At 36.5% G+C, this 140736-nt stretch overlaps 14 protein-coding genes, 1 non-coding gene and 1 pseudogene across 19 annotated transcripts; 10 read left to right on the top strand and 6 right to left on the bottom strand.

Annotated features, from left to right (window-relative positions):
- Window positions 1-7905: 7905 nt before the first annotated feature.
- LOC133857216 (TOM1-like protein 2) lies at window positions 7906-13063 on the top strand. Of its 2 annotated transcripts, none has more exons than XM_062292397.1 (4): window positions 7906-8015; window positions 8215-8749; window positions 10631-10912; window positions 12403-13063. In XM_062292397.1, the coding sequence occupies exons 2-4, from the start codon at window positions 8255-8257 to the stop codon at window positions 12835-12837; spliced, it is 1212 nt and encodes a 403-aa protein (XP_062148381.1). In that variant the 5' UTR covers window positions 7906-8015; window positions 8215-8254; the 3' UTR covers window positions 12838-13063. The 2 variants fall into 2 exon arrangements, with proteins under 2 accessions (XP_062148381.1, XP_062148382.1); XM_062292398.1 differs by having other exon boundaries at window positions 8239-8749.
- Window positions 13064-13921: 858 nt separating this feature from the next.
- LOC133856877 (structural maintenance of chromosomes protein 1) lies at window positions 13922-40903 on the top strand. 3 transcript variants are annotated; one of them, XM_062291919.1, is made up of 19 exons: window positions 13922-14616; window positions 19224-19460; window positions 20790-21023; window positions 22103-22344; window positions 24421-24687; window positions 24880-25150; window positions 25853-25977; window positions 26292-26401; window positions 26493-26600; window positions 26706-26845; window positions 27518-27607; window positions 27701-27909; window positions 32118-32287; window positions 36021-36130; window positions 36205-36569; window positions 38956-39207; window positions 39769-39996; window positions 40111-40207; window positions 40414-40903. In XM_062291919.1, exons 1-18 carry the CDS (start codon window positions 14179-14181, stop codon window positions 40157-40159), a joined length of 3645 nt encoding a protein of 1214 aa, XP_062147903.1. In that variant the 5' UTR covers window positions 13922-14178; the 3' UTR covers window positions 40160-40207; window positions 40414-40903. The 3 variants fall into 3 exon arrangements, with proteins under 3 accessions (XP_062147903.1, XP_062147902.1, XP_062147901.1); XM_062291918.1 differs by having other exon boundaries at window positions 40446-40903; XM_062291917.1 differs by lacking the exon at window positions 40414-40903 and having other exon boundaries at window positions 40111-40412.
- A 1767-nt stretch (window positions 40904-42670) lies between these two features.
- Window positions 42671-46294, top strand: LOC133856851 (patellin-6-like). Its single transcript, XM_062291890.1, has 4 exons — window positions 42671-43495; window positions 44830-44954; window positions 45046-45187; window positions 46019-46294. The coding sequence occupies exons 1-4, from the start codon at window positions 42671-42673 to the stop codon at window positions 46292-46294; spliced, it is 1368 nt and encodes a 455-aa protein (XP_062147874.1).
- A 971-nt stretch (window positions 46295-47265) lies between these two features.
- On the top strand, window positions 47266-47338 carry TRNAR-CCG (transfer RNA arginine (anticodon CCG)). The gene has a single exon. It is a non-coding gene; the product is annotated as a tRNA-Arg (tRNA).
- Window positions 47339-49873: 2535 nt separating this feature from the next.
- LOC133856852 (11S globulin seed storage protein Jug r 4-like) lies at window positions 49874-52360 on the top strand. The gene is made up of 4 exons (XM_062291892.1): window positions 49874-50168; window positions 50275-50537; window positions 51251-51820; window positions 51923-52360. The coding sequence occupies exons 1-4, from the start codon at window positions 49874-49876 to the stop codon at window positions 52358-52360; spliced, it is 1566 nt and encodes a 521-aa protein (XP_062147876.1).
- Window positions 52361-55280: 2920 nt separating this feature from the next.
- On the top strand, window positions 55281-57102 carry LOC133856972 (11S globulin seed storage protein 2-like; annotated as a pseudogene).
- A 3222-nt stretch (window positions 57103-60324) lies between these two features.
- Window positions 60325-62354, top strand: LOC133856853 (11S globulin seed storage protein Jug r 4-like). Its single transcript, XM_062291893.1, has 4 exons — window positions 60325-60619; window positions 60707-60969; window positions 61076-61636; window positions 61917-62354. The coding sequence occupies exons 1-4, from the start codon at window positions 60325-60327 to the stop codon at window positions 62352-62354; spliced, it is 1557 nt and encodes a 518-aa protein (XP_062147877.1).
- Window positions 62355-71142: 8788 nt separating this feature from the next.
- On the bottom strand, window positions 71143-73154 carry LOC133856854 (11S globulin seed storage protein Jug r 4-like). Its single transcript, XM_062291894.1, has 4 exons — window positions 72860-73154; window positions 72506-72768; window positions 71829-72395; window positions 71143-71580 (listed from the first exon to the last, which is right to left on the bottom strand). The coding sequence occupies exons 1-4, from the start codon at window positions 73152-73154 to the stop codon at window positions 71143-71145; spliced, it is 1563 nt and encodes a 520-aa protein (XP_062147878.1).
- Window positions 73155-75764: 2610 nt separating this feature from the next.
- LOC133858114 (uncharacterized) lies at window positions 75765-77835 on the top strand. The gene is made up of 2 exons (XM_062293561.1): window positions 75765-76071; window positions 77345-77835. Exons 1-2 carry the CDS (start codon window positions 75875-75877, stop codon window positions 77664-77666), a joined length of 519 nt encoding a protein of 172 aa, XP_062149545.1. The 5' UTR covers window positions 75765-75874; the 3' UTR covers window positions 77667-77835.
- A 445-nt stretch (window positions 77836-78280) lies between these two features.
- LOC133858115 (11S globulin seed storage protein 2-like) lies at window positions 78281-80149 on the bottom strand. Its single transcript, XM_062293562.1, has 4 exons — window positions 79855-80149; window positions 79286-79584; window positions 78744-79166; window positions 78281-78661 (listed from the first exon to the last, which is right to left on the bottom strand). The coding sequence occupies exons 1-4, from the start codon at window positions 80147-80149 to the stop codon at window positions 78281-78283; spliced, it is 1398 nt and encodes a 465-aa protein (XP_062149546.1).
- Window positions 80150-82287: 2138 nt separating this feature from the next.
- LOC133856855 (uncharacterized) lies at window positions 82288-82791 on the top strand. The gene has a single exon (XM_062291895.1). The coding sequence runs from the start codon at window positions 82288-82290 to the stop codon at window positions 82789-82791; it is 504 nt and encodes a 167-aa protein (XP_062147879.1).
- Window positions 82792-88310: 5519 nt separating this feature from the next.
- Window positions 88311-89917, bottom strand: LOC133857613 (transcription factor MYB30-like). The gene is made up of 3 exons (XM_062292882.1): window positions 89684-89917; window positions 89420-89549; window positions 88311-88952 (listed from the first exon to the last, which is right to left on the bottom strand). Exons 1-3 carry the CDS (start codon window positions 89913-89915, stop codon window positions 88403-88405), a joined length of 912 nt encoding a protein of 303 aa, XP_062148866.1. The 5' UTR covers window positions 89916-89917; the 3' UTR covers window positions 88311-88402.
- Window positions 89918-113819: 23902 nt separating this feature from the next.
- On the bottom strand, window positions 113820-118512 carry LOC133857331 (protein root UVB sensitive 2, chloroplastic). The gene is made up of 10 exons (XM_062292553.1): window positions 118402-118512; window positions 118191-118313; window positions 117997-118085; window positions 117830-117914; window positions 117431-117490; window positions 116320-116413; window positions 116056-116153; window positions 115588-115767; window positions 114595-114717; window positions 113820-114473 (listed from the first exon to the last, which is right to left on the bottom strand). Exons 1-10 carry the CDS (start codon window positions 118411-118413, stop codon window positions 114048-114050), a joined length of 1290 nt encoding a protein of 429 aa, XP_062148537.1. The 5' UTR covers window positions 118414-118512; the 3' UTR covers window positions 113820-114047.
- A 4114-nt stretch (window positions 118513-122626) lies between these two features.
- Window positions 122627-128164, bottom strand: LOC133856622 (uncharacterized). 2 transcript variants are annotated; one of them, XM_062291680.1, is made up of 7 exons: window positions 128015-128164; window positions 127836-127930; window positions 125562-125662; window positions 124965-125034; window positions 123841-123868; window positions 123700-123760; window positions 122627-122966 (listed from the first exon to the last, which is right to left on the bottom strand). In XM_062291680.1, the coding sequence occupies exons 1-7, from the start codon at window positions 128025-128027 to the stop codon at window positions 122861-122863; spliced, it is 474 nt and encodes a 157-aa protein (XP_062147664.1). In that variant the 5' UTR covers window positions 128028-128164; the 3' UTR covers window positions 122627-122860. The 2 variants fall into 2 exon arrangements, with proteins under 2 accessions (XP_062147664.1, XP_062147663.1); XM_062291679.1 differs by having other exon boundaries at window positions 128012-128140.
- A 1933-nt stretch (window positions 128165-130097) lies between these two features.
- Window positions 130098-133509, top strand: LOC133856623 (actin-depolymerizing factor-like). The gene is made up of 3 exons (XM_062291681.1): window positions 130098-130342; window positions 131349-131614; window positions 132980-133509. Exons 1-3 carry the CDS (start codon window positions 130319-130321, stop codon window positions 133128-133130), a joined length of 441 nt encoding a protein of 146 aa, XP_062147665.1. The 5' UTR covers window positions 130098-130318; the 3' UTR covers window positions 133131-133509.
- A 990-nt stretch (window positions 133510-134499) lies between these two features.
- On the bottom strand, window positions 134500-136209 carry LOC133856621 (probable inorganic phosphate transporter 1-7). Its single transcript, XM_062291677.1, has one exon. It carries the CDS (start codon window positions 136174-136176, stop codon window positions 134623-134625), a length of 1554 nt encoding a protein of 517 aa, XP_062147661.1. The 5' UTR covers window positions 136177-136209; the 3' UTR covers window positions 134500-134622.
- Window positions 136210-140736: the final 4527 nt, after the last annotated feature.

A 140736-nucleotide genomic window follows, 5' to 3' on the forward strand; every position in this document is an offset into this window, starting at 1 on the left:
GTGTGGACTCAAACTCCACATCAGTAAAAACACTTATAATATTTTATTAAAATAATAATTAAATTTAATCATTTAACATAATATCAAAGTAAATATACTGAGTTTGAATTTCGTCTTTGTAATTTATATCTTAAATCAGTTAGAAACTGAACGTTTAAGGCTAATTTTAATTGAATATTTTATATATTGAGTTTTATTTATTAAGAAAGAGATTGAGCTCATACGTTAAGATAGGTTTTAAAATATTATTAAATTATTACTTTTTTATTAACTTGATTTGTTGGCACAATTAATAATTTAACAATTTAGCTGAAGGATTGTTTATCACATGGAGGCATAGGATAGACGTGGGACACGTCGCCTACTTTAAAACCACTCTCAGTAAGCCAACATTTATTGAAACTGTTAAGTGCAGTTGGTAGGCTCCATTGTTAATGTTTTTCCTAAATGATATTTTTTATTACTTTTTGTTTGAAAAAGGTTTTTTAATGTAATATAAACATAAAAGTCGTTTGAAATGTTTTATTTTTTTAAAAAAAAAAATACAATATTCCTTCAACAAAAGTAAGGTTACAAAGATAATTTAGAGGAGTAGATACCCCAACAATAAGCCCAAAACTGACAAAAAAACAGCACCAATACTGATAACAGCAATCAAGAAATTAGTGTGTTTTTAACTCCAAATTAATCAAAAAAAATTCGGTCTTCTTTACCTTGGACAAAGCCAATGATTAGTCCTGCATAAAGCAAATAAAGCACTAAAACAGTGGAGAGTAGGAGCATGACTCTTGAAAGAGCATTCCACCATGTTCAAAACAACAACCCTTTTGCGGAGGTTGAGAGGCGTGCACTGATTTGGTAATGGAAACAATAGCCCTTTGCAGGGGTTGAAGGGGGGTGAGTACTGCTAAAGTCATAACAAAAACTATAGAAAAATGGCCTCCCACAGAGACCAAAACCCAAAAACAAAAAAGCAAAAACTCGTAACAAATAATTGGCGGCAGGCAGGGCAGAAGAAGGCAGAGTGTGCCGACAAAAGAGATCCACTCGCCAACGCGTGAAGACCACATGACGGCAATGGATGTCGGAGGGATACGGACCACCGCGGGAGACTGGCAAAAGTAGAGGAAGGTTGTGGAGAGCAGCACGCACGACGTAGGGCTGACCACGCGTCGGCGCGTATGGGACACACTTTGGCGCGTAATGGCTGAACGGAGAAACGGCTGACGGCAAAGCGAAGCAGAGAGAGCCTGGATCACGGTGGACTGGCACGTGTGACGAAAAGGCTTCTTGAAGTGAACAAATTTGATTTGTAAAAAATCAAGTCCAAGAATTTCAAGAAATCGGTAGATTCACAGCTAAGAATGGTATGAAGTGCTTGAAACCGGTCCATTTGTGGTGGAGGAAGAGCCGACAACGATGTTGAAACGAAAGGGTATGACTTCCAAATATGCAGTTAAAGCCTCAAGAGAAGCAAAAAAAAAATGAGTGAGGATGGGAAGAGAAGAAAAGGGAGAGGATGAGGGTTCACTCCCTCCTCAACAACAAAAGGAGTTTGAGAAGCTTTCAGGAGAGATAAGAGATAAAGAGAGCTTCAGGCTCTCGGATGATTTGTCTTTCTTTATATTTTAAATGTTTTATGTTTTAAGTTGCTGGTTAATTTTTTGTTTTATTATTTTTTATTTTTTATTTTTTAAAAAAATAGTGTTATCAAAAAAAGCTATTATTTCCAATATAATATTAGCACCACTAGTGACACATGAATCTTCCAATATGGCCGCCACAAGATCTCTTTTGTGATTGTGAACAAATTCTAATCCATGGTTTGATTTCAATATTGGGAATAATGTCATAAAAATTGATTTTATAAATTTATGCCAATTAGAAGTTTGACAAAGTTTTCAACCAAAATGAATTTGAGTAAATTCCGCAAATTGAGTACATTAAACTGATATGTGTTTTTAGATAATGTAATTCTCACAGCATTTAAAAAAATACAGATGAAAATCATGTGCTTTAACGATTGATGAGCTTTTAATGGAGTTGTTTGGTGGATTGTGAATTGGAATATTTATTTGAATAGTAGTAAAAAGTGATTGATGTGATATAAAATTTGAAAATGTTTTATAGAAAAGTGAAAAAGTTTTGTTTTGTAGTGGATTTTTTTATTTGAATATAATTACATTTTTACCCCATGAACTACCAAAAAATGCGCGATGTCCCAATGAACTACCAACTAGACCAAAATAGGGAATTCAACTACCAAAGACAACCATTTTCCCCCCTTCCGACAGTTAGAGGGGTTAAAAGAAACAGTCAACGGGTCATGTGCCGTTTTACATGGGGGCATGTTGGAAGATGGTGGTAGTTTATGGGGGGAAAAGAGGAAGATGGTGGTAGTTCATGGGGAGAAAAGAGGAAGAAAATGAGGGTAAAACGGCGTGTGACGGTCACGTGACCCGTTGACCGTTTGTTTTAACCCCTTTGACTGACGGAAGGGGGGAAAATGGTTATCTTTGGTAGTTGAATGCTCTATTTTGGTCGAGTTGGTAGTTCATGGGGGCATCGTGCATTTTTTGGTAGTTCATGGGGGGAAAAGGTAATTACCCCAAATTATTGATATGATGTAAAAAGTGTAAAAAAGTTATAATGTTTTTAATTTGATGTTTTTGGGAGAAGTGAAATGGGAATTGGAAATTTTCCAATTGGTTACCAAACAGGCTCAATAAAATTGTTTTTCTTAACTTATTATCCTATTGATACGCAAACTCAACTCTGAAATCTCAAAATCCCATCATCTTAAAGTTGTTCCTCCTTTAATTCAGAGCTTTTATTTAATTGTATATAATTCCTCATCTCTTAATTGAACTTCCTTGATATGTTCCAACAACGTTGATTTCCAAGTACACTATTGAGATAGCTAGGCTTGCACTTTCTTTATCGCTACTTCCAAATAATCTAAGTCGGTCCATAACTAGCCAATAGAACTTCTTTTTTAGCCATAAAGAACTCCGCCATTGAACCTACGGCCGACTTCTTGCTAAGAGCGCGCGTCGTGCGCCACCACATTAGCCGTCCTTGAGTGATAGCTAATCACACACTCGTAACTCTTCAAAAGATCAAACCATCTCCTCTATCTCATGTTCAGCGCCTTATACATAACGTTCTCCATAAATACAATGTCGCCAGATTTTTAACGCGAACCTACTGTTGCCTCCAAGGCTCCAAGTCATAAATGCATTGGCCAATGGCCGCCTTTCAGTGACGTGTTTTTGTAGATCACAAGCCTGCCCATTCCTGTCGAAAAGGCGAGAGAACATGTGCCAAAACCAAACAACTCTTCAACTTTTGGAAACTCTCATTCTTTTTGATCAGCCTTGTCAAGGGCACTACTATAATGGAAAATCCTTCAACAAATATTCGATAGTATCTGACGAGACCTAAGAAACTTCGAACTTAAAATTGCATGTGGACATCTCATTATAAAATTCATAATATTCTTTGACATCAAAATATCCAATAAAGTAATAATTAACGATTTCATCGTAGTTGCTTATAAAACTATAGTAGGGATGTTCTGTTTAATTTTTATTTTTTTTTGCACGTAAGTAAATAATATGGATTTTGTTTGTGTTCATGGTACTTGTAATTTTAGGTATTTTTGTAAATGGATTTAGATTATGAATCTCAATTTATTGGATTTTTGTTAAAGTTTTGTGGGTCTGATGTTGGTTTTGCCAAGGGGATTCTAAGGTTTGCTTTGCTTATACTAAAAGGAAGTCATCTCCACGATGACTTCATTTCAGTATATGCTCCCAACTCTTTAATTCGTGTATAGATTTATGTTTGATTTATCTATTTGACAAATAAAGGCTCCATTAGATGCTTTAAATATATGTGATGGTTCAATACTGGACGTACAATCAGATTGTGATTGACAAGGAAGGCCGAATTAAGTGAGTTGCGGTTATTTAAAAGCAATAATATTAAAAAATATTGTATGTTGAAACAAATGGAGCGTTAGATCAAGTAGTAGGTTGGCCATTTACATCATCGAAGTGTTGATTGCTTACCACTACACACATGATCATACAATTGATTATTCAATATTTTAAAAGAGTAATGTTATTCTCCACATTAATTTCATATCGGTTGACACGTATTTTAAGTATTATTTTATATCAATTGCTTTTTTTAAAAAAAATAAAAAATAAAGAAAATAAACTATAACACGCAATGTTAATTAGTATGAAATATACCTAAAGAGTAAAATTACTCCAAAATGTTGAAAATTTAACATCGGATGGTTGGTCCTTTCATCCTTTGCATACAAACCATATCATTAACCGTCGATCATCAGTAGCAAGCCGTTGATCCCTCGGGAATATCACCATAAAACTTACAAAATGGCAAGTCGCAGACGTGACCCTCTCCGTGTGGGGACGCTATCACCAATCAATCTTAGACTGGGCCGTTGCAGGAGATGTGGGCTTATTCTCTTCAGCCCATACTAGCATCCAAGTTCTTTCGAGTCAGTCCAGAGTTGCAGTTGGATCATCCACTAGTGCAACCAGGCACACTCAGCTTGAACCTTTCTCATGAAGTTGAAGCCCAGCATACAACACAACCTCCTGCTAAGCGCAAGTGGAAACGACAAGCACGAGGCAACACTGAGGGGAATTCTAACACCCTTATTATAGCTAGGAAACAGAAAATGGAGGAAGGGATATCTTTGGCATCTCAAGGGGCTACTCCCAAGAAAAATAAGACAATGACGGAGGTTGGTTCACAGCCTCGGTTGCCGCAATGAATCTTCTCAGTTTAAATTGCCGAGGGCTTGAGAACCCTTGGACAGTTCGTGACCTTTGCCAAATGGTAAAGGAGAAGCAGCCAAATTTTGTGTTTTTGATCGAAACTTTGTGCCCTAAGCAACATATGGAATGGATTCGCATTAAGTTGGGTCTTGCAAGTTGTTTCGTTGTGGAACCTATTGGTAGAAGTGGTGGACTTGCTTTGCTATGGAAGGAAGAAGGGGCTCTTGAAATCTATAATTTTTCATGCCCGCATATCAATGCTATTGTCAAGGACGAATTGGAGCACCTAAGTTGAAAGTTAACTTGTTTTTATGGCCATCCAGCAAGTGCTCGTCACGCTGAATCTTGGCTCAAACACCTGAAATCCCTTCACCCCATTCCATGGATGTGTGTTGGGGATTTCAATGAGATATTTGAACAACCAGAGAAGGAGAGGGCAGCCCTAAGGGGGGAATCTCAAATGGATGGCTTCCGCAATGCTTTAGATGAGTGCCAACCGGGTGATCTCGGATATAACGAGCCAAGATTCATGTGGAGCAACCGGAGAAACGATGCTATGTTCACTAAAGAAAGGTTGGATCGGGCTTGGGGAACCAAGAATTGTGTGCTCATTTCCATGAAGTCTCGGTCCACATTTTAGCTGCTAGAACTTATGACCATAAGCTTGTCCAGGTCTGCTATGCTACTACCCAAACCGAAAAGCATTCCTATAGGAGAGGTTTTAAGTTTGAAGATAGTTGGACAACAAACATTGAGTAGTTGGACGTGCTCTAATCCTCTTGGGCGGACGAGGACCTAGGTGGTGAGCCTATGTTGACAATCCAAAGGAGACTCTCTTCTTGTCAATAAGCTCTATCTCGGTGGAGTTGGCAGAAGTTTGGTAACTCAACCGAGAGGCTTAAGAAGAAAACAAAGCAGCTGCAGCTGCTACAGTGTCGGAAAGAATCTCAGTAATGCAGGAACTATCAAACAACTCCAAGGAGAAATTGATGAAATATTGGAAAGAGAATATATTAAGTGGAAATGATAGGCCAAGCAAAACTAGTATAGGGGGAGACCGCAATACTCAGTACTTTCATTCGTGGGCAAACCATAGAAGGAAGCTTAATGGTATTAGACAAATTTCTGATGAGGATATGCGTATTTTGAGGAAGAATCATGATATCAGTAGGGCGTTCACCACCTACTACGAGAAATAATTTGCTTCTCAAGGCCCGACTAGAGTACAAAAATGTCTGCCGAATATGGATCCCAGAGTTACTGTCGACATGAATTCAAAATTGCTGCAGCCTGTCGTGGAAGAAGAGGTCCGAATAGCTCTATCCCAAATGCATCATTTCAAATCCCAGGGATCGAATGGTTACACTGCAGGGTTTTATCAAAAATCTTGGTCTACAACGGGCTCCAAGGTTAGTAAGGCTGTTTTGCATTTCTTAAATGGGGGCCCTTTTGATAAGGCCTTAAATTCCACAAACATTGTTTTCATTCCAAAAGTTAATTCACCCACTAAAGTAACAGATGATAGGCCTATAAGCTTGTACAATGTCTTTTACAAACTCATTGCAAAGGTCTTTGCAAATCGGTTTAAAAAGGTCTTACCCCTTGTCATTTTTTCGGAGCAAAGCACATTCATTCTTGAAAGGCTTATTATTGACAACATCCTTGTATCTTTCGAAACATTGATACGAGTAAAGCGTACGATCGGTTGGAGTGAAATTTTTTTGAAGAGGTATTGAAGAAAATGGGGTTCGCAACTCATGCTCCGTTTGTTTCGGCGTAAAATAATTTCCGGAAAATGATTTCGGTATTTTACGGTGTTTGGTAGGGGCGAAAATAACGGTCAACGAAAATCATTTTCGGTTTGACCGTAAAACATTCTTTAATTTTTGGAAAACGATTTACGGTTTTAAAAACCGTAAATCGTTTTCCAAAATTATATTCTTCTTATTTACACGCACGTTTGATATCTGACTGGTCGAATCCGGCAATAGTCGGTCGTTTGAAAATAGGCAGCACCGGAATCCGGCATCATCAAGTCACTGGAATAATACTGGAGTCGGAATCCGACCACCGGAATTCTGCCGACTGCCGGAATCCGGTCGCCGGAAAACAGTCGGCCGCCGGAATCCGGCAACTGCGCCGAATGCCGGCGGAATCTGGCCGGAATCCGGTCTTGGACAGAATCCGGCCGGAATCCGGCCTGATTTGACCGGATCCGGACACTTATCCGGCCGGATCAGGCCAAAATGGCCGGAATCCGGCCTGATCTGACCGGATCCGGACACTGATCCGGCCGGATCTGGCCAAAATGGCCGGGATCCGGCCGGATATGACCGGATCCGGACACTGATCCGGTCGGATCTGACCGGATCCAGCTATTGATCCGGCCGGATCTGGCCAAAGTGGCCGGAATCCGGCCGGATCTGACCGGATCCGGCCACTGATCCTGCCGAGATCCGGCCAAAATGGCAGGATCCGGCCGAATCCGACCGGGCCCGGAGGTGTCCTGCCGGAATCCGGCAATTTTGGCCGGATCCGGCCAAACATGCTTGCCGGATTCCGGCGACGGCGACATTTGCATTTTCACTTTTCGTAATTTTTTCGTGCGAACCAAACGCCGAAAAATATTTTCGAGAAAATAATTTCTTTTGAAATTGATTTCGTCGAAAATATTTTACGACGGAAAACATTTTACGTCGAAACAAACGGAGCATTCGTCGAAAATATTTTACGACGGAAAACATTTTACGTCGAAACAAACGGAGCATCAGTGGATTCGCCTATTAATGTCATGTGTACGGTCGATATCTTATTCCATTATAATCAATGAATAACCGCATGGTCATATTGTACCTATACGCGGGGTTCGGCAAAGAGATCCCCTTTCCCCATATTTCTTCATCTTTTGTGGGAAGGCCATGAGTTATTTATTACACCAAACCATATAATTAACCGTCGATGCCTAGCGGCGAGCCGTTGATCCCTCAAGAACATTACCATAAAACTTACAAAACGGCAGGTCGCGGACGTGACGGCCCTCTCCGTGTGCTGGATAAAGGTCAAGTGGACCCACCACAATCCACGAGGCGGCATTCCAAGCCACGGGTATCTCAGTTTTGAGTCTTTGACTATTCTATATCTATCTCTCTCTCTCTCAAAAACCCAATGAAAAACAAAAATAAAAGAACAATCTGAGCCAAGGTTTTTCGAATTCTTGATCGTATTGTTGAATTTTTCTCGTTGCTTTGAATTTTCGGATTTGTTTTTTATACTTTGTAGTTTGACTTTTCTCGGTAGCCAATCAGTGAAAAACCGTTATGGATTAGAGAATGAAAACTAATTCGCTAGCTTAGGCTCAGCTCTCATTTACAAAAGAAATTTACGTTTCTTTCCGTTTCAGGTTCATTTGCTTTGATTTTCTCAGCAGCCAAACAGGGACAATGGACAAGTTGAAGCTAGCTCAATTGGGCGAGCGTTTGAAGACGGGAGGAGCTCAAATGGGCAGAATGGTGACCGGCAAAGTGAAGGAGATCCTCCAGACCCCAACGCCGGAGTCGAGGATGGTGGACGAGGCCACGTTGGAGACGATGGAGGAGCCCAACTGGGGGACGAACCTGCGGATATGCAAGATGATCAACGGCGAGGAGCTGAGCGGGACGGAGATCGTGAGGGCGATCAAGAAGAAGATCGCCGGCGGGGGGAAGAGTGCGGAGAGGAGCCAGAAGCTGAGCCTGGACTTGCTGGAGGCTTGCGCCATGAACTGCGAAAAGGTGTTCTCGGAGGTGGCGTCGGAGAAGGTGTTGGATGAGATGATGAAGATGATCGATAATCCGCTGACGGTTACGGGGAACAGGAAGAGAGCAATGGATTTGATTAGGGCTTGGGGAGAGTCCGAGGACCTCGCTTATCTGCCCGTGTTTCGCCAGACTTACATGGTGAGCACCTCGATATCTCTGTGTGTTTGAGATTGTCATTAGTTTTGTAGATTAATATTCGCTTGGAGTTCTTGAAATATAAATTTTGCTTAAATGGTTCAGATTTTCTCATCTCATCATTTACTACCTCTAAAAGATGCTTAACTTTTACGCTGAGAAGGTAACCTAGAAAGTCTGAAGGATCCTAATCTTATTTTGTTGTATTATTTTCCATTCTGTTTACGTTTTAGGGTTTGATTATCTTGTATGTTTCTTGTTGTTAATCTATAATTTGTTTGAAATATTATAACGTGACCCGTGCGAGTGAAGTTATCAATTAAAAAGTGAGTGTCTGATGGACCTTTGTTAACAACGAATTCCAGCAAAAGAACAAGATATCTAAGTACTGTGCAATGAGACACGAGTTGGAATTATTGAAGATTTTCTTTTGTAAGTAATTAAGATATCACTAAGATCGTAAGGCGGCCTCAAGGACACAAGAAGTATACAAGAGAAAACATTTGGCTAGAAGGAAAAAGAAAAAAGAACAAGAAAATTATGAAAACTTAGAACCAACGGAGAAATATAAGCAATTGTCCATAGATAAAGAGTATTGAAGAAAAAAGACTTAAGTTCCTCCATCGTCCTCTTGAAGAAATATTGAGGAATTTAAAAGTTAAGTCAAGGGCACTACTGCAATCATAGTGAACAGAAGATGTTTCGAGCAGTAATAAATAAAATTACTCATCTTCGAGGTTGGTGTTGTGTTTGAGTGGGACAAAATCTTGCCCTTTCTTATTTATCCCATGTCTCTGAGTTCTTTTAATATAAACTTCTTTTTAGTCCATTCTTTATGGATTGTTTGTGCATGCTGTACTTAACAATGGTAGGTGACTCCTAGGTATAAGTGTAGGTAGAGATGCGCTCGAAGTACTGAGTGTCTATCCTAGTACTGCCATGCGGGAACCTAGACAGGAAATGCACAATATTGTTGGAATGTTTGGTATTTATATACTAAACATATGGAAAATTTTCGACTTTCAAACTAATCTCAAATTTGAACTGGTAATATTTCAATGAGTACAGAAATTATGATTTTGATGTGTTAGTTTGTGATAGCAACGATAGATCAGTGAGATTAAAGGCACCTCTGAAATAGTTTGAGCCTTGGGTGCTATCTTTTAGCAAAGAGGAATTGCCTGATTGCATTCATAGGGTATGATTAGATGATGACTGTTAATTTATGCACTCAGCCATAGTTTCAAGTATATCTTGACGTGAAACGTTATTTGAGAAGCAAATGTGACTTCATTGAGTTTTTCCTGGTGATTCTATGACCTTTTAACTGGAAAGCCATGTTCCATCCATCAGATGCTTCCAGTGGCCTGCATCTTTTCCACCAAAATCTCTTCAGGGAAGTTTCTGAAGTGGGCCAACCTGATCTATCTGGCTAAGTATTCAGTTAAAAACCAAGGCAAAAGTGCTCTGAAATTGGGTACATTTAGTGCTTTTTTAGATCACAGCTGGACTGCTGGACAGGTCCCACATTCTTAACGGAGACAATTGAAGTATGTGGTTTAGCTTATTTTCAGTTGACTGGGATTTTAAAACTATTGAACTCTTTTATTTTCTTCTTTCCCCCCTTTTCGTAAGAAAAGGAATTTGAAGTTCAAAATAAACATGGTAAACAGGACCCAAAATGTGTTGGTCTCAGCTTGTTGAGAGTATAAAGTTAAGTTCAACTTGGTTTTACTCATTAATAATAGTGCCTTTTGGTTTATTGTGTTTAGTGCTGTCTGAATGTAATGAATCTTGGCACTTTGTTTTATAGCATGCCCAGTCTCATGTATCTGAAGGAACTGATGTCCTGTTATAATGTTATTGTTCTGGATGTTATGACAGAGCTTGAAAGGAAGAGGCATACCACCTCCACTAGTACAAGAAGGGAATTCGCCCCCAATGGAGTATTCCTTGGAGTCATATGTTCATCAACAGCCTTTGTCTCCACCTGGAACATACCCTATTCCTGACACAGGAATGCATGATACAGATGGTACTGCATTCCCCTTGAATTATAGAAACCTATCGGTTGAAGAAAAGAAAGAATATCTTGTTATAACTCGAAACAGTCTTGAACTACTCTCCAGCATATTGGATGCTGAAACGGAGCCAAAACCTTTGAAGGTACTTCTATGACTTATAACAACAAAGCAGTACTTATCAAAAAAAAAAAAAAAAAAAAACAACAAAGCAGTACTCATTGATAAGTAGATTTCCCATTTTATTCAAAATTTCTGTAGTTTTTGCATGTTGACATGTTCCTCCTATCTAGCATCAAATTGTATAACTTCATATAAATGCATAATTCTATGTTACCACACTCCGGGGAGATCCTGTTCCACTGTATATCTAAATATAACCATGTTAATACAGATTGCAGTCTTTTTAGTAGTTGGTTATAACCAAACAGATTATTATGATATGTTTTGACAACCGGACTAGGGAACTTGCTGATTATTGTGATTGGGATTTGACTTGGGTGCTCCAGGAAAAACTATAGGAGATCTCCTGTAAAAAGACCAACGGTCCAGATTTAATCCCTATCTCTTTTTCATGGAAAACCGATTCAAACAAAACACTGTATATCTCTTTACCTTAAAAGGGAAAGCACAAAGATCACTAGCTTCTTCAAAGAATTGATCAAGATCAAATAATAGCAGATGGGTAAGGGAGCAAATACTAAAAAGGGTGATGATGAATAGTATATACTTGTATTATAGAGCCACAAACACAGTGAAAAGAGCTGGTTCTAGATTTTGTAAGGAATATAATATAGGGGTATTCTAGGAAGATATAATATAGGGGTAAATAGGTAAATTAGTTAGAGAGAATTAGTTAGAATATGGTTCTAGAAGATGCTTTGGTTAGTTATTTAGAGTCTATAAAAGGGAACCAAATATGTAATGAAAGGATATGAAAATGAATATTGATGAGAATCATTTTTTGGAGAGCTTAAGCCTCTTGAAGTGCCTTGGAGAGATTGGGCCTCTCTAAGTGCCCGTAGTTACTGTTACTATCCATTTCAATCTTCATCTTCTTCCCTAAGTCCTCTTGCTTTGCTACAATTTCCATGCCATACAAGAAAAGCACATAACAGATTTTCTGTCTTTAAAGAAATAAAAATCTAATTGGTGCAGGATCAATGTCCTTATTTCTGATTTTTTTTTTTTTGCAAATTCCCAGGTGGAAAACAATTTTACCCTAATCCAATATTATCCATTCCTTTTATTTTTCGCAATCTCATCCTCATCATTTTAAGCTTTTTTCTGTGTCCGCCCCCCTTATACATTGAAGGTAAAGAGATATACGTTAAAGAAGAAAGATTCGTACCTTGAATCGGTTTTCCGAAGGAGAGAAGTATTGAATCTGGACCATTAATTTTTTTTTAACAGGAAATCTCGTGTAGTTTTTTTCACAGCAATGAAGCCGAATCCAATGTGATAGTGCATGTTTATACGTTTTCATTAGTTGGATGCATGGTGATAAACATGCTGTGTAGTTTTTGACTTTCCCCTGTAATCTAGTTGCTGTGTAATTTCTTACCTTATTCCCCAGATATGTGTATAGACAGAAGATAAAAATGAGTACTGATAGAAGTTCTTGTGCTATTGCAGGAAGATCTTACAATGAACATGTTGGAGAGGTGCAAGCAGTCACAGCCTGCCGTTAAGGGGATCATAGAAAGCACTACTGATGATGAAGGGATGCTCTTTGAGGCCTTATATCTTCACGATGAGCTTCAACAAGTAATCTCCAAGTATGAGCAGTTGGAAGTTACTCAAAAGTCCGGTGGACAACAGCCTGAAAACTCTGACCCTATCAAGTATGAGCAGCTGGAAGCTACTCAAAAGTCTGGAGGAGAACTGCCTGAGACCTCTGATGCCTCTAAGTGTGAGGAACTAGAAGCTGCTAAAAAGCTTGGAGAAAACCTGCCACTGCCAGAAAATGCGCCTGAGGCCAAATCACCTACTCTGAGTGAAAACAACTTGGTGGATTCCCCAAAAGGAGACGATGCTGAATCCAGCCACGAGAAGAAAAAAGGTGATTAAGGAAGGTGGTTAGCTCCTTTTTTGTGCCAATGACTCGAGCATCCGAGTATTGTACTTTGATTAGGAGTAGTAAAATCTAATTTAGGTTATTGTATTTAATGTTTCCCTGAACATAGAAGTGTCCGCGGAACGGTTTGTCTTTGGCCTTTTTGACTGTATATCTTGTTTGGGATCTTTCTAGTTTCTTCTCCGTAATGCTAAATAACAGTCAATTATCTTGGCCGGCGATTTCGCATATCAAAAATTTATTTTTAAAAACCTTAATCTCATAAGGTGTCTTATTTAGAAGTGCGTTTTTCAAATTACACGTTATTTTTTTAGTCAAAACGTAAACCTAAACAAACTCTTAATCAATCAGGGCTTTTTCGTGGTCACTAGCATCTCGTTTTCTGTCGCCTTTTTGTTCTATTGCAATACTTCATCATCTTTCAGTCCACACCCAATCTATAATCTATATGATGGATTGATGCTTACCCCGTAATTTTGTTGGCCCACGCTCAACATCAAATATTTTGTAGTCTTACATCAACCTTGTAATGATTAAAAAAACTAGATGAGGATCTTTAGAGCTCTTAAGATTTTTAATCATGTAAATCTTTTTAAATTTCAGCTAGGGTTACGTGGTTTTAGCAATGATCACTTTTTTCTAGTATTTGTTTAGTTTAGTGGTTTTAAAATGTGTGATTTAAAACAAAGTAATGATATATATACCTCATTTTCATCGTACAATGCTAACATGCAATCTTATCGATGCTGACGTCAGTATAGTGAGATAAGATTATGCTATTTAGACTTCTTTTTTTTTTTTTATTTTTTAATAAGTTTAAATTTAAAAGTTAATTTTTACTGTCACATTATCAAATTATATGACAGTCTATTAAATAACATTATTAATTTCTTATTTATAAGGAGACTTAGTTGAGATTTGGGAGTGTCATGATAGTATTGTCTGTTGAATGTTGAATAAAATTACTTACAGAATTTTTTAATAAAGGATAATTCATTGCACCATATGATGAGTGTCAAATGAAAGTTTATTTAACATTATTTATAGCATATAGTATTTTATTTTTGGTTTAACGGCCGACATTAAATCCCCACGAGTTTCACCATTCCTCGCCCGTCGAAAATGGAAACTCGCCGTCCCTAAACATCCCACACTTCCTCCCGCCAATTCCCTCCACTGTACCAAATCTCTCTGTCTCTGTCTCTGTCTCTCTCTCTCTCTCTCTCTCTCTCTCTCTAACCACACACACATTTCAAAAGTCCACTCTCTCTCTGTAATCTCCAATTCCACAGAAACCCTAAGTCCCCTAAACCCTAGAGTGCTCCAACAGAACGATGCCGTCCCTAGCCTCCCCGGGCAAAATCCTCCGCTTGGAGCTCGAGAACTTTAAGTCGTACAAGGGCCTCCAGAGCATCGGGCCCTTCTACGACTTCACGGCGATAATCGGCCCCAATGGAGCCGGCAAGTCCAACCTCATGGACGCCATCAGCTTCGTTCTCGGAGTCCGCTCCGGCCAGCTCCGCGGGGCCCAGCTCAAGGACCTTATCTACGCCTACGACGACCGGGAGAAGGAGCAGAGGGGCCGCCGGGCCTTTGTCCGCCTTGTCTACCTCCTCGCCAACGGCTCCGAGCTCCACTTCACCCGCACCATCACCAGCTCCGGAGGAAGCGAGTACCGCGTCGACGGGGCCACCGTGTCGTGGGACGTCTACAACGCCAGGCTCAGGGAGCTCGGGATTCTCGTCAAGGCCCGGAATTTTCTGGTCTTTCAGGTTTTGTTCTCGAAGCTCTGCTATCTCAACCTAGCGTTCTCAATTTTATGTGTTCTTGTTGTTTTTAAGTGTTTTTTTTAGGGTTGGTAATGATAATAGTATCTTGCTTGCATTTAGTTGATTGAATTTTCCAAATTTGCTCAAAATTGTACCATGAATTTATAGTGTTCTAGGTGTTTTTTTTTTTAGGGGGGGGGGGGGGGGGTGTTATGTTAACATGTGGCATACTTCTTTCATTCTACTTTTTTTGTATTGTTTATTTTGTGGGGTGTGTGATTGTGGTATTAATTATGACTTCTTATTTCAGTTTTGTGCGATCTTTTCTTTGTTAGGTGCTTTTAGGAACTACATTCTTTTGGGTGGTGAAATTTTATCACTTTTGTGTATTAGTCTAGTGATGATGAATTGGGGGAAAATAGAACACAAGAGGATGATGTTTTTGATCCTTAGGAAATTAAAAAAGTGTAGACTATGTTTTGGAATTGGAGTTGGTTAATTATTTATTTTATGTGTTATGTCCTCGATAATATAATTTCTTTTGATGGAAAGAAATAATTGAAAAATGAAAATTGACTTCTAATATAAAGCAAGTGTGTGTGTGCACAATGTGTTAACAAAATAATGTGGAAATAAATAACACAAGATTTTTGTTAACGAAGTGGAAACTCAAGATGAGAAAAACCACTCCAGAGCAGCCAAACCCAGGATATCCACTATTCAGAAGACAAGACTAGATACAAAGTAGTAACACTCACATACCCCTGATGCAGTGGTCGTACTTTGCTCTCTAACGTGTAACCCAACACGAACGCCTCCCAACCAGGTCTCCTACCTGAAGGGGTTTTCAATGGAATCCTTTACCTTAGGGCCAATCCCTAAGATAGACTTCAGATTAAGCGCAGCAATACCACACACAACAACGGCTTCAGAGAGATCAACTCAGCTCAATAAACTCACAATATAGCTCTCTAAGCACTAATAGAATTCAATACCGAATTCTTGCAGTTCTCAAGCTTAGGGGCATCTATTTATAGGCTGACAGTTCAAATGAGCGTCTGGCTTGATAAAATTGGGCGCCGTCCTGACGGTGGTCATAGGTTGTCCGGACGGACAACTGTGCGACCGAAATTCTCGCTGAAAATCTTTCTTGTTTGAGAGCCGCGTCCGGACGGTCGTACGTTCGCTGCAAGTAATTTCCATATAGAGGCTTCGTGCGTTCGGACCGGGAGGATGGTCGTCCGGACGGCTGATCTGATGCACGCAATTTTCATATCTGATGCTCGCGCGTCCGGACCTCTGGATTTGAATTGCGATACTTGCCTTATGGATGAGTGCGTCCGGACGGGAGTCCACGTCGTCCGGACGGTTGCAACGATTTTCCCATATCCGTGTTTTGGAAAGAAATCTTAAAGCTTGATCGAACACTGAGAGTCGTCTGGACGGGCTGCTGAATTGTCCGGACGGATGCAAGCTGGAGCAGTTCGAATCTTCTCGACATAGAGGAAGGTTTGGACGGGAATCCACGTCGCCCGGACGGATGATGCTTTAGTCTGATGTGCGTCCAGACAGTATGACACGTTGTCTGGACGGTTGATGTTTTGGATAGCTTAGCGTCTGGACGGTATGAGACGTCGTCCAAACGGATGGCAGGGAATCGAATTTTCTAACTTGCAAACTGTGCAGAATTTTCTGGAAACACTTTTGAATAGCGGAATCCCTGTTAAAGAGCATCATTATAATGAAATGATTTTGTCCAACAGAATGCTGCCAATTACAAACTAACAATAATAATAATAAAAAAAATGCTTTTGTTTAACCGAACTCTCATGAGAAAATGGTTATGGTGTTATGCCACAAAGAGGGAAGCTTTGTAGAGATTGGCTGTGGAGGTTAAATATGATAGCATGGGGGGAGGGTGGGGTTCCAATGCAATTTTTTGGTCCTACTGGGTTGGGGTGTGGAAAAACATTATGAGAGCGATCCTTACCATGGACAACCTCATAAAGATGCGTGTTATTGTGATTGATAGATATTGTATGTGCAAAACGAATGGGGAGTCTGTGGATCACCTTCTTCTCCATTGTGAGGTTGCATGCGCTCTATAGGATGCTATCTTTAGTCGCTTTAGTTTGTCTTGGGTTATGCCTCTTCAGATGGTAGATTTATTCGCTTGCTGGTGGACGGTGGTCGCTCTCGGAGTGCTATTGTCTGAAAGATGGTTCATTCTTGTCTTTTATGGTGCTTGTGGAGGGAACGTAATGATAGACAGTTCGAGGACAAATAAAGGACGACTGCGGAGTTTAGTACTTTTTTTCTTCTTTTCTTTGTACTCTTGGACTGCGGCATTCCTAGCTCCTTTAGTGATTAGCTTTAGTGATTTTCTTGTTCTTTTTTCTTCTCATTCTTAGCCGCTTTTCTTGTATACTTCCTGTGTACTTGACCGCGCTTTGCGTTTTTTAATGATATCTTACTTATAAAAAAAACATTATGAGGGAGTGGGGGATTTCTCTAGATTAGTGAGATTTGAGGTAGGAAATGGGGCTAAGGTTTGCAAGCTGGATATTCAGAAGGCTTTTGATCACATCAATTGGAAGTTCTTATTGTACATGTTGAGAAGATGTGGTTTTGGGTAGAAATGGGTCTCATGGATAGCACATTACATTTCCTCGGTGCGCTTCTTTGTTTTGGTCAATGGTTTGCTGTCTGGTTTCTTCAATAGTTCCCTTGGGCTGAGACAGGGCGATACTTTATCTCCCCTTCTGTTTGTAGTAGTTATGGAAGCTTTGAGCAAAATGTTCACTGCTACTATTGACAGGGGTCTTCTCTCAGGCCTCTCGGTGGGTTCCAGGCTTCTCAGTGGTTAATATCTTACTGTTGTTATTCGCGGATGACACTTTTGGTTTTTTGTGGGGCCAACCCTGATCATATTCGCTATCTGTGTGTCCTCTTACTTTGTTTTGAAGCAGTTTCTGGTTTAAAGGTGAACTTGGCCAAATCTGTATTGGTTCATGTGGGTAATGTGGATAATGTGGTTGAGTTGGCTGGCATCTTTGGTTGCGGGACTTCCTCTCTGCCCCTGAAGTATCTTGGTATGCTCCTAGGGGCTTCTTACAAGGCTAAGTCTATTTGGGATGGCATTGTGGAAAAGATGGAGCGCTGGTTGTCCAGTTGGTAAAGGATGTGTTTGTCTAAAGGCGGCATGGTCACCCTTATAAAAAGCACTCTTTCCAATCTACCTACGTATTACTTGTCTCTTTTCCCCATTCCTGCTTGTGTGGCCAATCGTATTGAGAAGCTCAAACGAGACTTTATGGGGAGGGATAGGAGAAGAATTTAAATATCACTTGGTAAGTCGGGCTAAGGTTTGTTCTCCGATTTCTGAGGCAGGGTTGGGGATTAGAAATTTGAGGATGTTTAATCACGCTCTCCTAGGTAAATGGTTGTGGCGCTATGGGTTTGAGAGAGATGCGTGGTGGACTCCAAATACGACATTTCGTGGGGCGGGTGGTGTTCTTTTGAGCTGGCAGGAGCCTTCGGGGGTGGGGATGTGGAAGAACATCAGAAAAGGTTGGGATTCTTTCTCAAGCTATACTAGATTTGTTGTGGGGGACGAAACCAGGATCAGCTTTTGGCATGATTTGTGGTGCGGGGACATGGCTCTTATGGTAGCTTTTCCAGTCTTATTTGGTATTGCTTGAGTGTAGCATGCCTCTGTTGCGGACAATTTGGAGTTTTTGAGCGGTGCCAACCAGTGGAACATGAGCTTTACTAGAGAGACACACGATCGGGAGGTGAATTTTTTGCTTCTTTTCTCTAGGCGCCGCATTCAGTTAGAGTGCGAAGAGACAGAGAAGACGAGTTGTGGTGGGTCTCCTCCAAAAAAGGTTTGTTCAAGGTCAAGTCATTCTTTTGCTCCTTGGCCTGATCCGGAGGCAGTCGCTTCCCTTAGAAAAGTGTGTGGTGCACTTTGGCTCCTTCAAGGGCGGCTTGTCTTTCTTTGCAAGATTCTTACCCTGGATGCCTGAGAGGTGGTTGATGTGTATTTTTGCTGGCGAGGACTGTTTGGATTGCATAGAAGCAGTTTTATTTGGAAAGCAGCCCCTCTGTGCCTCGTGTGAATGTCGGCGAGAGAAAAATGATCGCATTTTTAATGGCATTGAGTTGCCTACCATTATGCTGAAATCCTTATTTTTATGATCTCTATAAAAGTAGTCAACTGCATTCGGCAGTGTTTCTTTTCCTTACTATGTAGACTTCATTGTTCGATTGCTATTTGTTGGTGGATTCTTTTGTATACTTACTCGTACCCTTCTCATACCCTTCCTACCAACACATGTTGAATAAAGCAAATCGAAGGTTTCACTTGAACTAAGCCCCAAACCACTCAACCACACACACACGTACAGAATCAAACAATACTCACACCAGCCTTAGGACATGGGTTCTTTGTTATACAGATTTGTAAGAGCACTATATTACACAGTGTTTGCTTGATGGCATGAATTTCTAAATACTCTTGTCTTACTGCAGCGTGTATATGGGCTGCATATTTGATTCTCTTGGAAGTTGGAGCTTACTCCTAATGACCAATTGACTTTGTTGTGTAGGGTGATGTGGAGTCCATTGCGTCTAAAAATCCCAAAGAACTTACTGCACTTCTTGAGCAGATATCTGGGTCTGATGAACTCAAGAGAGAGTATGAGAAATGTGAAGAAGATAAAGCCAGAGCTGAAGAACAATCAGCACTTGCTTATCAGAAGAAAAGAACAATAGTGATGGAGAGAAAGCAAAAGAAAGAACAAAAAGAAGAAGCTGAGAAACATCTACGTTTGCAAAGTCAATTGGTAAGCATCACAAGGTTTCTTTGACGGTTTCTACTTTGAAATGTGTGCATGTCCATGTGTGTATTTTTCATTAATTGTAGAATAGCTTATTAGTCATAGTTGCAGTAGTTCTGCTTTAGCAAATGTAGGTCTCTATATTTCTTAGGCTCCCATAATTCAAATCCTGATTCTTCAAAGCTCCATTTTTCCTCAACTTATATTATTATGTAATGTTCAGTTGTTTCTTCCCCCCTATACTCTCCATGTGCCAAGGTAGGTATTGATAATTATGTATTTTTGGGGTTTGATTGAATGGGGACTGGCATTACCCCCATGAATGAGAGGGATGGTGATGCGGAGCACCAAATATGAGCCACATATCACATGAGCTGGATCAATATTGGGTTTTTTTTTTTTTATTTAGTTGCATTTTTGTTTTAGTATTTATTTTCAGACGGGTTGTATTTTTTCCATTTGGAATTTATGTTATTTTAGCTGGCCGTTAGCCCAAGTATCACTAGGGTTAGGGTTAGGGTTAGGGTTAGGGTTTAGCTCTTGGTCTATTTAAACATATTTTTCTAATGTATTTGACAGCTTATGATGAATTGAAAATTTGGATTGACTGTTGTCATCTATCTCCTCCCTCTTGTCTTCTTTCTCCCCTTGTTCTTCTTTTGGCTTTGTTTCTCTCCTTTTCTTATCTCTCTTTTCATTATCTTTCAATATCATGTTTGTCCTGCATCAGATGGCCTTTTCCCTTTCACCTGTCTAGACTCTTCTCTCATTTATGTACCTTGTTGAAATAAAGTTTCATTGCGTTGCTTTTGGAAACCAACTAAATTGTGCCAGTTTCTCATATTTGAAATAGGCTGACGTAATGTCTTATTTTGATAGTTAAGTGTTTTAGGGTGCAGATGTGAAAGCTACTTGGGTGCAAATTATAGAATTCTTTACAGAAGCTTACTTATGCCTTGAATGTATTATTTACTTGTGGAAAGAGCATATTTGGAAAGGATTTGAAAGAATTCATCCTTTTCATTTACTTATCAAAAAACAATTTCATCCTTTTCCTTTATTAATAAAATTGAAATAATTTCATACTCTTTGTTTAGAAGGTTTTTGAATGCATGATGGCATCTGATAGTTTATCTTTTCCAAGAGTATTTGGGAATAAATCTTGACTTTTGTTGTCAGTCGTTGCTGTTGGTGACTTCAGCCTCAAAACTTGTGGCTCAAAAATTGTGTTTTAGATATTTTCTCAATCTCCTGTTAATCTTCTAACTCTAGAAACTGTCGTAGACTTTCAATATGGTGGTTTGGTTCATTATCCTTTTTTTGTCGCTCATTCAGAAATCTTTGAAGAAAGAACACTTCTTATGGCAATTGTCCAACATAGAGAAAGACATTGAAAAGACAACTGAGGAACTTGAAGACGAAATGAAAGGCCGCGAAGATGTTATAAAAGATCTAGAAAAGTATGAACGTGAAGCAGGTAGGAAGAAGAAAGAACAATCCAAATATTCCAAAGAGATTATGCAGCTGGAAAAGAAGATTGCTGAGAGAAATAGCAAACTTGACAAGAATGTGAGTCTCTCAATGTCCTGGCATTTTATTTTTTGTTTTATTGTGTTTTTTTTTTGGGGGAGAAGGGTGCAGGTTATTAAGAATGTTTTCTCACAATAGCTAGCTGTTCAGTTGATGTACTGTATATGATTCGATTCTATGCTTTAGGTGAATTTTGGCTCTCACCATGCTGGTGTTGCCTAGTATGAAGTCAGGAAGTAGAAATAAAAATTGATGGTTGAACTTTGTGGTGAACGTCGTGGCTTTTGTTTGTATAATATGATAAAAGTTGGAATTTGTGAAATGAAAGATTACTTTGTAACAGCACTGTCCATGGGTTTTTCTCCTTTATTTATTTTTAATTTTTTTGAGTGTGGGGCGGGGGCGGGGGGTGGGGGGGTTGTGACTGAATTTTTTTTTTTTTTTTTAATTCCTAGGCCAAATTTGTGGAGGTAGAACTTTGAAATATGTGTTTGTTGGAATGAGTTTGGCATTTGGAGCTAAATGTTTACCTTTTACCATCAATCAAATTAATCAATTAATGGTTGAGATTTGATGGATGACGACAAAGGTCAAAGTAGTTGTGTTGGATACCTTCTATTTAATATTTTTATTGATCATAATGAAGCATAACTTGGTTAATATGGCCTATGTGTTATGTACTTTTCTTTTTTCAGTTGTAGTGGCATATGTTTGTGATGTCTTTATAGATGTCACATGAACATGTAGTGCCATCTATGATATAGGGCCTGATTATAACTGATGTGTTATGTTTGGGAGTGCGTGGAGTTCTTGAATTTTCAATATTTATGATTCTTGAAGTATTAATTAAATCGTTAAATTCACTATTTCCTATCATATTAAGCTTTTGGGATAACTGATGATTTAACATTATATCAGAGCAGAGGTTCTGAGTTTAAACCCTGACTTAATAGCTTACCCCAATTTCAGTTAAATGTTCCACATGTTGGGCCTCAGAGTGTTAAAGTATATTAAATGATTAAATTCACCATTTTCTATCATCTTAAGCCTTTGAAATAACGGGTGATTTAACAATAATCATTTATGGATCCCTTGTTCTGATATTTCTCTGCTTGCAGCAACCTGAGCTACTAAAAGTGAAAGAGGAAATGTCCCGCATAACTTCAAAAATCAGGAAAATACAGAAGGAACTTGACAAAAAAAGTGAAGAAAAGAGGAAGCATGATCGGGATATAGGAGTGCTAAAGAACGGCATATTGGATCTTACTGCAAAACTAGAAGATATACAAGCGAAAAAAGCTTCTGATGGTGGTGAAAAACTTGACTTAGATGAAAATGAATTAAGGGAATATTTTCGAATGTGAGTATTCTTTGCTTCCCTTTTTTTTTTTCTCTCTTGTTATGAGTAATATATCATTGATACGATAGATATGCCTGGTTTTTACTTGCATGGTGGGATGATAATTTATGGGAGAAACTCAAAGACGTTTTTTCTAATTTTTGATGTGTAATAGAGTCAATTGTTAGCTTGAATAATTATGCCATTGAATTTGAAAGTTCATTTTCTTTAATGAATGAGCTTTTTATGCATAAATTTCTCAGAAGAGTTATGCGATGTATCCTGTTTCTGAAATAAACTCAAATAGTATCTGTTTTCCAGGTAGTGAAAACATTTCTGGCCTTCACAAGGAAGGTGCTTTACATGCATGCTTAAATGTTCGTATTGAAATAAAAATTATGGTATAAACAAAAGGGAGAAAAGCATAAGGATGAGTGCATAAGATCAACTTTCTATCTGTTACTTGAAGCTGTCCAATTGCTTATTAATTGAGAGCATATGTTGGAAGCTTAAAACTCTTACACTGTTACGATTACTTTTTGGTTTCTAGTGATCTGTTATTCAATTTGTGCCTTCTGAAAGGTTGGAATTTTTTTTTACAGCACTAGTTTTTTTTGGTTATCCGATTTTGTGGGGCATATCGTAAAGATAACAAGTGGACCAGTATAGTTTTGAAGTTATGAATCTGAAACTGTGTAGGATATGGTATTTTTAAGAGGAAAGGGGAAAAAACAGTGTGATACTATCAATGCAGTTAGCACAAGTACTGATGTTTCATCACATGGTTGTCATATGAGAGTGCCTTCAGAAGTGAACAGAAATCTTTGAGCATATTGAAGATAATGGTCATGGTCATAGTTTGTTGAATGAAGTGAGAACTGGTGTTGCATTGAATTAAAATTACTTTGTCAAAACTATTGAAGTTGTTTATGTAAATCTAAGGCAAATGACATACCTCATACCTGTTCCTCTCTTTTGTATCATGGTGATTGGTAATCCAAATTATTGTATACAGTTAAGCATAAATGTCAATTTTCTGACTAACTCGGTTCCAGTTTGCCAGTAGGTTTAATGTTGACATTGATTGCATGGGACTAGTCTCAACTTGAATATAGGTTGAGAATGCATAGTGTGGTGGCAAAAGGCAGATGTTTGCCAATTTATTTATTTATTTTTATCTCCTGTGGCTTAATATGAGCTCAAAGTGATTTTGTTGTGTCCTCTCCTGTCTGTTTTTTGAAATATTTCTGCTTCTCTCTCTCTCTCTCACACACACACACACACACACACAAAGAAAAGCGGTGAAAGTGCTTTTTGGATGGAATGCTTTCTGGAATTGTGTGTGTGTGTATTTGTTTTGTTTTTAATGGCTGGTTTAGATGGATCATGGGTATCTTGGATGATCTCATATTAATGTTTTCGTATTTGGGGAATCCTCACTTCCTTTTTGAAGGAGATGAATCCTTTGATGTCTCTTTTACTCTAGAGGCGCACATATGAAACTTAGAAAAGTGTTTGCATGTTAAGGGTTTTGGGACATATTATTTGGTTTGAAGAACTGTTTTGGGTCATATAGTGTGGATATTCATTGTCCACTAGTATCCTAAAGCAAATTAAGGGGCTATGCAAAGCAACGTTTCTTATTATCTGGAATTAGTTCTGTGATGGCATTTTCTAGCTTTGTGCATACTTTTGATTAGTGAGGCTTAGTGTACTCGGATGGGTTTATATATATTTAATGTGTTTTATGTGGGCTTTTCACTTGTTTTGCTTGTTGATGGCAATTATACCTGGGGTGTGCATGTGCTCGCATGTGTTTGTAAAATTCAAACATACTTGCCACTATTATGAATATCATTAGTTGGTACTCGGTGGATAAATTGGTCTGTTGGTAGTTGTAAATTTTTTCTTCTATTGGGGTTTTTTTCCGTGGCAGCTGCTGTCTGCATATTCAGTCCCTTATTCCCCACCTCCCCAAGAAAAATCAGAGTAGCAAATATCTTTTTACTACATTCCTCTACGTTAGAAGATAGCTTAGGTCTGAAGTTTTTGTTTTTTAAAGGCTTTATGATTTGGATTGGGATGCTGATGTTGCAGTAAGGAGGATGCTGGGATGAGAACTGCCAAGCTTAGAGATGAGAAAGAAGTTCTGGATAGACAGCAGCATGCTGATATTGAAGCTCAAAAGAATCTTGAAGAAAATCTTCAACAGCTGAAAAATCGAGAGCGTGAGCTGGATTTACAGCATGAACAGATGCGAACAAGATTGAAAAAAATTTCTGATACATCTGCAAAACATAAGGCCAACCTTGAAGAACTGAAGAATCAACTGCGTGCAATGCAAGAGAAACATCGAAGTGACAGGTAGGTAGCTTCTTGGTATGCTTGTTTGATTGATGCTCTTGTTAATGTCAGAGCCTCTCCCTACTTATTATATTCCTTATAGGCTCAGGTGTATCTTTTTTTCGTCCTGTGTTAACCCTAGTTGGATGTTTTCTGTTGGCATTTTTATGTGTTGAAAAATATGCAACTATACACTTTTTTTTAATCTTACAGATCTAAATATGAAAACTTGAAGAAAAGGCTGACTGAAACAGAAGACCAACTACGTGAATTGAAGGCAGATAGATATGAAAATGAGAGGGATGCCAGGTTGTCTCAAGCGGTTGAGACTCTCAAACGCCTGTTTCAAGGAGTTCATGGTCGCATGACAGATCTTTGTAGGCCAACACAGAAAAAGTATAATCTTGCTGTTACTGTTGCTATGGGTAAATTTATGGATGCAGTAGTAGTCGAGGATGAAAATACGGGAAAGGAATGCATCAAGGTAGCAAAATAATTTTCTAATTTGCAGTTTTGTCCTGGTGCAGTTGTCTTTGTTGAATTATTGATATGAAAACATCGCATAATCTTTCTTCCATTGGCGGATTTATGTATTTGTTTGAAAATCCGCTAAGATAGTCAAGAAATAATAGTTATTTAGCCACTTGGGTGTACTGAACCAATACCTGTTGAACAACACCCCCCCATCTTAATATGATGATGCCAAATTCTATTTAACCTTCTTTTGAAGATAAGGTGCAAATATGATTAGGTGAAGAGCATGATTTTCCCTAACAACTTAGTGTACTCAGCTTTAGTCCTTTATTTTATATGGTTGTATTTACATCAAACTTTAGCCTGCTATTATGTTCTGTTGCTTGTAATGCTTCGTACTTTGGACGTCGTCTTCTTGACTTGAATACAGCCTTCACCCTTTTTGCCCCCTCCCTACCCTTAAAATACCATAGATTTTTTTCTGTACACCCTGTGTTTATAAGGCTTCTCTAATAAAATTTCTTCATCATTATTTTAAAATGATTAAGTGGCTATACAATATTTTACGTACTGGTTCCGTCATTGATTTCTGGATTTGCCATTTTAAGCTTCATTGTGATGGTTGAGTTTTATTATGTGAATAACAATTTACTTATCCAAAAAAAATTATGTGAATAACAATTTAACTATCAATTCTCTTGCTTCTCTACAGTATTTGAAAGAGCAAAGGCTACCTCCTCAGACATTTATACCTCTTCAGTCAATTCGTGTAAAGCCAATTACTGAGAGATTGCGTAACTTAGGTGGTACCGCAAAGCTGGTCTTTGATGTAATCCAATATCCTTTGCTAAAGCGTGTCTACTTTATGTATACATTCTGCTAGTGAAACTTCCATGCGTGTTGCTATGTTTATTGACATAAATCTTTCCAGAGATTTATGTACGCTAGGCTCTGATCTCATTTGGTGGTTAGGGAAACTCTTATTGTAGCTTGTCTAATGATTCTGTGATTCAGTAACTCGTGATAGTCATGCCAGCTTCTTTTCATTTATGTATGATGCCTCTATCTTCTCCATTTATTACATCCAAAAATACTATATGCTAGTAAATTAATATAAAAAATTCCTTGAGCTTTTAACTTAACAGCTATACGTTTGATCCTGCCTTGGAGAAGGCAATTCTTTTTGCTGTTGGGAATATTCTTGTTTGTGATGACCTTGCTGAGGCTAAGGTTCTAAGCTGGAGTGGTGAGAGGTTTAAAGGTAATTACCACTTATCTTTTCCATTCTTTACCTGTTCCATATAATCAAATTGATTCTGTCCTACAACTTATGTTATTTATGCTTGAACCAGTTGTAACTGTTGATGGAATTCTGCTCACAAAATCTGGCACAATGACTGGGGGTACAAGTGGTGGAATGGAAGCAAGGTCAAACAAGTGGGATGATAAAAAGATTGAAGGTTGGTTCATTTGTATTGGTTTCATGTGAAACAATGGGGATGATAAAAAGATTGCAAGTTGGTTTTAAGTCGTTTGGCTGTATCATTGCTGTTGCTGTTCTGTAGGATTTCAGAAATTTAAGGATAATCTTGAGTTGGAATTAGAGGAGCTTGGGTCAATTAGAGAGATGCAGGTAAAAGAGTCTGAAGCATCTGGAAAAATTAGTGGACTCGAAAAGAAGATTCAGTATGCAGATATTGAGAAGGTGACTTCAATGATTAATTTATGCATTATATTCTCTTTTCTCTTTTACATGGACTTGGCACATTACTTTCTAGTACCTTTGTTGGCACAACATTACATGGGTATTGTTAAAAAAAATTTAGTGTATTTTATTTTATTTTATTTATTATTATTTTTTTAACTTTATTAATGATGGCTCCCTAAAAAGATTTTCAATGAAGTGGGGCCCCTCAAAATTAAATTCCTAGTTCCATCCTTGTATACAAAATTTGAGTCCAACACACTGTTGGAGTCTTGGACATGACTGCTACAACCCAAAGAGCTAGAGAAGATTATTATATATATATATATATATATATATTTTTTTTTTGGCACAAGAAGCTCAGTTTTGTTTTGTTTTGTCTTCTGCTTGGAGCTCTCTCATGCCCACTCTAATCTTGTCCATGCCTTTGAAGCTCTCTCTCTCTCTCTCTCTCTCCAACCAAAACTGTGCTTTAGTTTTACAAATACCATGGTTGGAAAAACATTTTATATGTCTCATCTCAATGAGTAGCATAAGCGGATAAGGTTTTGTTGGTTTTGGCTATGCAGATATTATTATTCTACACAGTTTACTTTGGTAACTCTTTGTTTTGTTCCGGCAAATAAAGCACCTTGTGGTAGAATTGATTATCTAGAAATTTTTTTCCTGCAGCGAAGCATTGAGGACAAACTTGCAAATTTGAGGCAGGAGAAGCAGAATATCGAAGAAGAGATCAATCGTATAAATCCTGAATTGCAGAAAGTAATATTATGGCAATGATCACTCTTCATCTAGTTTAATGTTGTATATCTCTTTGCCCGACTGATTCCAATGTTTTTTATTTTTTGCATGCAGTTAAAAAGTGCTGTTGATAGAAAGAGTGTTCAAATTAATAAGCTGGAAAAGCGGATCAATGAGATTGTTGACCACATCTACAGAAACTTTAGTGACTCTGTTGGGGTGGCAAACATCCGTGAGTATGAAGAAAACCAACTAAAGGCTGCACAGAATATCGCCGAAGAAAGTCTTAGTGTGAGTAGCCAGCTGGCAAAGTTGAAATACCAGTGAGTTCCTTTTTGTCCTCAGTCAACTCTTCTTTATTAATTGGTAATGCCGTTTTAATTGTGTTGTACGTAAGATTGGTATACATTATGCATGTACATATTCATGCAGACGTGTTTGTATCAATATATATGAATACATCTTTTTTTTTTTTTTTTGATAAGTAATAAACTGGTCTTATTAAAAGCATAAGGCTCCTAAGTACACCGAAAGTATACAAGAGAGAGTACCTAACTAGAAAGTGAAAAACAAAGTAGCCCACAAAAAGAAAGAAACCCAACAAACGCTCAAAAACCCAAAACCCTCATATGTGTGCTCATATGCTTAAATGTATGCTTTTTGTGTGTTCTTGTATGTTTGTACATCTCCATTAATGCGTGAATGCTTGCATGTGTGTTGTGTGAATGCTTTGCTGATTGTGTTGAACTTTAAAGTCTGTCGGCATGAAACTTGTTAACATTCATTTTGCTTCTTATCGTCTCCACTGCAAAAGCTTCTAAAAGTGGTTTGATTCATTATCATTGTTAATCCTCTTGTTGCTACCATGAATATTCTTTGTGGAGATTATTCTTCAACCTGTTACAAGTTACCATATAATTTAAGTTGATGTGCGATGATCTGACCAAAAGGAATTTCTAATATTCTTCGCTTGGTTTGTTATTTGATAAGTAATCGAAAATATCATTAAAAGCACAAAGCGCAACCTAGGTACACATGAAGTATACAAGAGAAATGCCTAACTAGACGGAGAAAAAAGAAGAAGAAAATGATTAAACCTAATTGCCAGGGGAGCTAAAAACGTAGTTGTCCAAGTGTAAAGATAATCAGGATGGAGATAACAAGGGCTTATGGACAGATTTCATTTTTGAACAAGGGCTTATGGATAGTCCTTTGGTGGGTGGTAAGTTCACTTGGTCTAATAATAAGGATGTGCAATGTTGGTCAAGAATTGATAGATTCTTGTTTTCTCCTGCGTGGGAAGAACAATTTCCTAATTTAGTTTAGAGGAGACTTCCTAGACTTTTGTCAGACTCTTTCCCTCTATTGCTTGATTGTGGGGTGACGAATAGAAGTGGTGGTTATTTCAAGTTTGAAAATATGTGGTTGAAATCTGAGGGATTTGTGGATCAGGTGAAATTATGGTGGCAGTCTTATCACTTTCATGGCTGTCCTAGTTTTGTGTTGGCGTGCAAATTGAAGGCTTTGAAAGTTGACTTGCGAAAATGGAATGAAGAAGTGTTTGGGTATGTGGGGCTGCAGAAAAAGGCTTTGTTAGATGGTATTTGAGAGTTTGATGTCATTGGGGAAGGACGAGCGTTGACTGATGAGGAAAGGGTGAGAAAGGATGATTTTTCTAGGGAATCGGAGAGGTTGCTGCTATGTGAAGAGGTGAGTTGGAGACCGAGGTTTAGCGTTCTTTCGTTGAGAGAGGGGGATAAGAACACCAGGTTCTTTCACAGGGTGGCGAATTCAAATAGAAGAAATAATACTGTAGAATATTTAACTGTCAATGGATCGTTGTCGTCATATGCTGAAACTATCAAGGCACATATAGTACTATTTTATACACAATTGTACTCGGAGCAGAGTAGCTGGAGGCGTAAGCCAGATGGACTCTCTTTTCATTCCATTGGTGTTGAGGAGGGTCCATGGTTGGAAAGAGTTTTTGAAGAAAGAGAGGTGTTTGAGGTGGTTCAAGCAATGAATGAAGACATGGCCCCGGGACCCGATGGCTTTTCTTTGGGTTTTGTTAAATCATGTTGGGAAGTTCTTAAAAGAAGATATTATGACCGTTTTCAGATAATTTCACAGCAAAGGGAGTTTTGAGAAAAGTCTTAATGCAACATTCATAGTGCTCATCCTCGAGAAAGCCGGGGTGGTGGATCTTAAGGATTTTTGTCCTATCAATTTCGAGGGCATTGTGTACAAAATGATTTCAAAGTGCTAGCGAACAGATTGAAACATGTGTTGGAAAAGATCATTTGCAAGTCACAAAATGTGTTTATTTAGGGGAGGCAGATTTTGGATTCGATTTTGATTGCTAACGAGTGCATAGATAGTTGCTTCAGATCTGGGGTACTAGGCTTATTATGTAAATTGGATCTAGAAAAGGCTTATGATAATGTGAATTGGGAGTTTTTATTATGTGTTGCAAAGAAGTGGTTTTGGGGGGGGGGGGGGAATGGAAAGCTTGGATAGCGTTTTCTATTTCTACAGTTCAATATTTTGTTTTGATTAATGGAGCCCCTTCTGGATTCTTTAGTAGCAATAGGGGTTTACGACAAGGGGATCTGTTATCTCCTTTGCTTTTTGTGATTTTTATGGTGGATCTAAGTAGGATGATGGCGGCCACAGTAGATAGGGGTCTTGTAGATGGTTTTTCAGTGGGATCGAGAAATAATGCAGGTATGGTTGTGTCGCATTTGTTGTTTGCAGATGATACGTTGATCTTTTGTGGTGCAAATGGTGAACATATTTGTAATCTGCGATGTCTTTTTTTGTGTGGTTTGAAGCGGTATCGGAGTTAAAGATCAACTTGTCGTAGTCAGAGATTATTCCAATTGGTGAGGTGGATGATATAGATAGTTTGTCTAGTCTTTTTGAGTGTAGAGTGGCACGGTTACCAATGAAGTATTTGGGTCTTCTGTTGGGGTCGCCTTATAAGTCAACTACTATATGGAATGGTATTGTCTAGAATATGGAAAGGAGGTTGGCGGGTTGGAAGAGGCTTTATTTGTTGAAGGGAGGGAGGTTGACGTTGAGTTGATTAAAAGTACAATGTCTAATTTACCTCCCCCCCCCCCCCCCCCCCCCCCCCCACACACACACACACACACACATACACTTCGAAATTTGTGCAAGTTTAATTAGGTATTCAAAATTTGTGTAAGTTTAATCATGCACTGTTGGGTAAATGGTTATGGCGATTTGCTAAAGAAAGTGAAGCGTTTTGGCGTTTGGTTGTGGAAGCAAAATATGGTTGTTTGAATGGAGGTTGATGTTATGCATTGGAATGTTCCTTTTTTACGAGTTGTACAAGATTGGGAGGTAGAGTTGGTGCTTGCCTTTTTTGGGATGTTGTATTCTCTCAAATGGAGACAAGGTGGGGAGGATTGTATTCGGTGGACTCCTTCAAAGAGGAAGAAGTTTGAGGTGCGGTCGTTTTTTTCATGAGTTATATATTTCGGGGGTTTTTTCTTTTCCTTGGAGGAGTATCTGGAAAGTTAAAGTATCTCTACGTGTGAGTTTTTTTGTGTGTACGTCAGCTCTTGAGAAGATTATGACCTTGGATAATCAGCGAAAGAGAGTAATAGTGGTGGGATGATGTTGCATGTGAGAGGAGCGAAGAATCGGCACATAACTTATGGAGTGCGCCTTTTTACTCTTTTTGATGTTACACGAGTAATGCCTGAAAGGGTGATCAATCTGTTAGCATGTTGGAGAGGTTAGATGGGTACTCGTTAAGTTCTAGCTGTGTGGAGAATAGCCCCATTGTGCTTAATGTGGACCATATGGAGAGAGCGGAATGCCAGATGTTTTGAAGATTGTGAAAAGTCGAAGGACGAGATCAAGAACTGTTTGGTCAAATCCCTTTTTAATTGGAAATGGGCTTTTAATATTTCTTCGATTTCTAACTTCTCTCTTTTTGTGGAGTTTTGTTCTTCTTTTCGCCTTTAGTGGGACCTTATCTTTGAATACATCTTGTGTACTAGAGTTGCGCTCCTCTGCGCTTTTTAATAAAATTAATTACTTATTAAAAAAAAAAAAACTTTATTCTTTGGACAACTGCTTTTGTTTCTCTTTTGGTGATTAGTTATCATAATTTTCTCGTTATTTTTGCCCCTTCTAACTAGGTGGCTTATCTTTTATACTTCATGTGTACCCGGGGGCGCCTTATTCTTTTAATGATATCTCGATTACTTGATAAAAAAATGTTCACAGCCTGGCAAAGCTTTTGCATTGGTTATACATATGCTTATTTTGAGAACATATTTATAATTCAGAACTGAAAAGCATATATTTATAAAAAAAAAACAAACATATTTATAATTTAGAAGTTCCATAGAGTAACTTTAACCGAATAATGACATTACATGTGGAAGTTTCAGTTTTTCATCCATTACATGAGTTGAATGTAATGTGCTATTTGTTTAGCTGCTCGGGCACTTGTCCAGAATTTTATATGCCTGTACCTTTTCTTTTTGGGCAGGTTGGAGTATGAGCAAAACCGGGACATGGAATCGCGAATTAAAGAGCTGGAATCTTCTATTAGTGCTTTGAGAAATGATTTAGAGCAGGTTAAGGATAAAGAAGATAAAGCCAAGTCATCAGCAGAGGAAGCTACTGATCTGATCAATCGATATGAGAAAGAAGTACAGGGTAAGGTTTGGTTCCACATGCTACCATTTAGATATTTGTTGAGAAAATACATCTTGAGGTTCCCATGCCTTGAAGTAGGGTTAATTTTACTATTGGTAAACTACAGATGTCTTGGTTTCACTCCTATCATCATTCATCCATATGATTTATTTTTTATTGGTAAACTATACATTTCTATTGGTCTTTATTTTTTTTTTTATAAGTAAATTTAGTATTATTGAAAGCGTAAGGCGCTCGTAGGTTTACCGGAAGTATACAAAAGAAAACACCTAATTAAGAAAAGAAAGGCGAACAAGGAAATCAGCAAAGCTAATCGACAGTGGGGACAAAAAAGTCACCGTCCAAAGATATAGCGTATGAAAAAATGAAGCTAAAATATCCTCCATGGAATTCTCCAAATCCTCAAATCACTAAGGTTTCTTTCCTTCCAAACACACTAAAAAATGCAGATTGGCATTATCTTCCAAATTGCAGCTCTCCTCGGCCTTCCAGACTTCCACCAATATGTAAACAAGTCGATAAATCTTCTAGGCATAACCCAAGGCATACCAAAATGAGTAAAAGTATTATTCCACATAGCGGAGGCCACATCACAATGAAGAAGAAGGTGGTCCACAGATTCCTCATCTCTTTTGCACAAGCAACATGTGTCCACAATGATGATATGCCTCTTCCTGAGATTGTTCACAATATGGATCTTGCCTAGGGCTGCCGATCACACAAAAAAAGCCGCCCTCGAAGGAGCCTGAGTCTGCCACACACTCTTCCAATGGAAGAGTCTACCTTCAGAGCAAGCCAAGGAGCTGAAGAAGGACTTGACCTTAAACAAATCTCTCTTGGAAGAGACCCACCAGAGCCTTTCTGCACGATCTCTACTCACCATGGCTGAGTGCAACACTTGAAAGAAGGAAGTAAAGACACCCGCTTCTCAATCATGTGCCTCTCCAACAAAGCTCACGTTTCACTGAGTAGAACCACCCAAAACCTTCATATTATCTGCAACTTAGGCATCCTTCACCTGAGCAATACCAAAGAGATCGGGAAAAACTTCCTTCAGAACCATATCCCCGCACCACAGATCGTGCCAAAATTTTGTCCTAACCCCATCCCTCACCTCAAATCTAGCAAAACTATAGAAAGTCTCCCACCCTCTCCTTATGTTCTTCCACAACCCCACTCCAAAGGCACCTACATGCCTTTGAGGTCTTTAAATCAGGACAACATCTTTCACCTCATTTTTATGAGGGGAGAAGGTGCCATTTGAGCTAGAGCTCACTGGCAATACTCATCCACCTGATTTTCTTAAGCTAGTTGAATTTCAGTTTTGTATGTCATGGTATGATGTCTGGCTTTGAAATATATAATGTTGGTTTCCTATCCTCTTTCTCACAAGTAATTCAATCAATGCTATAACATCATGGAAGCACATATTTGTTTTTTAATTTTTGTTGTTTTTTTTAGCTTTTCTGTTTTTGTGAGTTGATTAGCTAGGCTTTCATTTATAGTGAGTGCTTTGTTGTAAGTTTTAGTTGACAAAAGTTGTTCGGCTAATATAGTAATTGATCAAGGGACTGTCTAGGATGACGCGAAGGATAAATTGAAAATTATTCTGCTTGGTATATAAACTGGGAACTATAGTTTCATTTGGTTTAAGGACTGCCTTGGATGAAGTCATAAAGCACTGAAGATTGTTTTGCATGGATTATGAAGTGGGAAACTAAAATTACAGGTTAGGGCCACCAGTTCTCTGCAGCATTGGGAAAGGTGCTTGGACGCAGCTGGGCACTGTTGTGTGAGCAGTATCGAGGACCATTTGACTAGGCCTTCTAGTTGCATGCATTTCCTCAGTTTTTATTGGGATGAACCTCCTTCAATAGGACATTGATAATTTGATGGTTTACTTTGACTTCGATTGGATAAGAAAGGAAAAAACATGAGAGAAGTTACCCAATGAATTGATCCAGGCTCTTGTGCATGTTAAGTCACATGCATGAGATGAGGAGCATATTCGGGAGGATAAGCTTGTGGGTTGAGAGCCTTAGGGGTTTGGTTTGTTTTGTGGGATGTTGTTTGGGGTGGGTCAGTGTTGAGATGTTTGTTTCTTGTATACTTTGTGTGTACTAGGGGGGCCTTACGCTGCTATTTATAAAATTTGCATTTACTTATAAAAAAAAAAGTCACATTGTCGCCGTCTCTACAGCATTGGGAGGGAAAGGTGCTTGGACGCAGCTGGGCACCATTGCGTGAGAAACCATTTGTTTGCGAACCTTTGAACTGTTGCTCCCCTATCTTGTTTACCCAACCTAAGTGTTCAGAGCCTATGGCTTCTAGTTGGGTCTTGCAGAAGTTGAAGGACATACGCCATTTTATTGGTCTATCTTGTGATGGGTTTGAAGGGCAATTTATGGCGCTGTTTACTGCTATCAAAGCGAGTCATGATCAGGAGGTATGGGTTTCTAATTCCAAAGTAGCCTTTCAAAGTAACTTTTTTGATAAGTAATCAAGATATCATTAATAAAAGCATAAAGCATCCCTAAGTATACATGAAAAAACACCTAGTTAGAAGGAGAAAAGAACAAGGAAATCATGATAACTAATCACCAAATGAGAAACAAAATCAGTTGTTGAAAGATATAGATTATTAAAAAATAAAGACAATCTTCTCTAGTTTCCTCTCACGGTCCTCAAAACTTCTATCTTTTTTTCCCTCCATAGACACCACAAAAGACACGAAGGCATCATCTTCTACATAACAGCACTCCAAGCGCTGCCGACAGTCTCCCAACACGCATACAAGTCGACTACTCGTCTAAGCATAACCCAAAACAGCCCAAATCGAGTGAAGAAAACATGCCATGGCACATGCAACCTTGATTTAAGATCCTCTAACCTTTCCACTCTAAGAGAGAGCCTCATGAACCCTGGGTGTTTCTGTAACACCAGACTGTACCTAAGCTCTGGCTGGAACTCAAGCCTGAGGTTGTCTTCCTTTGCCCTTTGCACACTCTCCCCACTGCCAATAGCCTATCTAGTGGCAACCTCCTAATTATTTCTCACAAACATCTCATTGGCAGCCTGCCCAATCCTGGATCCTAGTCCTACTCTGGATTTTCCAACTAATGTTGACATCCCTGGCCTCCACCTCGGTCTTAGGAAGCAACCGTGGACGTTGAAGTCATCGAAGGATAGCACAGAGCAGAGTTAGGAGTAAGCTATGGTGATGGTGTGGTGGTGAAGGAATACGATGGCAGAGGTGAAGGGTTTAGCCTCATTTTGGTGGCTGTGCTCTGTAGTGCCAACTTCCTTCTTTTTCTGACTAGCAAAAGGTACTATTTTTTCTTGTATTTCATGCAAACAATCTTCCAACCCGCACTGTACCGGTGAGAATTGGCTTGGTAAGGATATAACTGGTGCGGTTTGCTGGATGATTTCCCTTGACTGACAATGATGGTTCAGTAGTCGGAACATCCCCAAAGCTGACTGCACCAAACCGTGAAATGCTCCTAGATGAGAGGATGGGGTTAGGGGTTTGAGGAGGGTGTTTGTTATTGCGGTGACACTACATTGTGTAGCATGTAGACACTGTCGCTGTTTGACTAAAAGTTTGAGACATAATTTAGTTTCAATACCTTGGGTGTGAATCTGCTTCTATTTCTTTACATTAATTTTTGTTCTTGATGTCATTAGTTTGTTCCAGCTTACAAAATATTTTCTTCTCTTCCTACTTTTGTAGAGTGGAAAGTTAAGTTGGAAGAGTGTGAGAAGGAGATGCAGGAATGGAAGAACAAGACTTCTAGATCTACAACAAACATATCGAAAATTAATCGTCAGATATCTTCTAAAGTAAGACATGATGATTTTGTTCTCACCACCTGCATTTATGAATTCAAATTCCAACAAATGTTTTCTTGTTACAGGAGACACAGATTGAGCAGCTGAAGTCGCGGAGGCAGGAAATAGTAGAAAAGTGTGAATTAGAGCATATAAGCCTTCCGATGGAGACAGAATCCTCAACATCAGGACCAGTTTTTGATTTTAGTCAGCTTAATAGATCTCTTCTGCAGGATAGGAGACCTGCTGATCGAGAGAAGCTTGAGGTAGAATTTAAGCAAAAAATGGATTCTTTAATATCAGAAATGGAAAGAACAGCTCCAAATTTGAAGGCTCTAGATCAATATGAGGCTCTGCAAGAAAAGGAAAGAGCTGTAACTGAAGAGTTCGAAGCAGCCAGAAAAGAAGAGAAGGATAAAGCTGATAAGTTTAACTCGGTTAAGGAGGAGAGGTACTAGTTTTCGCTATACTGCTATGGTGACCTCAAAATTATGGCAAAGGTTTTTGTTATACAATATAGGTCAAGAATTAATTTACTGTTTTGGTAAGAGTCACTAACTCTAACATAGAACATGGAATGCTGGATATGAAACTTAATTTTCCCTAGGAAAATTGGTAAAATAGTTGGTTGCTCAAACATCATTGTAGATTCAAAGGATCCCTCAGCCTTGTACGCCTTGTACAGTGGACAGATGGTTCTCCAAGTTGATTTTGCCAAATAAAGTATTTAAGTGGTGAGGGAAAGCAGTGGAAAGGAAAAAAATAAGAAGGGAATTATGTTATGTTTGTTTTAGGAGTATTTTGGGTTAACCATGGGGCATAAAAGTGCTTCATCACTATCAAAATTGAAACCTCAAAAATGGGCACCATATCAAAATTATCTGTAAGTAACCATCTATGTATTACTTTTGACATCTGAACAAAGTAGCAAATCTTGTCTCTGGTAAAAGAGAAATGTTCAAATTCTTTCCCTGCTCTAACAGCCATGTTAACTAAATACATTACTAGTATATCAGATCTTGCTAAAGTAGCTTTTCTCCAATGCAGTCTTGCTCTAGTCTTTCTTTTTTTGGTGCTCGCTTATAATGCTTATGGCAGTTGATGCTAATGAAACATTACTCAATTAGGATGGAGATTGTGTAACTAACCTTAGCTTCTATTTGTTCAGTGAATAAGGTGGAAGTGAAAAATAGATTTAGTACATGATAAAGATACGTTAAATGGATGAGCAATGCCTGCGGTTAGTCAAATCAATTAATCATAGAAGTTGAGGACAAAGGATTGGAAATTCTTTCTGGGCAATGGGTAGTGAGGAGAAATTAGAATGGGCGGAGTGAAAGAAATTCCTTGTCCTGGCCTAGATTTGAACAGAATGGAAAAGGATTATTTTTAAGAGAGATGTTAACAGAAGTGGTCTTTTGTCTTTTTAATAAGTGAGCTTATATGGGAAATTCCTTATTGTTTAGCCATTGGGCCTTTTCAAGTCAAAAGGGGAATTAAAAGTTTCTTTATTTTATTGGATGAGCAAAAGAATTATTTGCAGAAAAAGAGGCAGACTTAAAGTACACGGGAAGTATTCAAAGACCTCACCCTAGTAAAACAAAGTGACACCTGAGACAGAGAGAATCTAAAATATCTCAGAAGGTTCCGGTGGAAACAGATGTCTGATGAACTGATTACCAAGAAAATGAAGTTTCTAAGAGTACCATCTGAAGTCTATTCAACAGGATTGTGATAGTCTTGTAGGCTCTGATATCCTGCTCATTTTGAGCAGATCGCATCAAGTACAACAAGATTGCCATCCAAGCTTTGCTTCCTTTTCCTTTACCAGTCACCCATCTCCAACTTCCCTGCAAGTCAAACACAGACCCAAGCTACACTGAACAGAGAGAAACATCTAGGAATCTTGCCCAACAAGCAGTCAAATGATTACGCAAACTGTTAACTGGTTCACCATCTATTATACACAGCAATAATTTGGAATTAGTTGCTTTAGTTTTCTTTTTATCAAGTCATCCGTAGTTAATATCCATCCCAAAGCTGCTGTATTAACAAAATGAAATTTCTAATTGCTCATTACTAGTTTTGTTTCCAAACCGGTTGAATTTACTTAATTTCAGATATTTATTATGCATTTTTGGTGCAGGCCATGCAATGTTTTTGTGTTTATGCATTATGTTGTCAATAATTTATATATATTAGTCTTGTATATCAGTGATCGAGTCAGTTCTTTGATTGTCGAATTATTATTATTTTTTAAGTGAATAGATCCTATTTAAAGAAGTGATTCATTGATAAGCATCATTTGTTTGTGAAAAATGATGATGGCACGCAATACTCTTCTTGTTGCCCAATTTGGTTTTCTTTGAGATGCTTCACCTGCTTGTTCCTTTTTTCACCACCTCTATTTTAAAGGGCATATTAATTTTCTTGTCTTAATACCTGCATCTAACTTTATTTGAACTTATTATTAATCATCTAGAATTTTAATTTTTGAAGCCTACTTGAACCTGAGAGCATTTCAAATGTTACCATTACTGCACTCTTAGGTGAAGGCATGTAGCGCACACTATTGTCTTGGTTTATGAAGTGTATTTTCAGCCTATATATCATAGTTGATACTGTTGTCGAAAATGTGATTCTTCTTATTTATTGTCCTTGCTACCATCTTTACATGTGGTTAAACATACTTTGGCCAATCATCTTTGGACCAAATGGCATCTCCTTCCACCTCTAGTAAGGGGCAGGGGATGTGGTCAGAGGTTCTATCTCGTATGGGTGCGTGAGTTGCAGTTACTATCAAAGAAACGTACCTGAATTTGTTTTTGTGGATACAGGTATAGGTTGTTTATGGATGCTTTCAACCACATTTCTAGCAACATTGATAAGATTTACAAACAATTGACGAAGAGCAACACACACCCATTGGGTGGGACAGCGTATTTAAACTTGGAAAATGAAGATGATCCGTTTTTACATGGCATCAAGTACACTGCTATGCCCCCAACAAAGCGCTTTCGTGATATGGAACAGCTATCGGGTGGGGAGAAGACAGTCGCAGCACTTGCATTACTTTTTTCCATCCACAGGTATGCCTTAGAAGAACATAGCAGTTTTTATTTATGTCGCAGATGCACAATATACCCGGGTAGGCAGACATGCATGCGCATGCACATGCACACATTGAATATTTCGAACTTTCCAAGATGAGGAGATAGCCTGCTCTCAATAGTTTTGTATATCCTTAATTTGGGTTGTGGAATTGGGGATTTCTGACCCATTTTGCAAATGCCTTTAATCAAAAGATTACAGTTCGAATTGGGATTTTAAGATAGTGTTTAGTTAATACACGCAGTTATGGCTGGGGGTATGGCATCATCCTCATCTAATTTCACTCAACTCTTGCTTCATCGGTCTCTGACTTGCTTTTTTATGTTCTCGACCTTTTCATCCCCATTTTTTTTTTCCCTCTCTGTAGTCTCTATTTGCTTTGCTTTCTAGCTGCTCTTAGCTATGTTATGTTGCTTAAATACATACCTGACAAAAATTGATCTTGTTATTTTAAACACTAGGAAGTTTACTCTTTCCTATGCATAAAATTAGTTACACGAATTAATGGGTTTTCACTTTCCTTGTATGGATGGTTTCAGTTATAGGCCTTCACCATTTTTCATATTGGATGAAGTTGATGCCGCATTGGATAACTTAAACGTGGCCAAGGTTGCCGGATTCATTCGTTCAAAGTCATGCGAGGGAGCCAGGGGTAATCAGGACGCTGAGGGAGGCAATGGATTTCAAAGTATTGTGATATCACTGAAAGATAGCTTTTATGATAAGGCTGAAGCTTTGGTTGGGGTTTACAGGGACTGTGAGAGGGGGTGAGCTTTTTAACAGTTTAATAAAGATATTTCTTTTTCCCTTCATTTTTGGTTTTGATCCAGAATGTCAACCAAATTATCCTGCCATATAATAATTATGCTTACTTTTTCCAGTTGCTCAAGAACCTTGACATTTGACCTGACCAAGTACCGGGAGTCATGAAGGCACAACTAAAACCAGCAGCTAGTCACCTTCTTGTTATGTAAAGAAGTTAGTTACTCTTACTCTAAAATTACTGTAAATATGGCTAATTGCATGGTAGATGGTAGTCTTATTAGATTTAAGAATCATTGATGTTGGATGTATTCTGTCCAAGGATGTGCAAGACAATGTCACCCACCAACCAATCTGATAGTTTCTATTCTGAAAAATATATTGGATAATCTCAAGCTTACAAGCATGTTTTCTGGACCCAGTTCATGGCTTAATTCGTTCCATCTTGATTTAGAGACTCTTGAAGAGAGGGAGGGAAGAGCAGGACCCGAAAATTGATGTGCATTCAAATTACAATTGACCATATGTTCTTTGGTAATGTTAATGTTGCTTCGTTAAAGTGCCAATGTGGTTGCACTCGTCCAGAAGTGGCTCAAATACTAATATTAGAAGGCACTGCTCATGAACCCTTCAGCAACATGCAAGCTTAAGCTCAAGGAAGGAAAGGTGGGAAATCTTGCTATGTTCTTGGGGTTCTTGCAGGGCTTCTCTTGTTCTCTGAGCCTGTGTGTGTGTGCAGCTCAGGTCAGTGTTCTTCTTGCTGGATTTGCTGAGATGGTCCGATATTGGTGAAAAGTAAGGAGAAAAGGGAGGAAAACAATACTCATAATTTTCATGGTTATGTAATGTGATTATGTTCACAGGAGCGAGCTGCTATATTTTCTATGTTAATAAAAAATTAGGGTTACAATATATATAGAGTCGGTATTTGAACTCTCCAATACATCCTTTTCGAACAGCGGTAGGCTTTGTTCCTCGTTTCCCCCAACCTATTATTTGACTCGGCGTACCAAACTTAAAATATGCTGCAATGGGCCTTCAGGTTCCGCTTTGCCCCCACTCATGAGGCCTAATAAGGCTATAAACTATTTTTTACCCTGAATATGAGCCGCCATCTTTCTCAGTACTTCTCGTACCTGGTACCCTCGGGATAGAGCTTATGTTGCTATAAAACTGAGTTCTCAAGTACTGCTTCTCCAATTTGGGAAAAGTCGAATACATTGTAACAATGAGGCTGGTGGAGTTCATTGGTTTATAGAAACACCTTTTGGACGCCAACTTGTAGAAAAATTCCAGAAAATTACTATTGTCGCTTCTCAACATGGTTAAAAGTCTATTTCAATGTTATTCAAAGTGTAGACATGAGACTTACAAAAAAAGAAAAAGAAAAAGTGTAGACATGAGAATTTCAATATGGTCGTTTACTTCATCAAAAGAGTTTTGTCTTAAAAGTAAGTTTCTTTTAAGGCATACGGCTTTCTAGAGGGGAAAAATACTTTATAAAGATTTTTAACAATTTTATTGTTTGGGTTGCTAGTCATTTGGGTAGCAAATATGAATGAGCCTCTACGGGGACTACTTGCCCGATTAGGTATTTGGCAGCCAGCCTTCTTGTTTGGACAAGTGGGCTCATGAGTCATGATAGGAATTCTTGCACATTTACTATTCGAATTGTTAGCAATCTAGGTAGGAAATTGCTAGGGATTCAGATCCAAAATACTTTGGGTACTATAACTTTTATTACAATCTTCTTATAAACTCATATGACAATATCTTAATAGCGAAAAAACTAGAACAATGTTACTTTTTATACCCATTTATCACCCATGTCACACCGTACCTACTGGTATGACGTGTTTTAAGCAGCTGACAATGTTAACTACTTAAAAAAAAAAAAAAAAAAAATCTTATTTTTCAATTGATAAGTTAGTAGTTGACCATGCACTCTTAATCATTTCATTAACTATGGATTGTCACGTCGGTTTGTAAAGAGATTGTAATAAAAACTGTAAGATCCCAATTAAACATTTTCTAAAATTTAAACAAAATTTGATTCATAAATTTAATTATTTAGTGATCGACGTGATAAGTGTCATCAAAACTGCTGAGTCACTTTGTGAAAAACTTGGAATAAAATGTTCTAGTACTTCTAGCAATATCTATACAGTTGGATATATAGGATATTCTCCCACCGGATATATATATATATATCTTATCGTCAATTAGTGTATAATTAAATTAAGGGGAAGCAAATTAAGAGTCAAATGGAAATATCATTAATAGTATCTACGCGCATTTCTCTTAATAGTATTCCCTAACTGTCACCCATTTTCCATCCATTGCAGCCAGTAATTTCACATCTGCCAGATCATTAAGGGGTTAAAACACAACTAACCGTTAGTTACGTACGTACTGTCATAACACACTATTCCTAAGTTTGGCACTGACAGCCAACGTACGGTTCTTATTTGGAAATCAATTTTTCTTGGTGGAATCATTTTCTTGTTCCATAGAAATAGCTAGGCAAGGGAATCTCATGTACTTAATCTCTCTGGCTCTCTCTCTCCCTCGGACCATTGAATCTGGGCACCTCAGGACTCCAGTTTCTGGCGAGTCCCCTACTCAGGTAGCTGGGATTTTGACCAGGCTAGGGAGGAGGGAGCTTCAGATCAAGCAAAAATGGCGGAGAAAAATGAGACAACCCACGATGATCAGAATGAAAATGAGAAGACCCAAAATTGCAATGGGGATGATGGTCATGACAGTGAGAGTGAGAGTGAGAGTGAGAATCAGAGCGAGAACACCCACATAGACCAAGAAACCGATGACGAAGATGAAAGCACTTCTTCTGTTGAAATGAAGCGCAAAAAGAAGGAGGCTTTGTTGGGACTCCGGTGCAAGGTGGAAGACGCGATTCGTGGGAATTATCTTATGGGGGGGAGAGCAGGGAAAAACCAGCTTTTAGCGAAAGAAAGAGAACAACTTGAAGATATCACCCTTTGGGGCGTGCCTTTATTGCCGACCAAAGGCCACGCAGGGACAGACGACGTGCTTTTAAAATTCTTAAGAGCCAAAGACTTGAAGGTTTCCGAGGCTTTCGAGATGCTCCAGAAGACGCTGAGATGGCGGAGGGAATACCAGACGGACATGATTCTTGAAGAGAAGTTGGGGTCTCATCATCTTGAAAATGTTGTGTGCATGAAAAGCAGAGACAGGGTGGGTCGCCCTGTTTGTTACGTTAAGTATGGGGCTTTCAAGGACAGGGAATTTTACAGGAAAATATATGGGACGGAAGAGAAATGCAACAAGTTTGTAAGGTGGAGAATACAGTGCATGGAGAAGTGTATCGAGGAGATGAGCTTCGAGAGTGGAGGTGTCAACTCAATTGTGCAGATTTCAGATTTAAATAACTCCCCACGCCAAAAAGTGAAAGAGCTTCGTTACGTTAGGAAAAAAACTATGATGCTGCTTCATGACAATTATCCTGAGCTCATTCACAAATTTGTAAGTGCGTCGATCTATTTATATAAACAGATAACCAACTTATATACGTACGTACAGTTGCATTCATGCATGAATAATTAGGTTGTTTTTGGTTTTATTCATCATTTTTGCCCAAACTCAATTAGGGTAAGGGTTAGGGTTTAATAAAATTAGGTTATTAGTTTTAGTCTATTTAAATTTGAGAAAACCTTCAATCCAGAGCATATGTACGTAAAACACCAATTTTACAACATTCAATAAGAATTTGGCACATCATTTAAAAGGCACTAAATACACTAGAGCCTAAAACACTGGATTATCACTTTTTTTATTTCCTTCTAACCCTAGTGAACCAACTCTCAAACCATCCCACCTCTCCCAGTCGAACGCCACCGCCAGAATCCATAGAGTCACTGTCGGAATACACCAAAGTCCACAGTTGGAATCTATCCAATTTCAGGTAGATGAGAACATAGAGAGATAGAGAAAGAGAGAGAGAGAGAGAGAGAGAGCTCGGATCCGTGATGGTTGATGGCTCCCACTGTGGATAGACATGCCAATCCCACAATGAAGAAACTCCAGGCCACTGGCTCTTGGCGGGAATACTGAGCAACTTGAAAATATGAAGCAACTTGTGGAACTCGGAGTCTTCGAGAAAGAGGGCTTGGCGTTTGACCATCTCGGCGAAGATGCATCCGATGGACCAGATGTTGACCTCGGTGGAGTAATGCGCAGATCTGAGAAGAACCTCGGGAGCCCTATACTAGCTAGAGAGTGACAATCTTGTGGGTGTAGCTCTCGAGAGGAACGGTGAAGGCGCGACCGAGGCCTAGATCGGTGATCTTGAGGATCTCCCTGTCCTTGTCGACCAGCAGATTCTAGGGCTTGAGATCGAGGTAGTGGCCCTTGCCCAGATCTGGCCAAATCAATGGTGGGTCGGGGGTTAAGGAAAAGAAGAAAGAGTCGACCGTGGCGAGGGTGGAGCTGGCCGCTACAGTCGTCGGTGGTTGAGAACGGCTGTGAGTGTTCATATCTGGCTAGACCATGAAGGGAAAAAGACGAAATTAAAATGTCCCAATTCGTTGATGGATTGGCTGCTTTCATCCTTATTCTATCTGGTGTTTTTAGCTGATGTGACAAAGTTTAATTGGAGGCTATAAAATGGAGTTTTACTGATGGTCCGATAGAAGGGGCTCTTTTTAAATTTCCTTTTGTACTCCAATAGAGATTGGAGTACTTAATGAATGATATGATTGACCATATTCTTCATCTTCTCGATCTGTTCTTTCTCGATGGTGAGAAAAGTCTCTTCCTCTTTGGACTGTATAATGAGGAGTTATTAATTCGCTGTGCAGATTATTATAAATGTGCCATTCTGGTACCGAGCATCCCATTTGCTGCTCTCCCGGTTCTTCAGTCCGAGAATGAAGAAAAAATTCGTCTTTGCCAAACCATCAGAAGTTACAAAGACCCTAATCAAGTGAGCATACTAATTACAACTTCTATAATAAGATGTTATTTTCTGTGACGTTGCAAATGTTTGATCCAAGTTTGCTTTAAAACCCAATAAGGTTTATTGCCCCAGAAAATCTTCCAGTCCAATATGGTGGTCTCATGAGAGAGAACGATGCTGACTTCACTCCCGCAGAGAAGGCTTCAGAGCTTATCATCAAAGGAAAGTCAACTGGGTTTATCGAGTTTCCAGTCACTGAGGTAATTACTCCTTTCAGATTCTAATTACTTACCACAGAAAATATCTGCCAAATAAGCCCCAATGGTGGACTCGTTTGGTTAATACCATGATCGAGATTGGTTGTTCGAGTCTTTACTCAACTGATCGATACACAGTTCTTGCGGTTGGGAATGTGTATTTGGAGCTTACTCGACAAAGATGGGTCGGGAATTGGCCCTAGCTACTTGAAGGGGTTCCAAGTCACTAAAAAAAAAGAAGGAAAAACTTCATTTATCACCCTTGATCTTTTATCACTTTTGTAATTATATTCTTAAAAATTTAAAATGTGTCAATTTAGTGTATCCATCTTTCAAATTTTTTTTTTCAATTTCACCCATATGTTAGAATTTTCCGTTAAATTCTAATAGAAGTATGCCAAAATTCATAAAATACCCATAATTTTTTTAGGAAAAAAAAATTGCAAAAATTTAGGCGTTGGTCAGGGTTTAACAGAATTTTCAAAAATACCCTTGTTTATAGCTTTGTATATTTTTTTTAAAAATAAACTGGAATATTTTGAAAATTTTGACAGGATTTAACGGAAAATTTTAACGAATGGGTGAAAGTGAAAAAAAAATTGAAAAATGGATATACAAAATTGATACTTTTTAAAGTTTTAGAGTATGCATATATGATTGTAAAAACAATGAAAAATGAGAGGTAGTAAGTGAAGTTTTCTTTAAAAAAAAAAAAAAAAAAAATCGGGGCAAATTAATTAAAGGTAAGCTTCAAATTGCTTCGTTCTTGAACCCCTTTTGATAGTACGTTTTATTTATTTATTTTATTGTTGGTTTTGGGTTGTGTTTAATTAGGCCGGGGTGACAATGGTGTGGGACATAACAGTGGTCGGATGGGATGTGTCGTTGAAGGAGCAGTTCATTCCAAACGATGAAGGGTCGTACAAGATCTTGATCAGAAACCAGAAGAAAATGGGAGAGAGTGTTAGAAATTCCTTCTACATTTGTGAAACTGGGAGAGTTGTAATAACCATTCACAACGACACCTTCAAGAAGAGGAGGGTTCTGTATAGATCTAAAGCCAAACCCACACTCCCCATTTACCACTCCTCCCCATGTCTCTCTTCTTAATTAATTGACTCTCTCTCTCTCTCTCTCTCTCTCTCTCTCTATCCGATCAAATTTAATACTAAAAGTAATAATTTAACATGTTATCTATTGCAAATGCATATAATTCATGTCTCGTTTGTTTCAAGTAGTTTCTATTAATGGAAAATGACCTCAATTGATCAAACACTCTTGAGTGTTTAGCCTGTGAGAAAAATCGCCAAATAGTTCTTGTATTTCATTCAATCATATATATTGACCTATAAATATAAATTTTTATTCACCACATAATGAGAATAGTATAAAACAACTACAAAAATCAATCTAAAAATTATGTTTAATTGAAAATATATACAAATCGACCGACAATGATTATGTATTTTCATATAATTTGGCGAGTTATGAGGAAGAGAGAGAGAGATGATAAAGATGAGATGTGGATGGAAAGAGTGTGAGAATAGAAAGCCTTCATGGGTGTGATTGAGATCTAGTAGAATTGCTTGCCCATATTGTTTGTAATTTGGGCTGCTAATTGTGAGAAGGCTCTTGTGGAGGCGTTAATTTACTTCATTTCATTAAATGATTATAATTTGATAAATACCTTCCTATATATTTTTTTGTTTTCTAGAAATTGGTTTTTCAAGTAATGTGTCACCATTCAATGAGATGATGATACATGTTCCTAAATGGTAGATCACATCTATGATTAACACATTATTTAAGAATTAATCTTTTTAAAAATTAATAAATGCAATACTTCTGTTATAATTTATCGATTTCCTTATCTTAGAAATGCCTATATATATATATATAATGAGAAATTATCTTTCTAGTAGTCTATACCGAAGAAAATGAAGAACAACCAACCCTGGCCTGTTGTTCAATCATGATGCTCTTGTAGCTTTGGCCAAGTTGATAATGACTTCAAGTGATATATAGACTAGACTAGATCCAACTTTGTCTTGAATAATTTGTTTAGACGTAACCAATGTATAGTTCGCGTGGCCTAATGGATAAGGCGCTCGCCTCCGGAGCGGGAGATTATGGGTTCGAGTCCCATCGTGAACGTACGCGATTTTAGTGGACCTTTTGTACGAAACACTTTTCGCCTAAAACAGACCAAAATTCTAAGGGTCGTTTTTTTTTTTGGTCTATTAAATGCTAAAAGAATGAACACTTATTTCTTGTCCTACTTCAGTAATCTGCAATGACTTCACCAATAAGGCCGGCTGTACGTGGGTCTTGTTAGGGTGGTGACGTCAACTATCTCTCTTTGTTAGAAAAATAGACGAGATGGTTGACGTCATTGGTGCAAATGCAAAGGCCATGGTAAAGGAGGCGGGATAGATAAGCTGCTGACGTGGAAGAGAGGGTTAATTAGAACTGTGTAGTTGACATAGTACTGTTACGTCAATTTATAAAGAGATACAGTAAAATGTATTACTCCTAAGAGATTCGGTTACAAGGAATTGATGTATTTTTATACCAAATTTGGACTCGAATATTTTAAAGAATTATATATTAACTTCATGGTAAATCGAGATATATATATATATAAGAGTTAAAAGGTATGGTTTCACTCAAGGAAAAATGTGACATATATTTCGATGTTGAAAATAGTTGAAATTTTCTCTTTCTTTCTAATTTCTAATGGTACGGTGCACGAAATATATATAGTAGATAAAATTTACTTTCTTTTTCACGATATAATTAAGTAAAAGAAAAAAAGGATTTTAGAATTGCAAGAGTACTGCTTAAAATGAACTTTTATATTAAACAGAAACAGACATTATTTTTAGGATAAGTAAATATTAAGAGAAACCAAATATTAATACAAAACCCCTACAACCCCTCAACAGGAGGAATCAGAAACAATTCACTCATGCATGCAAGGCCAAGAATTAACAAAGAGAAAATAGGCCAATCGATCATGACAAGATCAAAGTCACCCAAATGCAATATATATTAGATAAACCTCAAGACCTAATTAATTAATCCCAAGAGGAGGATATCGATCGATGAGAACATGCAGCAGGTGATCCCAACATCAACTTGACAACAAGGAAATTAAAGGAGAGAGTTACGTATAGTACCTTTAAAACTTCTGATCATCCAAAGCAAGGTATCCTCTCGATCAACATCTATCAGTTCAAGAGAAATTGCATTTGTTACAAAGTAACCAATCCTAGAAGAGAAGGAATAAGGGAAGAAAAAAAAAGAAAAGAATAGAAGAGTAATCTTCTATTAATGCTATTAAAAAGTAAGTGTTTCTCACATGCTTAATTAAGAGAATCATGGTAATTTTATATATAGACTAGGTTGGAAGAACTTCGTCTAACCCAATTTAGAGGAAATTAAACTTTCAAAAAGAAAAAGAAAAAGTGATTAAGGTTTCTTAATTCTCATATGATCATAAAAGAACATATATACATGGTGGAATGGAATGGGAGAAGCCAAGTGCGCGCAGCTAGCTATCCAGTTTGTTCCTGATAATTTATTTTAGGCAATTTGTTCCTGATACTTAGCCCTCTAACAAATGATCACCAGTAGAAAAATTAAAACTTGTCTAGGAATCATGGGATGAAGCAAACATCGTTCCGGTTGTTAACGCTTTTTAAACGGTGTATATAATTATGACGTGATATAAATATAAAAATAGTTGTAAGTATTTTGTGTTTTTGGTTGTTTGTTAATATTTTTATTTTAAAAACAAAAAAAATATAAATAATGTTATATCATTTAAAATTTTAAAATAACACGCCACGTCACATTATCTATATATTAAATATAATAATATTAAAATCCTAACAATAAAATAACTCATCTCAAAGATTCCATTCCACCAAACACGGTGAGAAGTGAGTTACGACATATTGTACGTGTGGCCACTCAATCAATGAGACTCGATAAATTTCCAAATGTGAGTGATACAGTAAGAGCATCTCCAGCAATATATGACTTTTAGTTTAATTAGCTACTCAAAATATAATTTTTTATTTTATTTTAGCTACTAATTTTTCTCTACAAACTTCAATATGACTATTTATTTCACTCTCTACTTTATTTAAATATTCCTTGTTTTTTTGTTTTTTTTTTCCTGCATTTTTTCTTGTTTTCTACCAAATTAAAAATTGTTATCATATTGCTAGAAGATGCTACAGTTCACTGTAACAAATTTGATGGAAAGCCTTTATTTTAAAAGCTCTACAAAATATCTCATAAAAGCTGAAGGTAACTATTAATTATTGCTAGTTTAAAAGCCCTGTTGGAGATGCTCTAACGACATCTTCTTCAAGCCAGCTCACATTTATTGTTTTGAAGATTTTAGGCACCAGCCAGATGTAGAAGACAATCCGACCAGTCTAATTTGTTTCTTTCTCTGAAGCCTAGAGGCTAGAGCCACCTGCCCTAACATGCAAACCAAACGAGGTGTAAGAAGCTAGGGTTTGATAGCCATGCAAAGCGAAGAATGTAAAAAGATTCCTTACCCACCATCTCCTACGTGTCCCTCACTCACCCCCCTCCGGCCCTCTCCCCCCCTATAAATACCAACGTCTCCGAGTCGCCACTTCATCTCAAACCCGGCCATCATCAGGTATCTCCATGGCCAATCCTATCTTGCTCTCTCTATCTCTGTGCCTTCTTGTACTCTTCAATGGCTGCCTAGCTCAAACAAGGCAGCAACGGCGACAGTTTGGCGACTGCCAACTCGACAGGCTCAATGCCCTTGAACCCACAAACCGCATTGAGGCTGAAGCCGGTTCGATCGAGTCCTGGGACCCCAATGACCAACAATTCCGGTGCGCCGGGGTTGCCGTCGTTCGGCGTACCATTGAGCCCAATGGCCTTCTCTTGCCTCATTACCACAATGCTCCTCAACTCATTTACATTGTCAGAGGTAATTAAATTCAATATCAATTAATTAAATTGAAATGATTGTTAATTACTAGGATTATCGATCATTTGAGAGCGAGATGTTAACTTCTTAATTGATGCGCATGCAGGTAGGGGTATCCAAGGGACTGCACTTCCTGGTTGCCCGGAGACATTCCAAGAATCCCAACAACAATCTCAACAACAACAAGGACAGAGCCGCAGGTTCCAACAAGACCGGCACCAGAAGATCCGACACTTCCGAGAGGGTGACATCATTGCATTGCCGGCCGGAGTAGCGCATTGGGCCTACAACGACGGCGATTCCCCAGTAGTTGCAGTCGCTCTCCTTGACACCAGCAACAATGACAACCAGCTTGATGAGCAGCCTAGAGTAAGAATTTCACACTCATGCACAAAAACATATATACACACTCACGCCCAGCTCTTTCCCATGCGCCAGCCAAGAGGAGCTAATTATATATTAAAGACTCACATATATAGATATATTACTCTTCGTGTAAGTATATATATGGTTTATTTGGATTTGTGATTTCAAATAAGTGCGATTTTAAAATATGTAATTTAAAAATTTGATTTTTAAAAAACGCAATTAAGCGTTCTATAAAATCACATGTCGGCATTTAAAATCAGAGTTTAGGTTTTAAAATGCTTGTTTTTTCTAAAAAAAAAAAAATCAGTTTTCTGCGATTTGAAATTGTAAATTTTTTGCTTTTTAAAATTGTAATTTTAAACAATTTATTTTTTGTAATTTGATTTAAAATTGTATTTTTTTGTCTACAAAATCGCAATGCTAAACCTACTCTCAGTACGTAGAGTCCTCTACACCTGTCACTGCCGTATAACTGAATGGTAAAAAATAGTCTTCAAATCAATATTTATAAATTTTCTTATTTGTAAAAATAAAAAATAAAAAAATAAAAAGCTAATGACTGAATTTTAGAGTTGTTACTAAATAGATCGAGTAAAGAATTACTCTATAACTCTCATCATGAAGAAGCGCGTGGGAATTTGGATGCATCTGATGTTTGTATCTGTATATATAATATACTGATGGTAGGCTTGATTTCTACGTGGGTTGTATAGAGCTTCTTCCTTGCTGGGAATCCGGAGGACGAATTTCGGCGACAAGGGCACCAGCAATACGAGCAGCGTCGCGGCCAACAACAACAACGTCAACAACAACGCCGTGGCGAGCGTGGTGAGCGTGGCAAGCAACAGAAGGGCTCTAGCAACAATGTATTCAGTGGCTTCGATGCTGAGTTTTTGGCGGACGCTTTCAACGTGGATTTCGACATGGGCAGAAGGCTTCAGAGCAACGATGACAACAGAAGGCACATAGTGAGAGTGGAAGGCGAGCTTCAAGTGCTCAGGCCACCAAGGTCACGTGAGCAATGGGAGAGAGAGGAGAGACAAGAGAGGGAACATGAGCGAGAGTCGGAACGCCAGCGTCGCCAGGGAGGACGTGGACGTGGACGTGATGAGAATGGCCTTGAGGAGACAATATGCTCTTTGAGGCTAAGGGAGAACATTGGTGACCGTTCACGCGCCGACATTTACACTGAACAAGCCGGTCGCATCAACACCCTCAACAGCAACAACCTCCCAGTCCTCCGCTGGCTCCAGCTTAGCGCCGAGAGAGGAGATTTGTACAGGGTAAGAATTATATATGCTATACTTTTGTTACGCAAAATCAATGCTTGAAGATGATATTGGTGCAATTTCAAACTTAACCTTGAAGTACATATATATATGCAGGATGCTATTTATGTTCCACACTGGAACGTGAATGCCCACAGTGTGGTCTATGCCATAAGGGGTCGAGCCCAAGTTCAGGTGGTCGACGATAATGGTCAGACCGTGTTCGACGACGAAATTAGACAGGGTCAGCTCTTGACCATCCCACAGAACTTCGCGGTTGCAAAGCGGGCGAGCAGTGAGGGTTTCGAGTGGGTGGCCTTCAAGACCAATGACAACGCCATAATCAGTCCTCTTGCAGGACGAACCTCGGCCATCCGGGCCTTGCCGGACGAAGTCCTTGCCAATGCGTTCCAGATTTCTCGAGAGGAAGCGAGGAGGCTGAAATATAACAGGCAGGAGACCACTTTGGCTCGTCCAAGCAGGTCTTCCTCTGAGAGGAGGAGGGCAGAATCTGAGAGGAGGGGGTCTTCCTCTGAGAGGAGGGCTGAAGCTTAATTGAAAATGCCATGTAATAATAGTAATATCATGCGTCAGCGGCGCGTAGTTTTGGTTTTTGGTTGCTAGCTAGCTAGGCTCTTTAGATAGGCTAGACAATAAAAGGTCTCATCCATGGCGGCCGTGCTAGCTATTAATAATCTATGTTATGATAGGAGGAGTTTCTAATTAACCAACTAAATAAGTACGACTACGTGTACGTACCTTTGTGATCATGAGCTTTAATTTGCTAGTAAATTAATAAAACTCTGCGGTTTTTGTTCTCAACTTCTCATAAATTGCTTGGGATATCACTTTTACTACGATTGGATGCAATCTCCTTGTAAATTATAGACAAATTAGTTTACTAATTAGCCACCTTTCTATTTCTCTTTTATTCTTTCTTTCTTTTATTACTAGAAGATAAAATAAGACTTAGAGAATGGTAAAGAAAATAGAGAAGAGTTGAGGAAATATTTTTTACTTTTTCTTATTTCAAAACACCTTACAAAAACCATATATATAGGCATACAACCGTCTAGCCTTTTTTTCTCCCTCTTTAATAAACACCAATAACGCCACTAAATTCATACTTTAGGTTAAGAAACCAAAAAACATGAGTTTAATAAATCAAAGGTTATTATTTATTAAAAAAACTTTATGACCTTTAAAATTTTCTTACGTTTTGATTTGTTTAGTTTCCAACAGTAAACTCGATCGTATCTTATTAATGGTAAAAAAAATTGGTGAAGCTTCGTTTACCTCTAAACTATCATAGCTTTTGTAATATCACTTTCAAATTTAAAAATTTCAATATAGGTGTTTGATATATCGTTCTTGGTTAACTAAAACGGCTAATAAGTGAAATGTTTCTTATTTTTATTCAAAATTTATAAAAATTTAAATATACCCTGAATTGAAATAGAAAAAAAAATCTTAAAAAAGAAAAAAAGATGGGCCGCAAGTCTTTGTTTTTTTTTTCACTTTTTTCGTATTCTTTTCTCCTGTTTTTTTTTTATATATAAAAATAAATAAATTAATAAACAGCTTATTTTGTCCATTTTTACTTATTTAGTTAAGATTTAACAGAAAATCTTAACGTAATGGATGATTAAAAGGGGTTGATACATTGAACACTCACATTGCATATTTTTGAAGAAATTTGGTGGTGATCGACAATGAAAAAGCCATGATAGTTAAGGGGATAAATAAAGTTTCTCCTAATATATTAAGCAATAAAATTTGATAAGCAAATTTAATAAGTTAATAGTTAATCTGTGAGGAACTTGCTGCAGTAACAGAAGTTATTAGTTTCTTGTTTAATTCCTTTTTATTTATTTAATCAAGAGGAAAGAATGCAGTAACAGAAGTTATTAGTTTCTTGTTTAATTATTTTTTATTTATTCAATCAAGAGGAAAGAATTGTTGTGTTACTGCTGTTCTGTCAGTGAAAAACCAAATGCATTAAAGTGGTCGAGTCATTGATCAAAATATGCAAGAAGAATTCGTTCAAATGAAAGTGATGTTATAAATTTTCATTTTATTTTTAATTTTAGTAATCAGGTTTAAGTTGCATATAAACTTGTTAATTAAATAGGTAATTTGACCATGTGAAAAAAGAAGAAGTTAATTTGATCGACTACACTTTTAATATTCTACAAGTATTCCACTTTACTAATGTAAGTGACCGTGTCAATCAATTTTTGTTACAATAAAATAAAAAATACAAGACTAATTGATATTACAACGTAAACAAAATAAAATATTTATGAAATATATATTAAAAGTGTTACTCTATTTTTTTTTTCTTTCCCAAAGGCCATCCCTTAAAATTTTGATCACAATCGTTGATATATCATGACTCTTACCACACATGTACACATGTACCAAAAAGATATAAAATAAATTAAAAAAACTCAGTTTTTAATTAATTTGCAAAATTGAGTCACAAATTTTTTTCAAACGGGTCAAAGCTATATATTGCTATGAGAAACTTTAGCATTAATATATAGACTGTTTTGACGATTTACAATCAATAGATAAAAGGCAATAAATATATGTCACGCAAATATGAAAGTAATTAACTAATGAACTCAAGCTATATATATATATATAAGCTCAAAAAGGAACAAATATTATATTTACTCATTGCCTCACATAGTCACATGAATATAAAATTAATTAATCTCTAGTGGTTTTATTCACAAAACTTTAGTAAACCTAGCTTAGGAGTGCTATATGTCCTCATCTTGACATTTAATTTTATTAAAACATTAATTAAATGATTAAATTTATTATTTTTTACTTTAGCAAACTTCGGGAGTGATATATATATAAATATATATATATTTTTGTTAAAGTATATATTAATTAAATGATTAAATTCATTATTATTTTTATTTAACTTAAACTTTTGAGATAAGTAGTAATTTAACAAATTCTTTAAAATTAATAGTAAAAATAAGTTTGTAATAGGTTTGTGACCACAAATTAACTTTCTAAAAGTAAAATTATTGTTAAGTGGTTCTTATATATTAATATGAACTACGTATGATAGATTTCATACGTACGTACGTACTAATTCTGGAACCTGAGAAATGAAAAGACAACCAAAAACGTTAATTTAAAATAGAAATTTAATATGAAAATTAGGAATAGAAATTTTTGTATTTACCAATCTCGACATAATATAATTAGGAAGGTTTTTCAAATGCCTGAGATTATGAGAAGGCCATTTTTGCACAAATAGTAGATTACTTCTGCCTTAGACTTGGTTGAAAAAATTACCCCTCGCTCCCCAACAAACAGACCTTAATTGCCACCCGGCTCGCTACCTTTTCACTACCATCCAAGTCCTCCACGCTATAAAATGTGCTCCAAGGCCCGACCATTTCACCATCCCTACTCCCTAGCTTTGCTTGTTTTGTGTGCTAGCTTATCCATGGCTTCCAAGATTATACTAGGACTAGTGTTCGCTTCACTAGTTTATGCCGCTGCCGGAGAAGAACCCCGGTACCTGCAGTAGTTCGGCTCAGCAATGCTGGCTCTGGAGACTAAGGACTATGGAGCCGTCCCGGCGGCTGGTGTGACTGAGGTGTGACCGTGTGGGATACAAATGAGGACGAGTTCCAATGTGCTGGAGTTGCCGCGATAAGGAACACTTCGCAACCTAATTCACTGTCTCAGCCTAACTACCAGCCAGCCCCTCTGCTGGTTTACATTGAGCAAGGTACGTTTGAGACACCGGTCTTTTCTTTCTTTCTAAAAAATGCCTGTTAAAATATATCAAGATATTTGATTTCAAAGATTTGTGGCCTTTTGGACTTTATCTTGTCTACATAAGTTTATAGAATGTAATTCTTTGTGTCTATTTATTCTGCTTTATATATATTTATCAATTGCATTATATTATCTTTCAGTAGTCGTTGCATTCACCACAAATCAAACTTTCTAACACTACGTTAAATCAACGTTGTAAAAGGCGAAGGGTTGATGGGCATAACCTAACCAGGATGTGCAAAGACTTATGAGTCGCAAAAATCTGAGGATTTAAGAAGCCGACGGGGAAGTCAAGGAAGGCTAGGAGGTCAAGGAGAGCAGCAAGGAGAGAGCAGGAGAACAGACCAACATCAGAGGGTTCATAGGATTCGTCGGGGTGACATCCTCGCCATTCCAGCTGGTGCGGCCCATTATATTGGTGCTACAATGATGGCAATCAAGAGCTTGTTGCCTTCACTGTCATGGACCTCAACAACCATGCCAACCAGCTTGACCAGCAATTTAGGGTAACCATTACACCTCATCACTATCACATACATAATAAATATCTTCATGTCCTTTTGCTTATTTTGTATAGCTAACTAGGTTTTGGTCTAACAGTCATTTTTTCTCGCCGGTGGGGAGCCAAGGCAAGGGCACTGCAGACAACAAAGAAATAGCCAGAGCTTCCAGAACATATTTAGTGGCCGGATTCAGTGCTGAACTGCTGGCTGAGGCCTACAACATTCCGGTAGAAATCGTGAGGAGAATGCAGGAGAATGATGAGCGCGGACTCCTGGTCAAGTGCCAGGAAGAAATGCGCCACATTATTAGAGCTGACGAAGAAGAAGAAGAAGAATGGCAAAAACGGGTAAATGGGTTGGAAGAAACTATTTGCACTACAAGAATTAGACACAATACGGACACCCGCAATGAGTCTGATATTGTCTCCTGGCAAGCCGGAAGAGTAAATATTGTAAACCAACACAAGCTTCCAATCCTTCGATACCTGGACATGAGCGCAGAGAAAGGCCATCTTTTCCCGGTAATTCAATCACTTCTGATTACTTCATTTCCAATTGCTGATAACCAGAGTATTTTTTACACTGCCTATTTTGCAGAACGCATTGTACACGCCAAACTGGGCCATGAACAACCATAGAGTTGTTTATGTGACGAGAGGTGAGGCCCATGTATAGATTGTAGACGACAACGGGAACAACGTGTTTGACGAGAGGGTTAGCCGTGGAGATGTTTTTGTGATCCCTCAATTCTATGCGGCGGTGAGTAGGGCCGGAAGCAATGGCTTCGAGTATGTGTCGATCAAGACGCGCGTCTAGCCAACCAATGAAGAGCCCCTTGGCCGGCTACACGTCGGTTATCCAAGCCATGCCCTAGAAGTCATCACGAACTCATTCCGAATGTCCCCTGAAGAAGCTCAACAGTTGAAGTACAACAGAGGCCGACAGAGTCTGGTTCTATCCTCTAGCCGGACCTCCTCGTAAGGAGGTTTTTGTAACTTTCGTGTGTATTACTACTAGCACTATTACTACGACTTAGGCCACCACTATGCAGTAGTCTTTCTTGTAGAATTAATGGAGAAGGATTTGAACATGTTCAGGAAACCTAATTAGTATAATCTGAGTGTAAAAATATGCACAAGGGCAGGCTTTAATGTAACAAATAAAAGTGGCCGTTTTTTCTCCTTTAAACTTGTGTTGGGGTTTTAATGCTTTTCACCAAGCTACAATTTTTATCCTCTTGCTTCCTCTATGCCATGCCCATAAAACATGGGAAATGTTAGAGCTTCTTTTAGCGTATTTTTGGGGTCCTTCTATATTAACATAAAACTCTGTTTTAATAAAGAAAAACTACAGCTTGATTTCTCTCTTATGTTTTTATTAAAAAAATATAGAGTATCATGTCAGCATAAAAGGACTTCAGAAAGACACTAGAAGGAGTTCTAACATTCCTCATAAAACATACCTATGGTATAGGACTAAAGGTTTGTCCCACTATATTCGGATTTTCAGCAAAATTACTAAAAGTATCTATCATGCCCCTTTAGCTGAGTAAGGAAATCCCTTTGTAGCATACTAATTGAGTAGGGTCGCACTTGCCTGCCTCAGCAGCATAAGTATCACCAGTGATACGTGGCCACGTGAGAGCAATAACTAGAGTTGGACGAAATGTATCAGATGGATAATTGTTAGCATTTTAAGGTGGGTGACGTGGAGGGCCGTTAAAAAAAAGAGAAATGTTAGAAATACAAAATCTTTTACCAAAAGATGGTTGCGAAGATGATGTGGAGTTTATTCATTAGTACCCATATCATTTCTTTTTATTAATTATTTTGATAATCTCCAATGAATAAACTCCATATCATCTTCTTACCTATCTCTTGTTAAAAAAATTGGTACTCTTAGCATTTTTCTAAAAAAATAGATGAAAGACTGACAGAAATACCAACTGAATTTTTTCATTAACAATAGGTACTACCTGTGATACTTTTTGAAACCGAGGCAGAAATTTGATTTCTGGCCTAACCACGTGTACCTGTAAAATATTTAACGCTTTAATCTAATTGGAAAACCCAATCCCTCCCTACCTTTTAACAATGACTTGTACCCCACTTTTTCAATAGGGTCTGTGGTCCTCCAGCAATAAAATGGATGTATTTTTGTTTTTCTTTTATTTTTTATGGTTGAGATTAAATTTTATATTTAATAGTGTATATGCTATTATATCATTTAGTAAATAGTATAGACAGTTTATATATTGGGAAATAACGTTTATTTATTTTTTCTTTATTGTCATTTTTGTTTAATTTCTATTATAATCCCTTTGTTCCATATATGCGGCGGTGACAGAGAGCTCTTGGACTCGTTTGGTAATGTTCTTAGATGATGATTTTTGCTTTTTGTTTGTTACGTGACGTAAAGATAAAAGTTGTTTTCAGTTTTTGTATGTTTAGTTGTTTGGTATTTTTTATTTATTATTTTTGCTAAAAAGCAAAAAATTGTTCTAAAAAGTTGTTAAACAGTATTTTTGGATTTCTAATCATTCCCAAACGAGGTTTAATCACATTCTTAATTCCATGTACCATAATCCTAAAAATGTGGATACTGAGGGAATTGAAATGTCTGATTCGCGAACCAATTGCCACATAAAGGAAAATGTTATAGATACTTCCATTTTACTCTCACATCCTATATATACTTCCCAGCGTGACAGTAATTAGTTTGACTTTGAGCTGGGTATGTGCCATTCAAAGTTTTTAGGCCACATCTTGAGTTGGGTCTACAGTACTAAACTAAAATCAGCCCTTTCATGGAGCTTCAAGAATCTTGTTAACATGCAAAGAATTTCTGCTTGGATACTTCATGAAATGCAAAGATTTATTTGTTAGGGAAAATGAACTTGTGTTAATTTGCTTCGGGCTTCCTTGAACTCCACCCAAGAGCCATCTAATTGAATAATGGGCTAATATAGTACTCCTAAACTGGGCAGAGCGAGTGCAACTTTTCTATCAGTAGAGTGTTGTTAGGGTATTGCAAGTTTTATAAATTAATGTGACAGTCTCTAATTAATAAAATGATTAAGTAAAATAAAAAATGCTTAAGATTAGTTGGGGTATTACAGCTTTTAGTACAATTTTTTTACAAACCGGTATGACAATCAATAATTGCTAAAAGAGAAATGCTATTTGGCATTCTCCCAGCATATTTAATTGACGTGGCATATATGTTTAATCCACACTTGAATTTTTTGTTTTTCCTTTTTAATTAAGATTGATTTAAGGGTAAATTGAACATGAAACGTCAGCTAAGTATGCAGGGAGAATACAAAATAGCATTTTTTTTTTTATGAAATAATTAAGAATATATGATTGACAACTCAACCGCTAATTAATTAAATTGAGAGTATATATAATTTTTTTACCAATTATGGACTATTATGTCAATTTGTAAATAAATTTGTAGTGGATCCCTTAATAAGCTTTTACTACAACCGAAACTTAGCTTTTACTATATAAGCAAATTGTCATGCACGTCAATTAATTTCTAATAAAATTGTTGTAAAAGATAAGTACCCATTTGATCATGTGACTATGCAATTAGCACTCCTATCTTTATAATAAGCCTCTTTAATATTAACGTAGCAACTAATTGCTTACCACCAACAAGCTTTATCAGTAAAATGAGACAACGATCTTCTCAATTTCAATTGAAATTGATAGTATAAATTTTATAATAAAAACATTGTGAGTTGCACAAATTTTAAATTGTCACAGTAAAATTCAAATTATTCATATTGCTAGGTCACTTATAACGTAATATCATATACACAGTTGAATATTGCTAAAAATCTAATGAGAAATGTTAATTAATAGTTCTTCTCTATTAATTGATGATGATATATAGACCTGAAAAATCACGGAAACGAATCAAATTTATAAAAGCTCTGTTCGTGATGAAGACATGCAGTTCATGGGTGTTTGTTTCTTTCTCTGAAGATTCATGAAGCAGAGAGCCACCTGCGCGCCCTAACAAACATCACGAGGTACGTGTAAGAAATTAGGGTTGGGAAGCCATGCAAAGTGAAGAATGGCAAAAGATTCCCGACGCACTATCTCATACGTGTCCCTCACCCACACCAACATATTCCTATAAATTCTGGCATCCCCCAGTCGCCACTTCACATCAGAACCAAATTAAACAACAGCCATGGCCAAGCTTACCTTGGTCTCTTTTTCTCTGTGCCTTCTTGTGCTCTTCAATGGCTGCCTAGCTCAAAGGCGGCAGCAACAACGACAGTTTGGCGAGTGCCGGCTCGACAGGCTAGATGCCCTTGAACCCACTAACCGCGTTGAGGCTGAAGCCGGCGTGATCGAGTCTTGGGACCACAACGACCAGCAATTCCAGTGCGCTGGGGTGGCCGTCATCCGGCGTACCATTGAGCCCAACGGCCTTCTCTTGCCTCAATACAGCAATGCTCCAGAACTCGTATACATTGAAAGAGGTGAAAATTAAGAACTAGCTAGCTGGCTCGATCTTGTTGCAAATTCATTCTATTACACGTACAACTACTAACTTTTTTTGAGTACAGGTAGGGGAATCAGCGGCATCCTGTTTCCTGGCTGTCCTGAAACATTTGAAGAACCTCAACAACAATCTCAACAGGGACAGGGACAGAGCCGCAGGTCTCAACAAGACCGGCATCAGAAGATTCGACACTTCCAAGAGGGGGACATCATCGCATTGCCGGCTGGAGTAGCCCATTGGTGCTACAACGACGGGGATTCCCCAGTTGTCGCAGTCTCTCTCCTTCACACCAACAACAATGACAACCAGCTTGACGAGAACCCTAGAGTAAGAAACTCACGCTCCCTAGCTCGCGCGCGAAATTACTATATATATACATGCATGTATACAATATATTGTATGTATTAATTGTATTCTTTGTATGTGGGTTTAGCACTTCTACCTCGCTGGTAACCCAGAGGACGAGCATCAGCGACAGGGTCACCAGCAATACGAGCAGCACCGCCGCCAACAACAACGTCGCCGACAGCACCGTGGCGAGCGTGGTGGGGAAGACGAACGACAGAGGGGCCAAGGAAACAACGTATTCAGTGGCTTCGATGCCGAGTTTTTGGCGGACGCCTTCAACGTGGATGTTGAGACGGCCAGAAAGCTTCAGAGCAATCAGGACAACAGGAGGAACATAGTGAGAGTGGAAGGCAAGCTTCAGATGGTCAGGCCACATGGTTCACGTGAGGAATGGCAGCGAGAGGAGAGGCAAGAGAGGCAAAGAGAGCAAGAGCGGGAACGCCAGCGTCGCCAGGGAGGACGTGGACGTGATGAGAATGGCCTTGAGGAGACAATTTGCTCTTTGAGGCTCACCGAGAACATCGGTGACCGTTCACGAGCCGACATTTACACTGAACAAGCCGGTCGCATCAACACCGCGAACAGCCTTACCTTCCCAGTCCTTCGCTGGCTCCAACTCAGTGCTGAGAGAGGCGATCTAGAAAGGGTACGTTCGTAAGAGGGAAAAATGCTGCACAAAATATACTTTTTCTTCTTCTTCTTTTTTTTTTTTTTTTCTTTTTTTTTTTTTATAAATATTTTTATAACTAATACACAGCCTAATGGATCGTGGTAGGATGTGCAAGAGAAATGTTGCACAAACTTCATCAATTACTATTTATGTCCCATCTGTTTTATTTTAAACAAACAAAATAAATAAAAATAAAAAATCAAATTTTAATCAGATGATATGCATATATAAAGCACTATACATCTTGTGCATGCAGGATGGTCTTTATGTACCGCACTGGAACCTGAATGCCCACAGTTTGGTGTACGCCCTAAGGGGTCGTGCCCAGGTTCAGGTGGTCGACGACAACGGTCAGACCGTTTTCGACGATGAGCTTAGACAGGGTCAGCTCTTGACCATCCCACAGAACTTCGCTGTTGCGAAACGGGCGAGCAATGAGGGTTTCGAGTGGGTGGCCTTCAAGACCAATGACAACGCCATGGTTAGCCCTCTTGCGGGACGAACCTCGGCCATTCGGGCCTTGCCGGACGAAGTCGTTGCCAATGCTTTCCAGATTTCTCGAGAGGAAGCCAGAAGGCTGAAATATAACAGGCAGGAGACAACTCTAGCTCGCTCAAGCAGATCTTCCTCTGAGAGGAGGAGGAGGTCAGAATCTGAGAGGGGATCTTCCTCTGAGAGGAGGGCTGAAGCATAATTGAAAAAGATCGAATGCGATGTAATGTCATGCATGCGGCACGTAGCTTTGTTTTCTGGCTGCTAGGCTCTTAAGCTAGATAATAAAAGGTCTTTTCCATGGCCCTTTCTGTATTAATAATCTATGTTTTGAAGAGTTTCCACCCAAGTAAATTACTACTACGTGTACCTATGTGAGCTAGTAAATTAATAAAAGTACTGTATGGTTTCTCATCTATGTATGTTGCTTTATTTATATAAACGTTTTGTAAATGCGATTTGAATTTAATTACTCATTCACTATTCACTTTTTAATTTTGAAAATTTTAATTTTAAAATTTAGATATCTTGAGTTTTCATTATTTGTAATAAACCATTGGATTTGTTTTTTTTTTACATGTGAGTCATAAATATTTAATAGTTAATTTTTTAAAAAAATTGTTAGAGTTATATATATATATATATATATATATATATATATATATATGAAAGTAAGTAACTAATGACACTCTTTCTCTCTCTCTCAAAAAAGAGAAAAAAAAAAAAAAAAAAAAAACTCAATCATATATTATTCATTACCTCGCATGAAAATAAGATTAAGTTTCAATGAATTCCAAAATCAAAATGAGAAACTGTGCATAAAACCTTTCTCATTTGAACTGGTAAAACACACGTACACTTTAACTAAGACAAACGTACCTTGAAACGAACTCTAAAATTCAAGCTTCAGGCTTTAATTGGCTGGAGATTACGACTCATGAAGTAGAGGTCTCAAATTCAAGCTCCAGGCCTCAATTGGCTGGAGATTACGACTCATGAAGTAGAGGTCATTAGTTCGAAACCCCCCTCTCCCTCCCCCTCTTGTGTGAACATGTCAAAAAAAATAAATAAAATAAATAAATAAATAAAAAAAGAAGAAGAAGAGGAAAGAAAGAAAGAAAGAAACTCAAACATCACACTCCATGAGTTTTCTACATCCATATTTGTGTGAGTGTGAAACACTAAATATTCAAAAATCAGCTCTTATTACACAAAATATTCAAACGCCCACAATCTGAGCAAAAATGGCAGTAACTAACACATAAATCCCAGTTTCAATTACAGAGAGTATTCAAACACCCACAATCTGAACAAAAATAACAGTAACTAACACATAATCCTAGTTGTTAACGAACAGTACGTAATAGTATTCGATTTTGTAGTAGGTTAAGTATGAAATTCAAGCACTTACACTTGGTGGGATTTTCAGGCTCTCCCGAATACTTCACCTACAATACATACAACATTTGAAACTATATCAAATCAAATAAACAAAATACAATTCATATGCAGCACATAAGCTTGTACACGAATAATGAATATGATATTGATGGTCCACTGTACCAGACCCTCCATTCAGGATCCATGGGTGCCCTGCATTTTACAAACAAGAAGGCAGAGTTCAGCACTTAAGTAATGAAAAACTAAAAGAAGTCCATAAATTACAAACAAGGAATCAAAGTAAAACCATGCACTCCTAGAAATATAATTTTTTTCAAGTTATCAGGCCACTACAGCATTTGAATTTCACAAGTGCAGCGCCAATAAAGCCATGAGAGATTATTTGTAAAATGGCCCCATTGAGGCCCATTAGTTTTCGGAACAGAACAAAAATATCAAAAGCAAACCTTAAATTTCTGCTTGGCTCCTTCAAAAATACTGAAAAGGAGAATATATATATATATATATATATATATATATATATATATATATTCTTCAATACCTTTGACAAACTATTCTGTCAAATTTGGCCCTCATCACAAAATTGGGTTGGAAACTTCACAATAACTCCGATAATCTTTGGGTTCAGCAACTCCAAAAAAATTATATCAGCTATGACAATTTATTATCAGCTCCAGATCCCCCTTCATCATCTTGGCTATGAAAAGGTATTCAGAAATGCAAACATTTTCTTATTTCTGGAGCTTGCTTAAGAGTCTCAACATCTTCGCATGTTCCTATTTGGACTACAGCCTGTATTCCAACAATTCCTTCTTTTCGACCTTCTCCGAAGTTTCCGAATAATAGGAATCTCTCATCTCTTTTTGTCTCAGATTTGATTTTGCAGAGGACTACACGATGGGATATGCACATTATTTCACAATCAATTTTTTGATCCTATCTCTATTAGAGCAATATCACAAATTTGTATCTCTACTGTTCTAAGCCAAGCTTCTTATGGACTCATTCTTGCTTAGGTTGTTTTACAACAAATTAAGCATATCTTGCCATCTTGGGTACTAATTTATCTCCTCCAACTCTTCCCTTGTGAAAAGCTATTTGGAAGCTGAATTTAAATGATCGCTTGAGGCTATTCTTATGAAAAATTGCATGGAACATTCTACCTACTAAAGCTCGACTACAGTCTATCATTCCATCAATGGCATCCGATCTCTCTTGTCCTCTTTGTAAGACAGATGTAGATTCATTGGAACATTTATTCTTCAACTATGTTTTTGCAAGAGTAGTTTGGCGCAATTCCTCCTGGCCAATTGATTCCACATCTCTGCCTTTTTCTAATATGATAGATTGGATAAAAGTTTTAATATCACCTGGCACTTCCCTTTCTATTCCAAAACAGGATCATCATCGCTTCCAAATCTTTGCAGCGGTCTCTTGTGATTTCCTTTGGTTCTATCGTAATAAGGCTTTTCATGATGGTGTTTCTTTTGATGCTCTCCAGATTTTCAGAAATGTTAACAAGATCTATCAACATTATTCCATGGCCTGGACTCGGTTATCGACTCCTTTGATAGAAAAATTGATTCATCCACCTGATGACTGGTTCAAGGTCAACTTTGATACAGCTATTCGTGAAGACTTCTCAATCCAAGCTGCTGTTTGTCGGAATCATAAAGGCCAAATTCTTGACATGGTTTCTCAGATTAATTTTCCCTGCTCTCCGAATCTGGGTGAAGCATTAGCTGCCCATTTGGCTATCTTGTTAGCGTCCTCCTTACGTCTCAAGAAATTTATCCTTGAGGGTGACTCCCAAACTGTTATTTTAGCTCTACAACAACCAACTCTTTTATAGGATTGGCGTATCTCAAATACTATATATGAATCTATTGATTCTATCCCTGCTGATTCTTCATGGTCAACCCGGAAGGCTAACAGAAGTATAAACTTCTGTGCTCATTATGCAGCACATTGGGCCGCAGCCAAGTTTATTCCTGGCAGCATTCCCACCTATCTGTCTCCTATTTCCTCCATTCCAATTTTTAGTGGGAATGATCCACCTTAGGCTTGTTACTCTTCTCATAAGTCATAGCTTTAGCTTTAGTTTTACTTATGTTTAAACTCTAGCTAGCTATGTTTCTTTAAGGTTTCTGTGTGTATTTGTTTTGGCTCTAGCTTTTGCTACAGCTTTGTTTGTTTTCAACTTATCTATAAAAATAAAAAAAAATAAAAAATAAAAAAACTATTATGTAGCCTATTGTTGCGGTCTTGCCTGCCATAACATAATTTATTTGTTTCCCACAGCCAACAAATTAAACTCAACAATCAATTTTTTTGGATCAAGATTCCTTCAAATTTCCTTTGACATTTGAGATTTCAAATTGTTAAATCCCAACCCTCCTTTACATCTAAAGCTTAATGTGATAGGTATCCAGATGAAATAAATGCTAAAATAAGCCAAAATAAACACACAAAAATAGAGACAAAAATGCCCTTCACCATCTCCGGTTGAACACCAACCGGAGGCAACCGAACCCGGCGCAACCCAGGTGGAAGCCTCACCACCACGTGGCCGATCCGGCCCCCGACCCGACCCAGACCTTCGCAATCATTGTGGACATTGCAACAGGGGTCCCGGGAGCTTCAGAATGTGATAGGTATCCAGATGAAATAAATGCTAAAATAATCCAAAATAAACACACAAAAAAAGAGACAAAAATGCCCTTCACCATCTCTGGTTGAACACCAACCGGAGACAACCGAACCCAGCACAACCCAGGTGGAAGCCGCTCCACCACGTGGCTGATCCGGCCCCCGACCCGACCCAGACCTTAGCAATCATTGTGGACCTTGGTGCAGGGGTCCCAGGAGAGGACGATGCTCGGGGCTCGCGATCCATTGCCGTTGGCTGAGTCCTGTCGGCTGAAGTCTCAGTCAGCAAGATTAGGATCTCACCGACTGGGACTTCAGCTGGCAGATCCAACCGGGATGGATTAGGATCACGTCGATCAGGACTTGGGGGCGTACAGCGCTTGTCGGAGGCCCAAGGTCGAGGTCAGGGTCGGCGATGTGGTGGTCTGCGACGACAACATGGTGGTATGCGCCGGGCGTGCGTGGGTTTTCCAGCGTCTTGTATTGGATTTTGTTCTACATTTAAGAGGGAAGGGCCTCTGAAGGGCATTTTCGTCTCTATGTTTGTGAGTATGTTTTGGATTATTTTAGAATTTATTTCATGTGGACAGCTGGTACGTTATAAATTGTTAGATGTAAAGGATGATTAGGATTTAAGAATTTGAGAATCTTAAATGTCAACAGAAATTTAAGGGGATCCTAATCCCAATTTTTTTTATTGTGTTCCACACTCAAATCCACGTCATCGATCCTAGTATCATGGCCACCCACTCCAGTTCTTCTTCTTCCTCTGTCACTAGACTCGACAGTCGCTACCAACAACACCATTACCTCTGTCGTGAACATATTATGCTGCCTTTGTTATTTGGTGTTTATAAGATCATATTATTCTCAGTGCTCTTCTCTCCACTCTTTCTGATAACATGTTGGCCCATGTAGCTAGTTTGTGTTGCATCATACATCGCCTTGCAGGGCCGGCTCGATAAATTTTGAGGCCTAAGGCGACAAGTTTAAGTGAGGTCATTTTTTTATATTTAAATATTAGTTAAATTAAATTTATTTTAATATTTATATTATATATATATATTTTTAATATGTCAATTAGAGCACTTTCTTCTATTTGTAAAATGTATTTTAAAACTTTTTTTAATAACTTATTAGATATAGAATAACTTATCACTTGATTCAAAGACATAAAATAATAAGATTTAAATAAAAATAAAGAGAAAAATGAAAATAAGTTATATAAAGATTGGTGTGTATTCTAGAACATAATGCGAAAAAAATTGTTGGACATTGAAGACTCACCGTTGGTGTAGTTCTATCTATTATACATAACTCAAACAATCAGACTTTATGCACTTTGAAATTTTTTTATATTTTTCTAAATATTCAATTCAAATAAAAAATGTTGGAAAAAAATTTATGCACATTGGACTAATTTCATGAATGTAAAAATTGAGCTTTTAAAAAAAGTAAATAAGTTAAACTTTTCAAGAATTTATGGATTTTTTTTTTTTCCTGAATGTGAATAATGAGATTCTCAATTTGTAATTACTTTTTCCATGATTGAGAGCATTAGTTAAAAACTATTTATTAATTTTTTCCTTCATTAGAGTCTAAAATTTGTTTTGAAAATAATTTTATTGTACAATTATTAAGTGCAGGACTTAATTAAAGAGTATTTTATTAACTTTTTTTTTTTTTGATAAGAGTATTTTATTAACTTTTTACCATATTAGATTCTTAAAATGCTTTTTTAAACTTTAATTCTTTTAAAAAATAATATAAATTTATTGTATAATTATTAGTTTAGGGCTTAATTAGGTGACTGCCTAAGTCGCCAACGGCTTGAGCCACCCATGCTGTCATGTTCCCCCAATCAAATAGTCGATTACAATTTACCTGGAACATCTTCATTCCCAAATCAAAGAAAACCTAATCCAAATCCTAACAAACCTTGATGCCCAATTCGACACAGAAAGTAAATATCAATCGTTCAACTTCACCTGTCCTATCAATTCCAAATCCTTAAATTGAAAGCCAAACAATTAAAGAAAAGAGAAATCAGAAATGAAACGTACCGTCCTCAGCATCCTCCTCTTCCTCATCACGTACTGTACGTCCACCTGCGACTCGATATCCAAGAACTAGGACCCGAGCCACCTCTTAGCCCAGTGCTTCTGCCCCCCCGGCTCCACCACCGTAATCATCGTCGTCGTCATCCCCCTCCACCAAGTGTCAATGAAGTCCGATCGCCACTTCCGGCTTGTCATTCCTCTCTCTTTCTCTTCCTCCTCCTCCTCCTTTCCTTCATTGAAGAGCGGAACGCAAATCTAACCAGAATATATAATAAAACCTGATCTTTCTCTTACCTTTGGAGAGAGATTTCAACTCAGACAGAAAAAAGTTAGGGCGAAAATGTAAAGGAGTATAGACGGAGGTTGGAGCCTTGGTATATTGGTGGGAAATTTTCGTCAGAGTGCCAAAGACTCCGCGTAGAAATTTTTGTTAAGTATTTATACTTCGAGGAATGCTAGAGTATTTTCTAGCGTTCTCCTGAAATAACATAGATATAATTTTTTTGATTAAAAAATTGCATCTATGCCTTCTAAAAAGACAGATGTAATTTTTTAATTACATATATGCCATTCCAGGAGAATATCAAGAGATGCTCTAGCATTTCTCTTATACTTTTAGCGAGAACGCTAAGATATTTTATACTTTTACTAACGATATTAACGGTCTTCACTAATAGTCTTATTAATGTCCATTGAAACTACCAATTACGTTAACGCTCTTCTCAAACTATTAAAACATCTCAATGTCCTCTCTAAGACCAATAAAAATACAAAAATAAACATAAAATATTTTCAATAAGATAAAAATGTCTTTATAAATTCGAAAAAAAAATTAAAAATTAAAAAAAATTAAAAATTTAATTTATTATATTTTTTTTAAAAAAAAAAGGAAAAGGACCCGTTTTTATTTTTTTTTGTATAACTTTTTGTTATATTAGATTTTTTTTAATTTTTTTTTAAAAGTTAATTATTTTATGAATGGTATTTTGGTCATTAGGAGGGACATTGACATTTTTTGATAGTTTAGGGAGCCGGGGGTGATTGACACAATAAATAGTTGAGGGGAGGAGAAAATTGACAATATAATGGTAGTTTGAGGAGGTTATGTATACTTTTCTCAAAATTTTAATAATTTTATGAATGATGTTTTTGTCATTAGGGAGATATTGACTTGTTTTGGTAGTTTAGGGAGGGATATTGACACAATTGATAGTTTGGAGTGGAAACATTGGCAATGAGGCGGTAATTTGAGGGGGTTATGTGTATTTTTTTTTTAATTGTATTTGTTCTCGTGGTATTACATTGAGCGTTGACATGGATGCTGATATATTAAATGAGATATGCCCCCAAATCGTTAACTTTAATATGACAGTAAATTAAGGGAATTACCTATTTGAAACATAAGTAAGACCTAAATAACTTATTCTTGAAATTAGAAATCGAAGGATTAAATTCAAAACCGATTAAAGGTCCGTTTGGGTTTGCGATTTCAAAAAGTTCGATTTTAAAATGTACGATTTAAAAAAGTAATTTTTAAAAACTCAGTTAAGGGTTTGACAAAATCGTAGTTTGACCTTTAAAATCGCAAATTAGCCTTTTAAAATACTGCGTTTTCAAAAAAGCATCACATTACCTGCGATTTGAATAAACACTTTTCTGCATTTTCAAATCGCAATTTTTTAAAAACGCAGTTTTCAAACGGTTCATTTTCTGCGATTTGGTTTAAAATCACATTTTTTCTCTACGAAATCGCAATCCAAACGCACCCTAAAACTTAGAAGTTAAATATGATTTTTTTTTTTCCAAAATCTTTCTTATAGGATCCGGTAGGGGTAGTCATCATTTTCATATTCTATTTCTATTTTAAATTAACGTTTTTAGTTGTATTCTCATTTCTCAGGTTCTCTTCAGAATTAGTACGTACAGATCGACTAGTTTGTCATTTAAGATGATCGATTTCATATCTACGCAGTTCATATTAATTTATAAGAAACCACTTTACAATAATTTTACTTTTAGAATCGTGTTCACAAACCTAGCTCTTACAAACTTATTTTTACTACTAATTTTGAAAAATTTGTTAAATAACTACTTATCTTAAACTTTTAAGTTAATTACTTACCAAAAAAAAAAAAAGCTTAGGTTAATAAAATATAATAAATTTATTTATAACCTTAAACCTTATAATTTTGTAAATGGAACTGCTGGAGATTATTGAATTTTATTTTCATGTGAGGTAATGAGTAATATTTGTTCCTTTCTGGGCTCCTTTTTTTTTTTTTTTTTTTTTTTTCCTGAGTGTCATTAGTTATTTACTTTCATATTTGCGTGACATATATATATATATATGTGGTTAGATCAGCTTGTGATATATTTATTGCCTTTATCTATAGATTGGAAATCGTCAAAACAGGCTATTAATGCTGAAGTTTCTCATATCAATTATCAATATAAGAAGTAATGTTAGGTCTCTCTCAACTACTTTTGAAATGATCATTGGTTTGAGATTAAAATGACAATTTAAAATGATGATTAATTGGTTTTGAGATGATACATTAATAAATTGTCTTCAAGAAATTTATTGCGAATAATAAAAAACTTAAGACATCTAAATTCTAAAATTAAAAATTAAAAAGTGAATGAGTGAATCCTTTAAAAAAAAAAAAAAAAAAAAAAGGGTAGAAGAGAAAACATATAAATAAAGCAACATATATAAATGAGAAACCATACAGTACTTTTATTAATATACTAGCTCACAAAGGTACACGTAGTAGTTATTTACTTGGGTAGAAACTCTTCAAAACATAGATTATTAATACGTACAGAAAACAAAACTACGTGCCGCATGCATGACATTACATCGCATTCGATCTTTTTCAATTATGCTTCAGCCCTCCTCTCAGAGGAAGATCCCCTCTCAGATTCTGACCTCCTCCTCCTCTCAGAGGAAGACCTACTTGAGCGAGCCAGAGTTGTCTCCTGCCTGTTATATTTCAGCCTTCTGGCTTCCTCTCGAGAAATCTGGAAAGCATTGGCGACGACTTCGTCCGGCAAGGCCCGGATGGCCGAGGTTCGTCCCGCAAGAGGACTAACCATAGCGTTGTCGTTGGTCTTGAAGGCCACCCACTCGAAACCCTCATTGCTCGCCCGTTTCGCAACCGCGAAGTTCTGTGGGATGGTCAAGAGCTGACCCTGTCTAAGCTCATCGTCGAACACGGTCTGACCGTTGTCGTCGACCACCTGAACCTGGGCACGACCCCTTAGGGCGTACACCAAACTGTGGGCATTCAGGTTCCAGTGCGGTACATAAAGACCATCCTGCATGCACAAGATATATAGTGCTTTATATATACATATATATCATCTGATTAAAAATTGATTTTTTGTTTTTATTTTTTATTTTTTTTTGTTTAAAATAAAACAGATAGGACATGAATAGTAATTGATGAAGTTTGTGCAACATTTTTCTCGCACATCCTGCCACGATCCATTAGGCTGTGCATCAGTTGTAAAAATATTTATAAAAAAAGTAGTTTGTCCATGCAACATTTTTCCCTCTTGCGTACCCTTTCTAGATCTCCTCTCTCAGCACTGAGTTGGAGCCAGCGGAGAACTGGGAAGGTAAGGCCGTTCGCGGTGTTGATGCGACCGGCTTGTTCAGTGTAAATGTCGGCGCGTGAACGGTCACCGATGTTCTCGGTGAGCCTCAAAGAGCAAATTGTCTCCTCAAGGCCATTCTCATCACGTCCACGTCCACGTCCTCCCTGGCGACGCTGGCGTTCCCGCTCTTGCTCTCTTTGCCTCTCTTGCCTCTCCTCTCGCTGCCATTCCTCACGTGACCTTTGTGGCCTGACCACCTGAAGCTCGCCTTCCACTCTCACTATGTTCCTCCTGTTGTCCTGATTGCTCTGAAGCCTTCTGGCCGTCTCAACATCCACGTTGAAGGCGTCAGCCAAAAACTCGGCATCGAAGCCACTGAATACGTTGTTTCCTTCGCCCCTCTGTCGTTCGCCTTCCTCACCACGCTCGCCATGGCGCTGTTGGCGACGTTGTTGTTGGCGGCGGTGCTGCTCGTATTGCTGGTGACCCTGTCGCTGATGCTCGTCCTCTGGGTTACCAGCGAGGTAGAAGTGCTAAACCCACATACAAAGAATACAATAATTAAATACATACAATATATTATATACATGCAAGTATATATATTGTAATTTCACGAGCGAGCTAGGGAGCGTGAGTTTCTTACTCTAGGGTTCTCGTCAAGCTGGTTGTCATTGTTGTTGGTGTGAAGGAGAGAGACTGCGACAACTGGGGAATCCCCGTCGTTGTAGCACCAATGGGCTACTCCAGCCGGCAATGCGATGATGTCTCCCTCTCGGAAGTGTCGAATCTTCTGATGCCGGTCTTGTTGAGACCTGCGGCTCTTTCCCTGCCCCTGTTGAGATTGTTGTTGAGGTTCTTCAAATGTTTCAGGACAGCCAGGAAACAGGATCCCGCTGATTCCCCTACCTGTACTCAAAAAAAGTTAGTAGTTGTACGTGTAATAGAATGAATTTGCAACAAGATCGAGCTAGCTAGCTAGCTAGTTCGTAATTTTCACCTCTTTCAATGTATACGAGTTCTGGAGCATTGCTGTATTGAGGCAAGAGAAGGCCGTTGGGCTCAATGGTACGCCGGATGACGGCCACCCCAGCGCACTGGAATTGCTGGTCGTTGTGGTCCCAAGACTCGATCACGCCGGCTTCAGCCTCAACGCGGTTAGTGGGTTCAAGGGCATCGAGCCTGTCGAGCCGGCACTCGCCAAACTGTCGTTGTTGCTGCCGCCTTTGAGCTAGGCAGCCATTGAAGAGCACAAGAAGGCACAGAGAAAAAGAGACCAAGGTAAGCTTGGCCATGGCTGTTGTTTAATTTGGTTCTGACGTGAAGTGGCGACTGGGGGATGCCGGAATTTATAGGAGAGTGAGGGAGTGGGTGAGGGCCGACACGTATGAGATAGTGCGTCGGGAATCTTTTGCCATTCTTCACTTTGTATGGCTTCCCAACTCTAATATCTTACACGTACCTCATGAACGTTTGTTTGGGCGCGCAGGTGGCACTCTGCTTCATGAATCTTCAGAGAAACAATCGAACACCCATGAACTGCATGTCTTCATCACGAACAGAGCTTTTATAAATTTGATTCTTTTCCGTGATTTTCAGGTCTATCATCATCAATTAATGACCCCGCACTCGGACAGGAATATATTTGTGTATATCATGATCATCATGAAGGTCTATCATCATCAATTAATAGAGAAGAACTATTTAACAATTCTCATTAGATTTTATAGCAATATTCAACTGTGTATATGATATCACGTTTTAAGTACTGACCTAGCTAGCAATATGAATGATATAAATTTTATTGTCACATATGCATGAAATGGGTACTATATCTTTTACAACAATTTTATTAGAAATTGAAGTGACAATTTGCTTACATACTGTATAGTAAAAGTTGCAGTTGTAGTAAAAGATGATTAAGGGATATTATAGCTTCCACCACAATTTTATTTACAAGTTGACCTGGTAGTTCATAATTAGTGAAATATTTATATATATATGACTTCCAACTTAATTAATTGGGGGTTGAGTTGTACATCAATTACCATATACTCTTAATCATTTTACCAGATAAATGCTATTTTGCATCTCCCAACCTAGTTAGTTGACGAATCAAGTTCAATCTATCCTTCAATCAATCTTAATTAAAAATGAAAAACAAAATTTAAGTGTGGATTGAGTATGCCATGTCAACTAAGTATGTTTGGAGAATACAAAATATCATTTATCTTTCAACAATTGTTCCATCAATTTATATATATATAAAAGAAAATTATCTAATATTTTATTAATTATAATCTAGCTGTCACGTTAATTTATATATATAGGAAAATGTTATTTACACATCATGGGTACAACAGGAGTACAACAGCCCCTCACATGAGAGTGAGCCCCACACACTGGGACCCACCCTATGTGAGGGGCTGTCATGATCTTGATGTGTAAAGAACAAGCCCCATGTGTATATATATATATATATATAATATCCTAACGACACTCTACTAAGAGAAAAGTTATACTCGCTTTGCCCACTAGGACTCATATGAGCCCATTTTTCAAGGAGATGGGTTCTTGGGTGGAGTCCAACGAAGCCGGAATCAAATTAACACGTTCATTTTTTGACAAGATGCTTGAAGCTGGCTGAACCATGGGCTGATTTTGGTGAAGTGTAGACCCAAATGAAGATGCGGCCTAAACTTTGAATGAGATATACGTACCCAGTGGCCCAAAGTCAAACTAATTAATCAATGGGAAACTAGTGGCCGGCCTCGCTACATTAACGATTTTGCGCCTTTAAGTTATTAAATAGAAGATATTTTTTCATATAGTCTTCTTATTATTATTTTGGGGTTATGATGGCACAAGCCGCACAAAATTCTAGCATGGTATCTATAGGCATGCTTGCTTACGCTTACGGATCATAATTATTTATAATTATTTGTTTGAATTTAAAAGAATTTAAGCAGTTGATTGTTATAGACTATTTATGAGATCAACTTGACCGGATAAGTAGTTGGATAACCCAATTTTTATTTGGTCAGGTGAATTCTATAAGTAATCTCTAACAATCACCTATCCGAATTCTATCAAATTTGAACAAAAATAATTGTAAAAAATCTTAATCCTTTGCTTACCGAAGGGCTCTTGGAATGGTGTTCCACCCAAAGTCATGGGGTGGTTGCTGCCACCTTCGTTCTTATCGCATTATTCTCAATAGTTTGGCCCTTCATTAAAAAAAAAATAATAAAAAAAAAAGTTTTGGTGTAAAAAAAAAAAAGAACGGGTTTTTCTAAAGATAAATGAGGGAATAGTTATTTCTTATTTATTTTAAATGAATAGTAATTTTCATAAAAATATTTATTAAAAAAAAAAAAAAAACCCAACCAATTAACATATAGCTATTCCATTTTTAAGTCTATTCCTTATTCGTACCAAACAGGCAAACATGCCCCAAGGCCACCCCTCTTCTTTTTTCTTTTTTTAATTTTCTTTTTTAAAATTTTATTATTTTTAATCATTTTTTAAAGATTTCAATTTTTAACTTTTAATTTTTTTTATGTAGTGCCACGTGTCAACTTCAGCGGTTGACACGTGGCGAGACGTTAAAATTCAGACGAAAAATCTAATAGAGGTACCAAATGAGTTTTTACCCTTAATTCAAGTACCACTTATGATACAAAACAAAACTGAAGTACTAAATTTAATATCACGTAAAATTCAAGTAATAATAAGATATTTAACCCTAAAATTTAATCTCATCCATTTAAAAAAAAAGAAAAGAAGAAGGAATCCATTTTATTGCTGGAGGGCTACAGCCTACAGACCCGTTTGAAAAAGGATTGAAAAAGTGGGGTACAGGTCAGTGTTAAAAGGTGTGGAGGGATTTGGTTGTCGAATTAAATTAAAAAACAGAAATAGGACAGCTTCAGTTACCGAGGTACACTGACTGGTCTGACTATCAAGCATTTTGAAACTGAAGATAGCAAAAATCTCAAAACCCCAGTTCTAGAAAATGAAAGCTCAAGCGCAGTTAGTTCAACAGGGAAGGTTGAGAAAGATGGGGAGGCTTAATTATCTGCCCACTCGACTCCTCCTTCTTCTCCTTCTTTCTAGCTTTGCAACTTCAGAAGCGGCAACAACAATAAGAGCAGCTCATAATGGAAGGCCTGGCTTTCTCTTCACAAGAACCAGAGGAAGATGCACTCCACAGTAAGATCTCTCTCTCTCTCTCTCTCTCTCTCTCTCTCTCTCTCTCTCTCTGTGTACACCTTTATATGTACGCATCTGTATACGCAGGTAAATACATATATATGATATACTTGAGCATCTGTATATGGAGGTCACCAATTTGAAATTTTCAGCAAATTTTAGAGAAAAAGCAGAATTTGCTCCATCGAGCTCTCCAAAATTTCCTCAAAATGGGTTATGTCAGAAACCCTCAACAATTTTGACCCCCAAAATCCTTGAGCCATTTATTTTTTTTATCATTTTCTTTCATTCTCCCGCTTCTTCCATCTCTTCCGGCGCCCCTTTTCCTTTCCTTTTCGTTTTCCTTTTCCTGTGACCCACCGGTGATGACGGTGCCTTGGAGAGGGGTCCTTCACTTTCGGCGACGACGAGGGCTTGTTCGTTGGTGCTGCGGGGCTGTTGGGACTTGGCTGGGAGAGGTTGTCGTTCCCCTCGCAGACCAGTTGCTATAAGCCCGAGATTGCAGACAAGAAACCAGGAAGAAAGGGCTTCGGACAACCTTATCTTGCAAGCATCATCCATTGGGCAACACGTGTCTTAGTTCTTATTGGGAAATGCTAGGAATACAACTAGTGCACAAGTTGTGCACTACCCCAAGACACATTGGAGTAGTGCATAAGTTGTGGACCAATGTGTCTGGGACCTGGGGGCAGTGCACTGGTCGTGCATCAATCATTGCCCGTTCTTATTTCAGTATTCCCAAAAACAGTATCTCTATGATATCTGCAATCTTCCAGATTATTCTGAGGAGATTAGGGGCGTGGATTGAGGCTGAGTATTGTAGTGGGTCAGTTAGGGTGTTGATTCATGTTTTCCTGTTTGGATTCTGAGAAAGATGGGTTTGTTCGTGATGAAGTGGATTGGGAATGAGATTAAGAGGGAGACGCAGTTAAAGTGGTTGGTCTCAAAATCAATAAAAAATAATATTTAGTTAAAATAGAGAAAATTTAGATAAAATCAAAAGTGATAGATAAAATCATAGAAGTGGATTTTTGAACTAAAATTTAGAGAAAATTTGGAAAGCTTGATAGAGATGCTCTTAGAAGACAAGAAGAAAAAGAACATATTTAGAAGACATTTTTCCAGATACCCAGAAAGGGGTTTCTTGAAATAAATAGTAAAAAAAGAAAAGAAATAGATAGAACTCTGAAACTTGGACCAAAACGAGTCAATGGCGCCGAGTGGGCTCAGATCTGACTCGGTTTGGTTATGGTGGTGTGGATGACCATTGCAGATTCTGGAGCGTGGGGAGCGAGGCGTGGCCGAGGATGGTCCCACAGACATCAACGGTGTCAAAGGTGTTTGGATCGAGGGCGAGTGAACGGTACAGATCTGATCTGACTTTGTTGGAAGCAACGGCGAGGAATGACGAGGACAACGTTTTCCGTAGGCTACTAAAGCAGGCAAGTGCGGCCCTGCTCAACTCATATGCTAGAAAGGGGTTTCCTTACTCAGCTTGGGAGGTTAAGACTTTGGTAATACAAGCTTTGGTCTCTCAGGAAGCTGCAGCTCTTCAAGCCAAAGGGTTCTCTGTTGCTAATGAGGCTTGTAACTAGCGGGACATGATTCCGTAATTTTGCTGTGCAATACAAACCTTTACTTTTATGTATGTTTATGGCCTAGCTAGTGGAAGCAACTGAACATTTTTGCTACTAGTTGTTCTCAGCACACATAGGCTTCAAGCTTCATTATCGGTAATGTTATGAAAAGCCTCTTGCTTTCTTACTTTCTCCCTTACCTGATGGTGCAAGTGATTGAAGGTCCTGTTAAATTTGGGTGCTCATTTTTTCAATGAAATTTGAATGTGTGTTGGAATGTTTATCCAGTCGCAACAGATAAGAAAGCCAATTAAGTAATCTCTGCAGTTGCATGAGCTTGAACAAGAGACATTGCCCTGTTTTTTTTGGCACACCGGCCACGAAAGCTCTGGATTTTGGACAAATTTCCCAACACAAGTTTAAAGGAGAAAAAACGGCCACTTTTATTCATTATACTAAAGGATGCACTCGTGCATATTTTTACACTCAGACTATACTAATTAGGTTTCCTGAACATGTTCAAAATCCTTCTCCATTCTACAAGAAGGACTACTGCATAGTGGTGGCCTAAGTAGTAGTAGTAGTAGTAGTTGTGCTAGTAGTAATACACACGAAAGTTACAAAAACCTCCTTTACGAGGAGGTCCGGCTAGAGGATAGAACTAGACTTTGTCGGCCTCTGTTGTACTTCAATTGTTGAGCTTCTTCAGGGGACATCCGGAATGAGTTCGTGATGACTTCTATGGGCATGGCTCGGATAACCGAGGTGTAGCCGGCCAGGGGGCTCTTCATTGGCTGGCCGGACGTCTTGATCGCCACGTACTCGAAGCCATTGCTTCCGGCCCTTTTCATGGCCACATAAAATTGAGGGATCACAAAAACGTCTCCGCGGCTAACCCTCTCATCAAACACGTTGTTCCCGTTGTCGTCTGAAATCTGAACATGGGCCTCACCCCTTGTTACATAGACAACTCTATGGTTGTTCATGGCCCAGTTTGGCGTGAACAATGCGTTCTACAAAATAGGCAATGTATAACAGTATAAGTACTCTTGTTTTCAGAATCGGAAAAGAAGTAGTCAGAAGAGATTGAATTACCGGAAAAAGATGGCCTTTCTCTGCGCTCATGTCCAGGTGTCGAAGGATTGGAAGTTTGTGTTGGTTCACAATATTTACTCTTCCGGCTTGCCTAGAGACAATATCGGACTCGCTGCGGGTGTCCATGTTGTGTCTAATTCTTGTAGTGCAAACAGTTTCTTCCAACCCATTTACCCGTCTTTGCCCTTCTTCTTCTTCTTCGTCTTCGTCAGCTCTAACAATGTGGCGCATTTCATCTTGGCACTTGACCAGGAGTCCGCGCTCATCATTCTCCTGCATTCTCCTCACGATTTCGACCGGAATGTTATAGGCCTCAGCCAGCAGTTCGGCACTGAATCCGCTAAATATGTTCTGGAAGTTATGGCTATCTCTTTGTTGTCCGCGGTGCCCTTGCCTGGGCTCCCCACCGGCAAGCAAAAATGACTGTTGGACAAAAAACTAGTTAGCTATACAAAAAAAAAAAAGAAAAAAAAAAAGCAAAAGGACATGCAGGAAGATATTTATTATGTATGTGATAGCTAGTGGTGAGGTGTAATGGCTACCCTAAATTGCTGGTCAAGCTGGTTGGCATGGTTGTTGAGGTCCATGACAGCAAAGGCAACAAGCTCTTGATTGCCATCATTGTAGCACCAATGGGCCGCACCAGCTGGAATGGCAAGGATGTCACCCCGACGAATCCTGTGAACCCTCTGATGTTGGTCTGTTCTCCTGCTCTCTCTTTGTTGCTCTCCTTGGCCTCCCAGCCTTCCTTGACTTCCCCGTCGGCTTCTTAAATCCTCAGATGTCTGGGACTCATAAGTCTCTGCGCATCCTGGGTAGGTTAGGCCCATTAACCCTTCGCCTGTTACAACATTGATTTAACACGTTAGAAGGTTTGATTTGTGGTGCATGCAACAGCTACTGAAAAATAATATTATGGAATTCATAAATAAATATAAAGCGAAATAAATAAAGACAAAAACTTACTAGATTCAGTCTTGAATAAAACCCAAAAGACCACAAATCTCTAAAATCAAATCTTCTAATATATTTTTAGAGCTACATCAAATGCAGTGCATTTTTTTCTAAAAAAGAAAAAGAAAAAGAAAAGGAAAACACTGGTGTCTCAAACCTCGTTCAATGTAAACCAGCATAGGGGCTGGCTGGTAGTTAGGCTGAGACTGTGAATTAGGTTGCAGAGTGTGTCTTATCGCGGCGACTCCAGCGCATTGGAACTCGTCCTCATTTGTGTCCCACACCTCAGTCACACCCCCCTCCGACACCAGCCGCCGGGATGGCTCCACAGTCCTTAGTCTCCGTATCCGGCATTGCTGAGCCGACCTACTGCAGGTACTGGGGTTCTTTTCCCCGGCAGCCCCATAAACTAGCAGAGCGAGCACTAGTCCTAGTATAATCTTGGAAGCCATGGATAAGCTAGCACACAAAAGAAGCAGAGCTAGGGATGGTGAAAATGGTCGGGCCTTGGAGCACATTTTATAGCGTGGATCGGAGGATTTGAAAGGTAGTGAAAAGGTAGCAAGCTGGGTGGCAGTTAATTAAGGTCTGTTTGTTGGTTTTGCATGAAGATCGATCGTGTCCTTTTTCTAGACTAACTCGCGCCACTTTGCACTAGGTACACAACTGGGTTGTTGAGAGAATCCTAGACGTGGTCGTGCAAGAGGTGTTGGGCTAGAGGCTTTGCATGATACCGACCATTTGTCATGGTTTTTCTTCAGAGTGTCAGCTAGCAGAACTTCAAAAGAAATTAATAGATATAATAAAAGAAGAAGGAAAAGAAAAAGAAAAAAAGAAAAGAAAAGAGTAATAGCAAAAGGCCGGACAAATTCGTGTAGGTAAAGAGTCTGTTAAAGGGTGGATGGAAGTTATAGGTCACGTTTAATTTGATTTATTTAATTATACGGATCATATTCTTCAATCCTAACGGTTAATTTTGTGTTGAATTTACAAATTGTGTAAAAAATTACTAATCTTTATGTTATTTGTGAGGTTTGAGTTGTGTCAAGGCATGAATGTAACACTATATAGATTAATCATAATCCGATCTATTTAATTAAATAGGTCAAAACTCTCAATCTTAATTCTTTAATTTTTTGTTGAGTCAGTATGAGATTTATATAAAAAATTGACAGCCTTAATATAACTATTATCACCTAAGCAGTGGTGCCTAAGAAATGGTGGTGGCCTCGTGGGTGAATAGTTTGGACACACTGGGCTATGAGCCCAATATCGAAGGTGAAAATTATGACCCTTGATGCCCCAAAATCAAAATAATGGGCTTTCGATACAATATATAAGCAGCCTTCTATTGTGCAATGGGTGTGAATGGTCATGGACATATTCATTCAAATGGTTAGCTTATAAGGGATTTATGGTAAAAATAATAGTACGTTTAGCAACAGATTTTTATTATTATTAAATATTTCTGGTACTGTAATTTTTATTATAATCTTCTTATCAATTTGTGTGGCAGTCCACATTTAATGAAAATGAGTACTACATGGACTACTACGCGACAGTTCACATTTTAATAATTGACATGGCAAGTGTCCCGCGTACTGTCACGACAATTTGTAAATATGATAGATGTTATGAGGACTACCATGTGACATTCCACATGTTAGTGGTCGGCTTGGTTGATATGTTAAGGGTCATGCATACGAGCTATTACGTCAGTTACTAAGGAAATTACAATAAAGAGTTTGGCTTTTCACCAATGCAAAAAACATTGGAGATTCTCATGTGCAAGAATAAATGGTGGAGACTCTGGAGATTACCTTAAAAAAAAAAAAACATAGCTAGATTTTTTCCACAATCTTGCAATCTCCATCGTTTTATTTTTGCATAAGAGTGCTCTAATGATTTTTTCACTGAAAGGAAGCCAAACTCAATAGGAAAAGGTATAATATCACTAACATCACACTTTTTGCTTTGCCATTTTATATATCTTGAGGCTACTAGATTTTTTTTTTTTGTCCAAAAGGGAATTCTTGATTGGACAGTCACTTGACCATTAATACCGTAGAATTCATATCCAAAGGGTTTCGTTTTTGAGGCAGAAAACAGATCGGATGATTCTAAGATAGAAAAGGATCTCTTGCTTTATGCATATGATTTTTATGATACTTTGATAAGGAATAGTCACCATTTGTTGCTTCCTACTTTAACTAGCTCGAACGCAACCGCGTAGAATCTTTGAGACAGTGCCATTGCACTCACTTATATGCCGCCACGCACTACTAGTTGGTAGGGCAAACATCAAAATCAGAACAAAAGGCATCTCAAGTTCAGAACAAAGCCAATCCATAAAACAAGTTGAGAGTCTTGTTGCTTGTCACCCACTACTTTATTTATTAGTTTTTCTTTACATCAAGACTTTCAGCGTAAGAACTAAGCGAGTCTTTACAATTGCACCAAGCGAATACGAATCAAGTAATATGGAAAAATAATACACACCCAACGTTATAAAAGCGTCATTTTAAACACAACCTTCAACCCCTGCGCACCTCTCTTTTCTCTCTTTGATCACAAGCACTTCGTTCGTGGCATGTCTTGCCTACCTCTGAAGCTTCCGCCAGCTAGAACGGTGTGGAAGAGCCTCACCTCCAAATTACAGAGCAAGCTACACAAGCTCCAGAGGTCTAAAGCCATCAAGAAACCTCGAAATCGGCTCAAGAAAACCATCGGCGGCAGTGTTTGGCCCTCCCTCTTTGCCGGGCAACGTTTCAAACGTAAGAAACGGCTTGCGATCCATTCATACCGCCAACAGTACCTTTTTGAGAAAAAAACTGCATCTGTGTACGTAGATAAGCTCTTCAAAGAGCCTGCGCCGGTGGAACAATGTCCACCAAGAACGAAGAGTAGTATCAAGCTCCTCGATCAGCAGGCAGGCGGCAGCTTAGCTGAAAAGCCTTTATCAGCGGATGATATGTGGGAGTCACTGGCGTTGGCCTCACCTCTAATGCGTGGAGTAGACGAAAGAGCAGATGAGTTCATTGCCAGATTCAGGGCTGAAATGGAGGTTCAGGAGACATTGGCATGTAACTTGTAGTGAATGTGTGCCTAATAATATTGTTTATCTTTGTTTTCTTTTTGGTCGTGTATATATACAGTTCATGGAGAACCCATTATTCGTCACAGCATCACAAGTCTTGCGACGAGTGTATGAATAAATTAACTCCAAGGGGCTCCCCTTGTGGTTTAAGCTTACGCTTTTTAGGGATATTACTTCTCTTTTGAGGTTAACTATTCGGGCGAAGTTCACATTTTAAAGGCTCAATATCTCTAGTGGCGTGAGATATAGGATTGCAGATTAGTTTGGTGAATTCAAACTGGACCTCTGCGCTTGGTAACTACCACTTTATGTGGAATAGTCCAATGTACTGCCTACTATATAGATAAAACTGGAAAATCATGATTTTAATATATTTTGGGGAGTAATCAAATAAAAATTAGATATAGTAATCTATAACAATTCCTAAGCCTATTGGGCTACCCAAATTCCGCTGGAAGTCCAAGACACGTCACAAGTCTTCCAATATCTGACCTAACCGGATACATGCAATACTTATACAACTGAAAAACTTGGCCCAACGGCCCATTAATCATAACACACGCTGACATCGCTATGTAGCACGTGTCTTTTATTTTATGAAGTTCTTGTTGTTTGTTTGTTTGTTTGTGTTTCAGTGTCGTATTAGGGAGTCCAAGTCCTGCTTTGATTAGGTTTTGTTTTGTAACAATTAAGTTGGTAGATCGAGCATTATATAAAGGTTTGATGTATATATACCGGGTGAAAATGCGGTTTTCACTTTTAGATATTTGCATCTGTAATATAATTATTTGTTACATAATTTGTGATTATCAGTCATAGATGATCATTATCTCATAGAGTAATTAAGATTTAGATTACCAAAGAAAAAAAAAATGTAATAAGGTATGACTTTGAGATGATAGTGAAAAAAACCTAACATAACTTAAAGATCCTAAACTTACCAAATTTAAAATAACGTCGTTTTAATTAATTTAATTATGAGAAATGATTCTTTACCACCTAAATATACAACTTTTTACCACTTTGTCTATGTGGCAAGGTGGTCCCCCACTTTATTTTATTTTTTAAAAATAAAAAAACTCTAAAGTTAGTAGGGGACCACCTTGCCACATAGACAAGGTGGTGAAAAGTTGTATATTTAGGTGGTAGTGAATCATTACTCTTTAATTATATATATATATATATATATATATATATATAAAGAGAACGCAAATATGGCTATTAACTGCATCCGCATTCTTTAAAATCGCTATCCACACCTACATATGCAAATATTGGTTTTTGCTAATCGCATCCGCATATATTGATAGCGGATAGCGGTTAGATGTGAATAGCAGATGTAGACAATTATTATCTGCCTACATTTTCACCTATAGATGTATAGATGGCTTTTAGTCATGATAAATAATGTTGTTGGTTGTAATACTAGTTTGTCAAATTCCTAGTACTTGGTCCAATTTGCGGTTTTGGGAAGTGCTGCATGTCTTGCATCATCTTGACGTAAACATTTTAAATCATCCAATATTTATTTTGTGATGCAGGAGGAAATCGGACACAACTATAGAATTAATTAGTCTATAATGTGGCGATGTGATTGGTTTAATTAAAGCAAGAAATGGAAGGGTCAACTACTCAAGAAGGAAAGAAGAAACCTTTGACAATTGTAATTTAAAAGATATTCTCTACCGAGTTGTCAACATCCATCAAGAGAAAGACCAAGAAGGAAAGAAGAGACTATCGACAAATCTCTTGATTCATCTTTTAAAGAATTCTCATATTTATATTTACATTGTCGTCAAGTAATATTATAGTTATTATTTTTTTTCCCTAAATATGGTCATTCTTTGGCACCAAGTATTTTCCATTAATTTGGAGATATTCTTTGGTACCAAGTATTTCCATAATATGCTTATTTGTATTTATTCAAGTCTTAGGAGATTTTTTTAGGGTTTTGCTATTTTTGGTAAAATCCTAGAGGTCGAATTTTCAGCTATATTAGTCCGGCTTGTGGGCGTTTTTCTGACAGATTATTGTTATTGATTAATTATCAAAATTCAGAGTTTTCTCTCTGTTTTTGGGTGATTTTATTGTTTCTTCCTTGCAAATTACTTGTTGATTAGCCTACAGAATAATCGCTATTCTGTTCCGGCGTCATTTTGCTTATACGGTGGCACTTGTAGTTGCATTTAAGTTTAGGGAGAATTATCGGAAGTGTTAAAATATTGATTAGGTGATTAAATTTTTCTTTTTTTATCATATTAAGCTTTTGGGATAAGTAATCATTTAAGATGGTATCAAAATCAAAGGTCTTGAGTTTAAATCTTGACTCTGTTATTTATCTCCATTTCAATTAAATATTCCACGTGTGTTAAAAAGGTAGTTTGAGCCCACACGTAAGGGGGAGTGTTAAAATATTTGATTAAATGATTAAATTTACCTATTTTTATCATCTTAAACTTTTGGAGATAAGTTGTGATTTAACATGGCATCAAAGTCAAAGGTTTTGAATTCGAATTTAAGGAAGAAAAAGAGATCAACCTTGTATTCCCTTAATTGGTACTCGACCCTGAAAAATTTAAATGCTCTTTATTATTTGCATCATCTTTCAGATCGAGTTTAAAACACCAAAGGAAGTGGAAATCAGATCGATCCGAATTACACAAAATCGTGGTATGACAGAGGTGCAAACGGGAAAGTGGGAGAAAAACAGACGAACAAACACATTGCACCTGATGAAAAAAATAGAGACATTTGAGCTTGAATATGATGGTAAACGGGACCGGTGGAATGGTTTTATGATGCATCCACCTATGCATATGTCATTGAGAGATATGAGTCAAGAGCTAGATGAAGCTCGAAGGAAATACCTGAAAGATCAACGTACAGCTTAAGAAACTTGAGGAGATGAACAATAACCAAAATGATGAGGCTGGGGTACGTAAGCGATGAAAATGAAGAAGAAAGATGGTCTAAAGGTAGATGAGACTTGAGAGCAAACAAATGGACTTTGCAAAGGTTGAAAAGCGTGTACGTACAACAGGTGGTGGAAGCACTGGAACTGTTAGGTGAGAGTTCCTCTCCTCTACTGCCATATGTTTAATAATATCATATCACTCCAAATTCTCCAATTAAAGAACAGTGAATGTTTTCCTTTTGGAATATGGAAAGTCTTAGCTTCCATGGTTGTGTTTGCTGGTCTCGTATACAACTATGTGGAAATATATTCCCACTTGTGTGTTGGATATATGTTATATATACCATATTACATAGTCATTACTTAAAAATACAAGCTAGCTTCTGGCAAAACATTCACATGCAAGCAACTTAACATCCATGCTTGGGAAGCATTTGACAAGGGACAAGACATGCATTCACATGCAAGCAGCTCCATCCCAAGCGGATCGAGTTGCTTTATAAGAATTATGAGGTCATCAAGCTGGAGGAATTGAAATTCCAAACGAAGGACACCATCTTGGAAAAGTACGGCAAAAAAAAAAAAAAAAGAGTTGAAGATGTACGCTGTTATGGTTTTTCAGTGAGATGAACTATATATATATATATATATAACAGATGTTGTATCTCGATCTTACTGCATGAATAATTTTCTTTATCATCGTCAGTCTTGTAATTCTGATTTTGTGCATAAGACGGTAAATGCTCAATTACAATATTTGCTGTCCGGATACTAAAATATGCCAATCGAATTATTTGCTTAATATATATGCAATAAAACTTTGCTATGAAACCTTTTTTAGTAACGTACAGTTTTGAAACACTTTTCTGTTTTAAAATTAAAAACATATTTCTTTTCAAAATTATTAATAAATAACTCAAAAAAAAAAAAACATTTTAAAACACTTTTCAAATGTGAAACTCGGCCAAAAACACTTGTCATTTTTATATCACATCAAAACATTTTTTTAATTAAAAAAAAAGTATTAAAATCATTCATAAAAAAATTTTATTTCTTGGTAGATGAAATCAAGTTGCCTGAACTTTATAAGAATATTGTCAGAATCTTGGAACACACGTATTGAAAGTTGATAACTCCAAATCTAAACATGGGCCTCTATGTTGTTGATGCAGGAGGAAATCAGACGTAACTATAGAATTAATTGATCTATGATGTGGCGATGTGATTGGCTTGATTTAAGCAAGAAAGGAAAGGGTCAACTACTCAAGAAGGAAAGAAGAGACCTTTAGCAAGTTGTGATTTAGAAGATATTCTCTACCAATTGTCAACATCCATCAAGGGAAAGACCAAGAAAGAAAGAAGAGACTATCACAAATCTCTTGATTCATCTTTTAAAGAATTCCCATAATTATATTTACGTAGTCGTTAAGTAATATTATAGTTATTATATTTTCCCTAATATGGTAATTCTTTGGCACCAAATATTTTCATAATATGCTTATTTGTATTTATTTCAAGTCTTAGGAGATTTTATTAGGGTTTTGCTATTTTTGGTAAAATCCTAAAGGTCGAATTTTCAGCTATATTAGCCCGGCTTGTGGGCGTTTTTCCGACAGCTTATTGTTATTAATTGATAATTTATCAAAATTCAGAGTTTCTCTCTGTTTTTGGGTGATTTTCTTGTTTCTTCCTTGCAAATTACTTGTTGATTAGCCTACAGAATAATCGCTATTCTGTTCCGGCGTCAGTTGTGCGGAAAAAGGTCTAGAGAGAAAAGGAAATGTAGGAGGTGTTGGCAGGTAAGAAAGTGTAAATTTATAACATGTGTATTATTTTAAGAGAAGTGTTACGGTTACTAATATATATTTTTTTTTATTCAAAAGTTAATTCTCAAATGATGAGAAGTTATGGATGAGATCTGCAACTTTGAAAAATATGTCTCACATTATTTGAGAATTATTTTTAGAAAAAAAAAATGAAAAGTTGAGCATTTTTCCTATTTTAATTAAAATTAGAGATAAATGACAAAAATAATGTTTGAATTCACGATCTTTATAATAAATTTAATCATTTAATTAATACTTTAACAACTTCTTGTAGAGTGTTTAATATGACTCGTCCGAATGAAATTTATTTCGGCTCACTCTGTTAAGCTGAAATGCGTTTAAAATGCACGTTCAACACATACATGTCAGTTTAATTTTTTTTTTTTTTTTTTTTTTATAAGTTCATGTCAGTTTAATTAAGTCAAAAGAAATCCCGCCTTAATCTTGCCGGGTTACCGATCGAAGTGGAATTTTTTTAGGACTGTAGCGTCCAAAGATTAATGCTTGCTGTTGCATTTCTTAGTGCTTTAATTCATAATGCAAGCAAAGGACAAAATATTAATGTTTCATTGAACATTTTAGATTATTTGTTAATGTTTTGGTTGACCAGCTGCTCTTTGAATTGACAACCAAGTTTTTGTTTATAATTAATATATAATTACAAGAATGCCATTTTGCTTCACCCAAGCATTACCCATAATTTTGAGTGGTCTCCCAGTGGACCCGTACGTACTATAAATTATTCCGACAATTTGGACGATATTTGCACCTACGGGTCAACAAATTGGACCGCCATATAGTTTATAACAATTTCCCACGAGGAAATTAAAACAAATAGGAAAAAAAAAATTACAACCAAAAGCTCAAGTCAAAAATCTGGTAATTCTGGTATTTCTCCGGCTCTTGTGAAAACGTTGAACCAGAAGTCCATGTTATCATGCATATTTGAACCGTAGCCATGGACAGGCTCCATAGTCATTAGTGGAGAAAATGGAGCTTGAAGTTGCGGATGATCACCACCAAGTACTGCTGAAAAGTCGTCACTGATCACCACATCTGAACTTTCCGTGGACAACACTTCTGACCAAAAATCCTCATCCACTTCCGGGAAATTTCCAGGCGATTCGGCTTTCGGGCACGTGTCGTTGTCGTTGTTGTCGTCACCGACAGTGACCGTGGACGACATGTCGCTGGAATACTCTTGTGGGGAAACTGGTATGTGTTCCAGGCTGTCGGAGTTTGGAAAATCCACGGGTTCTTGTTCGCTTTTAGCCTCCTGATAATGTTTTGATCTTCTTTTGGTTGCTGCCGGGGTGGCTAATTCGTGTTGTTTTAGCCTCTTTTTTAGGTGGGTATGCCATACATTTTTTATCTCATTGTCTGTACGACCCGGTAATTTTGCTGCAATTGCCGACCATCTGAAAAAGTAAGATCAAAATTAGGATTCGGTTTGAGTTAACAATGTGATATAATATTAATTTTGCCTTGAAGTGCTACATCTATTTGGCAGTATATTTCACATGAATGCCATAAAAAATTAAAAAAAGGCATCTTTTTTGTTAGGACATGCAAGTGTTGCAGCAAGGAATCTTTTCAGTACCAAGAAAATTAATGGAAAAAAGAGAAACCCCCACTAAACAAGAAAAAGAGGTCAAAGAAAGGCTATTTTGAATCAATAGATAGATACTAAACAGTGCCTCAATGCTTGAAACTATTGCATAAACTCAAGCTTAAATCCTACAATTTTGAGGTCACAAACTTTCCTTTCAGCATATTCAACCAGGTATATTCTGAACAAACTTTCATATATATAACAAGACACGATCCTATCCCAGAAAAAGAAAAAGGCAAAAATAATCAGGAGATCGAGTCTATCTCTACCAACCTGTTTCCTAACATTTCGTGCAAGTTTATGATGGTATCCTCTTCTTCTCGGCTAAAATTTCCTCTTTTGATGTCCGGCCTCAGGTAATTTATCCACCGGAGCCTGCAGCTCTTTCCACACCTTAGTAGACCTGAAAAAGGAAAGGCGAAAGACTTATGTAAGTTTAATTACTTGGTATAACTTGGCTTCCAGAACAAGTACTTGAGCATCATATATCTTGATCATATGATCAATTGAGAGAAGCCCATGAACTAATATAATTACCGGCTTGTTTGGGGAGTGCTCGCCAGTTGCCGTGGCCATATTGTTGAATGTAATTGATCAGTATCTGATCTTCCTCAGAGGTCCAAGGACCTTTCTTCAACCCCATCTTCTCGCAGCATGGAGCTCTCACCATCTTGCTCTGTTTCTGAAAAGTTGGGCAATATTCTTTTTTTTCTTTTCTTTTGTGATTTCTGGGTATTGCTCTGTTTGTTGTTATCTCAAAGCTGAACATAATACCGAGGCCATTGAGGGCTATATATAATGACAGAAGTTGCTCATTGTGCTGGCACAAACAGTCAAAGAACACAGTCCATGTTGATTGTCAAAAAGCATACCCCGCCCACAATTGCTAGGAAATCTCTTCTCTCTCTCTCTCTCTCTGTCCTTTGTGGAGTAAGGGCTGTACTGATGTGATTGGTTGGGTGGTCAAATGAAACGTGGGGATATATGCCAAAGAGGAGCATGTAAAAAAAACAAACAAGTTCATGAACTTCTCATGCAAGTTGAGTTCAACAGTTAATTATTAAATGTCGATTATAATAAAGTCAAGGATTCTTCCCCCTTATCTCCTAAACTACTTAGAATAAAAATGGAGATGGCGCCTAGGTACAAAGTTATAAAAGTACTATCAATATTGGACAAAACTATAGATTACCATATCATATTGTTTTATGTATTTTGCTTTTTTTTGTCGGTAACCTCTTATTATCTATAGCCTCCCCATGCTCCAATTGTTATTTTTTTATTATTGAATATACACAAGTTAGTATATACAATTGTGAAGTCCTATACAAGGGTAATAATTTGTATTCGTGTGTTAGGTTCAAGTCGTGTCGAAAAAAAAAGTTAGGTCAACTATAATCAGGGGCGGAGCCACCTTGGGGCTTGGGGGGCCTGGCCCCCCCAAGCCCCAAGGTTCTCCCCAAAAAAAATTAAAATTTTGCTCTAAATTTTATTATTTTTTATAATTTTGGCCCCCACAATTTTTTTTTTTCAATTTGGCCCTCCCAACTTGAGGGAGCTGGCTCCGCCCCTGACTCTAATCCAACTTATTTAATTAAATGGATCAAATTTCTCAATCATAACCCGTTAATTTAGTGTTAGATTCGTGTCGGGTTTTGCGGGTCATATAAAAAAAAATTCATCCCTAGTCCTAGATAGATTTTATAAGTATAGGTGATCAAATTAGCTTAACGTCTTTCATAATATAACATATTAGAACAGTACTCAACTCAAAAGCTGAAACCTATATATTTGGATTCAACTATATATATATATATATATATATACAATATTAATCACCTACCCTTAATCTAGCGCTCAATCTTTTGATATACACAAGTGTATATATACTCAACTAAGGCATGCACAATAGTCTTCGCATTGTTTGATGTAATAGTAAAGAGATCTGCTGAGAAAAAAATTAAAAATTAAAAGAAAAAAGTAAATAGATAATTTGGAAGTGCTTTTATATATATGATACTTAATTAGAAAAACTCTTGTTTAAAGTAGAATGGAAAGCTGTCAATAAATAATAATAGTAAAAAAAATTAATTAATTAAAATGATGTCCATGCGCGTGAAAATCATATCGTGATTACTGATAAGACATTCAATTCGTAGATGATATATTTTTCTGTTTCTCAAAATTTATATTCTTATATTATTATTCATGCATGCATACGTATGCACGTACGTATATACGCTAACACACATTCATAGATATACATGCATATGCAATTATCATTAATTTACGTATAGTACGCATATTTATATATACAAAAATACTACGTATACATTTCTTGCATTCGTAAGATGGATGGGCCGGCGTTGCTTGTGGAGTCGGCGTTCTTTGATGTATTTGGCCGGTAATACTTGGAATTAATTAGCATAAGCTAATTAAGTGAAATTATGGGGCCGGGGTCAAAGAAAGAGGCTAGTGCCCTGGGTAGGCCAAGATATATAAAATAAAAAAATAAAAAATAAAAAAAGTCTTGCTGTATTTGGTAGGTAAAAATATCTAATGCTAATTTGCAATTAATTCAAAGATTTCGCTAACTGAAGTCCGGAGAAATCATATATAGGCCGAACGCGCGTAAGTGCAAGTCAAACATAAGTGACTAATTTGGTCGTCGATCGATCTTTTTGTAATTTTAATTCCTTAAGGATTTTCTCATTCTCCATATTTTTCATATTATATATAGTTATAATTTAACATTATTACATACGATTAGATACAATAACATTAAATCATGACTATAAAATAATTGCTCTCCAATATTTTACTTGAAATTATGAGCTAGGATCTTATATATTCCTAATTAACTGGTCTTTGCATCATTGCATGCATGTAATTGTAATAATATATTACGTGTAATTTTTGCATTTGCTTATGATCGTGATTTGCCATTTTATGATTAGATATTTTTGAAAAATGTTTAGGATATTATAAACAAATTTTTACTATAATTTATTTACAAATTTAAGTACAATATTTTTAGTATCACCTAAACTGTTACCTCAGTTTATAAAAATTTTTAATAGAAATTATAGTACGTATTCTTGACATCACTAGCTCGTATTCTGTGCTTCGTTAAGTTCAATGATGAACTTGGAAATCGATCCCTTTCTAGCTAGCTGGTGTTATGATATTTTTAAGGGTTTTTCAGCGTGGACTATATATATTTATATATGATATCCTTTTTTTCTTTTTTTTCTTTTAATATAATTTCAAAACATGACATCAACTTTAGGACTCAGAAGTCACCGATCCAATATTACAACAATCTACCGGTGACGGGAGAAAGCCATTACAGGCTAAGCAGTGGCATCAGCACCACATAATTGATTCTACCAACATTTGTCATCTTGCAAGATTTCAAATATGGTAGGAGGAAGAATCTTGGTTTAGTTTGATTTTGAAATGGGTCCATGCCTTAGGCCATATCTTTGATAATTACCTAATTAAGATTCCACTTCTCTGATCTCACCATGAACAGAAAGTGTAGGCTAAAAAGAAGTCATATTCCGCTTAACAATTTTAATTTTTTTTTTTAACTAAAATATATTATTTTAGTTATCTACTTTTTCAAAGTGTATATATCTTACTCTCTATTTTATAGATATTCACTTTCACTATTTTATTTAAATATTTTTTCTTTTTTAAAGCAACTGCATTTCAAAGTCATGGACGTATCGAACATAAATTTCCTACAAATTGAGTTGTAGGAAACTCCTACAAATCAACCTCTAAAAGCAATAAATGTTCTCTTTTTTCTTTCTTTTTTTATTATTTGAACAAAAGATCTGAGTATTTCATTGATCAAAGATAACGAGCATAGAGCTCTTACATCACAAGCACAAAACTCTACAAAATCATAGCCACATGCTATGAGGTTACAAAATCATAGATACAAATAAAATTCTTACAATAAAGTGTTATCTATGACTTTCATCTTCCACTAACCGATATACAATAATAGTTAAAGAGCATATCTGATTAACCTAGAAAAATTTATTTAAACTGGCCATGAGAGATAACCCATCATATCGAACTATACAGGCTGTGAGAGATAACCCGTTACACCTAACTAACCTTCATCTTATTGATCGTCCATGAGGGTAGATCTATGGAGAATAAAACTCTTATTTAAAATAAAAACACAACCAGCAAATTAATAGCAGCAGCGGCCATGGATGATATGAACAGCATAACACGGAGGTAGATGGACGAATGCACATCGAAGAAGCCAAAATTGCTGATCTAGTCAGAGAACACCTACAAATAAAAGAAAAAACCAAAATGAAAGGGGAATGGTAGGAGCAGAGAGTAAAAAGGAAAATGGAGAGGATGAGGGAGCAGATCTGCTCACTCTTCTTCTCGATCATATCTGTTTTCAAGTAATAAGTGTTCTTTAAGTGTGTGAGAAGTATATGCATTTTTATTAATGCTATTAAAAAAAATGTTAATTTTTACCTGCTTAAAATATACTTATCACTTTTGAAGACTTAAAAGACTGATTTGTAAAAGTTTCGTACAATTCAATTTGTAAGAAATTTTTCTCGTGCCGAAGTCTATGTATATATAGTTTACCTAATTAAGATTCCACTTCTGATCTCACCATGCACAGAAAGTGATGGCTAAGTAGTGTACTCAAAATACAAGTAAAAAGAATAATAAGAGTCTTTTCAATTAAAAAAAGAAAATAGAGGCATATATGGCCGGGGTGATCGATATGATTCTTGATTGAGCTGCTGGAATTTCGCACCAATGATATCACTAATTAATTAGGAGAAAACTTGTACAAGTGTTTTTTTGTCGTATAAAATGGCTGCTTAATTAAGGCATAAGGAAGTTGGTACATTTCCGAATGCTATACGTAAGCATAATTGACATATATATATATATATATAGAATAAGAAGCCCCCGGAGAATATGGACAAATTCCAAGGGAAAAACGTTCGCACCAATCCCGTTCAAAAAAGAAAAAGAAAAATAATAATGCTTGAAATTACATTTTTATCCCATAATTTTGATTTGGTATTAGATCATTCATTGGTTAAAAAATAAAAATAAAATTTAAGAGTTAGTTAAAACTGCCACGTCAGCATTGTGTAATAATTATAAGATAAAAATGAAGTTTTTAACATTAATAGAAAAAAAAGAAAAAAAAAAAAGAAAAAAAGAAAGGGGGATTTCTTTACAAATTTTACTCAATTTAGGATAGAACCCTTTAGGGCTTAATTTTATACTTGTAGCTCATAATAGATATATATGATATATATCAACTTGTTTTGATCATGCTTAATCAATAAAATTCCAATGTTCTTTAGAAATTTTTTTTTCCTAATCAAATAAGGAAGAGTTACACGGGATCTAAAATCGAAAGGGATGAATTTCCCAACAAAAGATCCAAGACGGATGGATGATACTATAAACACTTTAAAATAGAACACAAAGTTATATCTCACACACACACACACATTAACTTTTTTTTTTCTAAATATATTTTCAAATCTCTCACCAAAATCCTCTAGCCTCTAGGTAGTATTTTTCTTCAATGTAGTCTCTCACCAAAATCCTCTAGGTAGTATTTTTCTTCAATGTAGAGTGATTAAATCTTTCAATTTCAAACCATTTGCTTGGTGAAACTTTATGATGTAAAAATAGACACATACCAAATCCTCGAATTATTTTCAAACCTCAAAATGTAAATTTCAAATTACTATGTATATTTTATCAATGGATAGAGTTTTATTCCTCTAAATTGGGTTGGAAATTTTTTTTTTCAATCCAGTCTCTAAAATTGTCATGTATTTCTCACCTACTAAATAATACGTTTTCATCTTATAAACTGAGTTGACAGAAATTCCACCAACCCAATATGAAAAATAAAAAATAAAAAATAAAAAAAACTGTCACACGTACGTCCTTCAATTCATCAATAATTAACACGCACATGCTTTTACAAATTAATATAATTGAAACCCCAAAAGGTCTAGCTCCATGGGTCTATTCTTGCTTCAAGTCTTGAATATACAAGAAAATTATGAGCATGACATTCACGTACATTAATTCCCTTTTCCTTTTTAATGGAATTGAATTGCAGATCGAACACCTTTATAGCTTTGATTGGTCAGCAAGACAAAGTTTTACTTGGCTTCTAAGATACAGCTGCCATCTTTTATCTACTTTTTTTACGACCATGCGTAGTCGTAGACATGATCGGATCCCAATTTCTTAGTTAAATGAATTTAGACATGATATATAATTAAGTAAAATCTTGAATGCTTGAAAAAAAATAAAATAAAATAAAATAAAAAATAAAATAAAAAAAAAAAAAAGGAGCAAAATGTTGACTCTCTCTCTCTCTCTCTCCGTGCTAAAGGTGTATGTGTGCTTCATTTTTCTATATAAAGGACTTTTAGTACCCTTCCGATCGAGTTCCGACACTGAATAGGGCCCCTTCAAGAAATTAATAGAATGGCAGCTATTTTTGGTAGGAGAAACAAGTTGAAGAGTCTTTTTTTCTTTCTTTCTTTTTGATGAGTTTGATAGCTAAAAGTCTGCAGCTTAATGAGCAAAAGTCTCTCTTTTCATCGATCAAACTTGACCGTACGTGCTTGCCCTCCATTTGCTACGTGCACTCGAACTACTTTATGTCACTACTTGCACTAATTAAGTACATTTTTATATTTGTGAAAAATCTTTAGGGCTACAAAACACTTTATGCGCATGGTACCTTAAGATTACATGGAGATCCCCCAAAATAAAGTGACATTTTCTGTCTCAAAGAACCTACTCTATGCTATAATTAAGCTAGTTATGAATAACGCTACTTTTAACGTTCATTTATTATGTCTCTATCATATTGGATGATATAACATGTTTTAAGTGATTTTTCATGTCTATAAAAGTAGGTTTGACAAATGGGTGTGAAGAGAACATGTTTGAAATGACTTCTCATATCATCAACTTCAAAAAAATCAAAAGAAACGTAACTTAAAACACATCATATTAACTGATGTAATCAACACAATAGCTGACGTGAAGTTTTGTATTCGGTGATCAACAGCGTGTACCCTCATACACCATACACCATATTAATCTTTCATTGATGAGATATTTTCATATATAGAAAGTGTATGTTCATAATATTGGATAGCCAAGACACAACGTTTCCAAGGGTACGTACGTTGCATTCCTTTGCATCCGTTGAAAAATGGCGCCATTAATTGGAACTATAAAAAAATGATGCAGCAGTACGTCAATCGAGAGTTTTACCATCATTTTGCTGTCAACAGAATTCTCCCCTATGACAAACACCCTAACGAAAAATTGTCACCATTTTCGATGAAAATTCTTTTGGATGAACCTAAAACCCGTAAAATGAATGTGAATAATAACATTACTTTTCAAAATATTGACATAAACGATTACCATATTATTGGGGAGGACCTACGATTGATGGGATCATAGAGGCCAGGATTCTTAGATTCAATTCTCATTAGAGTAATACTAACCGTCATGAATTATGATTCTCTTAAATTATCTGTCTGAATTTGAGAAAATTCGAACAGATGATTGTGAAAAATCACTTATGGGATTTATCTGACCAAATAAAGATTGGACTACTCAAACCATTTATTTGATCATGTGAGTCCTATAAGTAATCTCTCATAATTACCTGTCCGAATTTTTTCAAATTCGAACAAATAATTTGAGAGGATTCTACTCCGTGTAAGGTTTTAGTTTAAATTTCATAAATGAAAAAAAAGAATTCTAATTTAATTTAGTTTAATCAATACCTTCAAAAGTCTTAGAAATATATATTAATTGCATTGATTTGCAGCCCTATTTCACGGTCTTTATTAGTGACGTGAAGGTTGCCGATTGATCATGTCTTTTGAATGGGAATTAATATCGTCAAGCTTTGAGATATATATAGTCAATATTATTAGGTTTTTTTGTTGTCAATGTATAATACCAGGTAGAGTTAGTGGTGAGGTGAGAACGCACGTTGGCCGGCTGTACGTTGCTCTCGATTTTTACATAGAAATTAAGGTTTGACAACTACGTTTGGGACTCGCAGCAAGCAGCCCAGACTTGACCGCTGTTATATATCCCGATCACAATATTACGTACGCATGCAACTTTCTATCGACATCAATTTCTTCATTTCATTAAATGAAATTGTCTCTATGTACGTACGTACGTAAAAAATACATGTTTTTTTTTTAATACTTTTATTAAAAAATTATGTATTTTTTACGTATTATTAAAAAAATCATATGTCATGTTAAGGTATATATATACATGAGAGTTTTATACATACATAAACACAAACATTCTTTTCGTTTAATAGCATTCTTGTTTATAAATTTGAATTGAAGGAAATTGTTTTAACTCAGTTTAAGGAAATTTATATGCTTATGTTGTCGTATTAGGAATTTCTTAGGTTGTTTCGAACTTTATTTTTGAGATCGAGAGAGAACAAAGTAGTGATCAAAGATAAATAAGACATTCCACCTTCCCATACCTACTTCATGGATTGACAACGACGTGCATGTAGATGAAAGGATTTATTTATTTGTCTGTTTTTGCATTTTTCTATTCTTTAGCAACATATTAAAATATCTCCGGTTCAACGTCACTTAATCTTTTGAACTTTCAACACAATTATAATTATCTTTCTAAATTCAAAAACTCTCATTTTTTTTCAATTTTACCTATCTAGTAGGATTTTTCATTAAATCCTAATAGAAAGATGTCAAAATTCTCAAAATATTTCTATTTTTTTAAAATAAATAAATAAAAATTACAAGGGTTTAAGCATTGGTCTTGATTTAATGAAATTTACAAAAATATTCACGCAACTATTTGAAATATATATACACTAAATTAAGAGTTTTTTAAATTTAAGGGAGCAATTACAAAAACAGCGACATGCAATTAAAAAGAATTAAGTGAAATTTTCATCATTTTTCATTTTATTTTATTTTATTTTAAAGTATCTATTTCGTGGTTTTGATCAGCTTTCACGTGGTCTACATTGAGTTCTCTTCAGTACTACCTGAAAACTTTAAAAGATTATAACATTTGGATAGACTGATCGTTGTACTTTTAAAATATTAATTAATAATTAAATCAATATTTTTCTATCAATTTTAAGATTTTGAAATAAGTAGTAATTTTATATGATATCAAAACCAATATCTTAAGTTTGAATTTTGACTCTACAATTTATCGATCCTTTATTTGCAATATATTCAAATAGTTTGCGTCATGTTATTTCTGGTCTGACACGTGAGGAAAATTGTTAAAATTTTAGTTAATGGTATCAAAGTAAAGAACTTGAATTTAAATATTATTTTATTTATCTCTCATTTCAATTAAATATTCTACGTGTTAATTATTTAATAAATAGAAATTTGAGTCAAAACATAAGAATTAATGACCAAATCAAACCATTTTTTTTAGCTTAGAATTTTCAAATAAGCTGCGCTTACTTACTAATATAGAATAATAATTATATATGTCAAGCATGTAAGAGCAGCCACAAAGTTAGGTAGTGAATGACGACATGTCCTCAAAATTCTTTATTACTTCCCTTTTGTTTTTCTTGGCAACTCTCCACTACTTCTGTTTCTTTTGGATATGGAGATCATGGGTCGAATCTTTCATTTATAGGCTACGAGATGTGTTAGACCTAGAACTGATCTTTTTCAATTTGTTAATGAGCGTTAGCAGCAACAGCATATGGTTGGAAAGGGTTAAATATTTTCGGTGGTTAACGTGACTTTAATTATTTTTTAACACGTGTCAGCAAGTTGTAAAAGAATTACAAGTTTGGCATTATCTTAGCCACCACCTCTCCCGGCCAGCTAGCAACAAAGAAGAGACAATATATTCTTAGGGGTGGGTATCGGTTCGATCGGTTCGGTTACCAACAAAGTCGGTTAATTCACCGACTTTATTTTGACAACCTTTAATTTCGATATTTTCAATTAAAACTGCTTAAATCAGTAAAATCGGTTAAAAACCTGTGAGCATGAATATTTGTGTAAAGTTTCATCTGCCTCTTCTTTAGAATCGGTTAAAAGTCAGTTATTCCTTATTTTATAGTGTCAGTCCGGTTTGATTCGGTCAGATATAAGTCGGTTCGGTTAACTGAAGAAAAAAAAAATCACCTATACCAACTACCGAACTGAAAGCTGAAATAAAAATTTATATCAACTAACCAACTAAAATAAGTTGGTAGAGGTGGTAGGAGGCCGATGGCAGTTGGCAGGCGATTTTGCCAGCTCCTATATATTCTACATGAATTCATAAGTGTCAGTCCGGTTTGATTCAGTCAGATATAAGCCTCTATATAAAAATGAAATTATCGTAATAACAATATAATTATAAAATTTTGGTATGAAAGAGATAGCTAGACAGCTTCTTGTAGAGTTATTAATATGTACGTTGGTGATGGAATATGCTGGTTAGATTGAAGACAAATGTATGCAATACATGTGAAAATTATAGTTTTCAACAAAAGTGAGCTGTGAAAAGAATAATGTTGAGAGAGTCAAGACCTAAAGCAATTAATCAATTATATATAATATATGTCACTCTCTAATTAACCAGATTAATTTGGTAGTAAATTGGGGCCTTAGGGAAAATAAAATATAAAAATGGAGCGTACGTGTATATATAAAATATTGAGAGTACTCAAGACAATGAAATCGATTAAATAATGCCACATTTCTAACGATATTATTTTAAATTAAAATACATTATCCCCTTAAAAAAAGAATTTGGAACGACATATATAAAATATAGGAGATGTTCAGTCGAAATATTTATATATTAATTATAAAGGGGAAAATATTCCGAAACCCGATGTTCTGCAGAATAGTTTTTGATATTCTGAAAAATTTAAAGGTGAAAAAAATATTTGACTGGATTGTGTTTTGAAACCCGGTGGTACGTACAGGTCGAATCCGATAGACCGAGTCGTTGAATGGGTTGCTTGGCTGGCTGTTGATAGGCGGCGCGTGTGACGATTGTTGGTGATTTATCCTTCACATATAGACAAATATGTACCTTACAAGCTAGATGTTGAGATTATTTTTTTCAGAATGAGTTGCAGTGAAGGCAGAGAATGCACTATTAGCGCGGTGGCCGGTGGCGGTGCATGAGCCACGTGGGCAATTGGCATAATGATCAGTGCGGAGTAGGGTTAGGCTACAGAAAAGTTGTTCTCATACCATGTATAAATAAATTATGGGAGAAAAAAGAAGAGAGAGCGGAAGCAAGGAGATAATGATGGCTACATCTTTACTGTATTAAAATATAAGAAATAGTATTACATATATCTTTATTTATAGAAAAATTAGGAGTGGTGAACAAGCCTAAACTAAATAAGAAAGAGGATAAATTAACCCTGAAAAAAAAAATTAATAATATTAGAGAATATATATAATATTCTAACAATTATATTTTAATTTATTGATCTTTGAAATTATAAGTCTGCTCTACATGTGAAAGAGCCAAATTAATTTCAAAACTTGGAATAAAGAAAAAGATAGATAGGATGATAGTGAAAGAAACTTAAGAAAGTATTCAATTGGGGAATTAATTAAGTTCGTACGAAATAACATGCAAGATTTTTAAATTTTAGTGGTTGACATAGTGAATCAGTGATTAGAACTAGCTAGTCATTAGTCTATATTTTTTTACATTTAATTTAACACATGATAAACTAACTTATTATCAATTTGTATAAATGTATTTGTTTTTTTATAATAATAAATAGGGGACAAATTATCTTCACCTACCCCATGGCTTGTCAGTTGTCACTCCTTTTGTCGTAGTGTATCGGACTTTTAATCTTTTGCAATGTTCCCTTTTCGTTAGATTTTGAAGTTAAATCAGACAGTAAAATGAATAAAATAATCTTTATATCTCTGAAAATTTATAAAATTTCAAATTTACATTTACTTACAAATAAAAAAATTACTTTTTTTTTAAAAAAAAAAAAAGTGACCCAACGGCGTATCACCGTTGGGTCACTTACGACCCATCATGGGTCACACTTATACCATTTTTTTTTTCAAATAATAAATCAAGGCATTTTGATAATTCTACATCCCTTCTTTAAGATTTAACAAAAAATTTTAATGGATGGGGGACATTGAAAAAATTAAAAGTTCGATATACGAAATTGAGATATTTTGAACTTTAGAAAAACATTGCAAAAGTGATGACAATTCAAGGAGCTAGAGTAAATGAAGTTTATCCTGATAAATATTCAAGTATTATTTTTATACATTATCTTAACATGTGAAGATGCTGCATATTCTTTTAATCAATGTACGTACTTTGCATCAATAATGTTAACAAAGAGAGCAAAACTATTTTAAAAGGTTTTGGATATATATATCCAAAGTAACATGAAATAAAAGAAAAGCCCCAAATGGATAAGCCGTGCACAAAACTACAAACTTCTATAGCTATGGGATTTATGAAATTAACTTTTAGTAATTTCAAGACACAATATTACCTTTAGAATCAAAAGGCCATAAACAGTACATTTTGTCGATTGGGATCTCTTGGTAATTAGTTGTTTGAATTGCACGCAGTTCGTGTAACCTTATAAAAAGGGACAAAACCTACCTGCTTCAGGCAGCCCAAAGTAACCCATCTAGGTTGCTTGGGGCAGGTAGATCATTTCCTTGTTCTTCTTGTAAGGACTGTCTAAATTGCATATAATTTGGACAACTAATTGCAAGATTCTACTTCACGTTTTGTAATGGATTTGAGGATGGTGTTTCTAAATGTCTTTGCCACCTTTTGTTATCTATTATTAAAGCAACATGAATTTGTAGACACTCTGGAAAAAAGATTATAATGACGACAATTTTATTTATTTTTTTTTTTTTTTAAGGGAAAGTTTGTCTTTCCATTAAGATTGATCCGTACAAACAAAATATCCAAAATAGTTGAGGGACAAACATCAACCCACACATGTTGACCGTACTGGGAAATAGCTAACTTAACCAAGCAGTGAGCAGCCTTATTCCCATCGCGCCCCACATGAGCAATCTTCCAGCAAGGAAAAGAACCAAGCAACAACCGAGTCTTCGTAACTATATTCCCGTATGAAACACAGCATTCCCCTGAGTTTCCCAACGCCAGAACCACTTCACGAGAATCCCCTTCAATCTCAATTGAGGAGAAGCCCATTTCTCTAGCAAATTCCACAGCCCTCCTAGATAGCCCCAATGGCTTCAGCCACGGTAGGGTTCTGAATGTAGGGTAACACTGTACACATTGCCGCCTTCACTAAACCCATAGCATTCCTGGCAATGATACCCACACCCATGAGTTTCTTCCGGACGTCCAGCGCTGCGTCCCAATTAATCTTAATGGAACCGGCAGCTGGTTTACTCCACCGAGAAGGAACACATGAGCTCTTGTTCACCCGATTCGCAACATCCACAAAAGATTTCCGATAATCTCCCAACAAATCTCTGGCACCTTTCAACAAACAGGTGGAGGATGGAACTGGACCCCCAAACACCACCAAATTCCTCCTCAGCCATATCTTGTTGGCTATAATCGCAAATAGCTCCTGCTCCCCCATGTCCAATCTATCACAAAGATAACAGAAAATACTGAAAAAAATCGTCCTTCACAACCACACTTTTGTTGATTGATCCCCCCACAAATACCCCAAACGGCTTGAGCAGCAACACACCACCACAGCGCATGACCAGTCGTCTCAGCTTCAATCCCACACATAGGGAAATCAGGTACTGAAATTACCTTTCTTTCGGTCAGTCATGCTATTCCTATGGCGAGCTTGTAATGAAGTACAACCAACTAAGAGCAATTTATATAATGACGACAATTGCTCCTTAATAATGCTAAAGGGCGCCACAATAACTATTTTTATAAATTTCAGATTTTTATAAAGCCTTATGAGAAGCGAGGGTCTGTTATTGATTAAATCGACAATTGCGTCCTAAACATTTTTATAAAGCCTTATAAATATCTTTTCGAAACTTAATAAACTTTTTGGTCAAACGAAAAATATTTTTGATTCAACTATTACTTTTACTTGCACAAAATACTAAAAAATATGAAGAATATTTTTCATAAAATGTTTTAAAGCCGAAACAATCGGAGCCTTAACAACATTGTCATAGAACTTCTTAAAATTCAAAATCCCCTGCTGACAAAAATATATTAGTTAAAATAATTAAATTTACAATTCCCTATTTGTTCAAACTTTTGAGGTAAATAATAATTTAAGATAGTATCAAAATGTTTAAATTAAAATAAAATGTGTTGTTTGGTTACACATGTTAGGAGAATGCTGAAATATTAATTTAAATAATTAAATTTATCTATTACATATACTCTCAAACTTTCTAATTTTTTATTCTAAATAAATAAATAATTTATTAAACGATGGTGATTTTTCTCAAACAGTATTTTCCATTGAATGAATATGTTAAAAGGGCAACATTTTCAAAAAACGAGTATAATCGCCAAGATATGGGAAGAGGGAAAGGGAGCTAGAGATATATATAAGCAACGAGGAAAATATAGTGATATTTTATGATTGCAAGGTATTAAGAAAAGAGTAATGTTACACATTATACTCACATCCCACTGTAACGCCCATAATAAAATAATTGCGAATTTAAATAATTAATGAAAACGTAATAATTAAATTTAAGTAGTATTTATCATGGTAATATTTGGATTAATTATTTTAATCAAGGAAAGTGTTAGTTAATTAGTTTAAGGTTAGTGGCTAGTAGTTAGAGCTAGTAATAGATAATATTTTGAAGTGATTTAGAAAATAATACTAAAAGTTTTTTTTAAAAAAAATAAACATTTGATTTTGTTAACTAAAGTGTCTATGAGTAATAAATAAAACGGTGTAGGAAACATATAGGAAACAAGGCTAAAGCCTAGCCTTATAGATATGAAAGTTTAAAGAAAAATAAGAAGAAGAGATATTCACGTGTGTTCTTCTTAGAAAAGCAAGTCTTAAACTTTGTAGCTCTTTCTATTGAAGAGAAATGACGTGAATAAAAATAAAACTCAAATAAGTCAACAAAGCATGAAGATGTAATTAATGTTGGTTATCTACGACATTTACATCCAAGATGTAAATGTTGTAGAAATAAGGCCAGCTTTTACAGTAGGAAAGCTGGTGAATAAAAAAAAAATGATAGCAAGAAAGCTTTAACAAGGAAGAGAGTGTGTCTTGCATTTATTATAGAGAAACTTTATGTCACTAGAAAAATGAGAGATAAAGCATGCGTCTCTCTTCATTTAATTCATCTCCACTTTTTGTCTGTAAAAATACACATTATTTGTCATTGTTTTGATAAGTTCAAAATACGCATGCCACATTCAGACAAGTTACGTAATAAAAGATAGGCTACATTAATGCTTGGCAACCAAATGAACCAAAGAAGATCAATCGTGAGAGAAACAAATCACAACCAAAAGCCTTTAGACAATGTGAGAAATAAAAGGTAGGCTACATTAATGCTTGGTAAGCAAATGAATTAAAGAAGACCAATCGTAAGACAAACAAATCCCAACAAAATTATTCAATAGTTTCTAAGCCTTTGGCTATAAGAATACACCAATGCATCTTTTTGTATTGGCTACCAGTTGTTTGCTTTCTGAGTGTTCTTTTTTCAAGCCACAAAACAAAAGTATTTATTTTATTTTCTTTCATCCATTGTACACACAAATAAAAGAAAGTAAGAGAAAGGAACGGGAAGGTGTAGTAATTCTTTCAACAAGAGAGAGTACGTAATAAAAATACAAGGGATAATTTCAAGAGATTAAGCTAAAGTGGTAAGTATAAAACTTACTGACCCTACACTTGATGTTTTATTGCATAAATTCTACAATATTTTTAGTGTGATTATGAGCATGTATATTTTGGAATATCATTATGATAAATTATGTTTATATGATATATTTCATGTGTTTAAAGAAAACGAATTTTTAAAGGAAAATGAGTTTCAAAAGAAAATGAGATATGATTATATGTGATATGTGAAAAGTTTGTAAAAGATGGGAATCTAGCGGTTAAGTGGGGTTATACACTTAGCACCTCGAAGCTATAAGAGAATAAATTGGTAGCAACCTAGCGGTTAAGTGGGGGTATACACTTAGCAAACTCCAGCGGTTAAGTGAGAGTATACACTTAGCACCTTGAAGCTATAAGAGGATAAATTAGTAGCAACCCAGCGGTTAAATGAGGGTATACACTTAGCAAACTCCAGCGGTCAAGTGTGAGTGTACACTTAACATGTGGAAATATGAAATGAAAAATGAATATTTAAATGTGATAAATGAACTTGTTAATGCATTTATTATATGAATCAAGCTTGTGGTATGATATATATTGTTTTATGTTTTATTTATCGTTTTTCATTAACTTGATATAAATTGTTTTAATACTCAATGATATGAGATATGGGTTTGATAGGTATTAAATGTAAAGAAAAACATTTTGGGTGTTTATTAAGTATGCATTAACAAAACTCTAAGCTTGATTTACAAAACGGTTATGAAATTTTAGAAAGTAAACACATTTGTGAAAACCTTACAAAGATTACCGTTTAGTAAATTTAAGATAGAGATTTTCAAAGGAAAAAGAGGTGCTCACATCACACATGTATGGTCAGAATATTTTATACTTACTGAGTGGTGGACTCACACATTCCCCCTGTAAAATTGTAGTAATTTTACAGATACTGCTGATGAGGAGATAAATGATGATCATTATGCTTGTCTAGGATTTTGCTCATGAGGCTTGCAGGAGGCCTCTCACCTTTTGAATGACTAACTCATGTTGAGTCAATATTTAAAATTAGGGATAATTGCACCATTGGTTATTGTGGTTGGTCAAAATTACAAATCACTCCCTCTGGTATCAAAATAAATTCAAAAGTCATTGTGGTTAGCTTAATTTACAAATAGCTCACTGGAGTCAAATTCTGTTAAAAATTTTGACAGAGTTCGTTAAACGCTATGTCAGCACCACGTCAACGCCAATAAAATGGTGACACGTGTCGATCTTAATAAAAAAAATATATAAATCTATTAAAAATATAAAATAATAAAACTTATTTTTTATTTTAAAAAAAAAAAAAAAAGCAAAGGGCTAGCTGCCAGCCAGTAGCCATCCCTTTGGGGGTGGCGCACGGCCACCCCCGACACCTCGGAGCGCTTGAAGACAGGCATGCCACCAATGTTCTCGACGAGGGACTGGTGCTTCTTAAAGAGACAAACTAGATACAGAGGGTGATGATGAGGCAGAAGACAAACTAGATTCAAAAGGCTCATTTAGGGTTTTTCTCTGATCTAGGGCTTGAATTTCGATGACGATGATGAAGAAGACGAATCGGATACAGAGGGTGTTGAGGTTCGAATAATACTGGGTACGGTCGGGGGTGGCCGCGTGCCACCCCCTGCCATCTTTGGGGTTGACATCCAGCCACGACCAGCCCCCCATTGGTTGGGGTGGCCAGCCACCCCTTTGCTATTTTTTTTTTTAATTTTAATTTTTTTAAAAAAATAAGTTTTATTATTTTATATTTTTAATAGATTTATATTTTTTTATTAAGATCAACACGTGTCGTCATCTTATTGGCACTGACATGGCGTTTAAATGAATCTGTCAAAATTTTTAACGGAATTTGACTGTAGGGAGCTATTTGTAAATTAAGCCAATCACGTGGACATTTGAATTCATTTTGATATAAGAGGGAATGATTTGTAATTTATACCAACCACATGGACCAATGGTGCAATTATCCTTTAAAATTATTTGTGTAAATGCTGTTGTGGCATCTTTGATTTTATTTCAAGACAATAGTAGTTTCATGTTTTTGTAATAATATTATGCTTTATTTATAATTTGTTATCTCAAATAGAAGCTCTGATATTATGTGATGAAGAGTGAGATATGATCTTTTTATTAAAAAATAAAATAAAATTGTACATGTTTTCTTCTGCTGCCAATGTATGTAAATGTAATAGCACCATGTGGAATTATGATATTTCTGCTTTGCGACTTATATAAAAGTCGGGGTGTTACACCCACTCTGTGACATCTCACATCGGCTAAGTATATGAATGATGATATACTTATATGTATTCACATCATTCTTGACATAACGTATTTTAAAGCCATAATGACCATGAACTTATAAGAACTCCGCAATAAAGCGTTCTAATACGAGAGTAGTATCGGGATTGGTAACCTCCTTGTAAGTCCATGGGTAATGGCCATGGTTTTATAATTGAATTGTGTGGATAATTAAGTGGGTCAATGATGCACAAGAACATATGTCAAATGTGTCAAATTTCAATGTCTTTTAAATTTTTAGGAAGACTATGATGCAAATAGCCAAAAGATCAATCTTTAAGACCTTGGCTATTTATTAACGTGGACAACATAATTTATAGTTCGTTTGATTTTGCAAGTTAAAAAGTATGTTTTTAAATAAAATCGTTGAAACTGAAAGTATCATGTTTAGAAATGCATGTGTTTGAAAAACAAATAGGGGTTTGAAAGCATTAAAAAAGAAATTGCAAATAAAGAGTGCATTTATTAACTCATGATTTTTAAAAATATTAATTGTATTTTTAAAAATTATATTTTTATTAACTTCATTTTAAAATCTTTATTTTTTCTAATCATACGTGTTGAGGAAATTATCTTTCTCAAAACCCAATTGAGCCAATAACTGAATTCTTGGCTCAATCGGTTTGACCGACCCGAGAAAGCTCGGTCAGTCATAAAGATCTCGAAAGATTATTGAAGAATCTTGTATACATGCATGATCTAGGGATGTATTCTATCTCAGAAAGGTATGCACTTGGGAACTCGAGAATAACATGAAGAGTGCCCCTATCTAGTTGGTCCTGAGCTGAGAAATATCTGGGACACTTAACCACCTTAAGGGGATCGTGGACTTTAGAACTTAGAAGACGCGGAGTACGCGACACTCTTTCCTTGAGAGACAGTGATCCAGAAAAAGCGCTCTCTTCCAAAGGTTTGGAGATTGTGGGTCACTACTCTAACGACCCACCCCAATGACACAGTATTGTCTACTTTTGGCTTCCCTAAACCAGACTTCACAGGAGGTCACTCATCCTAATACTACTCTCGCAGAAGCACGCTTAATTGTTGAATTCTGATAGGTTCATGACCATCACGGTTTTAAAACGCGTTGTGTCAAAAATGGTGCGTTTATACATATAAGCACATCCCCATTTCCAAGCAATGTGAGCCGTCACAATCACCCATTCTTGGGACCCAATTTTCCCGCTAGCGACCTTCATGAGATCACCCCATTCTTGGCAAGTGCCCGCTGGCAACCCTCATGGGCTTGTGCACGCTTCCCCCATCTCAGGCTAGGCAATGACTCTAATACAATTTATAATGACCCACCCCAATGACACAATATTGTCCGTTTCTTGTTCCCCCAAACCAGACTTCCCAAGAGGTCACTCATCCTGGTAATACTCTCGCAGAAGCAAGCTTAACTGTGGAGTTTTAATAGGTTCATGATCATCACAGCTTTAAAACGCGTTGTGTCAAGAAGGGTGCGTTTATACACATAAGCACCCTGGCGATGTGGGTCGTCACAACTAGCTCCTTGAGAAAGTCGTGGGTCACTACCTCCCTGAAGAGATCGTAGATCTCAAGAAGTCTGTGACTCTCTAAAAAAGTTATAACCGCATATATGTGACTATAAATAAGCTGCAACTTTGTGTATCATACTACGCTGAATTTATCTTATTTATGCTCAATACTCTTTGAAATTATCTACTAATTTAAGCATCAGAGTGAGACACTGTCCACGCATTCGACAAGTCTTTGCTAGCCGGCATATCTAGAAAGAAACCAATCGAAAGTTGACAAATTACCAAATAAAACTGTAGCAACAGTACTTATGACAAACCTTTTAAGTGGGAATGGGGAAGGGTATTATAATTGGATTGTGTGAATAATCCACACATGTGAATTATGTGAAAGCTGTCAAATTTCAAAGGGCATTAGGAAGACTTTTGGTGAAAACCGGACAGAAGCCTATCTTTAAGACATTTGACTTTGGTGTCGCAATGATGACGCTCCTGATTCTCACCAGCACCTGAACCGGCCGCCTGTCACATTTTAGTTCTATCACTTCGGGTAGTGTTGAACCCTGCACGTGGGGCAGGCATGAGAAAAAGGAATAACAAAAACAGTGAAAGAATTTTTATTTTTATTTTTATTTTTTAAAAAAAAAAAAATTAAGAGACAAGAATTTAACGAGTATTTGGAGCGTTTATAGACGGGGGATTCCCGTGGGAATTTTGACAAGTTTTCAAATTATTCGGGTCCCACTAGTTAAATGTTATTTTTAATTAATTCGAATATAAATTTGGATGAAATATAATTATATTCGGTTAATTACTTTAAAAATAATGATTCAATGCCACCTAAATATATAATTTTTCACCATTAATTTTTAAATTTTTTTTATTTTTTAAAAATAAATTAAAGTGGGGGACCACTTTGCCACATAGACAAGGTGGTGAAAAGTTGTATATTTAAGTGGTAGTGAATCATTACTCTTACTTTAATTTAAAAATTGATGAGCCGTTACTGTATTTATCAAATTTGCCGGACACCATAGCTCATCTAACATATAAAAGAAAAAAGGAAAAAAAAAAAAAAAAAAACTCTTACTCTTGATAAAATATGTACATATCTTTGGAATATAGTTGCTTTGAAATAAAAAAAAATATAAAGATAATAGTGAAAGTAAATAGGTAAAATAGAGAGTGCGATCCAAGCATTTTAAAATATCCGGTAGCTAATTTTTTATTTTTATTTTTCTAAAAAATGATTGTTTTAAAAAATGATTTTTTTTAAAACTAGAATAGAGAAATTTTTTTGCTAAACCCAGTATAAATATATGAATAGTTATAAACATTGGACACTTGGTGATAACATGTGACACTTGTTAAAAGTATATTTTGGTGGGATTCAAACTTTTTTGGAAAAACTTCATTTCATAATTTTTGTAGAAAGATATCCAAACTTTAAAAAGTGTCAATTTAGGGTATCCATCTTTCAATTTTTCGAATTTCAACATTTCATTAGAATTTTCTGTTAAATTCTATCAAAATTTTCAAAATATCCTTGTTTTTTTTTTAAAAAAATTTTTTTTATAAAAATCTTCAAAGATTCAGGAATTAGTATTTTTGTAAATTCTGTTAAATTTTGAATAAATCCTTGCATTATTTTTTTAAGAAAAAAGAAAAAGAATGGTATTTTAAAATTGTTGACAAGATTTAACAGAAAAATAACTTCATAAAAGGGTATCGAATTATGCATAACTTTGAGATAAGTGTCATGAACTAGCAAACGTCTCAAACTTGGGTATCCAAGTTTTCAAATGTCTTACTAAGTGTATTCTGTTAGGATTTACTGTTAAATCCTGCAAAAATTTCCAAAATATCCTTGTATTTATTTTTTAAAAAAAAGTTTATAAAATTTTTAAAGATTCAGGCATGAATATTTTTGTAAATTCTATTAAATTCTAATCAACACCTAGATCCTAGCATTTTTTTCTTCTTTTTTTTTTCCTAAAAAAAATGGAGGTATTTTGATACCGTTAAGTGAGACGTTTGAAAATTTAGATACCCCAATTTGAAACGTTTGCTAGTTATCTCAAAATAGCATATAATTCGATACCTTTTTGTGATGTTATTATTTTAATAGAAAATTCTAACGGAAGGTTGAAATTGAAAAAAAAAAAATTGAAAGATAGATACTCTAAATTAACACTTTTTAAAGTTTGAATAACTTTTTGTAAAAGTGATAAAAAATCAAGAATTATAAATAATTTTTCTTTCTTAAAAAAAAAAAAAAAAATGGTCACGTCACCGCCCTTAGTAGAGAAAAAGGTTAACCACGCGCCTACCCTAATCTAGTCAGAGTGGTTGGCCGTTGTAGTGGCCTTACAGTCACCCTTAGGCCCATTGCTCACCTAAGTATTTATTATTCCCGTCTACAACATACTCAATTGCTATTTTCCACTCGAACATGGACTATATTCACAAGATACTCCAAATAAGAAACCCTCACAAAAAAAATTAAAAAAAAAAAAAAATGAACTTTTCATTAACTTAATAATAAGTAGTAAAGGACAAAGGTGTGCTTGAAGATTAGATAGAAATAATCAGGATATTTCACTCGATTAATGCATGCTCAAAGAATAAAAGCCTTTTTTATTTTTTATTTTTTCTTTCTTTTCTCAACTAAGTAGATTTTTTTATTTTTTTTAACAAACAGCGTGTACTATCATATATTACTCAAGAAAGCTCTAGAGCAAAGACAAAAACAAGAGGTACAAGACTCCTATACCCTAAGCCAGATAAATCTGACTTGAATAGCAACCAAATCAATACATAACCATTACAGGGACAGCACTGAGCCATTCTTTACATTTAAGCACAATCAACAAATAAAAGAGAGTAGATCTAGCACCTAAGCTAACAAATAGTCCAGTAACATTTAAGTATCATAGAGGCAGATTGTGAAAAGAAAAGAAAAGAACATAAAACACCCTAAACAGAGCCAAAACCGAGACTGGCATCGAGTGGCGCCGCCACCGGAGACCTCTTCTGCAACAGAAATTCGCCGGAAGATCTCGGATCCACCAAAAAGCCCCTAACCACGCCATGGAAAATAAGCCATGACCCACACACGCTAGTCCAGGGAGTGACCTCCCTGGCATGTGTAGGCCACGCGCCGAGCGTGAAGAACCGGCACGGTCGTGGCTAGAGGCTGCTAGATTGGAAGAAGCCAGGGACCATCGTGGAGAGGTGCGTGTCTTGGAAAAATCAACCGAAGTGAGCAGATTTGACTCCAAAGAAAGAAACCAAAACAAAGATATATCAGGTTAGAAACTCCGCTGGAAAAACACACCAGAAAGTCGCTCTCCAACCCAAATCCAGTGAAGTCGTCTGCAGGGAAACATCAACCACTACCAGATCTACCCGGGGGAACAAAAACTCCAAAGCCTTAATGGATGGTGGACACCAAAAACTTCACTGACTCTAACCAGGGAGGAGCAAAAAACCTCCCGCACCTTAGAAAGGCGAGGAGAAAACACCACCGGAGGACGGAGGTGTGGAACCTCCCCACCCTGAACATCTAGCCGCTTAGTCTTCTTTTACTCTCTAGGGCCGGCTCCAGAGAGAAAGCGACACATTGTACCTTTAGGGTGTGTTTGAGATTGCGATTTCGTAGATAATAAATGCGATTTTAAACCAAATCGCAAAACATAAATCGTTTGAGAACTGCGTTTTAAAAAATTGCGATTTGAAAACGCAGAAAATCTGTTTTTCCAAATCACAAGTAAGATGGTGCTTTTTTGAAAACGCATAATTTTAAAGGCTAAACTGCGATTTTGTCAAACGCTTAACTGTGTTTTTAAAAATCATTTTTTTCAAATCGCACATTTTAAAATCGTTATTTTAAATCGCACTTTTTGAAATCGCAAACCCAAACGGACCCTTACTTGCCTAATTCCAAAGCCCCTTATGATTAAGTAGAATTAGAAAGCTAATACTTTATCAACCACGTGAGTGGTGCTTATGATAAGAATTAATGCAATGAAGGCCATGCTGATTACAGCCACTTGCTGCTAATATCATTAATTTTCTACCACGTTTTTCATGTTACTTTTTGCTCCACTCGGCTATTGCTTATCGTCGGTCAATCAATTGATTATCCTCCATCTAAAACGTTTCCCACACTTTTTTTTATTTTTTTTATTTTTTATTTTTTTAAGGGGAAACGTTTCTCACTCTTTAAGTCTTGTGGTAATGAAATAGGTCGAACGTTTTTTCTTTCAGCCCGCTTTAACCGTGGGAAGAATTTCCTCCGAATTAGATAAAAAACGGTTGGTATGTATAATATAATGTCTTGCAAATTCCTTTCTTTTTTTTTAAGCTGAGTTTAACAAATTGAGTTTAAAAAATTTCTTTTAAATCTCGTTTTGAAAGTCCTTCAAAGACCTTTTTCATACTGTGAATTATTTGGAAAAATAAAATAAAATTAGTCCCTTTATATTCTTGCAATTTTGATTTAAATATCTAAAGTTTTCAGTTTTGACGAATTTGGTTCTTAAATTTGTTTGTTTGTTTGTTTTTTTTTTCAAATAAGTTCTTCGGTCAACGTACGTCCAATTAATTAACAATGTGTCATGTTAAACCAATCAATTAATTTTATGAGAACCTCGTTTGGCACATCATGTGCGAACTATACGTGTCACGTAACACAATTACTTAAATTATAAATTTACCCTAAAATTTTTAATTTTAATGTAAATTTGTAATTTAAAGTAATTATGTTACGTGACATGTACATTTAGTACATAACATGTCAAACACGAGCCACGTGACATTAAATAATTGGTCTGACATGATATATCGTTAATTAAAGAATAAGTTAATAAAATAACCTATTTGAATTCAGCGAAAAACCTTAAAGACCTAATTGTTGAAGTTCAAAACCTAGAGACTAAATTGAAATCGCACGAAATCATAAGAACTAAATTTGATTTTTCCCTTCAAATAAAACTAAGAGAGACATAGAATTTCAATGCTCTCTTTCATTTTCGAGACAAGGTACACAATCTCCATGCAAGTTCAATTGAAATTCCAAGCTCCCTGAACACTAACTTAGTCCCACTGTGGAAAGGGGGAAAAACCCCTCACTGTAATCAAAGAATTTCTCTATCTTGAAGAAGTAAAGGATTATTGAATACTACCATGCAAACCGGCTTCCTGTTCCATCAAGAAAACGATCAGTATGCCATCCTCTGGCCTGCAGTCCAGATAAAAATGGAGAGAACACATCATTCATCTTGTCGTAAGCCTCTTGCAGGAAGCTACCACTTGGCTCATGAAAAGACTTCTCCATATGTACAGCATATGCCGCAACAAGCCACCCCCTCAATGCATCTTCAGCAGTAGCATCATGCTCCAATATCATGTCAACCCATTTAGTTCCATGACTTAAAATAAACTTCTCCTCAGGGAATATTTGCTTCAATTCGCGAAGTTTTGACGGCTTCACCGCCTTGTGCAAAGCCCTTCCAACTTTTACATTTCCAGCATCTTCTATTAGCCGCCCGGTAAACAGGAGATCTTCTCGGTATCTTAGGTCAGCAGGGCTAGATATTTTCCCTGTCTGCTTGGATTTCAATCAAACAGCAGAACAGATAGGGAGAAATTAAAAATAAATATATATATACACAAGTAAAATAATAGGAAACACAAGTATGCTATTGAGTATGAACTTCAAAACAAACCTTGAGAAAATCAGCCACAAGCATTGCAGTTCTCTGAGGATTCAATGTGTTTACAGGAGCAGCTCGCATTTCTTCAACAACACTGTATACATGTATGATCGAAAGAAGAGGCCCGACAACCAACTGAAAGAAATCATCAGTGATTAGAAGTTCAGAACCACCAGACAGCATTAGATTTCTATGAAACAAGATTAATTGTTACATCTCCAAAAGTAAATAAATCTTAGTTGCAAATTTGTCTTAATGTATATGAACTAATCCACAACCAAGACTCCAAAAGCACCATTCACCATGCTTTGGAACTTCCGAAAAAAAATACAAACTACTGGCACCTTTTAAATACTTAATAACCTGCCTCATAATATCATAATCACAAAACATGTTTTCACTATTTTTATCAATTTTGAATAAATATTTATAAATTGATTCGTCCCAGGAAGACTAGGCTTCACTCAATTTTTAAATATATTAACATACTATATCAATTTTTAAAAATATTAAGTTCTATAAATTTACTTTTTTAAATTTTTGGAGTAAGTGAGGAGAGCTTGTGATGTTGAACCAAAGTTTGTGGGTGCCTATTTCAGATGGATTTTGGGCTAATACCAAAGAGAGAAGTGATGTGAATTTGAGGTATAGAGCATTAACTTAAAAAATTTCAAAAGAGTCGCAAACAAATTTTTAAGTCCACAGCATACATCATCCTTTCTTCTCTAACTCCAAATTGTTGTGTTACTTCCATTTTTTTTTCCTGTAAAGAATGGTCCACATTTCGATGTAACAGACTATTGAATTTACCATGAATATGAACTCTCTCATTCTTCAGGTTTCCAGTCATATATAACATTAAGTCAGAGTAAAATTTTCATTTCATGATAGTCTAAAAAAGAGTAGTATCAGAAAGTGCAATCCCAATATTATGAATGCGATTAAATAAAATATACAAACTGTGCTGAGATTCCAGAAATCAAACATTGATACATTGATGACTACCTTTCCTTGCACCGATGAACAAATAGTAGATGCTAATTGAATTCCTGCTCCTAATCCAACAACATTGAAAAGAGTTGAGATGGCCTCGCCCTTTGCAAAAAGATCACTAAGATTGCCTTCTTTGGCAAATGAAGAATATATAGGTAATCTTGTGGCTCTTGCTGCAACAACTGCCATCCCCTGTTTACTCAAAGGCAGAGAAGGGGATTGTTATAAGGTCCACTACAAGTACCAATATAATATACTATACATTTGGATGTAAATAATTTTTATCGAAATGAAATTAAAACTTCTAAAAACAGTAGAATATATATATATATATATATATATATATGTATGGATTTATGTATGTATGTATTTTATAAGTAATCAAAATTGATAAAGATATAGAATATAATTTTTTTAAAAAGAAAAGAGAAGACATATCTATATTTCTATATAAAGAATATATTATGGAAGAGAGTATACCTTTGCAAAATTGCCCAGGCCTGCCATTTCAAGAAATAGATGTGGACATAAGGGAGAAAGTACTTCCAAGCCGGTGCCCAAGTCATATAGTACATCAGCTGCAAGATGGAAGGCTCATTTCAGTTAGGCACCTTATAAAATTAGTATATAATACTTGCTGAAAAAAAAAAAAATAATCAGATAACACAACTCTAATGCACATTCAACATAAAGACAAAAGGGCAGAAACATAAAAAGCAATGTTCTAGAGCCAAAGATGCATACCCAGAATTCTCCAACTTTTAGGCTCCGAATCCATTCTAGCCCCCAAGTTGCTACAAATGAGCTTCCCCACATGCTGCATCCCATCCTTTAGAATCTGCAAGCCAACAAAAGAGACATAAAAAATTCTTAACAAGCACACAATCAGGATTAGACACATTTAGGGATGTAATCGAGCCGAGTCAAGTTTGAAGATTTCAAGACTAGCTCGTTTATGAGTCGAGCCTAAATAGTAGAGCTCGAATTCGAGCCGAGCTATAAATTGCATGTTCAAGCTCAGCTCGTTTAAAATTCGGGCGAGCTCGAGCTCAAGCTTGAGTTCGTTGAAAATAACATTCGAGGCAAGTCGGGTTACTCGACAAGCTCGGTTCAACTAGAGCTCGAGGTAGACTATTAAATTTTTCAATGAGTGATCAAAGCAGAATTCAAGCCCAAGTTTATAAACAACCTCTATGCATTTATTAATAACATAAATATATAATATGTAACTATATAAGGCATATTATAAAATACAGTACATAACTATAGTTTATAAGTAACAAATTAACAATATGTTATTATACATAACTAAAGAGTATAAACTATGGTATTTGTATAATGTGAACAAATAGTAAGTCTAATATATTCTATAAAACTAAGTAACTATAATATAAGTATAATATATAACTATTGTTAACCATGTGTGATGTCATATATATATATATGCTAACTATTTAATATTGTTATATTGTTATATACTAACTATTAATAACTTAATATGTTAATTTAACATAGTAAATATTGTTCTCAAAGTATTATAATTAATATGTAATACTATATATATTATACCATATTTACTAATGTATATGTAAGATATGAACGAGCTAATGAGTCGGACGAGCGATCCGGTCGAGCTTTAAACAAGTTGAGCTCGCGAGCTCCTATCGAGTTTTGTCGAGCGAGTCGGGTATGTATCACTTACTAATCGAACTGGTTTCTACAGTAATGATCGAGTTTCTACAGTATCGAGCTCAAGTTCGGATCGGGATAAACCGAGCGGGTTGTCGAATAGACTGGTTTATTTACATCCCTAGACACATCCACAAATCAATTGATCCAAGTATTGAAAACTTACCCAACTCACAGCAGTTGCTTGGGCAGGGGTCGGTCGCAAGCCTGCAGCAAATAACAGTGACTGTAAAGGAGTAAAGCAGAAGCATATAGAACAAATATCAGTTACACTTTCTCAATCCATGCACATAAATTTATTTATTTATTTTTTAAATGAATGAAATCAAGCATGAATATAGCTTGTACATAAATTAAAACATCTACTCTAACTTATTATATACTCAAAAACCAAATATCTCAGTGCTCAAGATAAATATCTACTTTTACAGTTTCTCCAAACAACAAACTTTTAATCTCGAACAATGTAGTTCTATAAAACAACAAACTTTTAATCTCGAACAATGTAGTTCTATATATATATATATATATTTCAGGGACAAAATAGGAACTTTGGGTGAAAGACCTGAGTTGACAGCACCGATAGCGTAGCACTGGTGAAGTGTTGCAGAGCCCGAAACTGCGTGTACCTAAGATACCCCTCACTCACACTAAAAAGAAAAAGAAAAATTAGTGCGAAGCTTGTAGTGTTTGATAAAAATGACAAACAGTGAAAGAAAATTAAATTCTAACCTGTACGGATATCCAGAAGGGAAAAATTTGTTAAGGAAGGAGTCAACCACTCTGTGAATTACCGGCCTTGAATCATCCAAAACCTTCACCTACATTATTAATTAATAAAAAAGATAAAAAAACCAAAATTTTCCAATTCAATTAAAAGAAAAAAGAGAAAAGGAAATTGAAAAGTGGTATTGTCAAGGACTCACGGAGAGTTGACCGTCCGGTTCGAAAAGGAAGCGGCGAGAGTGGGAGCCGGAGATTTCGGTCCAGACGAGAGGGGGCTCGGGGGGAGGTGACTGGGGCTCCTTCTTTGGCATCTTCAGCTTTTCCTGGGTTTGGATGAATTGAAAAGACATGAGAAATGAGCGAAAATGGAAGAAAATGATGAAAGTTTTGAGGGTTTGAGAGCGTACGAACCAGCAAGTTCATGGCGAGTCGGAGGAGGTCCTCGGGAGTCGGAAGAAGATGTAGTACAGAGAGGAGGATTTTGGGGGCGTGGACTGTAAATGATTGAGACGGTGTCGCTTTGGACTATCAGCCTTTAGTATAAAAAGGGGAAATAGGAATTATAGAGTCCTCTCCTTTTAATTGCACAAGTAATTATTAAGGTTTACTTAAATTACAAATTATTTTATGGAATAAAAAAATTTATAAAGAGTCTTTGTGGTAAACTATAATTACAAATTACTCATTAAATTCATTTTTCGTTCACCAAATTAATAGAATCTGTTAGTTTGCCACGTCATATAAATAGTGAGATAAATAGTGAGACAACCTTTAAATATCATTTGTATTGTAATCTACTAACGGACTTTGTTTCTTTGGTGGACGGAAAACGGGTTTAGGGAGTTATTTGTAATTATAATACCACATAGAGTGATTTGTAATTTAGGCTAACTCCAAAGTCTAGTGGTACAATTATTCCTATTTATTTTATGGTCAAAATTTAAAGTTAATATATTTAATGGTGAACATGATTTTACATTATTTAAATTTGTTTTTAAAAAAAGTGATAATATTGACTTCATATATATTGTTAGATACAACAACTTCAAATTCTAACCTTTTATTTAAAATTGATAATATCCATTTCATTCGAGAGATGACCCTATAATTTCAACTTAGTTTAAACTTTGCTATAATTCCAGCATATTCTTGTTCTTCTAGTTGATTCAATGAAGTTAAACTCTTCTTTCAAAAAAAAAAAAAAAATAGTTTTAACATTGCTACATTATAATTTAGTACTTCTAAAAATGTTGTAAAATAGCCTCTCTCTCTCTCTCTCTCTGAAAGGTTCTAGAGACAGAGAGAAAATTTCGAGTATGCTCGCTGGGGGGGGAGGCTTCTCGTCTCCCCCTCCTGGCGTCGGTCTTCCCCCTAGCTCGTGAGGGCTAGGATGGGGTTTTTTTGTCACCCCACTGGTCTCCAGTGGTGGGTGTTTTGTTCTCCCAACCTTAGGGTTGTGGAGCCGTGGTCCCTCCCGGAGCTAGATCCGGTGAGGTTTGTATTTTTCTTTGTTGTTTTTGTTTGTTGTTGGTGCAAACTGTTGGATCCAGGCTCTGGCCTGTGGGAATGGCGGATGTTGACGGTCTCCGGCGGAGTTGTTCTTTATTTCTAGATCTATTAGCCTCGGCTGGGTGTTCGTTGACAGGAGCTCGTCTATTGGGGTCACCGGCCTTCTCTGGTGTCGGTAGTCACTTGATGAAGCTGTGCGGTGCTTTCCTGAGCGGCGCGTAGCCTGCACGCGCTGAGGAGTGTTCTCCTTGGTTTAGCGCGTGTGGGTCACGGTCTGCACATCCGGCTTCGTTTTGTGTCGATCCGGGCTGTAGGAGGTCGCTCGATGCTGGAAGGGCTCCCGGAGTAGGGCGTGCTTTCATGGCCGTGTTCCGGTTGCGGTTCTCATGGCGCTGTTGTTTGATTTTCCTCTGTTTGTATTTGTTTCTGTACATTCTTTTCTTTGATCACAGTCTACCCTTTCGGTAGCTGCTTTAAGTCTGGATTTCTGGACTTTGTGGATGGAGTTTCTTTAGCTTCATTCACTGCTATTGGCCTACGGGCTTGTTGTTACCTTCGGGCAGAGATTTCTGCTTCTGTAATCCTGTATTGTTCTGTGGCTTTTGCCCTGTTGTATTCCCCTTTGGGGTTCTGTTCTGCAATGAAGGATGATGAAGCTTGTTAAAAAAAAAAAAGTGTAGTAAAATATAATAAATACTGAGCTCGTAGCAGAAGAATGTTGAGAAAGTGAACTTTTATTGGTCAAGAGATTAAATGGAAAAAGAAAAAGAGAAAAAAAAAATATGAAGTGGTTGTTAAAGTTTCACCTTTTATCAAATTGCAACTTTAAGATTTAAAAGTTATCAAATTATTTTTTAAGATATGTGTAAAATAAAATAGAAGAGATAGAAAGGAAGAAGAGAACATAAAAAAGAGAAAACACTACATTGCTTCTTATTTCATTGAGTGCTTTTGATTACAAAATATATGAATATATAGGCTAATAGAGGGGAGCACATCCCACTAATCATGGCACACAATCGAGAAATATTAAAGCGGAAACTATTGAGGAATTTTGTAAGAAAAATAATGAAAGATATTAGAGAGGAAATCAATGAGATATTCTTGATTTGCTGCAACGACTCTTTTATTCTCTAACAATATGCACCATTATCAAATAAGTCTCTTTATTTCCTTTCGGTTAACATTTTAATGGTGATGAGTGATACATGATTATCAGGCCACATCATGTCCAAGAAAAAGAAAATACATGTCCAAACCATCCAGATAGCTAACTTGCATAAGAGACATGTCATGCTGGACGTGTCATGTCATTGACACTTTAGCATAAAACTTAAAGAGAAATGATTCCTACACTCATTTCTCACAACAACCCAACAACAAGCTGATGTGGCTGGTAATATTTTATTACTTTTTTTTTTTTGTTTTATTTCTTTTTGTAAAAAAATAATAAAATACTACCAGCCACGTCAGCTTGTTGTGAGGCTGTTGTGAGAAATGAGTGTAGGGATCATTTCTCAAACTTAAAAATTGGAAACGTCAACCCAAAAAAAAAAAAAAAAAAACTATGTTATGGGAGGCGTGGCCCTTGGCTATCAAAGGGCTCGACCATCGGCTCCAACAATGCAGTTTTTTTTTTTTTTTAATAATTTTTATAATATATATATATATATTTATGTGTGTTTTAGCTGAAGTCTCCATTTTTTAAGTTAAGGGCCGATGATGCGATGCGTCCAGTAGGATATGTGTTTGATGTAAGATAGTTGACTCAATAGTTTAAACACGTGTCTTCTTTTTATAGAACATATCGTGACATGCCACGTATTATTCATTGCCATTAAAACGTTAACGAAAGGAAAATGAAGGGAGTTATTTAATAACAAATCTGAACCTTAGGAATTGAGTTCATAGCTTCTCAACTTTGAGGAGCAATTTGATAAAAGCTAAAACTTCATAAATCACTTTAGTATTTTTCCAAAAGAACAATAAAAATAAAAATAAAAAATTGACTACATTATTTTGATGATGGCTGCTACACTCACAACCAAATCCCCACAACCTGATGTGGCATTCCACATCAATTTTTTTTTCGTTTTCTTTTTCCTCTCCACCTCCTCCCTCCATCTTCTCTTCCCTCCCACCTCCCTCCATCTTCCCTCACCTCCCACCTCCGGCTAGGATCTGGCCGGGAAGGATCGGATCCCGGCCGGCTCGTTCTGGCCGGAAAAGGGTCGAATCCCGGCCAGGATCCAGCCGGGAAGGATCGGATCCCGTCCAGCTCCGGCTCTCTCCGTCACAGTCACCGTCTCCGTTTTCAGTTGCCGACCGGAAGAGAAAAGAAGAAGAAGAGAGAGAGAGAGAGAGAGAGAGAGAGAGAGAGAGAGAGAGAAAAAGAAAAAAAAAACGTCTGATGTGGAAATTCCACATCAGGTTGTAAAAAAATGTTGTGTGAATTTGGGTGTGAGTATAGCATTTTCCTATTTTGATATTACCTTTCAATCTTCTTTTAGGGCTGTAAACGAATCGAGCTTAAGCGAGTAATGATTGCTCGAGCTTGACTCATTTAAGTTGTACTCGGCTCGCCAAGGGATAAACCTTGTGCGAGCTCACATTGGTGCTTTGTAACACCACTTACCTTCACTTTAGAAAAATCGTTTCACACCCAAAAGTCTTGTTCCTTTGCTTCCTCTGATATGCAAGCTTTTGTGTGTCTTCTTCAGTTGGAATTTCATTAGAGGCATATCTAATATGCGAGCTCGCACAAAGTTTACCCCTTGGCAAGATTAGCTCGTCACAAGCTCGAGCACAACTTAAAACAAGCCGAGCTCGAACAAGCACTACTCACTTAAGCTTGGGTCATTCACAGCCCTAGCTAGATGATTGACCTCCATTCGAGTCAATTGGATACATCACTTAGGTCAACTTCATACATAATGGTAATGACAAATGGGTTGTAACAATTCAAATTAAGCAGCACAGGTAAACCTGGATGGTAAAATGTGATTGAGGTCAAGTGGATAATCAGGTAATTCAAGTTTCTCGTAATGGTGTAAAGGAAATTGGAATGACAGCTTCCACCATCACTCAAACGAATATAGTAATATTTCAGTCGCCTTGCTAATAATAATAATAAAAAAGGGTAAATATATAAACATTAAATTATATGCAAAAACAACCATCTTACACTTCTAAGTCTCACATAATGTTAATGAACTACAAAGATAAAAAAACGTGCTTTCTTTGCCTAAGAACTTCTGCCATTTACAGGATCACAAAAACAAAAGCCGGCTGTTGTTGGCTCGAAGATCTTGCAAAGCTTGCACACAAGGCTGATGACATTTCATTCAGGGCAGAGGCAAATTTACAGTGTCACATCAGGATCATCGTCATAATCAAAATCCGGGTCAGCTGAAGACTTAAATCTCTTCGCATCCCTTTGCCCAGGTCTTCCCTTCTTTGGTTTTCCTCTGTGACGTAATTTTTACATAATGTGGCCGAGAGTTATAAAGCATCAATGGTGAATATTTTTCTTTTGAAAGTATGAAGGGAAATTGCCCCAAACCCCCCCTTTGACATGATGATAGATAAGGACCTGGGTTTCTAATTTTAACATTAAAGGATCTAAGTTTTGGTCGTGTGACAAATAGATCATTGCGTCAATTTTTCTGTTAATACATGTGGCACAATGTCATTAGTCGTATGTGGAGAATATGCCAACCGACACTTCCACAGTAAAAAATGAGACAAAAAAAATTGACAAATGACCTATTTGTTACATGGTCAAAACTCAGATCCTTATACTGTCACACGGCCAAAACTGAGTGGGGTATGAGGCAATTTCCAATTATTAATAAAGCTGTTGCTAACAACTGTCCTAAAGGCATAGGTTAAGGAACGTTTAATACTCTCCAAATGCAGAACTTTTTTTTATCATTTTCAGAAAAAAGAAAAAGTCAAATTATACGCACAAGTATCATAAAAACACACCCAACCACCGTGAATTTTTGCATGTGCTGATGGGTCCCAATAACAGATCAAATTCTTCCTTCTAAAACTCATGCATTGCAGTTATTAATGGAGCATTATATGCTCCTTAACCTATGCCCTAAGGGCGCCTGTTAGCAGGAGCCTTAATCATTTTGGAGCTTGGGTAATATCTGTAAAATAATACTACCGAAGACAAACTAGAGGAGTACTTACTGCCCATTTGCGTATATGGTTCCACCCTTGGATCGACCAGGACCAAAGTCTGATCTCCCATCTATGATGAACACAAAGAAAGGAAAAACATAAAAATTTAGTGAAGGAAAGCTGTCAATATGTTTGCTTATAGAAGCTCACCATCTCGTCCAGTCGCAAGCTCTTCCGCCTGACAAACAGTGGAAGAGACATACACAAAACATGTTAGAAATGAATTAAATAGCCTATCTGTGGACAAGAAACCATTACCATATTGATAAAAGAAAGTCTAGCAAAAGGATCAACTATTTTATAGTCCAAGAAACCTGCTATTAGAAAAGATTGGGAAAAGGAGAAGAAAGGGAAAACACAATTGACGAAGAGTTAAAGAGTTGATAAAGCACAGTATATGACACTATTCTTTTTCCTCTCAGACAAAATCAAAAATAAGGTACACTGTGCTGTTACAAATGATATATAGATATCTCTTTCACTGAGTACTAAACCTTTCTCATCTTCCTAAAGAAATTTGCCGGTTTACTCAGACTTTAATTTGTTATATATTTTGTGGTGGAAAACATATTAGCACTTTTAACAAAGCAATCATCCCAAAATATTTATACGAAAAAGGCCTAAAACTAATTTTGGTCAAATACAGAATTGTGTCATAATTTTTTTTTGATAAGTAAGAGAAATATCATTAAAACTTTACTGTCATGAATCAGATTCAGAAAGGAATAAAACTTTACTGTCTACCCCCCACCCCCCCCAAAGAAAAGACATAATTGTCCCTAATAACACCGAATGTCAATAGGAAGCATCACATACACCACCATATTCTTATTTCTCAACTCTTTGTTTTTCATTTTTTTGGTTCTTGGCTCTAAATTCAGATCTTGAAGAGGGACTAACTAGGAGTTCTTTAGTTATTGAAAAGAGTACTAAAAAAATGTAAAAAAATAAAAGGTGAACTGCACCTTGTTTATGTAATAATATCTTTATCAGTTAAACCTGAATTATAAGCACATATGCTTCATATGCAAGTTATAAAGAAACCGCTGATCAACAGTGCAGATGCTTTGGCAGTAACATGACACAAGTAAAATGTTAACCATCAAATGAGCACAGACTTTGAGCTAGAATTTACAGAAAAGTGAAGGCACAGATCACTTTATCTTGCACAGATCCTATGACCACTTCTTCGAGAAAGACAGGAAAGTAGCACAAAAAATATTTAGTACTAGATGAAGTGCCACTACGGGACAATTAAGATTCAAAATACATACTGCTGGTGAGGTGACTGAAGATAATGAAAAGAGCCTATCTTCAGGCTGAAACTTCCTGGACCGCTTCAACCTGCAACCACAAGTTTTCAAGAAGTTACATGTCATTGATATCACATGAACAGTAATCCACCTAATCTGGAAAATCTTTCTGCACTTTAATGCAATATATGTACACAAGCAGCAAACATCAACGTATGTGTCTTACTTACTATTAGCCAGAGCCAAAAATATCTAACCATTTACCAATTCTTGGGGTTTTATCTAAAATACTATAATAATATGAACTTCACCATATTGCAACATATGGATTGGAAGTATTTCAGACACGGTATCAACCAAAAAGGAAGCAACATGAGGAGAAAATTAATCAAACAAGAAATTTGTTCAAGCATAAACACTAAATGGATAGGATACTTCTAAAGTAGATTTCAGATATAACGTAGTCTAATCATCATGGATTTGGAATTTAGCACATATACAATCTCAACTAACATTCACGAGAAGCAAAACTACACATGTCAAGAACAATGAAAGAAAAGGATTGCGTAATTATAGGAGGAAAAATATAAGGAGAAGAATATCTTAGCCACTTCATACAGGGCAGTGCTCTTAGATGAAGATAGGAACCCCTCAAAACCTTTCAACACATTGCCACATTGGCTTGGATCCTGTAGATAACCTGTCTCCATATCATATACCTGGAATTAGAGCAAACTATTAGGCTCTAGTAGAGCCTTCTGTTAATGAAGAAAACAATTTTTGTATTATATACATTAGTGGCTTCAAATATGCATACCTCCTAAGTCGGAATTGGTTCATGTGGGCAATATCAATATTGTTGATGGTTTGGTAGGTATTTTGGGATGCGAGGTTTCTTCTTTGCCTTTGAAGTACCTTGGTATTCCATTGGGAGCCTCTTTTAAGGCCAAATCTATTTGGGATAGTGTTATTGAGAAGATTGAGCACCGTTTGGCTAGTTGGAAGATGATGTACTTGTCTATGGGTGGAAAGACTGCCTTGATCAAGAGCACCCTTCCAATTTGTCTATGTACTTCATGTCTCTTTTCCCTCTCCTTGCAAGTGCTGCCAATCATATAGAGAAGTTGCAACGGAATTTTTTATGGGGTGGGCTAGGTGAAGAATTCAAATTTTACTTGGTGACCTGGTCCAAAGTTTGTTCTCTAATTTTTTAGGAAGATTTAGGGGTCCGAAACTTATTATTATTCAACCGTGCTCTTTTGGGGAAGTGGCTAATACTATATGCTTGAGAGAGAGTATTTGTGGAGAATTGTTATGGAGTCTAAATATGGCAGCTTGTGGGGTGAGTGGTGTTCTAATGAGGTTCATGGGTCGTATGGGTGGGGTTGTGGAAAAATATCATGAGGGGTTGGGGGGAGTTCTTTAGTCATACCAGATTTGAGGTGGGGGGCGATTCCAAGATTAGATTTTGACATAACCAGTGGTGTGGGGATCGGACCCTCAAGGAGCCGTTTCTGAATTTGTTTGGTATTGCTTGCATTAAGGATGCTTCTGTGGCTGATCTTTGGAGATTTCTAGTCACTCCCATCAATGAAACATAAGCTTTACCATAGCGGGTCAAGATTAGGAGGTGGATATCTTTGCTACGTTTTTTAATTTGTTGTACTCCTTTATATTGGGTCGAGGAGGTGCAGACAAACTTTGTTGAGCCTCCTCCAAGAAAGGCATGTTCAACGTTAGATCGTTCTAAAATGTCTTTGTCCCTCGTGATGGTTCTCCCTTTCCTTGGAAGAGTATTGGGTGGAGTAAGGTGCCCTTAAGAGTAGTGTTCTTTGCTTGGTTTTTTTGGGTTATCTTAGGTTATACCTAGGCGTGCGGTAAAGCTTGTGTGGAAGATGGGGTCGTCTTGTCTTTTGTGGTGTCTTTTGAGGGAAAATAATGGTAAAAGTTTTGTAGATTGCGAGAGAAGGATGGTAGGACTAAAGTCTTACTTTTTCAATACTCTTTACCTTTGAACAGGTGCTTTAAACTTTCCTAATAAGCTTGATTTCCATGCTTTTCTTGATTTTTTTTTTTCCCTTTCTAGCTAGTTGTCTCTCTTGTATACTTCATTTGTACTAGGGTTGCGCTTTTTCGCTCTTTAATGAAATTTCGATTACTTATTAAAAAAAACTCCTAGTTTATTGAAAATTTAAACAAATAAAAGAAAACTGCATTCTCATATTTGTAATGTCTTTGTGGAACTAATAAAAAGGAGAAGAGAGAAAAAGAAAGGAAGATCATAATTCTGAGCCAGAGTTAATGGCACAACCATGTAAAGGTTCAGCCACACATAACCCTTTTGAGTGCTTAATTAAACACACCCCAAAATGAAACTGAATGATAAACCTGATGCCAACAAATTATACTGCTACTATGTAATTATGACACATATACTTAGATGCCAATTTCCTACTCTCAAGTAGCTAATGATTACTTTAAAGGCAAAAATCATATGCAACATCTAGTTTACTTTGAACATGGAATGCGTTTCCACATATGTTTACAGGAAGCACCCATTTTATTCTGGCCTTTCACATTTTCTCAAATATCCACAATGTCAATTAGATTGTTATCTACAGCACCAAAAAATACTAATTAATAAATTTTTAGATCAAATTCTCAAACAAAATCAAAATCTTGATCGTCAAGAAACAATTTCCAGTCGGATAAGAAATTATATATGTATATAAAATAAAAAAAAAATAAAAAAAACTTTTAATTATTGATCGTCAAGAAACAACTTGGAAAGCGAATACATTATTGTGCATTAATGACTTTTCCTCCATTTTCCCGGAAACCAAACAGAGTATGAATCACAACTCCAAAATACCAAAAAGAAAAACAAAAAACCTGCTTTTCAATGTGTCGGAGCTCGTCGTGAAGCTTGGCTCTCCTACTGAGGAGAGAAGCGAGCATTGCCGATGGGTTCGATGAGCCTTTTTGCCCTGAAAAATTCGAAAATACGTTAAAAAAAAGTTCAATCTTTTTCGAAATTCAAATTCAAATCCACCAAAAAATCCAACGACTACCTTCAGATTCCATTTTCGCGCGAAAAAATTGACAGAGAAAAACCCTAATCGGTGAAAAAGGAGTTCTCCGCTAGGGCACGAGAGAGAGGTTTTGGGGATAAAGCGGGATTACTTCTCTACGGTTGTTTGCAACTGCTAATCATGTACACTCTCCATTCATACCCCGCCATGTCAGTGTAAATTGCCTGGGCCTCTCCCAAGCCCAACGAAGAAACTTGGGCCGGATCATGTAGCTTGTAAACGACGTCGTCGGCTTCCCAATCCATTTGCGTTGTCCTTCTCTAGAAGGCTTGCCTTGGCAATAGCAGTTACGATATAAGACAACTGGTACGCGGCGACTGATAACGTTGAAGTGCGATGCTTGAGCACGTGCGACGTGGGACCCCACTAGCTTTTCAATCGGATTACCAAAAGAGATGGGTGGGGCCCTTTTCATTTCGACGGTAGGGATTCGTTTGGGGGTCACATCGATCGTGATCTGCCTACATCTAAAAGGTGATTTAGTGCCCACTTACACGTATACATGCAGATAGAGGAACAGATTCGCGGTCCCACCGGTCCTCAAAATCAACGCTCCATATTCTAAACGATACTTTTCCCGGTCAACGAAAGAAAAGAAAAGAAAAGGCAAGGCAATGAAGGCAGCGTCTATACTACGCAAAGGGCCTTCTTTTATGATTAGTTCAACTTTCTTTAATTTGAAGCTTATCAAAATTCATTATCTATTTTTAATTTTTATAAGTTTGATCGGATAAATAAAAGATAACTAAATCCTATAAATGAAGGATTTTACATAACTCTACTATTGAATTTTTGAAATTCTAATCATTAATACTAAATTAAACCGTTGATTTAAATTTAATGATAAGGATTTTAAGAATTTTATAATAGAATCATCCTATAAAATCTATAACATCCTAATCCCTTTCCAAAAAATACTCTTTATATTAATCATGATGGATCCTATAAGTAGAATACTAAATTAGAGAAGTTTTTCAATAATTCATGTTTCCTTTTTAGAAACCACAAATATGGAAATATTTATAAACTCAAATTCAAAATAACAAAAGTTTGTTTACTCATTCCTATTTTTTCAATCAATCAACCTTACATTAATTCTTAAACCAACTCAACCCCATTATTTGAATTATGAGAAATGATATTTTGCCACCCCATAACTATTGACTTTTTTTTCTTTTTTTTTTAAAAAAAATAAAAAACACAAAATCAGACCCAACCCATTTACAAGATTTTATGATTTTTTGTTTAGTAAAATAAAAATAAAAAAAGTTAATAATTGTGCCAATAATTTTATCTTCGGGTGGCAACCCATCATATCCCTTTGAATTATTGCCAACTCAATGCCATGTTAGAAATTACTCAAGAAGCTTCTAAACAGGTAATAATAATGACCATAGACGGTGACCACAACAATTTATTTCAAAGCACTATACAGTTGTCACCATATATACTAATCTTATCAGAAGATAAGAACAAAAGACTAATTCATTCTAACCCTATTCTTAACCTAAGCCAAAACCCACAAAGAAAATACACAATGGGGATTAAGGACCATATCCTTCACAATTTAGATCCCTATTAACTTGCTAAGGATAAAAAAAAATCCCTATTGCCTTCCATTTAGAGCTATCCATATCATGTGCAATGAAAGCTGTCCATATGCAATGGGCAGTTCATGTAAGGGGGGTACTAGTCCCATCTTATTCAAACAGGAACTTAAATATCTGCTTAAATTATTTGAACACTTATATCTACACGAATTTAGTTTAGGTGTTGTAAAAAAATTACAGTCTCCTATAATTTTTTTAACGATTCATATTTACTTCTACTACATCTCATTTTCATGAAAAACTTGAAATATTAATTTTTTTATTTTTTTTACTACACTTAAGCCAAATTCATGTAACAAATTGCCCTTCATGATGGGCCCTTGCACATATTCTATTATAGTATCCATGGACTATTCTTTTATCCGAGTGTAAGATAGAGTGGAGGCACCCAACCCTCAAATCTCCTCAGAAAAGTCCAAAAATCTTTGGAAAAGAAAAGAGAGAGGAAGGTGCAGTTCCCTCTGGTTGTTTGACATTATTATTCCCATTTTGTTTGTTTATTTCTTCTTCTTTTCTTTTTTCTCAACTCTTCCGTGTCGGTCATTTTTGTCTTTCCCATAATAATACTCTACCTTTCCGTCCAAAACTCAGCCACCACTTTAGCTTTCTCTTCTTCTTCTTCTTCTTCTTCATCTTCATCTTCCCTTGTCTCAGATATACGATTTTGGCTACCATGTCTTTCAGATGGATCAGCCGGGTATCTCTCTCTTTCTCTCTATCTGTTGGCTTTAATGGAGCTCGATTAGCGCTATAAGTTGATTTTGATTTTGATTTTGATTTTTTTTTTGATGGATTTTGATTTTGTTTCTTAGCAGTGCAGCTAATTACTCCAAACCACTGTGAATAATATTATGAATTTATCTGTCAAGCATATATGTATTTTAATTTGAACATGGGTTTTCTTCTGTTGTGATCATTGATGATTTTTTCACTATCAGCTTGGATGAAAATTTAGATCACTTGCTTAAAAGTTCATTTTGCTGCTGATGAAGTTCAGGAAAAGAGAAAAAATTGATTCTTTTTTCTTTTGGTGGAGGATTTTTAAATAATTTTTTCTCTAAATTATTTGTTCGTAGATAAAGTTAATACCTTAGAGTTCCTCAACCGGCAGATAGAGCTTACATATCTGTTCGCTAATGGGGATTGAATTGATTACTTTTAAAGTAATTGTCTTGAAACTAGTTAGACAATTATATTGTTTAGTGAATCAAGGAGTGGAAATCCATCATTTTAAATGTTCTATTTACAATTGAGCACGAATCTAAATATTTAATCATGCCCCCTACCTATGAAGAAACTGAATTCTGTTTATGAATCTAAGTTCCAAGCAGTGCATGATCTTGGCTGCGACTCCGGTAGCTACTCGTAAAGAACATGATTTGTTTACATTAACAGAGCCATTGTAGCAGGATTTTATTTGCAGTATTTAATTGTGGTATAATATGACTAGCGACTACCATGTTTAGATATGATCTTATCCGTCTAACAGTATTCATCATTAGATCTGCTATATCAGAAAATATCTAGTCCAAATTGCGTAACTTGGGAACACAATTTTCGATCATCTATGACAAGTTCTTGATGAGCATCTTATTAAATTGAAAGGAATCAATAGCCTATTATTACTATTATGCATGTTATTTTGAAAAAATTTGAAATTTTAGATGGAACAATTTTGTTATGCAATTCGATTTGGTTTCCAGCCAAATGCTTCGTGCGGCATGGGTGGTGCTGATCACACCAAAAACACTTTTTTGGAATTGAAGAGGAAGAAGGTTCACCGTTATGTGATTTTTAAGGTTGATGAGAGTAAAAGGGAGGTCGTGGTTGAGAAGACGGGTGGTCCGGCTGAGAGCTATGATGATTTCACTGCAGCTTTGCCTGAGAATGATTGCCGATATGCTGTATATGATTATGATTTTGTGACTTCTGATAACTGTCAAAAGAGCAAGATATTCTTCATTGCATGGTAAGCTTTCACTTATGATCCCTAAGTATTTCGCTTTGACTGGTATTATCGGTTCCTCAACAGGAAGGTAACCAATAAATAAGCACTTAGTTCATCCTTGTGACCTGGCAATTATCATCATAAATTTCTTTCATGTATGTTTTATCAGGAAAAAAAAAAATGAGAAGTTTAAAATTAATGTTTCCTATGTCAATACCTATTGTGTTCTTAGTTTATTTTGTTAGTTCTTTTATGACTTGCTCAGCGTTTTGGATACAATTTCGTGTTAAAAACGATTAGTCTTTGTGGTAATTATAGCATGTTTATTCTGTTGATATCATGCTATCTTCATCTGAACTTATCCCATACACTTACCTATGGTATTTTCCAATGCTGGTCCGTCCCTGGCTACAAGCATCCGTCTTTCTTTCTTCTACATGATTGTAATATATGGGAGTTCCTCGTGCCTATGCTTTAACAGCTTTAGCAGTCTTTTGTTGTATAGAATACCCGTTTCCGACTGCTACATTATAAAAAAATAAAAAAAGGTCATTGTCTAAGTCCTCCAAATTTATGCATAATCGAATTAAATCTATTAATGGATGACTGTGCTTTCTGAAGTTGCCGAAATTCCACTTAACTGTAGTCTACCTTCAAAGTTAGACACGGTAATTTGATATCTACCAGAGAAGATGATGGGCTCACAGGGCATGTGGCCATCAATGATATATATATATATTTATTGTTTTAGTTAATGAACAAAGATCAGTGTTCTTAACATATACTGTTGCTTTATGTATGCATTTATGACCTTAAAGAACATCCTTTAGGTTTTACAATCTTTTCCTGATGTCAATTTATGTAGTTGCTCTATAGACTTCTATCGAATTTTAATTAAAAACTTCAACATAATAGTTTTAGAACTCTCGCTATTATTAGGATTGTTGCCCATATTTTCCCTTTGTTATTGAGCAGCTGAGAGGAAAGCTAAGAAAACCGAGTTTCATTCTTGACAGCCCAGTTCTGTTTTTTATGTTTGTTTTGATTTGTCAAAGGAATGCTACTGTGCCTAAGACTATGGCTGCCACCGTTTTACCCCCATTTTTGTTTCTGTCATTTATACTACCATCTTTTGAACGTAGCTTTACATTTTTTGTTTGAACCATCAATTCTATACCTTGTTTTTGTTGGTGGAAGAATGTTAATTGATACAAGGCTACGCTTTTTGAAGCCTCCGACAGTTGCATGGTATCAAACATTGGTCCTAGTTTTCATTATGTATATGCATATCCTACAACAATGGCATTTAACATTTAGTGTCATGATTCAAGTAATTTTGCCATCAGGCTCTCATTCTTAATTATTTGTTGCATGGCACTGGATCAGGTCTCCTTCATCCTCTCGAATCCGTGCCAAGATGCTCTATGCCACATCTAGAGAGAGGTTTAGACGGGAGCTGGATGGTGTCCACTATGATATTCAGGCCACTGACCCCACAGAGATGGATCTTGAAGTGATTAAAGACCGAGCACATTGAATGGTCTCCACTGTTCCAAGTTTTCTTCCTATGGGAAAAGATCTGCAACCTTTGCCAACTTGTGAACTAGTTATCCCTGAGCAGATCCCATTTCCGGCACAAGATGGTGTTGCATAATCCTTGAATAAACTGACATCTGTGAGGTGCATAAGTTTTAGGCTAATATTATCTTGTAACTGAGAAAGTCAATCTCCTTTCTGATTGCCAATTCTCTGGTGAAGATGAGTTTGTAAAGGGGTATTTAGAAACTATTGATATAAGCCATCATATATAATTGGCCTTGAAAGGATTTCGTGTAAGAGGATATTTTGAAACTCCTAATGTGTATCAGAACAAAATTTCGAACAGGAGATGTATGTGAAACAGCAAATTGATCTTATTCTAATACTCTCCTATTTCCATCCTTGTTTTCAGCATACATCTCATATGGATATATTCCCTTTGATTCGGGCACCTCATAAGTAAACATCATAGCCATGAAGTTGATTACACTCAACTCTTAGTATATGTACATTGATTAGGCATCCCTTGGTCTCAAATCTATGGTAAGGAGGCAAAATGCAGCGTCTTAGATACAAAATCAAGTTTAGACTTGAGCTGAATGGCAAACATTGTTACCAAACTGCTCAAAGAAGCATTAAGTTAGCTGACTATGAGCAGAGTCGAGACACTGATTATCAAGCATTTATTAGATTCCATGGGATTCAGTTCAAGAAAAAAATAAATATGTTGATTTGTGGCATGACTATTCTATTGCTTCTTCAACCAATTGAACCACGGCCATTCCAGCGTGGCATATGACAGTCGAGTAATAGTTTCACACCGACTAACATAGCGTGTTTTAAGTAACTAACCATCTACTCATGATGTGGTACACTCCGCTGCAGACATAACTTGGACAGTAATGTGCATTTTTCAACCAAATGTTTCCATTAAGTTTTTCCAAATTCCCTGTAAAGCTGGTGGGAGATTCAGAACCCCAATGATGCAGTAGAATAAGATGCGAAGCTAATAAAACGGAGAAATATTAACACAATGAACAAAATATTACAATCTAATGGCTATCGACCAGCTTTGTTCATAGTGTTAAATAACTACTTATTTTAAAAGCTTAAGTTGATAGAAAGAAATAAATTTAATCACATAATTAGCACTTTAACACTCCTCGTGTGTGGGCTCAAACTCCCCCCTTTTAATAGGTGAAACCCCATACTTGAAATATTTTAATTAAATGGGAAGTGAGTTGACGGAGTTAAGGTTCGAACTTAGGGTCTTTGGCTCTAATACCGTGTTAAATAACTATTTATCTCAGAAACTTAAGCTGATAGAAAGTGATAAATTTAATTATTGAATCACACTTTAACCCATAGGAAACCACAACACATGAAAGAAAGAATAGGTTTCTTTAATAAAGTGACTACAACATGATTGTAAGAAAAAACTGCTCTAGACAAGCATAAATGACTTCTGGCTGCTCTTGTTCTGTCCCTGCTCAATTTTCCTCTTCGTTTTCACCTGACATCTCCTCCAATGATTTGCCCTTTGATTCAGGCACTAGAAAAGTAAACAGCATCCCCAAGAGGTTGACTACACCCAACACAATGAGCGAATTCTTCACCCCAATACCTGCAGGGTACCCTGCTTCTGCCTTGGCCGGGTCCTTGTTCTGAGCCAAATACAAGAAACCAAATGCACCCACTATAGCTCCAAGCTTCCCTGATGCTGCAGATATGCCATGGCAAGTAGACCGTAATCTAGCCGGGAAAATCTCCGCTGGCACGACAAATGTGGTGGCATTAGGCCCGAAATTCGCAAAGAAGAAGGTAAGTGAGTACATTACCACAAACCCGATACGGTTATCCTTGTGAGTCCAGTGGTTGTATGGAAAAGCCAAGGCAAACATAAACACTGTCATGAAGAAGAATCCCATCAGTTGGATAGCAAACCTTCCAATCCTGTCAATGAGAGCCACTGTAAACCAGTAGCCAGGGACAGTGCTGCATAGGGCAATTAGTGTTTGTGCCCTTGCAATTCTATAGACCTCCTCAACGGCATTCATGGTCTTTGCTGGAGGAATCCATCCAATTGCACTGAAGATGTCCTTTTGGAATAGATTTTGGCTGTAAAATGCAATGTCCAGCAAGAACCATGTGCTTGTTGTTCCAAGCAAGTGAAGTCCATGTCGACGAACAAACTGCCCAGAGAACAAACCAAATCTACTGGTTGACTTCTCAAAGATATGTGCTTCTGCTTCAATGTCAACCTGTAGAACCTTTGACATATCCGATGCCGCCTGTTTTGCATTCTTGGCAACAAGAGCAGTGTAACGAGCAGTTTCAGGCATCTTCATCCTCCAGTAGTAGGTGAGTACAGCAGGAAGGGCACCAACCATTAGAATAATCCTCCACAGATAATCTGCTTCTGGAACAGTGGAGGCTGTTGGATCAACTTGGTAAGGAGGAGCATCAAACCTTGCCTTGAATATGGAAGACATGACAATAGCAAATATACCGCCACCCAAAATCCCAAAGCCTTGCATGGCAAACACTGCAGCAATGAAGGCTCCCCGAGTCTTCTTATTAGCATATTCAGACATGATGGTGGCAGAAAGAGGGTAATCACCGCCTATACCAAAACCGAGCCAGAACCGAAAGAAGCAAAGCGTGCTCATCACAGCTTTTGGATTATGGCCGAAAGAAAGACCAGAAGCAACGGAGCAAACAAACATGAGCATGAGAGTCAAGCCATAGACTCGCTTTCTGCCCATCTTGTCACCAAGCCATCCAAAGAAGAGCTGCCCTGCCAGAGTTCCACAAAGTGCCACGCCATTGACGGAAGCTGAAACATTCGGAGGCAATGTGCCGGGCTTTTCTGAACCTTCAACATGGTAGTATATGCGGCCGAGCAATTTGGTGACAAGGGATATGCAGAATAGATCATATGCATCCGTGAAGAAGCCCATTCCGGCAATGATGATTGCGGTGAAATGGTACCATTGTGTTTTGGCAACATCAAGCGCATTCAAAACCTCCAATTGCTTCGCCATGGGTGTCTAGCTCAATTACAATGCTGCTGTCTCTTGTCTTTCTCTCTCACGGATGAGTTCTTTTTTCTCTGCTATCTGCGGGAGTTAAGAGCTAGCGTTTAGGCACATACTCTCACCATTTTTTTGACCAAAAAGTTTGAATCTTTTATTAGAAATGTGTGTCAACCATATAAACGCGGATTCGGATTCCCTACAATTCTTCGTCCAAAGTGCAGGGGTGGAAAAAATTGTAGGCCCCTTTGAGAGGGGCTCTTTTCCCGAGCAGGAGGCTCTCCTGCCCGAGCAACCTGCTTGGACAGTGAGTTTCCTGTTCGGGCAATGGGCCTTATTTGGGCCCTCTCTCATAACCCTTGCACTTTGGACAGATGAAAAAGATAAAAAAAAATAAAAAATTGGAATTACAAACTTTCCAAAGCTTTTTCTAATTTTCCACATGCTTTTCCCATTTCCTATTAATTTTATGTGCAAACGTTCATGTTGAAACTGTCATAAAAATGATAAAGTTTTCTTCCAAACAGAAATAGAAAAAAAAAAAAAAAAAAAAAAAATTCTAACCCAATTTATTAAATTAACATACATCCAAAATCCATATGATTTCACATGCTCCAACCTAGATCGAACATTTTGGAGCATGTGAGAATAAATTACTATGAAGTGTCAAAATGCACCTTCAAAATTTCTAAGATACTGAAATAACTTTCAAATAAGAGAAATGCTATTTTTTTCATTTCCTATCCATTTCCATGCACAATTTTTTCTTTTTCAAATTTACCATTGGATCTGTAAACCTTACGCATGGGTCCTACAAATCCAACAGTGATTGAAGAAAGAGATGAATGGAAGATGGATAGAAGATAGGGGAATATGAAGGGTCTCATACAAAAGTTAATAGGAATTAACGTGAAAAACAAACTCAAATAACACACATATGCATGGGAGCTTCGTGTGTAACTTACCGACCTGAATTTGCCAATCCTGAGGTTGTAATTGGGAGAGAGAGAGAGAGAGACAGAGAATATAATGAAGCATAAAAAAAACTGTATGTGGGGTTGAGAATTTATATGGATTGAAAATATGAAACATCCTTAAATAAACCAGAATATTTAACCCGCATATTCCCACAATTTTCGCTCTTATCTCTCTGTCACCCTATTTTTGTCTTCGGAGAGCTAGGACTAAATCTTCACCGGCATAAACCATGGGATTTTCCTGCGGAAGTTTCCATTTAAAGCTTTGAAAGCTTTTGCTAACAAATCTCTCTCTCTCTCTCTCTCTCTCCTTCTCCTCCTTCTTCTTCTTCTTCTTCTCTTTTTTTTTTTTTTTGTTTTTTAATTTTTTAATTTTTTTCTTAATTAATCTCACTATCTCTCTTATTGATTTCAATGGGTGGATGGACTTTGTCTATTTAACATTTATGGACAAGTTTAGTTGGTAGAAATTAGGAAATAAAGTTACTTAACCTAATAAAGTTATTTAATATCTTCATGAAATACATATGCATGACCTCCTTTTTTATTTTTTTAGCACATACAACACACATTTACAATGGGGGAAACTCTTACCCCCTCAATTGCTAACCATTTTTTAATGTCTTCCCTAATCTATCAAAATTTGAGATGTGAAATCTTAATCTTTTAGCTCATTTCTCCTTCCTTTTTTTTTTTTTTTTTTTTTAACACATACAACACACATTTACAATGGGGGAAACTCTTACCCCCCTCAATTGGTAAGCATTTTTCAATGCCTCCCCTAAATTATAAAAATTTGAGATGTGAAATTTTAATCTTTTAGCTCATTTCTCTCTTTTTTTTTTTTTTTTTTTGGTACAAAAGATATGAGTATTTCATTTATCAAAGATCACGAGCATAAAGCTCTTACATCACAAAGTATAAAACTCTCCCCACACCGAATTATCCAGACCGTGTGGAATAGCCCCTCACACTTGATTAACCTTTATCTCATAGATTGTTCGTGAGGCCAGGGCAAACCTATGAAGATTGAAGAAGAAAACTCTTATTCAAAGCAAAAACATAACTAACAAACAACAGAAACGGCCATGGAGAAGATGAACGACACAGTACGAAAGTAGATGGACGGATGCATAGCAGAGATATCAAAATTGTTGATCTAGTCGGAGAATACCTGCAAACAAAAAAAAAAAACAAAAACAAAATGGGAGGGAGATGGTAGGAGCGGGGAGTAGAAATGGAAAGGGAGAGAAGCTCCATCCTTCTCTCAAATCTATTTTCTGAGAGATCTTTTCTTTAGGGCCGGTTGAGAGAGCTCTCTAGGAATTTTTTTTTTTTTTTTTTTTTAATCTTTAAGGTCCTTTCTATTACCTAAGTCGTTAGGATTTTCCGCTAAATCTTAATGGAAGAAACAAAAATGACCAAAATACCGCTTTCTTCTTATTATTATTTTTTTAAAAAAAAAAAGAACAAACAACCATTAAAACTTAACGGAAAATTTTAATGGTGAAAGGTAATCGAAAGAGGCCGAAAGATTAGAATCTCATATTATAAATTTTTGAAATTAGTAAAATATTGAAAAATGCTTGATAGTTAAAAGGGAGGTAAGCATGGCCGGCTCAATAGTATAGGCAACGTAAGCCACCGCCTTAGGCCCCTAAAAAAATGCTTTTACCAAAAAAAAAAAAAAAAAAAAAAAAAAAAAAGCAAGAGAATGTTTTCACACATATAGAACGTTTAAAACCTTAAAAAGATTTCAAACAATCACTTTTTTTTTCATCATCCCTAATCAAGTATTGAATACAAATATTTTATTAATAATTTTGCATCTCAAAAGACGGAGAAGAATTATTTTTGAATATTCTATACTTAATATAAAAATTTATTATATTATAATTGAAAAAAACAACTTTTCTCACAAAAAAAAAAATAAAAATAAAAAAATAAAAAATCATTTTTCCTTTATGTCCTATCACACAATAAAAATCCCTCCTTGAAACGAGTTAGCAAACCCGAGTCTTCCGTTTACAAGAGCTCTCTAAGCAGCTTGAATAGTAGCCACCAGCTACCAACTAAATCGTTAATTTAATTAATCTCCCAAAACACCAGCAAAATAATACAGACATAGAAATCCGACTTAGAAGTAGCAGTTTTCTTCCACTTCCTTCTCCTATCAAAGTGTGTTTTTTTTTTTAAAAAAAACAAAAAATTAATTAATTAAATTTATTTATTTATCATTATTATTATTTTTTTCAAAAGGACCGGTGGGAGAGAACAGCAGTAACTATCCTATTTGGGTATGATCATAATAGCACATGTATGTATGTAGGAAGCCGCACAAGAGGAGTTTAGATGATAAAAATCATAGTTGCTTCCTCAATTCTAGTTGATCTATATTCTAACCGAGCCTATCTAGGTTGTTTAATCAGAAATGGAGCCTATAATAAGTATCATTGTATCAACGAGCACTTGTCTAACACGCCTCACCTATCACCTTTCTCTGTTTAGCACACCTCATTTGTCTATGAATATCCTCATTTCAGACTCACTAAAATAGCCAAAAAGTATCATTTTATCAACGGGCACTTGTCTAACACGCCTCACCTATCACCTTACTTTGGTTAGCACACCTCATTTGTCTATGAATATCTCCATTTCAGACTCACCAAAATAGTTTCTTGGTTATTTTGGTGAGTCGATTTGTTGAAATGGTCTAAAATGAGTCCTCAGCAATCTCACCAATTTGGTAAAAAAATTTGATGAGTGAACAGTACTTTCCAACAATAGTGAGCAATGTTCACTTACCAAAATAAATAAAAAAAACTACTAAAACTTTCTCTCTCTTCCTTTTTTTGTTATTTATTTCTCATGTATTACACACAACCTCCATTATAAAAAATATTATTTAAATCGAATAGTGATAATGGACAGTTAAAATGGTAAGGCTGCTGGAGGTGTTCTAAAAAAGTGGATGGTTAAAATAGAAAAAAGTGGTTTTCAACTATTTTGATTAGTAAAATTTGGTGAGCCAATAAAGATCAATACATAGCCTTATTCGGCGTTATGACGATGGATTTAAGTCTATAAGATTGAACCACCTTAAATTATCGTGTTATTCTCTCTCTTTCTTCTTCAAATACTCTTCTTGGCTCAGGTCCGTCAATCACTATCTGGTCTAAGCCTATTAGAGCATTTTTAGTGGGCTCTCTACATTCGGCTTACTCTAAAATTTGACAAAAAAAATCATATAACAAACTCTTTAGCCAATGTAATATTTTACATTGGTCAAAATTCTTCTCTAAATGTAAAGAGCTCAAAAGGCAAAAGGTAACTCTTTTTTTAATATTATTTCCTCTCTATGCACAGTTATGATTTGAATTAAAGTTGTAGTTGGGATGAAAAATTAAATTATGATAATTAGTTTCACTAATAAAAAAAATAATATTTAGTTAAAACATATATATATATATATATATATATATATATATATAGAGAGAGTTTAATATTTAGTGAATTAAAAAAATGGCTAGATTAATACTTCTTTAGAGAAAATTTGAAGAGCCCAAATCCCAGGGATTTCATTCAATATTTG

Source organism: Alnus glutinosa, chromosome 14, assembly GCF_958979055.1.
Source record: "Alnus glutinosa chromosome 14, dhAlnGlut1.1, whole genome shotgun sequence".
NCBI classification, from domain to species: domain Eukaryota; kingdom Viridiplantae; phylum Streptophyta; class Magnoliopsida; order Fagales; family Betulaceae; genus Alnus; species Alnus glutinosa.

What these genes read in the sequence shown, in the direction of transcription:
- LOC133857216 (XM_062292397.1), top strand. Translation starts at nt 8,255, where the DNA reads ATGGACAAGTTGAAGCTAGCTCAATTGGGCGAGCGTTTGAAGACGGGA. An exon ending in TGTTTCGCCAGACTTACATG is followed by an intron (nt 8,750 to 10,630) that starts GTGAGCACCTCG and finishes ATGTTATGACAG; the next exon opens with AGCTTGAAAGGAAGAGGCAT. An exon ending in CGGAGCCAAAACCTTTGAAG is followed by an intron (nt 10,913 to 12,402) that starts GTACTTCTATGA and finishes GTGCTATTGCAG; the next exon opens with GAAGATCTTACAATGAACAT.
- LOC133856877 (XM_062291919.1), top strand. Translation starts at nt 14,179, where the DNA reads ATGCCGTCCCTAGCCTCCCCGGGCAAAATCCTCCGCTTGGAGCTCGAG. An exon ending in TTAAGGGAATATTTTCGAAT is followed by an intron (nt 22,345 to 24,420) that starts GTGAGTATTCTT and finishes CTGATGTTGCAG; the next exon opens with TAAGGAGGATGCTGGGATGA. An exon ending in TTACTTTTTTCCATCCACAG is followed by an intron (nt 39,208 to 39,768) that starts GTATGCCTTAGA and finishes GGATGGTTTCAG; the next exon opens with TTATAGGCCTTCACCATTTT.
- LOC133856851 (XM_062291890.1), top strand. Translation starts at nt 42,671, where the DNA reads ATGGCGGAGAAAAATGAGACAACCCACGATGATCAGAATGAAAATGAG. An exon ending in GTTACAAAGACCCTAATCAA is followed by an intron (nt 44,955 to 45,045) that starts GTGAGCATACTA and finishes AAACCCAATAAG; the next exon opens with GTTTATTGCCCCAGAAAATC. An exon ending in TCGAGTTTCCAGTCACTGAG is followed by an intron (nt 45,188 to 46,018) that starts GTAATTACTCCT and finishes GTGTTTAATTAG; the next exon opens with GCCGGGGTGACAATGGTGTG.
- LOC133856852 (XM_062291892.1), top strand. Translation starts at nt 49,874, where the DNA reads ATGGCCAATCCTATCTTGCTCTCTCTATCTCTGTGCCTTCTTGTACTC. An exon ending in ACTCATTTACATTGTCAGAG is followed by an intron (nt 50,169 to 50,274) that starts GTAATTAAATTC and finishes ATGCGCATGCAG; the next exon opens with GTAGGGGTATCCAAGGGACT. An exon ending in AGAGAGGAGATTTGTACAGG is followed by an intron (nt 51,821 to 51,922) that starts GTAAGAATTATA and finishes ATATATATGCAG; the next exon opens with GATGCTATTTATGTTCCACA.
- LOC133856853 (XM_062291893.1), top strand. Translation starts at nt 60,325, where the DNA reads ATGGCCAAGCTTACCTTGGTCTCTTTTTCTCTGTGCCTTCTTGTGCTC. An exon ending in AGCTTGACGAGAACCCTAGA is followed by an intron (nt 60,970 to 61,075) that starts GTAAGAAACTCA and finishes ATGTGGGTTTAG; the next exon opens with CACTTCTACCTCGCTGGTAA. An exon ending in AGAGAGGCGATCTAGAAAGG is followed by an intron (nt 61,637 to 61,916) that starts GTACGTTCGTAA and finishes TTGTGCATGCAG; the next exon opens with GATGGTCTTTATGTACCGCA.
- LOC133856854 (XM_062291894.1), bottom strand. Translation starts at nt 73,154, where the DNA reads ATGGCCAAGCTTACCTTGGTCTCTTTTTCTCTGTGCCTTCTTGTGCTC. An exon ending in AGCTTGACGAGAACCCTAGA is followed by an intron (nt 72,396 to 72,505) that starts GTAAGAAACTCA and finishes ATGTGGGTTTAG; the next exon opens with CACTTCTACCTCGCTGGTAA. An exon ending in AGAGAGGAGATCTAGAAAGG is followed by an intron (nt 71,581 to 71,828) that starts GTACGCAAGAGG and finishes TTGTGCATGCAG; the next exon opens with GATGGTCTTTATGTACCGCA.
- LOC133858114 (XM_062293561.1), top strand. Translation starts at nt 75,875, where the DNA reads ATGAAAGCTCAAGCGCAGTTAGTTCAACAGGGAAGGTTGAGAAAGATG. An exon ending in AGAGGAAGATGCACTCCACA is followed by an intron (nt 76,072 to 77,344) that starts GTAAGATCTCTC and finishes TGACCATTGCAG; the next exon opens with ATTCTGGAGCGTGGGGAGCG.
- LOC133858115 (XM_062293562.1), bottom strand. Translation starts at nt 80,149, where the DNA reads ATGGCTTCCAAGATTATACTAGGACTAGTGCTCGCTCTGCTAGTTTAT. An exon ending in GCTGGTTTACATTGAACGAG is followed by an intron (nt 79,585 to 79,854) that starts GTTTGAGACACC and finishes ATGTTGTAACAG; the next exon opens with GCGAAGGGTTAATGGGCCTA. An exon ending in AGAAAGGCCATCTTTTTCCG is followed by an intron (nt 78,662 to 78,743) that starts GTAATTCAATCT and finishes CCTATTTTGTAG; the next exon opens with AACGCATTGTTCACGCCAAA.
- LOC133856855 (XM_062291895.1), top strand. Translation starts at nt 82,288, where the DNA reads ATGTCTTGCCTACCTCTGAAGCTTCCGCCAGCTAGAACGGTGTGGAAG.
- LOC133857613 (XM_062292882.1), bottom strand. Translation starts at nt 89,915, where the DNA reads ATGTTCAGCTTTGAGATAACAACAAACAGAGCAATACCCAGAAATCAC. An exon ending in AGCACTCCCCAAACAAGCCG is followed by an intron (nt 89,550 to 89,683) that starts GTAATTATATTA and finishes TTCCTTTTTCAG; the next exon opens with GTCTACTAAGGTGTGGAAAG. An exon ending in CACGAAATGTTAGGAAACAG is followed by an intron (nt 88,953 to 89,419) that starts GTTGGTAGAGAT and finishes TTACTTTTTCAG; the next exon opens with ATGGTCGGCAATTGCAGCAA.
- LOC133857331 (XM_062292553.1), bottom strand. An exon ending in AACCGGACGGTCAACTCTCC is followed by an intron (nt 118,086 to 118,190) that starts GTGAGTCCTTGA and finishes TTAATAATGTAG; the next exon opens with GTGAAGGTTTTGGATGATTC. An exon ending in CCTTCTGGATATCCGTACAG is followed by an intron (nt 117,915 to 117,996) that starts GTTAGAATTTAA and finishes TTTTCTTTTTAG; the next exon opens with TGTGAGTGAGGGGTATCTTA.
- LOC133856622 (XM_062291679.1), bottom strand. An exon ending in TCCGACACATTGAAAAGCAG is followed by an intron (nt 125,663 to 127,835) that starts GTTTTTTGTTTT and finishes CTCTAATTCCAG; the next exon opens with GTATATGATATGGAGACAGG. An exon ending in TCATCTAAGAGCACTGCCCT is followed by an intron (nt 125,035 to 125,561) that starts GTATGAAGTGGC and finishes TTGTGGTTGCAG; the next exon opens with GTTGAAGCGGTCCAGGAAGT.
- LOC133856623 (XM_062291681.1), top strand. Translation starts at nt 130,319, where the DNA reads ATGTCTTTCAGATGGATCAGCCGG. An exon ending in CTTTCAGATGGATCAGCCGG is followed by an intron (nt 130,343 to 131,348) that starts GTATCTCTCTCT and finishes TTTGGTTTCCAG; the next exon opens with CCAAATGCTTCGTGCGGCAT. An exon ending in AAGATATTCTTCATTGCATG is followed by an intron (nt 131,615 to 132,979) that starts GTAAGCTTTCAC and finishes GCACTGGATCAG; the next exon opens with GTCTCCTTCATCCTCTCGAA.
- LOC133856621 (XM_062291677.1), bottom strand. Translation starts at nt 136,176, where the DNA reads ATGGCGAAGCAATTGGAGGTTTTGAATGCGCTTGATGTTGCCAAAACA.